The 142,294-nt window shown below is 44.8% G+C and overlaps 4 protein-coding genes across 5 annotated transcripts; 3 read left to right on the plus strand and 1 right to left on the minus strand.

The window, feature by feature from the left end:
* Positions 1–29,285: 29,285 nt before the first annotated feature.
* On the plus strand, positions 29,286–30,641 carry GPR61 (G protein-coupled receptor 61). The gene has a single exon (XM_065892316.1). The coding sequence runs from the start codon at positions 29,286–29,288 to the stop codon at positions 30,639–30,641; it is 1,356 nt and encodes a 451-aa protein (XP_065748388.1).
* Positions 30,642–34,826: 4,185 nt separating this feature from the next.
* On the plus strand, positions 34,827–73,767 carry GNAI3 (G protein subunit alpha i3). Its single transcript, XM_065877376.1, has 9 exons — positions 34,827–35,082; positions 55,995–56,037; positions 56,153–56,294; positions 61,011–61,168; positions 63,193–63,321; positions 66,464–66,593; positions 67,157–67,310; positions 72,246–72,459; positions 72,550–73,767. Exons 1-8 carry the CDS (start codon positions 34,965–34,967, stop codon positions 72,434–72,436), a joined length of 1,065 nt encoding a protein of 354 aa, XP_065733448.1. The 5' UTR covers positions 34,827–34,964; the 3' UTR covers positions 72,437–72,459; positions 72,550–73,767.
* Positions 73,768–81,521: 7,754 nt separating this feature from the next.
* Positions 81,522–90,311, minus strand: GNAT2 (G protein subunit alpha transducin 2). Its single transcript, XM_065879426.1, has 8 exons — positions 90,029–90,311; positions 88,259–88,301; positions 87,815–87,956; positions 86,915–87,072; positions 84,884–85,012; positions 84,523–84,652; positions 82,673–82,826; positions 81,522–82,133 (listed from the first exon to the last, which is right to left on the minus strand). The coding sequence occupies exons 1-8, from the start codon at positions 90,144–90,146 to the stop codon at positions 81,943–81,945; spliced, it is 1,065 nt and encodes a 354-aa protein (XP_065735498.1). The 5' UTR covers positions 90,147–90,311; the 3' UTR covers positions 81,522–81,942.
* Positions 90,312–96,944: 6,633 nt separating this feature from the next.
* On the plus strand, positions 96,945–108,823 carry AMPD2 (adenosine monophosphate deaminase 2). Of its 2 annotated transcripts, none has more exons than XM_065870919.1 (18): positions 96,945–97,365; positions 102,335–102,465; positions 102,683–102,813; positions 103,313–103,381; positions 103,471–103,582; positions 103,826–104,012; positions 104,245–104,386; positions 104,499–104,588; positions 104,843–104,972; positions 105,139–105,333; positions 105,422–105,553; positions 105,763–105,926; positions 106,162–106,288; positions 106,379–106,542; positions 106,836–106,956; positions 107,212–107,385; positions 107,568–107,678; positions 107,794–108,823. In XM_065870919.1, exons 1-18 carry the CDS (start codon positions 97,356–97,358, stop codon positions 108,001–108,003), a joined length of 2,400 nt encoding a protein of 799 aa, XP_065726991.1. In that variant the 5' UTR covers positions 96,945–97,355; the 3' UTR covers positions 108,004–108,823. The 2 variants fall into 2 exon arrangements, with proteins under 2 accessions (XP_065726991.1, XP_065726982.1); XM_065870910.1 differs by lacking the exon at positions 96,945–97,365 and adding an exon at positions 98,264–98,354 and having other exon boundaries at positions 107,794–108,003.
* The last annotated feature ends 33,471 nt before the right edge of the window (positions 108,824–142,294 follow it).

Here is a 142,294-nt window from a genome sequence, read left to right on the forward strand (position 1 = left end):
GAAATCATTCAGCCCTTAAGTCTGGCACTTGCCCTCTTCCTAAACCAGTATCAGCTCTTTCCCCTCCCCTTATGGAGCAATTCCAGCATAGTTTCTCTGCTACCTAATCCTCAAAATGAAGCGGGCGGGGGCGTGTCTTCTTTAGGGTGGTCCCTGAAACACCAAGAAGCTGTTAACCAGTGTGTGTTTTGGGGGTTGGGCATGGGAATAAGGGGATGTGAGAAGAGCCTAGACCTTATAATTCAAGACTAGCTGTTCTTGAGATGGTAGACCCTGAGGGAGAAGTTACCTTTTTATCTTTTCTAGTTTCTTACAACAGCAAGAACAAGACTGAAATTAATGTCTCAATATATTAGCCTGCTAAGAGTTTTCAAAAGAAAGAATTTATATCTGTCACATGTTTTACCATGGATTTAAGGGAATGTATTATCTCTTCAAGGGGTATTAGCATGTTAACCCTATGCACAGTGTGAAAAGGTCTTTCCTTTCCTGTTTATTTCAGGCATCAGTGATAATGTAGGGAGGGTATTCAGGGTGTGGGAAATTCTGAAATCACATTGCATCAGTTCTTTATTGCAGTATAACAAATTGCCCCAAATTCAGTGGTTTAATACAAGAATATACATTTATTGTCTTTCACAGTTTCTGTTGGTCAGAGATTCAGGAGCGGCTTGAAAGGCAGTTCTGGGTTGGCAGTTGCAAACAAATGGAGCTACAGTCAATGGAAGGCTTGATTGGGGCTGGAGAATCAACTTCCACAGAGGCTCAGTTACATGGCTCACTCATGACTGGCCGGCTGTTGGCTGGAGAGCTTGGCTCCTCGCTGTAGAGGCCTCTCCACAAGACTGAGTGTCCTCACAGCATGGTAGTTGACTTCCCTCAGAGCAAGAGATTCAAGAGACAGCAAGGCAGAGGTCACCCTGACCTGGCTTTATGAGGTCACACCTGTCACCTCCACTTTGGTCACATGGACCAGCCCGTATTCAGTATGGGAGGAAACTACACAAAGTTATGAATACCAGGAGGAGATGATCTTTGGGGACCACTTTTGAGGCTGGCTCTCACACACATCATCTCTGAAATCACATCTATTTTTCAATTTTAAAAAATGTCATACATACACAAGAGAAAATAATGCTATGAATGCCCATATACCCATCATCCATAGTCAATAATTATCAAGGGAATTCCATCATTTTGTTTTGTACAGGTATCCCTGAGAAACTCATGCTCTTCCCACCGCACCCCCATCCGCATATCCTGCACTGACTTTCCTTAGACTCAGTCAGTGTTCCAGGCTCTCTCCCTTCTCTCACTTTCCCCTTTCTGCTATGCTTAAGGGATGGATAAGAGACAGATACAAAGAAAGAAGCCCCCTTAGGCTGGACACCGGTCTCAGATGTGCGTATCTGCAATTGAAGAGGTCACCACAGATATGGTTCTCAGTCAATCCTTTTTTTTTTTTTTTAAATTTTCAGGTCATTCAGAAATAACCTTGCCATTTTCAAATTTTAATGTGCATACAGATCACCTGGGGATATTGTTAACATGCAGATTCTGAATCCGTAGGTCTAGGGTGGGGCCTGAAATTCTGCGTTTCCAACAAGCTAATAAAGTGATGCAGACACTGCTGATCCACAGGCCACACTTTGAGTACCAAGGGTCTAGAGCTGTGCTGTCCAAGTCAGTAGCCACTAGCTACACGTGGCTATTTAACTTAATTAAAATTAAATAGCATTCCATTGTAAAGCAATTATACTCCAATAAAGAAGTTAAAAACAATTAAATAGCATTATAAATCACTTCCTTAGTTGCCCTAGCCACGTTTCCAGTGCTCAGTAGCCATATTTGGCCAGCTACCCTTTTGAACATAATCGTGGAAAGTTCCACTGGATGGCCCTGGTATAAAGAATTGACTCATGATAACTCTCCTGCAGATGTTTCTAGACCAGAACAACCATCTATTTTTTTTTTTTTTAACATCTTTATTGGGGTATAATTGCTTTACAATAGTGTGTTAGTTTCTGATTTATAACAAAGTGAATCAGCTATACATATACATGTGCTCCCATGTGTCTTCCCTCTTGCGTCTCCCTCCCTCCCACTCTCCCCCTCCCACCCCTCCAGGCTGTCCCAAAGCCCCGAGCTAATATCCCTGTGCCTTGCGGCTGCTTCCCCCTAGCTATCTACCTTACTACGTTTGTTAGTGTGTATATGTCCATGACTCTTTCTCGCCCTGTCAAAACTCACCCTTCCCCCTCCCCATATCCTCAAGTCCGTTCTCCAGTAGGTCTGCGCCTCTGTTCCTGTCTTATCCCTAGGTTCTTCATGACATTTTTTCCCCTTAAATTCCATATATATGTGTTAGCATACGGTATTTGTCTTTGTCTTTCTGACTTACTTCACTCTGTATGACAGACTCTAGGTCTATCCATCTCATTACAAATAACTCAATTTCATTTCTTTTTAAGGCTGAGTAATATTCCATTGTGTATATGTGCCACATCTTCTTTATCCATTCGTCCGATGATGGGCGCTTAGGTTCTTTCCATCTCCGGGCTATTGTAAATAGAGCTGCAATGAACATTTTGGTACATGACTCTTTTTGAATTTTGGTTTTCTCAGGGTATATGCCCAGTAGTGGGATTGCTGGGTCATATGGTAATTCTATTTGTAGTTTTTTAAGGAACCTCCATACTGTTCTCCATAGTGGCTGAACCAATTCACATTCCCACCAGCAGTGCAAGAGTGTCCCCTTTTCTCCACACCCTCTCCAGCATTTATTGTTTCTAGATTTTTTGATGATGGCCATTCTGACTGGTGTGAGATGATATCTCATTGTAGTTTTGATTTGCATTTCTCTAATGATTAATGATGTTGAGCATTCTTTCATGTGTTTGTTGGCATTCTGTATATCTTCTTTGGAGAAATGTCTGTTTAGGTCTTCTGCCCATTTTTGGATTGGGTTGTTTGTTTTTTTGTTATTGAGCTGCATGAGCTGCTTGTAAATTTTGGAGATTAATCCTTTGTCAGTTGCTTCATTTGCAAATGTTTTCTCCCATTCTGAGGGTTGTCTTTTGGTCTTGATTATGGTTTCCTTTGCTGTGCAAAAGCTTTGAAGTTTCATTAGGTCCCATTTGTTTATTTTTGTTTTTATTTCCATTACTCTAGGAGGTGGGTCAGAAAGGATCTTGCTGTGATTTATGTCATAGAGTGCAGAACAACCATCTATTAATTTACAACAAAAAGAGGACCTTGGCAGGATAAATAGCAACAGGTTATTTATAGTGGGTGTTTATTTCCTCTTGCTGCAGTGGATCAACCCAGTGTTCCTAAATACAATTTGAAAGATTGTTTGGTCAGCTCAGCATCTGAGCAAAAAAGGCTGGATATGTATATCAGGTTATGAGACGGGATAAATTGCTTTTCTCCATACTAGAAGTACTTTTTTTTTTCTTTTTCAATAACTAGTACTCATCACTTCAGTCAGAGCTGGAGGAAAGCACCCTGTTAGGAAGCTACCTTTTTAAAAAAAAAAAAAATTATTTATTTATTTTTGGTTGCGTTGGGTCTTCGTTGCTGCGCGTGGGCTTTCTCTAGTTGCAGCGAATGGGGGCTACTCTTCGTTGTGGTGCTCAGGCTTCTCATTGCGGTGGCTTCTCTTGTTGTGGAGCACGGGCTCTAGGCACATATTTTGGGGATCAAATGAGGTAACAGGTGTGAAAGTACTTTATTATTTATAAGTATTATCTTTTTAAAAACCTGGTTTTCTCCATGAGAGTTAGGAGATCCCCTGATCTTTTTTTTTTTTTTTTTTGGCTGCATCAGGGGCTACTTTTCGTTGCGGCGTGAGGGTTTCAGTAGTTGTGGCATGTGGGCTTAGTAGTTGTGGTGCACGGACTTAGTTGCTCTGCCGCATGTGGGATCTTCTCGGACCAGGGCTTGAACCCGTGTCCCCTGCATTGGCAGGTAGATTCTTAACCACTTTGCCACCAGGGAAGCCCTGATCCCCTGGTCTTGATGTCAACATATGTACAGATCACCTTGCACAGCTGTCTGCCTTGTTCCCACATTCTAGGGTATTGCCTGTTTAGAACATTCACTCATGTTTTCAAGCTCTCACTCTCTGTGCTATCTTTTATGATTTAAAAATATTTAAAATAAAAATTTAAATTAAAAAATTTTAATTTTAAAAATATTCTGCATTTTATGGAGAACTTCAGTGGTATTACTACTATCAGCACAGTCTTTGTAGTTCTTAGAGTATCTCCAAAAGAGCGGGCTCCAAAATGAAGCTATTTCTGGGAGGGGTAGCAATAAAGATGACTGCTTTGTTAAGTATTGCTTAAAGGGTTGAAATTGAAGCCCTTACCATTGGGTTGAGCTGTTTCTATACCTAGCAGTTCACCTATGTTTCCATTTTTAGTTTGTTCCTGAAGGTGCTCGATCTGGAGGATTCCTGTTGCCATCCTCCCACCTCCACTCCATAAACCATCAGTCATTTCACTGATCCTTTTAACCTTTTAACTTGCCTTTTAGTATGCTCACCCATTATTTACTGTCCAGGAGACCAATATGTCCTCTTTTTTGGACAACTGACATCCAACTCCCTCTTTGCTGCTCCTTACTCTTTTCCACTTCAACCCTGCACACTTTCTGGAAGCTCCACTTGACCTGCAGGAACCACAAGCATGTGGATACTAACCAGGGGCAGAAGAGGAATCACTGCTGTGGGTGGAGGGGTGCCATTGACACCCTTCAGTGTCTTGTTCAATCTGCAGCACATGCTCTTGGTCAGGGTTATTCTGCTTCCTTAGAGGTGATCATTCCTGATGGCTCAATCATGAACACTTTCTTGGCTTTTGACACCCACATATGGACATCTCAAAATAGTCCTGCACTGAGTCATCAGATAGATGTGGCTTTGAAATATTGCTGACAAATAAATTCATGGCTCAAAATGTTATTTTAGCCTTTAGCGGTGGGGTTCCCCCACCTCAGTCATCCTGCAGCTGGCTGGACATCCAGAGATGGAAGACTTTTGTTCCAAAGCATTTGACGAATAAGACTACCCTGGAGCTCCTGCCTGTGAGTCTGAATAACCAGGAGGTCCTCCAAAATGAGTTTGGTGTTTTCTCATTAAGAAATTTTGTCAAAGTTTTGATATTTTCTTTTCCTGTACACGCAACCCTCTCTTTTGATTTTGAAAGACTTTATATCTAAAGTTAAAATTTAGCTAACCTGAGACTTCTAAGCTAGTTCATATCGTATGAATCCTTGACTAGTTTGTATTGTATTTGGAGAGTTAATATTCCAGTTTAGGGATTCAGCACTTTTATGATTTTGTAAAGGATTATAGTTAAACTAAAGGTTAAACTTGTAGTTAAGGATTTTTCTCACTTATCTAAGGCCATTTGACTAACATGACTAACTCTTTGAATTAATAGATCTTTTCCCTCAAACCATACCTTTTGAGTCCTTACCTATTCAGTTATGTTTCTTTTTTTGACTTCGCAGCATGCCGGATCTTAGTTCCCTGACCGGGGATAGAACCCATGCCCCCTGCAGTGGAAGCGCAGAGTCTTAACCATTGGACTGCCAGGGAAGTCCCTATTCATTTCTGTTTGAAGTTTCTACTCTTTGACCACTTATACAGTTCTTAGCCTATTCTCAGGCTAATCATAATGTCAGCTGGTCTGGACCTTACCTATGATGAGAGAAATTTAGACTACTAGTGTTGGAAGATACCTTAGCAGTCAAGTTCACAAGCTGGGTCATGGCAGAACTGAGTCAGCCTGGAGAAGGAGTGTAACTTTGTGGTTAAGACCATAGTCTCTGGAGCCAGGCTCCTTGGGATCAAATGCTGGCTCTGCCACTCACCAGGTGACCTGAGCCAATTAATTACTTAAACTGTAAAATGGGCATAAAATATCTACCTAATGGAATTGTTGTAAGTATTTAATAAGTTCATGTACAGAGTCTCTAGCATGTGGTAGGCACTCTGTAAATGTGGGGAGGTAGGAGTGGGCTGTGCCCTTCATCCTTGTTTAGGGTTCTTTTCAATGCAGGGTTATTTTCCAGGAGTTCTTTTCCAGGAGTAGTGCAAAGCATATAGAACTGGGGGAAAGCTGCTGAGGTTATGGGCATAGCAGAGTTCTAAGTGTTGATGAATGGGAGGCTAGGATTAGGAAGCCACAGTAGAGGCTGAAGGAGTGAGGCGGCCAGTAGTAGATCAGTCAGCTTATATGAGTTTCATGAGGGTACACCCCAGACCAGCAGGAAGGGCAAGGTCTGGCTCCCCAGAACAGGCAGCAGTTCCTGTAGAAACATGGGCAAAGGAGCTCCTGCTGTACTCAGTTTGGGTCAGACTGTAACTGGTATATCAAGTTCATTTCTGGGCAGCTCATTTACAGTCAGGAGCACAGCCAGAGGTAGTTGATGGAGTGGTAACAGTCCAGTAATCATACAATAATGCATTCTCTCACAAATATCTGTTGAGCCCCTAGGGCCGACCACTGTGTTTTTTTTTTTTTTTTTTTTTTTAACATCTTTATTGGGGTATAATTGCTTTACAATGGTGTGTTAGTTTCTGCTTTATAACAAAGTGAATCAGCTATACATATACATATGTTCCCATATGTCTTCCCTCTTGCGTCTCCCTCCCTCCGACCACTGTGTTTTATGCCTTGGGGTAAGGCTGGGTGGAGTGAGATGCAAACATGCTTTATAGAAATAGTTTCTTCCCTCTAGAACCTGTGTGGATTCCATTTAACGAATCTCTACCAATTGTCTATTATGTTCAGGCCTCTATGTAGTGGTGTGGCCTTTGTGACCCAGCAGAAAGAGCATTGGACTGAGTGTTGAGAGAGCTGGATTCTAGTCTCACCCCGACATCAATTATCTGTATGACTGTGGATAAGTTATTCTGGGTCTCAGTTTGTTTTTTTTTTTTTTTTTTTTTTGCGGTACGCGGGCCTCTCACTGCTGTGGCCTCTCCCGTTGCGGAGCACAGGCTCCAGACACGCAGGCTCAGGGGCCATGGCTCACGGGCCCAGCCGCTCCACAGCATGTGGGATCTTCCCGGACCGGGGCACGAACCCGTGTCCCCTGCATCGGCAGGCGGACTCTCAACCACTGCGCCACCAGGGAAGCCCTGGGTCTCAGTTTTATCACAGATAAAATGGACGTTATGATAACTGCTCTATTTAAAGTACAAATTCCAGAGCCCCTGATCCACTGAATCAGAATTTTTACGGGAGGAGTCTGAGAAGCATTTTGATCATCAAGGCAGTTGGGAAACACTACCCTGTAGGGCAATGTTTTCTTTGTGTGCACTTCAGACTACCTACATCAGAATCTCCAAGGAACTTGTTTTAAAAATGGATTTCAAGGCCCAACCCAGACTTGCTTAGAACCTCTAGAGATGGGGGTTTGGGAATCTGTATTTAGGGTGAAGCTAGGTGATTCTTTGTATCCCACCCCCAAATTTAAGAACCCCTATTCTAGGATTTTTGTGAGGATTTAATGAGAATGTATGTGAATACTTACTTTGGTGGTCATATATGAGGGATAACTTAGCAATGAGGACCTTTTACTTTGGGAGGAAGCCATAATAACCACTTCTGAAAGTTGAAGCGATGTGTGTTAGTCAGACTCTTTGGAACTGCAAAGAAGAGTCATACCCAATAGGTTTCAGGGAGAGAAGGTTATTGCAGGACCCTGCAGAAGTGTATTGTAACTAGGGAGTTGCGTTATTAGCTGTAGTCACTATAAGCCCAGTGCCTTCAAGGCTAGGAGAACTGAAAAAGTGGTTTGAAATGGCAGAAAGAGGCTTGCAACCCAGAAGTTACCCACCTTCTGTGGGTACCAGCAGGACGTTTATTTCCCCAAGAAGAGTCTTTGAATGAGTCCAATTGCTACCATCCAACATGGAACACCCTTGTGATAAGAATTCCTATCAAGCTCTTTCCTTTAGCCTCCTGTGTGCCCAACCCATACATGGTTATCTTCAGTATGCGAATTTATCCCCATCCAATCATCTGTGGTTAAAGTAGCAGAGCTAGTTTTGCTCAAGATACATAACAACTTGGGGATCTGCTTTCTTTGGAAAAGCAAGGAGGGAAAAATCTAAAAAAGTAAGCATTTTTGAGGACTCTTTATTTGTCTAGTATATATTTCATGAGGAAGAGGGAGTAAACAAATGAAGTATGGCTCTAAAATTTGGTAATACAGACACCTTTGTGAAACAGTGGATTCCCTGCCCCTAAGTACATATTTCTTGGGGGCAGGGATCTCATAAGGTTTATCCATGGAATCCTAGATTGAAGACTCTGTTCTTCTGGGCCTCTAAAGGGAAGAGCTGTTCTACCAGGTAGAAGGGTCAGAAAATCAGATTTCCATTCCATGACCAGAAACATCTTCTGACATTTCAACTGTCCAGTAATGGATCTTTTCCATCTTGAGGTAATGAACACCTCATCACGGGAAGCATTCAAGCAGGTGCTGGATGACTGTCTTGCTCAGATGTCCCTTCATTTGTTTGTTCATTCATTCTATCACATACCCCAGTCACATACAGCAAGAACTCCTGTGAGTGTTTAGGGGTAGAAAAGTGAAATACAAAGGTGGGCATATAAGAAGCTGTGTCTGTTCTTAAGTGTCATTGTTTGGTGAAGGAAACTGAGACACAGATGGTCACAATGCATGGTGACAGGTGCTATAAGGGCCTGTGTGTAAAGGGCCAGAGAAGAGAAGGGAGCATACTTGTGGAGGAGTCCTGTGTAGGACCTAAAGTTGACCAGATGATCCCTAAGTTCTCTTTCAACTCTGAGATCCTATGCAGCGGTGGGTCCAAGAAGAGGCTTGGGAGAGCTTTATCCATGCCCTCTGTACAGATGTATGATATGTGTAAAAAAAAACCCAACGTACTTGGTATGCAAATACAGCTTTAGTACAAATCTTCCAGCTCCCTCACTCCCTGCCTTCCAACCAAATAGCAACCTCTTAGCCTGCCCTATACAGAAATTCTGAAACTGCTACTGATTCTAAGGTTCTATATTTTGCAGAGTTATTAAGTCATAGGTCTGAGCCCTTACCAGAGGTTTTTATTTGGATAGAGCATCTGGAAATGCAGGGATTGCCAGTGAGAATGGGCTGGTGAGGATGAGGAAGGGGCCAAGAGGGAGTGCAGTTGAGCATGGCCTCAAACCCAGAGCCATCTCCCCATGGCTTAAAAGCATTTCCAACAACTTTGAGGTTTGAAAGCATTTCCTTCCCTCCAAGGTTTTCCTCATTTTCTTTGCCTGCTTCCATAGACAGTACACCCGCCCTCTCTCCCTCCCACCAAGGTCACCACTCAGCAGGCTTTGATAAATGTCATCTTATTTTGAAAGTCGTCTTGGAAAAAGGCAATTTGACTGCAGTGAGGCAGAACAGGGAGGTGAACGCCAGCCGCCCTTTATTGACCAGAGCCCAACCCCAAGAACAAAACGGAGCGGAGCGTATACCGGGGCTCCTGGTAATCCTGAGCCGCCTCTCCCCAGGGATCTGTGCACTGTGCACCCAGCAGCGCCTGAGTCCTGGAGTCGGGGCTCTTCCTCCCTCTTTTCATCTCCACAGCCCTTTGTCTTCGGCTACTTGTTTCCTGGCTGGTAACTAAAGGTCCCTGAGGACTCCTCTCCCCCACCCCCCGCCACCGCTCTGGGGGCAGGAGCCCTCTCCACTGTGCAAGCAGTGGGCTGCTGATTAACGCAGGGAATAAATAACAGCAAGCTAATTATCTCCTGATTGCAGTTTGCCTCACTAACAAGGCCAGGCTGGAGTGGTGATGCAGAGGTTGATACTATTCCAAGCATGCTTCTGGGTTCAGGGAAATTTCCATGCCTTTCCAGTCTGGAGACACTTTCCCTTCCCAGACACTCTGGAGTTCTAAGTGGAGATGTTCCCACTCCTGCTTCACCTTGCGATTGAGCGACTCACCCCAGACAGATTTTGACAGACCCTGGTGGGTGATGGGAGCTGGCTTCTCATAGAAGCAGGGAAAGGCTTTCAGGGAGGCTTGGGGGTTGGCCAAGGTCATGGAGAGATGTGTCTTCAGAGACCACACTCTCAAGCACTTAGTATCCTAATTACATCTGCTTCTCCAACTGCTTGAACTGAGTGGTTCCCATCAGACCTGCAAACATAGTAGAAAAGTGCTAAGAGCACTGTTCTGGGGTCTAGTCCTAGCCCTGACTACCTCTGTGACCTTGGATATGCTCCTTAATTACTCAGGTCCTCAATTTCCTCTCTATGAAATGACAGTCAGGCATTTCTCTATGAAATGAAGGCTAGGCAAACCTTGGGGCTTTGCCCAACTCTAGAAATATGACTTTGTGACTTTACTCGGAAATTTAGACCGAGATATTGAGAAAGCTCCCAAGGCTTCTCATGTCCACATCTCCAGCCTGAGGTTTCCTTTCCCCCATATTATTGCATTGTTCCCCATTTTCCCCACCTTCTTGATCTGATTTCTCTAACTCTCTTGGTCTTGAAAAATTGTCTTGCCTGGAGGGAGGAAGGTGAGGAACGTCCTCTTCAGGAAGATGTAAGTTTCTAAAAGCCTGGACTGCGCTGACATGCTGAACAGCTATTCATAGCTGTCAGCCTATGAATAGCCAGGATGTAGAGGTGACCAGGAACTGCTGCTGGCCTCCTGTGTCAGGGGAAGAAATCAACTTGTCCCCAAGCCTTTCGGACCATCCCCAGACTTCGGGCCTTGTCACCACTGCCACACCAACCAGAGTCCACTTGTGGGAAATTGAAGGGCTGTCCTCTTTCACTGGGGAGACTCACCTCTACAGGGTGGGCAAGTCTCCTGTCAGAGGCCAGGTGTTAGGCAAACCAGGTGTTTTCATCTGCTGAAGATGCATCCATGAAACGGCAAATGTGGGCCACAGTCCCCTTGGGAAAGGGGAAGGGATAAAATGTTGGTCTAGTGTCATGCTTGCGCTAAAGAGGAAAATGTTATTTAACTTGGTCTGATCTGATGGGAAGAACACTCAGGTAGGGATCAGAAGGTCATATTCAACGTGATGCTTCATCACTTCTAAAGGGTAAACTTTGGCAATTAATTTACTTTCTGTATTAGTTAGAGTGAGCTAACTGACGTGACTAATAACCTCCAAGTCTCAGTTTCTTATCACAATACAAGTCAACATCACATTCACATAAGAGTTTAATGCAGATGTTCAGCTGATGGCCTTGCACAGGGTGATACAGGGACCTAGAACTGTCCATCTTGTGGCTCAGCCAACTGCTACAGGCTTTGGAATCCTCTAATGGATTCTCTGTATTCAGTCAGCAGATGGGGAAGAGACTTGGAGCCTGCAGAATTGTGTGGAAGGTGTTATGGGTCTAGAAGTGGCATTCATCACTTCTGCCCACATTCCACCGGCCAGAACTCAGTCATATGACCACATCTGATTGCAGGGGAGGCTGGGAAATGTAGTCAAGCTTGCACCCAGGAGGTAAAAACAAATGGTTTGGTAAACAACTAGTCTGACATACCTTCTTTGAAATTGTTTTCCTGAATTTATCAGTAGGGCAAAGGATCTCTACTTTGTCATCTTTACAAAGTTAGAATGAATATAAAATAAGAAAACAGATTATGAGAGAGCTTTAAAAATGCAGAATGGGGACTTCTCTGGTGGCTCAGTGGTTAAGAATCCGCCTGCCAATGCAGGGGACACAGGTTTGATCCCTGGTCTGGGAAGATCCCACATGCCGTGGAGCAACTAAGCCCATGCGCCACAACTACTGAGCCTGCGCTCTAGAGCCCGTGCTCCACAACAAAAAAAGCCCGCGCACCACAACGAAGAACAGTTCCTGCTCACTGCAACTAGAGAAAGCCTGCACGCAACAACGAAGACCCAATGCAGCCAATAAATAAGTAAGTAAATAGAAAGTAACTTTTTTAAAAATGCAGAATGAAGAACACACATGTTATAATCTGTTTTTCAGATTAATCTAGAAATAACTTCATAAATACTGGCTCTATTACTCTATTAGAAACATTAAAGATGCTCTGTTATTGGAACAGATATCTTTAGGTTATAGGATGTGTCTGAATGACTGTGTAATTGATTTCAATATGTGATGAAGACACTTAAATAAATGCAATCCTTCAAAAAATTATAGAACGTGCCCTTCCTCTCCTCTTTCCCTTTGACATAGATGGAGGATTCAGTCAGCATAGCTAGTGTGGTCAGTGAGACTGGGGTCAAAATTTGGCCAGTGCAACCAGTATGTTTGCTGAGCCTGGGGCAGAGAAGATATCTCATATGATTAGGAGATTGGTTGCAAGTAGAGGACTTGAGAAAATAGGTAATATATTGAGGATAACGGGAGCTATATTTCTCACGGTTAGTGAAAGGAGTTACATTTATGGGAAGGAAATAAACCATCAGAATTAGGGTAATTAGTTTGAACCCATGTTTTAAACATAGATAAATAGGTGTAAGGGTGTGTGTGTGTGTGTGTGTGTGTGTGTGTGTGTGTGTGGTGTGTGTGTGTACATATATATTTCTAGTTCCATCTATTTAAAGGTCCTATAAGCAATGATACCTGAATAGCAGTGAACACACCAATCACTCTGATCTTTGTTTCTAAATTTTCCACTAAAAAGAACCAGGACTGACCAGCCTAAAAATTACTAGATGAACCTAGAGCATCTTGTTGTGCTAGAAAGTAAGGAATTGTTCAAAGAATGATGGGAACAAAAGGATACATAATCCAGGGCTTCCCTGGTGGCGCAGTGGTGGAGAGTCCGCCTGCCGATGCGGGGGGCGCGGGTTCGTGCCCTGGTCCAGGAGGATCCCACGTGCTGCGGAGCAGCTGGGCCCGTGAGCCATGGCCGCTGGGCCTGCGCGTCCGGAGCCTGTGCTCCGCGGTGGAAGAGGCCGCGGCAGTGAGAGGCCCGTGTACAGCAAAAAAAAAAAAAAAAAGGATACATAATCCAGATGGAAGGGATACCCACTGGCCAAGTCTGGAACAATTTAGGCATCAAAGTAAATAATTTTGGCATTAGTATTCAGTACAGTAACCCATTGCATAAAATAGGAATGGTTGAGTTAATACAGATATGAATAAATACGTGGTGAGAAGGGAAGGCACTACCTTATATTAGAATGCCAATTGATAAATACAGAAAAGAGATAAAATTAGAAAATTACCATTTGGCAACCATCATAATAATAAATGATTTAGGCAAGAATCATCAATGAGTGCTAAATCCTGTGGGTGAAAATTTGATGAGGAACCCAGTGTTTACGTGGTTTCAATGTATCTCCCCACAAATGCTTATTAACTGATAAGTACACGATACTTATAATTGAATTTACAGTGGAGAAACTTGGCTGACATGATCCTAACCAACTGATAAAAGTTAACGTCCTTGAAACAGGATGAATCAACATTTTTTGTCTCTTTGGAGATGAACCGAGAACACAGCATCATTTCTGTAGCATTCCTGACGAAAATGCATAACCTGAATCCACTCATAAGGCACCATCAGCCAAACCCAAATTGAGGGACATTCTACGAAACAACTGGATTATATTCTTCAAAAATACCAAGATCACGAAATATGAAGACAAGGAAAGGCCCTTCACCTCTCTGCGCCTCAGATAACAAATAGTATGTGTTTCCTAAGAGTGCCACGTGGCTTAAATAGTAATGAATGTGACAGTCTTTTGTAAGTTCTAAAATATGATACCAATTATAAATCATTAGTAGTATCTTTCTCCCAGAAAACTACAACTAATGAATGCAAAATTGTCCCTTCAGTCCAGACATTTCTCTTAGTTCTTCAACCAGTTACCATCGCAACGTTGTTATCCTCAGAGAGATTACTCCCTTAATGGACTGAGAACTGAGGAGGCCCAGCACCTGGGAAGGGGGACGGTTGATGGCGAATCCACGGATTTCCGTGGTGCGTCTGCCTGGGTCCTTGTGTGCTTGTGCTTGTGCGTGCACTCGTATCCTGGATGCTTCGATGTTAGGCGCCTTCTCCATGAGCAGAGGGACCCTGTGGGGACTGATGGATGCTGTTATAGATTCATCAACATCTGCTGGTGGGGCCTGGGTAATCCCTTCTAGAAGGCAACGCCCTTTGCTTCTGTCATTCCCCACAAAACTTGTGTACACAACGTTGTGAGACAATCCACCCTCTGGCAACTTAGGAATCAGGGTCCTAATGCCACCCACTGTAGAGGTGCCGACAGACAGCAGTGCGGGGTAATGAAGATCATCATTCCTGTTTTGTACATTTTCCGAAGCCTCTCACAGACATTCCCCCTGTGAGCCTTAAAGCTGCAGCAACCTGTGAAGCACATATTGCTCTCTGCATCTTGTCACAGATCAGGAAAGTCTAATGATCAGAGAGACAGGCCTTGCCCCAGTCTACAAGGCTAGTAAATGGCACTCACGTGACACCCGGCCAGGACTCTCCTCATCATGGACACTCTGACAGGAGATGGTTCAGCGTTGGTGCCTCTCTAGCTCCCTTTCCGGCCTCGGGGGGCTGGTTCCTGTGCCCTTGGCTTCTCAGAGCTCTTCTGCCACAAGAGCCCCACCTGAAGCACCCTATGCTACGGCTCTCTCTCCAGGCCGTCTTGCCACCACGTTCTGGATAGAACCACAGGCGTTCAGCATCTTAGCCCCTGCTGCTTAAGGCTGTCATTCCCTCTTCTGGAGTCCAAGGACGAGACAACGAGCACGAGGCCATCCTGACAATGGCCCCGGGGAGGCTGGCCCCAGGAGCTCATTTGTGTGCCCTTTCGATGCTGGGGCCAGGTGCTGTGTCATCTCCAAGTCCATGTAGACATTTCTTTCCTCACCATGCCGGCAGAAGGAGCAATACTTAATTTCTTCCAGTTCGCTCTATCCCTGTGGGTCAGGCTGGAGGAAGTTCAGCAAGGCCAGGTTATCACCAGATGCCCTCTGCCCTCAGCACCTCTTGGACCCAGACAGACAGATGGATCAACATCAGACACAGCAGAGCCCAGCCGGTCTGTGCTTGATCAGATCCCTTTGGTAGCAGTTGCTCCCGACCTGATGGAGGCTCACGGGAGAAGGGGCTGCTTCTGGCAGCAGTGGTGACCAACCTGCATTCTGATTGGCTCTGAGAGGCCTGAGAAAGAGGGTGCACTCTGGGTTTGCTAGGGATGGATTTGTTGGGATGTGCTGGATGGGTCAAGGGTGATCCACTAGACACTGATCAGTGGCTTTTGGAACTTACAGCCAAGGCCCCGTGGTGGAGTAGAACCAACACTGATCACCTGGGAGTTGGCAAACCCAGTCTCAGATCTGCTCTCACCAGCTGGGCGTCCTTGAGCAAATCGCTTCTGCTCATTGAGACAGTTTCCTCATCCATGACGCGAGGAGTACATTTTAGGGGCCCTCTCTCCTTTGTGCCCTTCTAGTTAAACCAGTCTGCCGGCCTCTTCAAGCCTAGCAGGAACTCAAGTCTGGAGTTCAGGCCTCTGACTCCCAGGCTCAGTTCACTGCTGATTCTGGAAACAGAGGCTAGGGCAGGATGTTTGGGGAGCAGAGGGCACGGCACATCCTGGCCTCTGTTCAGCGGGGTAGGGGAACTGCTCAGGAAACTAGCAGCTGGACCCATGGTGGTGCTGGGGGTGGAGTGGCGTAGAGGCAGGATGGAGGGGAGCCTGGTGGTTCCCACAACTCTACTGGTGGCCTGAGGACGTATGACTGAGAGTCCCCGGGGCTGCATTAGAACTCATACAGAACAAACAGGAAAGGAACAGAGAGAACCAGAGTGAAGCCCTGATAGTAGTCAGCCAGGCAGAGAGAGCTTAAGGCAGGTTAGAGTTTGCTTTCTCTTTCTGTAAACTGAGAAGTGTGGCTTGGGATATTCTGGAGGTCTTGACACTTCCTAACTCCATAAGTAAAAAGCCAGTTCATTAAATAAAGCTGAACTCCCCTCTGACAGTGGGCCTCCTGGGGTCAGGCCGTGTGGGCACTTTTCCTCCTGCCTTAGGTCCCACCCAGCTGACCTGCTTCCCTCCCTCCTTTTACCACCTGCCGTTCCCCAAGTTTTGGAGCATCCCCTCCCATCTCCCCACCCCGCAGGAAACCGAACCCGGCTAAGCCCAGGGGCAAAGACAGGTGGGCCCCAGGCCAGCAGAAACAGCTGCTTTAGGTGTCAACTTGCTGCGAGGGTGGGAGGAGCTGGACTTTTAAGGTCTCCTCGGAGACCAGCATGGGTAACCTGAACCTCTTTCTTGTCCTTCTAATCCCCTGAGAGAGAAGACTCAGAGGGTCCCCGCAGGCCAGATCAGGGTCAGGTCAGAGTCTGTCTCTCCAGCCTCCAGGCTGGAAGGAGCTGAGCTTTGTGTATGAATTCCAAGGAGCTCGGCTCACAGGCAGGCAGCCCCGGAGAGAAGCACAGCCTGGAGCACGGAAGGAGGCAGCCACTAGGCGCTTCCCCCCACAGACAGACGGGGTATTGATCCTGCTGGCATGCCCCCTCCCTGTCTCCACTTCATGGTGCAGCTAATGGCCTGGAAAAAACTGGCCAGCTGTTCCCCAGCTGTGACATAATGAGCTCAGGGACGATCAATGCCCATTCCAGTCTCTAATTAGGCCAGGGAGCTGGCTGGGGTGAGAGTGTGGCCTGTTTCCTGAGGGCACCACTTCCACTCCAGTCCCCAGCTGCTGTCTGCTGGCAGCCACCTGTGCCCACGCATCTGTGCCCTGGAGGAGGGGGCAGGGCCATCGAGTGGCCCTGGGGAATCTTCTGACCCAGAGCTCCTTCTCTAGCAGCAGAAGTAGGGACTCCATAACCAGTAGGGGTGGATAGGCTGGTGGGGAGGACCTGGCCTACACGTGAAGCTCCAGACCCCCAGCTTCCTGTCACATCCTCTCTGTCTGGGTCTGCCACTCTGTACAGTGGCCTTCAATCCCAACTCTCTAACTCCCTGCCCCGGAGACCCTGCCCAGGACCCTCCCCACTACTGGTCCTGGTTGCCTAAGCCTGTGGCTGCAAGGAAGAGGCTGGTAGCAAGTTTGGCTCCTAGCCCAGCCTCCCTCTGCTATTTATACCCTCAGTCCAGAGAGGGATGGATCAGATTCTCAATGTACTCACTGCAGAGGAGGAAGTGAGGGTGGAGAGAGAGATGGGAAAGGAAAGGTGTACACTGAGGCAAAGAAACAGAGAGGCGGGGGAGCAGAGGCCCAGGGCAAAGAGGCTCTGAGACTTGGAGAGTTCTGAGAACAGGCTAGGGAGAGCAGATGAGAGAGATAAAACGAGGGAAGCCTAATAAGAGACAGAAAAGGTAGAAATGGGGCCATCAGGGAAGAAAGAGAAGCTGGGATACAAGTAGCAGGACACACCCTGTGCTGAGTGGGGTCAGGCCCCAGGTGTCCGATCAGATGCCCCATCAGGAAGCTGAGGTGCTTGGGGAGAGTGTGTCCAGGGGCCTGGTGTGAAATGACAGGAGTCAGGAGACACTGCCTGGGGACAAAGAGGCACAGGGAACAGAGCTGGTCTGGAGGGATAGGGGGTGGGCCGGGAGTCCAGAGACGGGAAGGTCAGGCAGGGACCCTCTCCTAGATTCAAACTTTGAGCTTTGCTTTTGGGGGATGAGGGTATGGGCTGGAAGCAGGAGTCAGAGCAATGTGGGGAGAAGGGCAGAAGGTGACTGTTGTGGGGTTTGAAGTGAAAAGGCCAAGGTTAGGGGTCTAGGCTTTCTGCAGCCTCCACTTTGGGGCTGTCCAATCTGGCCCCATGGTTTTTGGGTAGCCTAGGTCTGGGAGGGGACACTGTTCAGCCAGCCTCCAGCCCTCCTACCATTCACACAGTCACACACAAACCATTCAGATGGAGCCCTTTAGAGGGGTCTTTCTGGGGCCCAGCTGATGCTGGTTATCCCCTCTTGGGTCCCTTCCCAGTCCTAGGACTGAATCTCTTTCTGACTGTAATTCCCGTAGGAATGACCTGGTTTGTGGAGAGCAGATGTGCCCACTGCTATTTCCTGCACCCAGCCCCTTACCCCCAGGGCCTGAATCTCTCAAGCTGCCAGGGTCCTGGAGAGAGAAGCCACTTGAGGACAGCAGCTGTGACTCAGACTCAAAATCGAGAGCTGCAAAGGACCTTAGAGAGCATATACACGTCTAGTCCAATCCTCATTTGGAGCTTGGGCTCAGAGAAGCGAGGAGAGTAGCCCCAAGTGCACTGCTCACTTATGCAGGTGCAACCTCTGGACTCTGAGTTCAGTGGTCCTTCCAGGATGCCAGCCTGCTCATCTCTTCCTACCCAACTCCTAGGAGTAGGAGGGATTTTCTCTTGGGAGCCTTGGCCCTTTTGCCTGGTCCTCCAAGCCAAGATTGTGGGAGGTCAGGTGAAAATTCGGGTCCCACAGGACAGCAAGTGCCCCAGGAGGGATAAAGCCGGTGAGGTTTGGAGGTGAGAAGCCTCTACCTGGAAACCGCAATCAACTCTTTGCAGCTCTGTGGCCAACACTTCCCTCTTGTGGTTTCTGACTGTCAGGGCGGCCTAGAGGCCCTGAAATGTAGCAGTTGGTGTCTTCTCTCCAGCCCAGGGTCCCCCACCCCCAGGGCTGATTTTGACCCTCCAGGCCTACCCTTCCAGGCTAGGGCATCTGAAAGACTAAGCTTTCACACACCATTCTGCAACAGAGTCCTCAGGTAGGTGATGGAGGGCTGACCATCGGCCCCACCCCCACCCCAAGGGGCCACTCACAGTCCATCTCTCCAGCCTTAAGGAGCACTGGGTCTGGGAGTCTGGACCTTCCTTGGCCGTGGGGACATGAGAGTTGGATGGGGTGTGGGGGGGTCCTGGGGGTCACGAATGCAGGGAGAGGACTTTGGAGGAAAGAACACTGTCTGGCAAAGAGGCCATAGGGCCCGTATCCCTGTGCTCAGCTGTGCCCAGCTGTGCCCAGCCTGGAGAAGGAAGGGTCAGGTTACCCTAGGGCTCAGTTGGGCGGGCGGGGCTGAGTACACGTTGCTTAGGGAGACTGTTCCAGAGATGTAGAGCAGGGGCGCCCCCTAGAGTCAGAGACCAGGCACTGCTGGGAGTGCTTTGTGGACCCCAGGTTGGGAAACCCAGCTCAACTCTTTGGTCTTAGGTCAGAGCCCAGGACCTGACAATGAGCTGGGCAGCTGGGCAGCCCGCTTCGGAATGAGCAGCTGCGTGGTCCAGGGTGCCCTGTCCCTGCAGATCATTCTGGGCAGCTTCTTATGACACCATGAATCTAGAAGGGAGAATTTCCAGGCACTCAAGTTACCGCTCCATCCTTCACCTCCCCCACAGAATGGACATGCAGGTCCCGAGGGAGAGCCCCACCTGGGACTCATGGGTATCATTTGGTCTCTACATCACTTCATCTCTGACGGCCCTGAGTTCACTCTGTCATATGGTCACAGGCACTATCTCCTTGATGACCTATGTGTTTTTTCTCCTCTCTCTAGGCCTGAATGCTAAGGAAAATTCCCAGCCTTGAGTTCATCCCCTCACTCTGGAACTTGTGGATTCAGTAAATACTTGTCAACTGACTCACTAAAAGACCAGAGATGGGCACATCTGTGGCCCTATGTTTCCCTGATTAGTTTTCAGTCAAACTGGACAACTTATCGTGCCCTGTCTCCATAAACCTGCTCGTCTCCACATTTTTGCTAGACCTGCTCCTTCCACCTGAACTGCTCTCCTCCTCTCCTCTTTCAACTACTTACAGTTTAAATCTTACCCCTCCTTTAAGACCCATGCCACTTCCTTCAGGAAGCCTTCCCATATTTCCTGAGGGAGTGGGCTAACTTTTTCCTTTGAATCTCCATGGCACTTTGACTCTCCTTAGAAGGTTATAACCTGCTTCATCTCCATTCTAGATTGTAAGCACCAAGAGGGCAATGTTTATATTTGTTTCACCTTCGTACCATTTCTCTTACCCCCTAAACCGAGCTTTGCATATAGAAAGTGCTCAGTAAACATTCTTGAATCGAGTGACATGAAGCCTGCAGTTTGGGCTGCTGGGAGCTACAGGAGGTGGGAATGGGATGCTCTGAGGCTTCAGGTGATGATGGGAGTGTGCTCAGGACAGGGAGGCAAGGACTGTACGGGGAGGTGAGTGGGGTGGCTGGGCCTCCTTGGACCCTTGCCTGGGGAGGAGGAACACTTTAGTGAAGAGAACAGGCAGGTGGGAGGGCCTTGGAGATGTGGTAGGTTGAGGAAGGGAGCCTGGTATTGGGGAAAGTTCAGGTTTGCCCCAGCACCAGGTATGACAGACCTCCAGCTATCCTGAGTGACAAGCAAAAAAAAGGGGGGATAGAAATCTGGAGACTTAGATTCTGGTCATTTCTCCTTCACCCTCTAGCTGTGTAGCCTTGGGCAACTTACTTCCTGTCTCTGGGTCTAATCATCTGTAAAATAGTTACCTGACCTCCTATGACCCTTGCAGCTCTGCTCTTCTGACTCCAGCTGGGGGTTCTGAAGTAGAGGGGTAATGATTAGTGGGAATTTGTACATGATCCCCCTCAGGCCTAAGCACCATCTAGGTCCTAGACCAGAGAAGGTGACAGAGTGCAAAGCCATGAAGAAGGAGGCATGTGGGCTGAGTCAGCTGTGGCCTGACTCAGAGGATGTGGAGGAGGGCAGCAGGGAGAGAAAACACTCCCGACTCAGGGTAAGTAAAGTGTCCAGTTATCAGGCTCCAGGGAAGGGTTTTCAGGGACCCTCACTTTCCTTTGCTGTGCTTCCCTGTCCTCTTCCTTTTCCTAACCCCAGACTCAGTAAATAGAGATCTGGGATTTAAATCCCAGCTGCCCAGCTGTGTGGCTCTGAGAAAGTCACTTAACCTCTCTGAGCCTCAGTTTCCACGTGTATAAGTGGAGTTATTAAAACTAACTCAGAAAATTGTTGTGAAATTTCTCCTGTGAAAGTGCCTTGTTCTAGGGCTACTGCTAGATCTCCCTCCCTCCCCAAGTCTGGAAAAGGGCAACTGGTACAGATCGGCCCTCAAGCCACAGGGCAAACCGTTAATGTTAATGGCGCTTTTTAGGTACACCGGGGGTGGGGTGGGGCACGTGGAGGAGCAGGCTGATGCTGAGGAGGTTGGATGGTAAGAACAGGCAGAGGGCTATTGCCCAAGCAGCCCCTGATGCTAGTGAGGAAGGGCCACTCTCCCTGGAGACCTATTTATTGTACAATTATCAAAGGCCCAGCAGCTCTCTGGGAATTTTTCTTTGGGGATCCAGCATTGAGCCCCAGCTGATGGATGGGGGTGTGTGGGCAGCATGGGGAAGACTCCCCCGTCTCATAGCAGGCCTGGCCTGCACATGCACTGTGGGTGTTCCTGTCACTCTTTTGAGCCTGGTTCATCCAAGGCCCCCAGTTTCTAATCTGGTTGGGAAAGATTTATTTTTGGGTCCCTGTAACCTAGCAATGGGCTCACATGACCAGTGGCAGCTGCAGCCTGAATATACTGTTGGATCTTGGCTCCTGGCAGGGGGTGTAGGCCAGACTGTGGGGGAATAAAGGGAATGGAAAGGCTTTCACCTCTGCTTTCCTCTGACTCCCTCCTCAGCCCCTCAGCTTGGTCACAGATAGTGGGCAGGGGGGTGGCTGCCTGGGGAGCAGGCGTGGCTGGAGCTGGCACAGGGGGCTCTGGACGGCCGGGTGCTGAGCTGCGGTGGGGAGGTCCCAGCTGTGAGCCTGCTCTCCACATGGGGAGGGTTGGGTGTCCATGTGGATGGCGGTGGGTGCAGGGAGGGCGCCATGCTGGCGTCCTGGGGGGCGAGGCCAGTCTTTGTTGTGGGATCTCAGGGACACCCCTGGTGGATGCTGGAATCCCAACATCCGGCTTCTTTCCTTTGTTCCCTGTTAAATTGTTAATATTCCTGGGAGAGAGAACACATTAAGCTGCTATCAGTGTGAATGGATTTGTCAGCCTCTTTCCTGAGAGCAGGCTTTGACAGATGCAGAGAGAGCAGAGGAGGGCAGTGGATGCTACTGAGCAGGCGAGGGGCTGCAGGGAGAAGGCTGTGGGCACATAAAGACCATTCGAGAGACTATTGAATACATGGATGGGCAAATGAAAGATAAACTTGGTCCCCTTCAAGGTCTCATCTTGAGGAGGCAGGAAAGAGTGGGAGGGGACATAGTCCGGTCAAGAGGTGGGCAAGGGTAGGGCAGGGCTGCACCAAGGAGAAAGTTTGGGATGGAGAAATCAGACCTCAGCACCAAGGGCTCCACCACGATCCTGAGGAGAGGGGTACCCCTGCCCCCAACCTGTAACAGGAGCCCACTCCTGGGTATGCATGCAGTATGGTGGGCCATGGACCTCTGATGTGGCTTGTGGGACCACCTCCAGTTTCTCCACCTTGGCCTTCCCACCTCCTCCACTGTGCTAAGTTCTAGAAGGAGGGATTGGCAGGGTGGGGTGGGAGGATGTAATGTCAATAGCTACTCCAAACCCTGAGTTCATTTAATGAGATGTTGCATAAAAAGTCCTCCCCAGATTGGGCCCTCAAGAGCTAGTGTCATCATCATCTTTGTTATTCTTGTTATCAGCTGCCTCCAAGCCAGGATAGACAGTTTTTCCTCTCCTTCTGCCTCTTCTGAGCCAAGATGACCTCCAGCAACTGAGAAGATGCTCTAGGATCCACTGCCTCTTTGCAACCACCTTTCCCAAAGGCTCTCTGGGAGGGGCCTCAGGACCTGGAGACTGCCCGCTGGCCACCACACCAGTTGTTTGACCAGCCAGGGTACTAGCTCCCCCAAGCCGGAGAAGCAGGCTATGTATTATAGGCTTCCTATCCCTATTAGATAAGCTAGGAAGTGAAGAATGTTTGTCCATTTTATAGATAGAAAGATTAAGGCACAGATGGCCAACTCACAGGCTAAGGTCTTACTATAAACCAATAGAGTAGAGCCCAATTAGAACCAAGGATTCCTGACCAATCCAGTGCTTTTTTTTTCTTTTTTTCCTTTGGCCATGCCGCGCAGCTTGTGGGATCTTATTTCCCCGGCCAGGGATCAAACCCAGGCCCCAGCCATGAGAGTGCTGAGTCCTAACCACTGGACTGCCTGGGAATTCCCTCCAGCGCTCTTTCTATAATCCTGTTCTGATGAGCCCGAATTCTCTCTGGTTCTTTGTGGATCTTTGGAAGGGGGCCATGTCAGTCTGAGCTGGGCTTCTGCGGGAATGATGTGGGTGCTGATCAGGGATAGACTTCACCTGATCACAGAAGGTTTGATGCCAAGATGATCTTGCCCACATGATAGCACAAGGTTTGACAAAAATCACTTTGCTGTCTTCAGGTTCTCATTTGACATTTTAATTAGATTTCCCTGTATTCAGGTATATCTAATTTTGTTTTAGGCTGTTTCCTAGAAGGTAGTGGCCATTTCTATGGAATTGGCTTTAGGGCCTCAGCCCAGATTCTCATGGCAGGCCTCCAGGGAAGCCATGGGGGCAGGGGGAAAGGAGTAAATGCTTTGGCTTCAAACAAACCTGGGTTCAAATATTGGCTCTGGTATTTACTAGCTATGTGACCTGGGCAAAGTCACTTCACCCGGGGTACCCATTTCCTCATCTGTAAAATAAGGTGAGTAATGGCTGCCTCATAGAACTGGTGTGAGGATTGAAGGTCTCGTATGTAAAGGGGCTGGCACTCGTAAGAGCTCAAGAAAGGGTGGCTGGGATATTGGAGATCACTGGGTCGGGTCTGGGCTGGTCAGTGGCCTCTTTGTTGTTGACCTGGGGCAGCCACCTTGCCCCCTCTGAGTTTCCTGGGTGATTCATTGTTCTTACGGCTCTTTGGTTTGGGTCTGGTAAACAATTCCAGAATTCCCTTTCTTCCCTTTTAGAGACAGAGGGAGTTCCCGTATAGGTGAGTCTCAGGGAAGAGGGCTCTGGAGTAGATATTATGCCTGAATTCCTTGTCTAGGCTCATGGCTCTGCCATGCGTGGCTTTGGGCAATCTCTTGACCTCTCTGGGCCTCACAAATATGGGTGCCTTGGCCTGTAGGATGTCTTACAGCTCTACAATGTTAGGATCCTATCCTTGGGTGTCAGTCCTAATCCTGGGGGGAGCTGTTTTCTTTAAGATTTTTTTTTTTTTTTGCGATACGCGGGCCTCTCACCGTTGTGGCCTCTCCCGTTGCAGAGCACAGGCTCCGGACGTGCAGGCTCAGCGGCCATGGCTCACGGGCCCAGCCGCTCCGCGGCATGTGAGATCCTCCCGGACTGGGGCATGAACCCGTGTCCCCTGCATCAGCAGGCAGACTCTCAACCACTGCGCCACCAGGGAAGCCCGGAGCTGTTTTCTGCATAGTTGGTGGGAAGCCATGCCCCTTCATTTCACCTCCAAAGACTCATCACCTGGCCTTGGACTTTCTGCCGATAATGTTCCCCAGCTCTGCTCGGTCCGCAGATCCCACAGATCCAGACCAATCAGAGCCTTCCTGAGTACCTGCCTCCCACTCTGCCTTCAGGGAGCAGTGCAGTGCTGGTACCACAAGGTGGCTTATGAGGATGTTGGATTCCCCCATCTCCACCAGCTCTCTCAGCCCCACACCACATAAACATACAATCTAAGAAGACAATAGGAAGGCACTTTTTGAGGGGCAAGTGCAGGGTTAGGACAAGGCCCTTAGCTCCTCTTCAAACCCGACAGCCACTCCTGAACCTGTCCTCTCTATACATGCGGCAGCTTCCAAAGGAGCCAAACCTTGGGCCACGCCCTCGAGCCACGGCCCCTGCCAGACCTGACCCTAGTGCCCTCTGCCTGTACTGACTGGCCTGCTACAAAAGCACCTTGGTTCTGATGTCACAGAACCATGCAATGTCAGGGCTGTGAGGAACCTTTAGGGATCATCTGTCCTATATTCTTTTTGAACAGATAAGAAACTAAGACCAGAAATGGCAAGTGACTTGCCCAAGGTCACAGTTAGTAACTGCCAGAGCCAGGCCTTAAACCTGGATTTTCTGACTCTGAGTGCTCTTTTTATGTCATCAGGCTGGCCAGGAGGGTCTCCGCTGCCTGCCATCACCTGACTCCAACAGGTTTTTGAGTTACCACTCCAGAAGCCTGAGAGGAGGGGGAGGGGCTGGGCCCACTCCTGGGCGCCTTGCCTGGGGGCACTGCTGCCTGGCTCCTGGCTGCCGAAGTGGCTCCAAGGGGCTGGGTGGGAAGCAGGGGGCCATTAGGACCCAGAAGCTCTCAGCGCATCCTGCTCTGCCGGCTGCCTCTCACTGATCACTGCAGTGGTTCAGGCTTCAGCAGCCTTGGAGAAGCATCAGCTGAGAGGAGCTATCACATGGGAGCCGGGAGCTGCTCAGCAAAGGTAGGAGTTGCCGACTAGGCCAGGAATGGGGGCCAGACCCAGGCCTGGTGGTGAATGCTGAGGTACTGTACAGAAGGGTACAGCCCATCCTACCTTACAGTGGGCAGTTTTGTCAGGGGATGGGCCCCCAGGTATCCCGAAGGCAATATTGGGGTGTGGGCATCTCTGAAGCCTAGAGATGGGGATTGATCTGCTGCCAGCAGGAGTACCCACATCCTGCAGGCAGACAGGGTTCCTCATCTATCCTGCTCTGTGTCATAGAAATGGGTCCCCTTCATCCTAGGAAAGAATCCTTTGGCATCCAGGCTGACGGGCAACTCTGTGTCCTGGGCGTCGGCAACTCTCCTAGGGAGAGGTGCTGTAGCCCCCTGAAAATCTTTCCTGGCTTAGGAGGGGCATGCTCTTCTCTGAAGGGAGGCCAGTCTCGGGTCCTTGGGATGGAGGCTCTGCGTCTAAGAAACAGGTGTATGTGAATCCCAACACCTCTGTGGCCTTGGGTTGGGCACTTATGTACATCTTGCATCCTGAGACACGGCTGTTTGTAACTTGACCATACCCCTGCTAGAGGCCCAGACCCCAGATCCTCGGGTGGCAAAGCCTTCCAGGTACTGAGAAGTCCTAGAGGTGAGGGAAGGGTTGCTGGAAGGGAGCAGAGGGAGGACAAGAGTGTCCGAGAAGGCATGATGATATGAGCTAGGAATGGAGTGAGGCTCCCTGGGCTTCCCCTGTGAAACCGTTACCCACAGCCCTCTCAGGCTTTACCCTGGTCCATCAGTGAGGAAGTGCTGGGGAGCAGGTATATTGGCTCTTCTGTTAGGAGGTAAATGGGAATACTGGAATTTAGGGGTCAGTGCAGAGATACTGGCAAGGCTGAGGGGGTGAAAAGGAGAAATGTCCAATGCCTTCTTGCCTAGGGCTCCATCATGGCTGCACAGCACCCCTCCATCTCCACGTGGAAACCATGTCTGCTTCCCGCAGTCTGGGACCCTGGGTGAGCCCTGCTGGCAGACACTTGATGTCCATACAGACATGGTGGGCCTTGACTCCTTTAGCTTCCAGGGCCTCAGAGTCACGTCTTCTGGGCCCCACTCCCAGGTAGAAGGAATGCAGGAGTCATGGCATAGAGAGTAAGGGGCAATGTTGCCTCCCCTGGTGTTTCGTTCCACATTTTTTTCTGGCAGATTGTCTTATGAGAAGGGTCTGCATTTCTGGGCCCTCTCTTCACCTTCTCTGCAGACCCAGTGGCTATGTGACATGTGCTGTCTCTTATCCCCGGGGAGAGGCACATCTCTAGGTAGTTGTTCAAAGTTAGGGCTGCCTCAAGTCCAGGAGCCCGAGTTACTCGTTCCAGAAGACAGGCCCCTGGCTGGCACACAGCTGATGGGCTGAGTGTTCTTGGAGTATGTCCTAGGGGGCAGAGATTCAACTGATCAATTTGAGTTTGATTCAGGTCACAAAATTGTGCTGAGCACCTATCGTATGCATGGCATGCTGGAAGTTAAATTAGTGCAAGGTTGGTGGTAACGCCACAAACCAAGGTGATTGTAAGGCTGTAGCAATGGAGGGGCAAGAGGACCCATCTGCCCCAAGTGGGCCCCTTTACTGCAGTCAGAGAAATGATGGCCACCAGGCCCTCCATAGCTCGGGAACTCACTGAGCCATCAAATGTTGTCATATATGGGAACCTTAGAGGTTGTCCAGTTCAAACCTCCCGTTTTACAGATTAGGAAACTGACCCAGGAAACTTCTGGCTTGTCTGCAGAAAGCCCATCAGACTTGGCATGTCCACAGTTTGCCTCTAATTTTGATACCTTAGTACACTATGTTGAGGGAATCTGGACTTCAAGAATGGCATATGGAAATCAAAAAAGAAATTAAAATTATATCTGACCCTTGAACAATGTGGGGGTTAGTGGCGCTGACCCGTTGAGCAGTGGAAAATCCAGGTATAATCTATAGTTGGCCTTCCGTCTTGTAATTCTTCTGAATCTGCAGTTCCACATCTGCAGATTCAACCTACTGCTGATGGGCTCCTGTAGTACTGTAGTATTTACTACTGAAAAAAATCTGCATGTAAATGGACTCCTACAATTCAAACTCATGTTGTTCAAGGGTCAACTGTACATTGAGCAACTTATTTCAATTCTGTGCAAACTCAGCATGGATAATGAGACACATAAAACAGCTTTGAGCAGGAGAAATGAGAGACACTGAACACTCAAGACTCCGCCCCTTGCCAGTTTCTTCCAGTTTTCCTCTCTACTTTATGCTCACCCACCTCCACCCCTCCATACCTCTTACACAGATGTCTACTCCTCCCTCCTTGTTCTGGGACTGTGGTAACAGTCCAGGAATAGGAGGGTTTTGGCCAGGGGTCCTGTGATGATCTGCTCCAATGACCCAAGATCCGGGGCCCTGGGAAGCGGGAGGTTAGGAGCAGCTCCTCTCCCACCTGTCGGGGAACAGTGACCTTGGGAAGTTAATGAGTGGGTGGAGAAGGGCAGCTTTCATATGACTTACGTCTTTCTGGCTTTGGGAGCAGTGGAGTCCGGATGAGCTGAGCTCCCAGTTTCCCTCTACCTGGGATGTTTTGTTTTCACTGGTCCTTCTTAACACTCCCAAAGTGGCAGCTCTTTGTCTTGGGGATGGTGATGTCCAAGCACACTAATGCACAGTCCTTCCCCCTTTCAGGTAATCTCTGTCTAGTGGTGAGAGACATTTTTAGAGACGCTTCAAATTCAACAAGTATTTACTGAATGTCTGTTATGTTGCAGCCACTGTGGAGGGCACCATCAAACACAGTATGGCACAGTGGGCTGGAGTACTGGCTCGGGAGCCAGGCCTCCTGGGTGCATACCTGGACCTTGCTACTTACTAGCTGTGTGACCTTTGGTAAGTTACTTTATCTCTGCAAGCCCCAGTTTTATCGATTGCAAAATGGGGATAAGAATAACATCTACCTCATAGGGTTGCATAAGGATTAAAATGAGTTAATAGGGGCTTCCCCGTGGCGCTGTGGTTGAGAGTCCGCCTGCCGATGCAGGGGACACGGGTTCGTGCCCTGGTCCAGAAAGATCCCACATGCCGTGGAGTGGCTTGGCCCGTGAGCCATGGCCTCTGAGCCTGCGCGTCCAGAGCCTGTGCTCCACAACTGGAGAGGCCACAACAGTGAGAGGCCCGCGTACCACAAAAAAAAAAAAAAAAAAGAGTTAATATACGTAGAGTGCTTAGAACAGGGCCTGGTATGTGGAAAGCACCATAGACATGTTACTACTTATTATCAGCATTTTTATTAATAAATCCTGCAGCATCTTCCAAACAGTTGTGAAGTAGGTATTATTCCCTTCATTTTACAGATGCCTTTATGAGGAAACTGAAGTTCAGAAGAGTTAGTAGCTCCCAGACCTAGGACTGGAAACCTGATCTCGTGCTCCTTCTCCTCGACAGCTGCTGCCATTCTGAGGAGACAAGAAATCAGGAAATTTACATAAGCAACCTTAAAACTGGGCACTATCCCAGAGCTCAGCAGGACCCTGGGAAAGGGAGACAGAGGATTTAGAGTCCCTGGATAACAGTCCTTGAAAGGGGAGAAGGGTGTGGAGAAGAGAGGAAAGGAGCAGGAGACCACTCAGAAGACGGAGTGTTGAGTGGGTGAGGCTCCTGCATCTCTCATGCTCCTGCTTCCTTGCAGTCACCAAGGTGGACCCGGAGCTGCCTCCCGAGCCCTCAGTCCCCGGCCTTGAGGGCTGGCATCAAGAGCCTGCCCGAGAGGCTCCAGAAGGAGGCGCTTTCTCCCCACCCCAACCCGCACACACAAAATTGGGAAGCCTGGGCCTGGGCTCGCCATCCCAGGGTCACTGGACTAGGATGGGGGATGGGCCTGTGACAGGAGGTGCCCTGGGTGTCCTCTTTCGGCCCCATGGAGTCCTCCCCCATCCCCCCGTCATCAGGGAACTCTTCCACTCTGGGGAGGGTCCCTCAAACCCCAGGTCCCTCTACTGCCAGTGGGGTCCCAGAGGTAGGGCTGCGGGACGTGGCTTCAGAATCTGTGGCCCTCTTCTTCATGCTCCTGCTGGACTTGACCGCTGTGGCTGGCAATGCTGCTGTGATGGCTGTTATCGCCAAGACACCCGCCCTTCGAAAATTTGTCTTTGTCTTCCACCTCTGCCTGGTGGACCTGCTGGCTGCCCTGACCCTCATGCCCCTGGCCATGCTCTCCAGCTCCGCCCTCTTTGACCGTGACCTCTTTGGGGAGGTTGCCTGCCGCCTCTACTTGTTCCTGAGCGTATGCTTTGTTAGCCTGGCCATTCTCTCGGTGTCGGCCATCAACGTGGAGCGCTACTATTATGTGGTCCACCCCATGCGCTACGAGGTGCGCATGACGCTGGGGCTGGTGGCCTCTGTTCTGGTGGGTGTGTGGGTAAAGGCCTTGGCCATGGCTTCTGTGCCAGTGTTGGGAAGGGTCTCCCTGGAGGAGGGAGCTCCCCGTGTTCCCCCAGGCTGCTCACTCCAATGGAGCCACAGTGCCTACTGCCAGCTTTTTGTGGTGGTCTTTGCTGTCCTTTACTTCTTGTTGCCCCTGCTCCTCATCCTAGTGGTCTACTGCAGCATGTTCCGAGTAGCCCGAGTGGCTGCCATGCAGCACGGACCGCTGCCCACGTGGATGGAGAACCCCCGGCAACGCTCCGAGTCTCTCAGCAGCCGCTCCACCATGGTCACCAGCTCGGGGGCCCCCCAGACCACCCCGCACCGGACGTTTGGGGGAGGGAAGGCAGCAGTGGTTCTCCTGGCTGTAGGGGGACAGTTCCTGCTCTGTTGGTTGCCCTACTTTTCTTTTCACCTCTACGTCGCCCTGAGTGCTCAGCCCATTTTGACCGGGCAGGTTGAGAATGTGGTGACCTGGATTGGCTACTTCTGCTTCACTTCCAACCCTTTCTTCTATGGATGTCTCAATCGGCAGATCCGGGGGGAGCTGAGCAAGCAGTTTGTCTGCTTCTTCAAGCAGGCGCCGGAGGAGGAGCTGAGGCTGCCTAGCCGGGAGGGCTCCATTGAGGAGAACTTCCTGCAGTTTCTTCAGGGCACTGGCTGTCCCACGGAGTCCTGGGTTTCCCGACCTGTACCCAGCCCCAAGCAGGAGCCACCTGCTGTTGACTTTCGAATCCCTGGCCAGATAGCTGAGGAGACCTCTGAGCTCCTGGAGCAACAACTCACCAGCGACATCATTGTGTCGGACAGCTACCTCCGTCCTGCCCCCTCACCACGACTGGAGTCCTGATGGGCTGCTGGACACTTGAGGGAGATGGGGCTGGGGGCCGGTTAGGACCGCAAGGAACTCCTTGTGGGATCACCTTTTCCCAGCTAGCTGGGGCTGGGGGGTCTCTGCACACAGCTTTCGCTTAGTGTTTTCTGGGTCAGGAACAGAGCCAACTGGATGGATATGTGGCAAAAGCCTTGGACATGGCTGTGAGCCTTGACAACTGGGGGAGGGAACCTGGTGAGATGGTGACGAGAATAAAGGGTCAAGAAGGTGAGATGATGCCTCTCAACCAATGAACTGTCCATGACTCAGGGAGCAGGGAAACTATAAGCGTAGGAGTTGGAAGATATAGGGCAGCAGACCAGGCTTGGAGTTATTCTGGGGACCCTTTAGGACCTTTCATTTTTCAGTGTAATTGTCCAGGGAAGAAATTGCACTCAAGCAAGGTAAGAAAATGACCCATGTCTTCTCATTTCCTTGCTAGGTTTAAAAACAAGTAAATTACAGCCAAGTGTTTCCTTTGAGTTAATAGATTTTTTTTTTCTAGTTTTAAACCTGAGGTTTCCTTAAAGCGAGAGGACCAGCTGGGTATATTCCTTTCTTGAGTTTGGCCAAGCAAGGGGAAATAGCAATCAGGGCACACAGAGTAGAATAGAGGAAAGCTGACTGCAGCTCTCTCTCTCCCACCCTCCAGGAACAGCCGTTCTGTTGTACTTTTCAGTTTCTCTTTTGGACACGGGAGATCAAGTTTGGGGCTTGATCTTAGCAGAGGCAAGAATAAAGCAGGATGGTTTTTCTCTTTGTCTTTTAGGATGAAGAAGTGGAAAGATTGGGGGTTGGATGGCTGAAGGTGGGGGTTAGCATTTGAATCGCTAAGGTGGTTGGATACAGAGAGGCCTGTAGTAACCCAGACCAATAATACTGTAAATCTTTTTTTTCCAGAGCTGGCCTCCCTGATCTCTCTCCTCATGGCAGTGACCCATCGCCAGCCCTCTGGACAATCGGGTACAAGAGACTAAGGTCGGGAATGGGAAAGGTGGGGTTTCCATGGTTCATTAAATGCCTCCCTACTCTCATTCATCGCTCTCAAAATTAGCTTCAGTGACAAAGACTTAAATCTCTCTCCTATCTGCAGCCCTGGGTTGGAGAGGGGGCACGGGAGTTGGGCTCAGCTGTTCACTGATTGAGACTGTAGGAACTGTGTTGGGTGGTCTTGGTGGTGGTATATTCAAGGGAGGGGGAATAATCGCAAACTGGACAGGACACCCATCTAGGACTACCCGTCCGTCCACTTCCCTCAATTCAATCAGATCACATTAGAGAGTTGAGGCAGGACCACATGGTGGTGTGATCTGTATTTGAACAAATTCCTGGCTTGACTGAGCATCAAAGAGGAAGATGGCTTGGTGGGAGTGGGACAGTTTCCCCTCTGAACAGTTAATAAATAATTTTTATTATAAAAAGTTATGCTGATATCAACATTGACTCCTTCAGTTCAACTCAGTGCATGATAGTTGAATACCCTATTCTCTGGGACTCACACAGAGGATTTGGAGTTACTGCCTTCAAGGAGTTCACAGTCTAATTTGATCAGGTACCTTGTATTTTGACAGAGCATTTACATATGGTAAAGCACTATGGAATGTGTTAAGAGAAATATATTGAGGAATATGTTCATGGTTCTAACTTCTGAGAGTTCAGCCTATTGCAGCAAGATGCCTATATGGAGGCTTCCTGCAGGTTGAAGTCTGGGGACTGTAGATGAAACTCTAGTTGAAGAAAGTAATTTATTACATGAAACTGGGCAGCTTCTCCTCCTCAGACCTACGAAATTTTCCAGGTTTCTGTCTTCCTACCACTAGACTTACTCTAGTCCAGTGCTTATTACATTGAGGAAATCCCTTAGATGATATATACATCGAGGAGTCTTTTGCGATTGAAATGCATGTTCTCCTCCTCTCTCTCCTCCTTCTAAAGATAAATTCATAAGGGAGGAATCTCATTCCTAGATAGGGGGAAAACTTCTTCCGAACACTAGTGATGAGCTAGCCGACCCTAAACATTGCCAGCAGGTGGCAGTGTGAGTCCAGTGGAGCTAGGAAAGATGAGTGCAGGTGGGGAGGGGGAGGGGGGGGACATTAAACACTGCCTGGCAGCCATTTTGTTCACTTATTTTGCCTTTTGTTTGACTTTGTCCTCCAACTCTTCCTTCACATACATCAAAGGAGAAAATCTTAAGTACAAGAATATGGCAAATTCAGGCTGAAGTTTCCTGACACTGTGATCTCACTGGTGTTTATTACAGAATTTGACATATGCTGGTTCATTTGCCATTTATTTTTCCCAGAGTGGATCATGAAGGAAATAAAATTTTTTCTTCTATTATGCTGAGAACTTTCCCAACAATTTGTCATGACCACCTTCCAGGGGTTTTCTAATCACCAGGATCACTTGGTAAAGTTCCATATGTAATTCTTAGCTGTGAAAGCCATTCCTGGACAAAATTTGACCTCTAAATCCACTGAAGAAATCAACAGGTTGAGAAAACCGTGCTCTCAAGTTATTTTTTTCCTGCACCCTGGTGGTGTTGGGGTAACTTTCAATCCTAGATGAAAACCTTCTGTTGTCAGGTCGCCCAGGTAACATCTTATAGTAGCATGGTAGAAAAGGAGTGAATTTGGAGTCAGATCTACTTACTCACTGTGTGAACTTGGGAAAGATGCTTAATTTCTCTGAGCCTATCTCCTCATCTGTAAAAATGGGGATAATATTAACCTACCTCACAGGGTTGTTGTGAGGAATAGAAGAGATGACACATGGAAGCACCTAGCCATAGCTGGCAAATAGGTACTCAATAAATATTGGTTTTTCTTCCCTTTCCTCTTGCCCTTTTTCCCCATAAGTATTGATCATGGGAAAGCAGTCCCTTTTATTCTAACGGTCACTTGGAAAAGAGTAGGAGACTTCGAACTTTAAAGAACTGGCAATAATAAATTATGGTGGATGAGGCTGTTTAAGGTGGCTCTCAAGAAATTCCTCTAATAATCATCAATCACCATATAGACCTTTCTGTTTGGATCGTATATTCTAAGGTTTAGGTTCTATTGGGGAGATAATATTTAATCGTAGGGAAGGGTCTTGGGGGCTACAAGAGTTCCCCTCCCTAGAATATATGGTGAGAGTATTTGTGGGGCTATTTGGAAGTAAAGGTAATTGAGGGCTACTTTCACCGTAGTATCCAGGATTATGAGTAAAAAGGCTATCAGTCTGGGGCTTTTATAGGTGATTTATCAACTTTCAGGTGATGCTATGGCTGAGAGGCAAATTTTACCAGAACTTCCCTTTTCATGTGGTACAACAGGTAATTTTAATAGGAGATTCACAGGATGCACTGGTTTGTTTTAGGGTGTGGAACTTTGGTTGACTAATCCTGGTAGAAGTCCTAACTCCTTAACGCAGGACGATATGTGAGCGCTAAAACTGGCTTATGTTGGGGAAAGACAGCATGGAAATTTTATGGAGAAACTACACTCTTACCTTTCAAGTAAAGTAAGATCCGTTAGCGATTTCAAGTGACCCTTTACCAACGTAGTGGTTGGGCAACTCTCTAGTTCACTGGGTACATTTTGAGAGCAGGAGGCGGTGGGCCAGAGGAGAGAGCAGAAAGGGATAGATAAAGTCCCAGGCATGGTCGGTCTTACTAATTTCAGATGTGGAGCGTGGCCAGGGCCCAGACTCTGTAATTCTCATCCTATAGATCTGGCTGAGACAACTCCGGCCGAGAAAGTGTCCTACACTTGGGCAGAGGCCCCGGATCTCCACAGCCAGAGTCCAACTGGGTTTTCTGGCCAGTGAGAAATTCCCAGCAGAGATTTCCGTGTGGGCTGCGGCCTTTTATTTGGGAATTCCCATCCCCCACGTCAATCTGAAGCCGCCTGTGCGACCTCGGGAGGGTGTCTTGAGCCAGAGAAGCCAGTCCCTGGTTTTTCCACACTTAATCCAAATAAGGCAGCCGAAGAGATGAAAGGGGACTAAGGTCGAGCGGCGCCCGGCGAGCTCGACAGGGCAGCCCTACACCACGGAACGCTTGACCTGCTCGTCCCGCTCTTCGTTCTCCCGTTCCTGGTTGTTCCTCCTTTACCCTAGCCAGACAGGGCCGAGTAGTAACGGCCGCGGGCGTTGCCGGAAGTGTCGTAAAACGCCGGATATCCGGTTTCTCTGGGCGCTCAGGGGGCTGACGGAGAGGGCCGCCGCCCAACAGTAGACGCTGTCCCCGCCGGCCCAGCCGCGGTCTCCGGTGTGTGAGTGAGCCCGGGCCTGGTCCCTTCTCCCTCCGCCGCCATGGGCTGCACTTTGAGCGCCGAAGACAAGGCGGCGGTGGAGCGAAGCAAGATGATCGACCGCAACTTGCGGGAGGACGGAGAGAAAGCGGCCAAAGAAGTGAAGCTGCTGCTACTCGGTGAGGGGCTGGGGGCGGGGCTGGCGGGGTGTTTCCGAGGGCCCAGGCACTTGGGAGTCCTGGGCGGGGGGGTCAGGCCGGGCCGGAGGAGAGGACCCCAAAGAATCTGGAGGGCGTGACGGACGTGGGGCGGGGTGTGGGGGGGTTGGTGGCTGAGGCCGGAGGGCGTGATGAGGGGGTGGGGTTTTGGGGTGGTAGGAATTAGGCTGGAGAGAGGGTGTGCCTCCATGCTGGAATTGGGTTCAGCGACGAGAGCTTGGAAGTGTGGTCCAGTAGGACATTGAGACTGTATTAGGAATATGGGAAAAGCTCATAAAGGAAGAGCTGATGTTAGGGAAGTTTTTGCAAGGGAGGGGTTGGAGTGAGTTGGTAGCGAGGACGGGAGAGTGTGTTGGGCTTGTATAATGGCTTGTGAGTTTGGAGCGTGGTGGTATTTTATGACAGGTTAGAGTTAGGAGGCTTGAATAATTAATATAAGTAGAGAGGGGGGCAGGGACAGAGTGGTCACATAGGACCTTGTCATTTATTAGAGAGTGGGCATTTTGAACTATCTGTAAGGTGGAGGAACTCTGGGTTATCCGGGAGCAGGAAGGTGTGTGGTTGAGATAAATGACAAGTTCTCAGGTATAAAGGAAAAGAGTTTGGGTGGAGAAGCTGTGTGTGCTTATCCACCTTCTTCTATTATTTTTATTCTCTTAAGGTTTTATAACTCCTTTCCTTGTTTTTATAAAGTGGGAGGTTGTGTGAGCTGAGGAGATTTAAGGACTTGCTGGTTTGAGGTTTGTGGCATAAGATGTGATGATAATAGATTACACAGTGGGAGTTGCTGAATAGTTGCTAGGGATGATGTGCAGTGGGACTGCAGTTATCTTAGGATAAGATAAATCTTGGACGTATTTACTGTAAAAGGTGTGACAGTGACAGATTTCTGGTGAGCTGTTCTTTTTTTTTTTTAATATTGGCTTCAGGAATTACTTTTATTTTACCTGACATTTGTTTTAAGTAGCTTTTATGTACAGTCAGATGCATTTTACTCAGCATGGTTAGTTTTAGAATTTTTGAGAGACTGGTTTCTAGAGGCTCAGTAAATCACATGAAGTACCCTGGCATCAGCTTACCAAAAGATCAAGCCACATTTCTTCACCTTTAGTATTTTCTAGGGATCTGTCAGGGAAGACTAAATAAGAGTAATGGTTTCTGTAAGCAATAGAACTTTACTTTTTAAAACAAGTGATTTTGGGGAAAAAGAAGTTGCTTTAGGAGAAGTGCCAAATTTTTATGGTGTAAAGCTCCAGAGGACACAATGCACCACCATAACCCAGGGTTTATTTTGTACTCCAGGGTGTTCTGGGTGGCCATGTTAGTCTTTTCATATTAACATGTTTGATGGTTTGTAGATTGCAGAAGCCCTGGTAACAGCTTTTTGGATAAAGAGGGAAAGTTATGCATTGGAGCTTGAGCTTTCAGTTTGAATACCCGATCTTACAGAACATATGAAATAAAATTGAAATTCCAGACTGCCACTCTCCGTATAACAGTATCATTTGTGAATGTGCGTGGTCCCTGGTACATAGTAGGTGCTTCTTAAATATATATTGTTAACCAGCATGTGCCAGCTAATGTTGGACATTGCTCCTTGGGGCCTTTCAGATGTTTGATATAAACCATAATACTCAAGGCATTAGCACTGTCTCTATTGATCGATTAGTTATGAAAGTAAAGGTGTATTTTCATCTTCTGTGGTTATTTTGATTTACATTCATCATTAGAGATCCCCTCAGGACATTAGCCTATTGTGATACAGGACTTTATAAATAGTGCATTTAATTAAAAACAAAATTAAACACATGATCACTTAGGGAACTTAAAAAGCAGTAAGTAAAAACATTTGCTTTTACTTTTCATCAATTTCATTGTTTTAAGTAGATTTTTTAATATTCTTGAGCAAGTTAAATCAACAAATTCAAATAGGTGGCAGAGAGAGATGTTCTTGCTTGAACCATAACATAACACACTTATGAAATTAAAGTTATTTTCCTTGCTATTTCTGTAAGCAAAATACACCCATCACTGTATACAAATAATTTTCTTTTTGCTGTCGAATACCTCCTTTGATGTACATGCAAGTCATTTTTACTTCATCACTGTAAAACTATCAAACTTGGTCTAAGTTGAGATCTATTTACTTACTTTTGGGTTTCCTGGCACATAATAGGTGTTCTTTAAATATTGCTGTATTTCCTTCCTTGCGGGGATGTAATTTAGCATAGTGATTAACAACATGGGCTCTGAAGTCAGACAGTTTCAAATTCTAATTTCCAATTACCAACTATAACCTTGGAAAGTTGTTTACTCAATTTCTCTCTGCCTCAGTTTCCTCATCTTTAAAATGGAGAAAACAGAGGTACTTCATAGGATTGCTCTGAGGATTAAATATAATAATAATGTGAAGTAGAACACAGTCTGGCACAAAATATTAGTGTAATGGATATTAGCCACCATTGTTATTATTATATCAAAATGAATGTTACAGATTAAAGGTACTATAGAAATTCAGATTAGTTAAGGAAGAATGCAGTATTATAATTCTTTGGTTACCTTTGGTTTAAATTTCTTTTAGATGTGTTATTGAGAAGCTCTTGATATACCAAATTAGTGTTTAATCATAATATTCTACAGAAAAACAAAATTATGTTATGCAGGGCTTCCTAACCAGAGTGTAGTGCATAGGAAGGCATACAGTGTGCTGTTTGCAAATGTTTTATGGTTTTGAAATTTTAAATCATTTTTATGATTTTTAAATCATTTTATGATTAACTTTTCAAAATTTTACAGCAGTTGGAATGATATTTGAACATTTTTGATATGATTCCATCAGTAAAGTCTGAATTTGGCAATTGAAAATATTTGATTTGGAAGGTTTATACCAATTAGTATTTAATATCATCTGTAATATTTTGTATTTTATTTTTCATGTCATAATTTTATGATATAAAAAAAATATGTATTATTTTCACCAAGTCCCTCCAGCTTACCTCAGTAAGCTTTGCAAGTATTACCATTTTCAGCATGCGACATTATGTGACCAAAGTTGGGAATCACTGGGATAATGCATAAGAGTACTGCTTTTGGAGTCTCATAAAACTGAATTCAATTCCCACCTCCATTTACTAGCTGTGACACCCAGAGCATGTAACTTAAACATATGAGTCTTAATTTTCACATATATAAAGTGGGGATGGATGCTTATTTCAGAAGATAAAATGAGATAATGTATGTAAAATACTTAGCAGGTAAATATTCACTAAGTGGTGACTTCTGTCATTACAATGATGTTTGGAAAACATCATTTTAGCTACTTTTTTCAAGGGTGTTTCAGACAGATATTTGATTATTTTTCAAATATTAATGTACCCTTTTCAAAGATCTTCAAGGAATTTTAATATAACTGTTTTGTGGTAAAAGAAATTAAACATTATCATTTAGTTTTGTAAGTTATTGAATGATCTACTCCTATGCTATCTCTGTCTATCCATTTCTTGATAGTTCCCCTTAGCAGATCTTGAGAAAACATTGTTATACAAAATGAAGTTAATGCTTTGTTCTTTAGGATTTTGCTGGTAGTGGTATGGCAAAAATTAAGTTGCGGGCTTCCCTGGTGGCGCAGTGGTTGAGAGTCTGCCTGCCGATGCAGGGGACACGGGTTCGTGCCCCGGTCTGGGAGGATCCCACGTGCTGCGGAGCAGCTGGGCCCATGAACCATGGCTGCTGAGCCTGCGCGTCCAGAGCCTGTGCTCCGCAGCAGGAGAGGCCACATTAGTGAGAGGCCTGCATACCGCAAAAAAAAAAAAAAAAAATTAAGTTGCAAGCAGAGAATTGGAATCATCTAATTCACTTAAACCCTATATTTTATATTTGATTATTTACATTTAAATATCTGCATGTTACTGGCTGAATATGCTTGTTATTGAAAATCAGACTTCCTTTGATAAATATGCTGTTATATTGTCATAAGATGATATCCTTTCTTTATAATGTTTGCTATTTATTTGGCTTGAGATTCCTGGACAGTTATTAGATCTCTTGTGGGGATGCATCTCGTGCCTGGGCAAAAGAAACTGGCATAAAAAACAGAAATTCACAGTGCAAAAATAGGTTTGTTTCTTATAAGCACTTATTATTCTTTGTGTCTTTTATTTGCATTCATCACTTCTGCAGTCTGAAAGTGTGGTATCCTTTTCAGGAATTATAGTATTGTAATCTTGCCTGAGTATGCTAATTATGTAGTAAGTACAGGGATGACCATAGAGTTGGGTGCTTAGTACTTAGTAGATTTGACAGGATATGTAACTTTTTAATCAGGGCTGCAACTGTATTTCTTTAAAAATTTTAGCCTATTGAATGTATTTGCACTATTACAAGAAGTCTTTTAGTTTTGGAGCAGTGGTCTCTGATAAAAGTAGTTTGTTCTTTTAGAGAAGTTAGGTAGAACCTCAAGCACTGGGCTCTTTATCCCTCCCCCGTGGTGCTGAGCTGCTTCATCCTCTAGTTGCTTGGAAATGAAAAGGGAGTGGATGAGTCTCTACAGATATTTCCTCTTTTTTTCTGAACCCTGTCTCTTCTTTCACAGTTTCTTCCACATCATGCCTTTAAAAAAAAACAACCTGGGGTGTTTGTACCCCTTAGGGCTTCAGAAGATCCATGAACTTTCTGAAATTTTTAGCAAAATTTGTGGTTACATGTGTTTTTCTGGAGAGAAGAGCCATATTTTTCATCAAGTTCTTCTTCCATGGTACTGCCTAACCTCCTTAAAGTCCTTCATCTTTGGACAAGGGAAATCAGAAGCTGGGCAAAAATGGAACATTCAGAATGAAAAAGAAAAAACCTAGACATTGTGAAAAGTCTTTTACGTCTTTTCTCTAAAAGTTTTTTCCTTGGAATTTTTGAGAAAACTGTTTTCTGTACTTGAGATGGCTCCTCTTTCTCCAGTTCCCCCAGTGACGCTTGCCTCAAGTCAATATATCCAGTACAGAACTTGCCTCCCCTCCTCACTTCTCTCCCGCAAATCCACCTGTTGTGAACTTTTCTGTTCCGGCATTGTCATTCTCAAAATCATCTACACTGAAAACTGAACTCGTTTTTTTAACTCCTGGCTTGCTCTCATCCATATAACCAGTCGGTTGCCAAGTGCTATGACTCAGTTGTTATCAGATTTTTGTATTTCATGGGCCAGTAAAATTAATTTTTTTGTTGTTGACTGACTTAGGATTCTGACATTTTATTTTTCTTAGTAAATACATTTAAAAAATATCCCAAGGTCCATCTATTATTTCTATTTTAGTTCCCTTTCCTCCATGAAACCTTTTTGATGTTCTGAATTGGATATGATCTGTCCCTCTTTTTGAAACCTCATAGTACTGTTTATGCTTACTGTTTACCATATATTATGGTTATTTGTATACTTAGCAGCTCCTCACTATATATGGTCCTTGAGGACCAAGAAAACTAGGTATTTCTTTCTTTCTTTTTTTTTTTTTTTTTGCGGTACGCGGGCCTCTCACTGTTGTGGCCTCTCCCGTTGCGGAGCACAGGCTCCGGACGTGCAGGCTCAGCGGCCATGGCTCACGGGCCCAGCCGCTCCGCGGCATGTGGTGTCTTCCCGGACCGAGCACGAACCCGTGTCCCCTGCATCGGCAGGCGGACTCTCAACCACTGCGCCACCAGGGAAGCCCAGAACTAGGTATTTCTTATCTTTATATCTGCTGCAGCACCTAAGATAATGCTAAGGTGTTTTGCCTGAAATGAATAGAAATTCATACTTCTTCCAGTCAAGGAAGGCTTTGTTGAAAGGACACAGTAGGCACCTTCATAGGCATCAGACAAGGATAGATAAGAAATGCAATACAACCAGGTTGCGTGCACATGGAATGTAATACATGTCCCCTCCCCCCATTTCTCCTAGAGGCGGTCACTTGCTCTGCTTTGTTAGTAAGTCACCTCTTCAGAACAGCTTTCTCTGCTCACAGGACTTCTTTGCCCCTACTCCCCTTCCCCCAGTCTTCAACTTTGACTTACTCTCATACCTCTGGCTCTCACACTGCCTAACCTGGTAGTTCAGGCACTTCATGTCATCTGACTCAGGTTCCCAGGATTCGCATTCCAGGTTCCTGGGAAAGAATATCAGATTGGCCCATCCTTGTCAGGTGCCTACCGCAGTCTAGTCATCTGTGGTGGGAATATGGCAGGGCTGTGGGGTATCATGAGATTCATAAGGCTGACCATTTCAGGGACTAGGTGGGTCAAGTTCTCAATTAAAAAGGCATGGCTAGAAAGTTAGTGTTTAATAGGTGACAGTGCCTACCACCTAGTAGACACTCACTGAATATAAGTTGAAAATAATGGAATGAGATGGAAATATTGAAGAACTAAACATATCATTGCTTTAGTTTTTCTTTAATTCACAAGAGCATGCCTGCTAATTCTCAATATTAAGTTGTCATTTTGTATGGTTGGGAGATGTAATTAAATTCAACTTGAGGTAGGTGCAGGATTTTAAACTCCCATTATCAATGCATCCAACTCAGAATAGTTAATGTCACCTGATTTTAAATACCTTCGATTTTAATTCAGGAATTAATTTTCTTAAATGCATATAATCAGTTCAGGGTCTATGTTTCATTGTCCCTGCTTTTTTCCGGTTAATTTCCCCCCCTATTGTTTTTATGAGCACCAGAAAATTGTCCAGAGCTAAGGGAAGAGGTAAAATGGACCATTTTGCTCCTTGTTAATAACGTTGCTTAGAGGTTTTTGTTAGGGAGTAGGTAAAAACATTTGGCTAAGAGATTGCTCATAGCTTTTAGTTATCCATGCTGTGTCTTCTCCTGTTTAGTTTAGTTTTGTTTTATTGCGGGGTGGGGCTTGTCGGGGGAAATGGGGAGGAAGAGATGTTTTAAGTATTCAAGAGCTAGAATATTAGCAGTAAAGACCAAAAAGTTTAAACGTGGGTCTCATAAGAATTGTCTAGAGCAGTGGACACTAAATTTGTTCAGATTACTGAAATTTGTTTTAAAATTTGTTTTGTAGTCAACAGAATACAGTAGACTAGCACTAATAAAATCCATCTATTTGAACTAGTAACTCAATTCAGAAATAGGAGATACCATGTAATGTAGGGCAAAGAGCAGAGACTGAAAACTGGGAGAGCAGTCCTAATTTCTGAGCTTCATTTTCCTTTTTCTGTACAATGAGGTCTGACCTCAGGGGTCCCTTGTCTGTGAAGTTAATATTATCAACTAGATGGAATATTTTAGCAAGTTATAAAGCGGGCTATTTTTGTGTTATTTCTCTTGTTCTTGAGTTTGATTGAAAGTAGTTTAACTTAATAAACCTGTTTAGGAAGATAGTTAAAAACTGAAGTTAAAAACCTGAAAAACATAAATTCACAAAGTACCCTTATGTAAATGTTCAAGAGAATATAAAGAAGTTCTTCTAGTATTTGATTTCTCCACCAATTTTAATGATCTTCATTTTGGTACAATTCTTTATCAGTGCTGAGCAAGTTAGAGTTATCTTTAGGCCTTTATCTATCCAGGCTATCCTTTTACCTCCTTGGTAATCATGTATATCGTTTCTGTAATTCAGGCTGCTTGAACTGAATAACATTGTGTTAGGATCACTGTTTAATTGTTCTAGTTTTGGTGCAATGCTGTATGTAAATGAAATATACTATTTTCGATGTTTTGCTATTAGGTGGTAACAGAAATGAACATATCTGGTAAGAACCAAGCAAACAAAAGATCCCAAAAAGACCAAATTTGTTTGACTTGTACCTGAATAATGGCCTAGGTGATCTTAGAAACAATTTTCAGGAGGGTATAGTCTTTTTTTTTTTTTTCTTCTTTTTTCTTTTTGGCTGCGCCGCATGGCTTGCAGGATCTTAGTTCCCCGACCAGGGATTGAACCCAGGCCCTCGGCAGTGAAAGCACGGAGTCCTAACCACTGGACCGCCAGGGAATTCCCGGATATAGTCTTTAGACATGAATTTCCTTTGATTTCTAAGTTAGACTTGGAAGATACTTAAAATTTAAGACTGTTAAGGATTAGCTGAGATGTTATTGTATACATTGTTCCACTACTATTTTGCTGCTATAGTCATCAGTCTAATTTTCGAATGGGTAAGTGTTTTAACATTCATACAGAAGTCTTAGTTTTTTGGATAATGTTAGTATTTTACATCTCAAATTAACTTAAAAGTAGATAGTATTCTAAATTTTTTCTAGCTGCTTATGTAAATCTACACCTGGCATGTCAGGCATCTCTCACCAGGATTAAAATATGCACTATTTGTATATTTAAATTATTCTTGTATCTCCTGCTTTTATTCATGTGGCCTGCTGTTAACACTTATTACACTGGTGATTTAGGGACCATTTAAATCAGACCTCTTTAAAATTGGCAAGGTAGCTGGATTCTTGTCATATTGTAATTAATCTTCCTGTAGTGGTTGATTGTGCAACTGTTTACACTGGGTCAGATACTCAAAATTTCCTTTATTCTTTCAAGTTGGATTTGAAAACTAAAATTGTATTCCATTGAATTCTAAGAACTAACGAAAAGGTTACATTTTATTTGGATTTCTGTTTTAGCCATGTATTGATATCCCTAGTTTTTATGTTTTTATTTAATGGATAGTGTTGTGTATTATGATATGATCTTGGAACTTACCAGTATGATTTTAGAATCATTAAGTTTAAAATATTTTAAAATCAGTTGAGAAACAGCAAAACTCCTCTTTAGTCACTGCTCTTGAGCTAACGTGGAAATGAATTTTGCCCAGGACCTTGGAAGTTATATTTTACAAATTACTATAAATTATAGAAGGATTGTTTTAGAATGAGATACCTTTAATAGAACATTTCCCCCTCTATCTCCTGTAGTTAGAACATGGGAATCATTAACTTCAAAACAGGGCTCTGTTTGAAGTAATGATATAAATACTATAATGATTTATGTAGATAATGTAGTTCTGATGTATGGGATATGATAGCACAGTCTTAACTTTTCTATGCAGGTTATTTCAATATTGAGTTATTTATTTCTGAAAATAAAAATTGAACTACTTCAGTTTAATGATGTAAATCTTTTCACCATTTTGCAATATTAATAAATCCTGACATATTTTGGTTCATTTCAGATTATTAAAAATAATTTCCTTCCTTTCTCTACTTCTAAGAAGAGAAGTATATTTCTTATTCTTTTATTTTTGTTATTATGGTTGCAATTAAAATTCACATTCATGTTCTCATTGGTATTTGTAGTTCTTTCAACTTTTTCTAGACTACTTAAAAGTTTTTTAGTAAGCTTTTTGTTTTGGAATAATTTTAGATTTGTAGGAAAGCCACAAAAATAATGCATGGAGTTCCTGTATACTGTTCACCTGATTTCCCTTAGTGTTGATGTGTTACATAGCTGTGGTGTATTTGTCAGTACTAAGAGATTAATATTGGTGCATTAATGTTAACTAAATTTCACACTTTATTTGAATTTCAGCAGTTTTTCCATTAATGTTCTTTTTCTGCTCCGGGATCTAATGCAGGACACTGCATTGCATTTAGTCAAAGCCACTTTTTATTAAGCTTTTTGGTTTTCAGTGTTCAGAAGGAGGCTCATTTATTGACTTACTTATGATTAGGTATCTCTGGTTGTCTTATATGTACACAGGTACTTTCCTAGCCTGGAGGTATAAATGAGAAATAGACAAAACTTTTAAGCAGTTCAATTGTGGAGATATACAAGTAAACAGTGGTAATGGAATGTGGTTACAGAAAGAGTAGCTAGTTTTGGAAGGAGGAAGAGAAGGAAGAGACATATCAGGGAAGTCCTCCCAGAGGAGGTGACATTTGAGATGGACCTCGAGGGGTAAATAGGAACTCTTAAGGCAGAGACTGGAGAGAAGCACATCCAGACAGAGGGAATAGTATGTACAAAGACTCAGAAATATGAGTGAGCAAATAGATTTGCCCTGGAATAAAGGGTTGGCACGGGAGGAGTGTAGGAGGTAAGGCTGGAAAGGTTTGCAGTGGATTTGGAGAGTATTGATTTGAATTTTTAGTAGCTGTATTTTTAAAAAGCCACATTTTATTATAGATAGATAAAGATAAATATAGATATAATGTGGGGAAGCCATCTAGAGACTTTGCGTTCTCCTCCCTCTTACTACCTGCCTTTTTTGCCATTCCATTACCATTTGCCATTCCAAATTCCATTTGGGTTTTGACTTACAACATTGGTGAGCATTTATATGGTAAAGGAAATTGAAATTGTAGGCATCCTTGGGAATGTGGAACTGAATTTGAATTGAAACTGAGTTGAAATTGTAGGCAACTGAATTTATAGTATTTTGTTATTGGTGAATTTTTAAAGTTGGTATTAATGTACATTCAATTAAATAGGCATGTAGAAAAGTGCTGTATGCTGCTGTCAGTGTTTGAGACCTAGGTAGGGATATGATTTTAATATTTTTAAATGTAAAAATTTGATGAATGGATTTAACATTGCAGTTAACTTCGTAGGACACCTCCACTACATATGAATTATTTGTGTGGGTTAAATGTATATTTTACATTTTTATCTCACAAAATTTTGAGGCAGAGCTAGTAAGAAATGTACCTATTCAAAAATAGTTTTCAGTCAGGTCATATGTACATCCCATAATTTAGCATTAGCACCATAGTGACATTTTGTTGCTCTGCTTTCAAAGAAGTAAAGGGAAAGTTACCAGAAGCCAAAATTAGAACATTGCCGGAGCCAGAGGATGATCCCGCTTCTTGCTCACAAGTGATTGATCCCTTAAGCATTCTTTCTGTATTCCACAAAAGTGAGGAAGAAACCCCTCTTCTCCCTCTAAATTGGCCAGTTGCCCAAAGAGAACACATGATCCTTAGCAACACTCGAGTTACTTTGTTCATATTCTCAAGTGAAAAGATTTTGAGGAGAGCTACTTGGCTGAGTGAGCTGCCTCTTTTTTTTTTCCTGTTTAATCAAACCAACATTTTCCTTAGGTGATTTGTGAAAGTTAAAATGGCTATTAGCTTTCTACTTTATGGTTTATAAGGCTTGTAAAATGATAGGATCATGTCCATGAAAGATGTGAAACTGAATAAATGACGCACTACTGTGTAAGCCGGACATATTTTGGTTGTTAGGGAGTTAAAAAAATTTCTCCCCCTCCCTTATTGCATATTCACCCTCTGGAAATACTTAATGAAAAAGTAATTGATATTGGGGAGGAACACATAGGTGACTTCAGAGATAACTGGTAATGTTTAATTTTTTATATTGGGTGATAGGTACACAGATGTTTGTTTTGTCACACACATGTCATAAATATCCCTTTTTGTATTCAGTATTTAATTGAAACAACTTAAAAAGTTTTAAAGGCTGAAAAAGGGGTAATTGATTCTAATTAACTTAAAGCCAGTTCCATTGAAGGTGGTTTTCGTTTTTGTTTTGTTTGGTTACAAGGAATAGAAAACTCACTCAAACTAGCTCAAAGACTTGGAGAGGGGAATTATTGTTAGAATAGAGATAGGTTTTATGAGAATGAAGGAAGACCTGAAGAATCAGGCCGCAGAAACTGAGGCAGCTCTGGCGTTGGCCAGGCTATTTTCTCTGCCTTTCTTCTGTTTCTTTCTCATTGTCTTCATTATTCACTATTTCTGCCTCTTTTTACTTTCTTGTCTTTACTTGTTCTCCTTGGTCTCTTCCTCTCTTTTTTGTCTCCTTGGTCTCTTTCCTCACTCATTTTCTATCTCTTCTTTTGTATGGACTCTCTTCTCTCATGACATCTCTAAGTCTTTCTGTGCCTTTGTCTATTCTGTTTTCTCTCCAGATCAACTTCCTCTGAATTCTTTCCTTTATGGTATTGATGTGCATGAAGCCCTATAATGGTAACCTAGGTTTTCACACATTGTGACTTGGTAGTTTAGGATGACTTTTTCTGTATCTTCCAGTACAGATTCCTCAGAAAATCTGGCTGGTCTTACTCATCTTTCGGAGCTAGATCACACAGCGTGTAGGCCCTCTGTCCACCTGTACTGGGTGACTCCTGTGTCAGGTATTTACTCATTATCCAGCCACAGAGAGGGGCATGGCCCAGATCCTGTAGGCCACCCGCCCTGCAAATGAAATAGGGATTTCTCCAGAAGGGGTTATGGGCAGGCAGATACTCTAATATATCAATTAAGTTTTATCAAAAATTTCTTAATGCATTTTAAGCCTCTTTGGTGATTGGTATGTGATTGCTTCCTAGAAAAATCTTTTTCAGAGAAGAGACCCATTATCTTTGTCCCAGTCACAACTCATTGCTATCTTTTATTAAGATGTTCATTCATTCACTGAACAAATATTTAATGAGCACTCACAATGTTTCTTGCACTCCTTCAGGTATTAGGATACAGAGTGGGTAGGACAGATTCATAGCAGTTAATTTCACTGAAACGGATGGTGGGCACAAGGGAGCTGGGACTGGGTTTTGAGAGTAGGGTTTAGAGGGGAATAGGGAGAACAGGAGGCTTGTGAATGAGTCCAAATTTATTGTCAAGTATAGTTGTGAGATGAGAGTTGAAGGCATAACCAGGAATGGGTGTGGGGCTGACTAAAGATAGCAGAGTAATGGAAATCTTCTGTTTCTGTTAACTGCCTGTATTGAAAATTCCATCTATTGCAACTGGCATTTGCGAAATGTAATTAGGCAACCACTGGATCTCTTAGAAACTCAAGCCATTCATCCCACAGTTATTAATGTGTCTACTCTGTCCTAGACTGTGCTCTAGATTGGGGGTAGAGGCACAAAAAGAAGGCACTATTTTGTGCTTTCGAGGAGTGTGCTTTTGAGTTTAGGACTAGTGGAATACTAAACAGGCACCAACCCAAATAATTAAAATAATTTGACCAAGTATTAGTGTTGTGGTGTTTGACATTAACCTGTAGGATCAGGTTGAATCTGGTCAGAGTCACCTTGAGGGAGAATTACATAGATGTGGAAGGGTTTTCAGGTTGTACCAAAAAGAGTTTCGTTACCATTTTAATCAAAATCAAGAAAACCCATTAGCAGTTTATGAGATTAGGAGCTGGAAAGAGAGACAAAAGAAAAATTTATTTTTGAGTAGTCAGAGCTGGCTAGAGATAAAATGAGGTAAGGTGACTGGGAAGGACAGTTTGGGACTTGATTTTGGAAATTAACCTCTGGGACTGATGCTGAAAGGGAATAATCTGTGCCACCCAACAGAGCGGGAGTATTAATTGTGTTCAGAGGGAATGGGGAGGCTTCAGCAAAGATTGAAGTTTGAGTTGAATAGCGTTTTCAAAAATGTTTAAATGCAGAGGCTTGGCATGCTTAGAGGGACAGTGGGCTGGGTGAAAAAATTATTCTGTTATTTTAGGTTAAGGAAACTTGCTAATTTCACAAGAAAAATATATCTAACTTCTCCCATGAGACCATAAATTCCTAAACTTATTTGTATTTGAAGTCTCATTGTCTAGCAATGCCAGGCAATGCAGAATGTGTGTGTGTGTGTGTGTGTGTGTGTGTGTGTGTGTGTTTTAAAGGCTGAATAACAATTTTTGTTTGCTCTGTGACATTTTTCCCATCTGTAATTTTGCTAACCATTTCTTTTACTGAATTAGGAAGCTGGAAACTGGTTTTTGTGTTAAGTGTGGTACCTTGAAAAGCATTTTGGATGAAATGTCATTTTTTACCTTAATCTGAGTTTTTATTATCTTAGCTACTTATACCTCAATAGAAAGGAATCAGTGGGAACAATAGATAATCTTATTTTTGGAAATAGCAGGAACTGTGCTCCTGTGATCTTTAGTTATAGATATTCACATATTTTTTTTAAGAATAGCAGTCTAACTTGAATGTTCTGCTAGTTTAAGACTGTATATAGAATATCCTTGAGCATGAATATAGGAGCTTGGCTGCCAGACAACTCTTACTTCCTTACTGTTGCTACACTCTAATTCTTTCTGCTCTTTGTCCCTTCTTGATCAGTAGTGCATAATTGAAGAACATGCTGATCACTGTACTATGGTAGTATTGTGGATTGTTGGGTTAATAGGAAGATGTGGATCCCTGATTTGATTTGAAGCCTCTGTGTGTCAGAATTAGAGATTTAGTCTGCCTTTAGCATTATAATAATTATAATCATCGAATATTAGAATGCAGCCATAAAGCACATCTAAGCCAAACTCCTTCACATTTTATGTGTAAGGAGACTGGTATTAAATTAGGTGACTTGCCCAGGGTCACAAGCTAGTCATGGCAGAGCTAGGACCAAAGTTTCCTCTTCCATAGAGTTTGTTCCTACATGGTATCCCTAACTAAAAAATCTTTTTAAGTGCCTGAGTTGTAAATGAAAGGTGAAAATAAGTTAGAAAGAAAAATCAAAGTTACTGACTAAGCTTTCAATCTGCTGTGGGAGAGAGGCTGATCTGTGCCTATTGCAGTCATATGTTCCCATATATCTGATTTTGCAGACCTGTAGAGAGACCATGAGCATGTGTTTGTCTAGCACTGGCTAGAGGGTTATCCAAAAATAGTGGCATATTGGGGCTGTAAGACTTCTAGAAAAAGGGGTGTGCTGTAGTTATAATCCTGGTCTTTTAGAAGTTTCATGACTTCTCTACAGAAACAAGTATTTAAAAGGAAAAGGAGGTGTTTCAGGTGCCACTGGAATAACTACTAGTACATGAGGTAGTGGTGCAGAGACAGGTAGTGTGGTGCAGAGACCTGTAGGCAAACTTAAAGGGAAAGCTGCAGAGGTGCAGATGGGTGAGAAGTATGGGAGAAGAGGTAGCAGACAGGAGTATCTAGGGGCTGAAAATAGATTTAAGGAAGAAAGTGTTTTTGTTCTTCAGGGTGGGGCAGAGAAAATGACTAATGCTTTGATGTAGTTTGCTGTAGCTTTTAGGTTATGAGTTGCTGACTAAGTGTGTGAATCCAGGTTCTATCCACGGTATTGTTATTGTGAGACAGCAGCTAAGTAGTTATACCATTTCTACTCAGGTTTTGAACCAACATCAGTATCCAAGCAGTTTTTATTAAATTAAACACTTTGGGCCTTAACATTACTTGGTGGTACTTGGAACAGAGAAAACAGCATTCACAAATAATGGCTGGTTAACATTTACTGAATACCTAGTATGTGCTAGGCACTGTTATAAGAATCTTCTATTGACCCCTGTTTTACAGATGAGGAAATTCATTATGCCTGATGGTACAGAAGTATGAAAGAGTGTAATATACTCATGTACCTTCTTTGGGCTGGCTTTAAGTTTTCTTTAGTCAAAATGAGAGAGAAAAAAGGTGGTTTTGAGTATCAGCCATTTTCAGGATAAATTTTTAAAATCAGTGTGTATGTGAGCTGAATGTGTTTACTCATATATAATAATTTATACTAGCAATTCACTGGCCTTAAAAAAATCTTGCAAAGAAATCATCACCATTTCTTGTTTTTCACATTCATAATGTAGTATATGTTATGGGAAGAAATAGGTGGGCCTGTGATATGGTACCTGCTCTCAAGGAGCTCCTTAAAAATAAAATTTAGAGTATATTTAGGTAAATACAGTGATTCTACAGTAGAATATAAACTGGTAAATTGTTTTTTGTCTAACAGTATTGGTGATTCTGTGTGCTAACCTGTACACACATTTCTTTCTTGTTCTGTTTGACTGTTTATAACATGATTTTCTAAATTAATTCCATTGCTTTATTCTCTGCAGATTGCCTTGTTTCTTTTGTTGAGAACAAGACCATCTAACTTAGCTACTTGTCTTCCTTTTCTCTCAAAAATCTCTGAAGCTTTAGCTCTCATCCTTTTTTCCTATTTATATTGGATATCCTTTAGATACATATCGTTTTAAGGATAAATCTTTTAAGTCGAACTGATCCCATTCCCTCCTGTCTCTGGAGCCTTTCAGACTATTCTTCCCTATATGTCCTATCGCCTGCCCAGTTCCACCCCTTCTCCCTACAAAATCATCTTCAGTTCCTTCCTCTTCAAGCCATAGAGTCTGTCTTTGCAATTCCTTTATGTCTATTCCATTCTTTATATCCTTATTATTGAAGATTGAAGATGGGCAAATGAATCTCTCCTTAAACTTGTGATGAATTTTGAAGGAAGTTACATAAAAAGATGTACGTAAAATTAGGAAGTTTCAAGCACCACATGTGTATTGGGGAAGGAGGGTGAGACAAGGGTAGCAGTTTGGGGAAAACCTAAGAGTGAGAAGTTATTAGAGAGAGAACATACTACTGAAGCAGTGGAGCACAGAGGACTGAGGTAAAAATAAAGAGTTCAGACCTAATAAGAAAGGGTTATAGAAAATGTTGGAAGAATTTGGAGAATTATTAGGTAAACTGATGTTTTTTTAAAAAATTTATTTTTGGCTGCATTGGGTCTTCTTTGCTGCGCGGGGGCTTTCTCTAGTTGTGGCGAGCGGGGGCTACTCTTTGTTGCGATGTGTGGGCTTCTCATGGCGGTGGCTTCTCTTGTTGCAGAGCACAGGCTTTTGGCGTGCAGGCTTCAGTGGTTGTGGCACATGGGCTCAGTAGTTGTGGCTCGCGGGCTCTAGAGCACAGCTCAGTAGTTGTGGCACATGGGCGCAGTTGCTCCGTGGCATGTGGGATCTTCCCGGACCAGGGCTCAAACCTGTGTCCCCTGCATTGACAGGCAGACTCCCAACCACTGCACAACCAGGGAAGCCCTGATGTTTTTTTTAATAGTGCCATTTGGAGATGATGAGAGGGAAGAGGGGCTTTGAGCTAGAAGTTTGAGAAAATTGCAGCAGTAACATCCAGTGGGTATACGTCAGGCTCAGATGTGTGAGTAGTAGAAAGGATTAATTTGGGAAATGCATAAGAAGAAGATTTTGTTACAGCTTGATGTAAGGAGAGAAGAGTGAGTGGGTTCCAGATGACTCTTAGATTTCGTACCTGGAAGGAAGGTAAGATGGTGGCACTTTTCATGGTGATCTAGAAGCTGAATGGGTCAAAGGCTTGGTATAAAGCAATTCATTCTTTGTTTGTATGAAATGCTATGGTACACCCACTGAAACAAATCCTGTATTTAGTTCTGTGGTCAGTAAGAGGTGCTTTCTTTTAAGAGATAGAATTGGATGCCTAATAAAAACTTGGGTGAATATATGTTGTGTGATAATAAAGAGAAGGACAAACTGACATTTTATCAGGGAGCCTTGGAAAAACATGAGAGAGAGAGCAACATTTTTTTTTTTTTTTAAATCAGCACCTTCATAGGGTAGAACTTAATGAGATGGGTAAAAATTGATTCTGAGATTAATAAACTTATTATTTCACTCAAGATAATCCAACATCAATGGTAGAAATGCTGTTTTCAATATATTAAAGAAGGTGCACATTACTTCATTAATCTCTACTTTTTGTAGTTAATTTTGTAGTTGCTGCTAACATGGGATAATCTGGGAATTGTGTGTTATAGACTATTTTAAATGTAAGTGGTATGCTTTCGTATTCTCTTCCTCAAAATTGAATCATTAGGGTTTTTTTTAGATATGCATGGGAGAAATCACTTCTTTCTCACACTGTCATTAGGAAGTTCTTTGTGTGCTACTTGAATATTAACTATTTTAGTGCTACCCTGATTATCAATTAAGTGATAATTGATAGAATCTCTGTTCTTAAGTTTATAAGAACAGAGATAAAATCATATATAAATGTCCTTTTTGATTCTCTAAAAATGTAGATGTTTGAAATTATAAAATAATTTAAACTTTATTTTAACTAACGTTTTTGGTTGATAGAGTTGAGAAATATTAATAAAGGATCATTCTTATTGAACAATAGTCATTCATCTGTTCAGCAATATTTACGTAACCAATTTATGTCAGGCACAGTTCTAGGCCCTGAGAATACGAGGTTAAATAAATGTTCATGGAGCTTATATTTTGTGGAGAAGACAGGAGATGAAATCTTTAATGTGAAGAAGTGATATGTGCTTTTAAAAATATAACAGAGTAAGGGGAGAGAATGTGATTGGGTGGGGGCTGTTTAGATAGATTAGTCAGGGAAGACTGTTCTGAGGGAAGCAGAAACCTGGGTGAAGAAGATCTTGTAAAAACTTATTCCAGGCAGAGAGAATGGTAAATGTGAAGATCATGAGACAGGATATAGCTCATTGAGAACCAGTTTGGTATGTTGGAGGAAAAACAAGAAAGCTGGTCTGACAAGTGCAAGACAACGAAGTGGAGAATAATAGGAGTTGAGGGTAAAGGGGTAGACAGGGGCCAGAGCATATTGGGCCTTATTGCCCATGAATTTTATTTTGAGTGTAATTGGACACCATAGGAGAGTTTTGGGACAGGGTTGTGACACGATCTGATTTACATTTTACAAAATTCATTCCAGCTACTGAGTGGAAAACTGACCATAGGAAAGGTGAGGTCTAAAGCATTGGACCATTTAGAAAGCTTTTGCAATGATCTAGGTCTGTGGTTTCCAGTATGCTCATGATCATTGTGGTGCAAGAAGAAACTGTTAGAGCTATATTTATTTCTATTTTTAAAAATTAAGCTCTACTAATTCAGTATACATATTGGTCCCGGCACCCACATTCCATCTGTATGTTAGCTACATGTCACTTACCAGTTTTGGCCTGAGCAACTGAGTGAATGTTGAAGTCGTTTACTGAGATGAGATACATGGTGGAGCAGGGTTTGTTTGAGGGTAAGGGTGGGGAAGCAGTAACTCAGTTTGGGCATTTTAAGTTTGAGTTGTCTACTAGAAATATAAGATTTATCAGGTAAGTAATTTAGATATATGCGTCTGGAGCCAAGGTTAGAAGCCAGGGTATAGATTAGAGATCTAAATTTGGGAATCATTAGCACAGAGGCAGTGTACAAGAGCTCTGGAGCCAACCTGTGTGAATTCAAATTTCAGCTTTGCCACTTACTGACTATGTAGTGGTGGACAAATGAATTTGTCATCTGTCTATAAAATGGGGATAGTAATAATATCTACCTCACTGGGTTATTGTGAGGATTAAATGAGTTAACACAAGTAAAGTGTTTAGAATAGTGTCTGGCATGTAGTACTCACTAGCTGTTAACTCTTACCAGTTTATGAGTGGTGTTTAAAACCATGAGGTTAGATGAGATGACCTAGAGAATGAATTTAGATAGAGAAAAGGTCCGATGAGGGAGCTCTGAAGCAATACAACCTTTAGAATTCAGAGACAGGAGGGAGGGCACTGAGAAGGAGTGGGGTAGGAGTCAAACCAGTAGGATGTTGCATCTAGAAGCTTGCCTAATGAAGGAAATATTTCAAGAGAAATCATCAACTTGGACCAGTTCTGCTTGAGAGTTTGAGTAAGATGAGGACTGAGAATTGACCATTGGATTTGTTAAGATGGAAGTTGTTGGAGACTTTGAGAAATGGGTAGAGTAGTGCGTATGAACACCTGATTGGAGTGGGTTAAGGAGAGAATTGGGGGAAAGAATTGAAGAACATGTATATAGACAACTCATAGGGGTTTTGCTATGAAGAGGAAGAGAGAAAATGGAGTGGTAGCTAGAGGAAGATTTGTGGAGTCAAGGAAAGGTAGGAAATGGGGTGTGTTTGTGTTGATTTTAAGATGGATAGTATAGCAAGTTTGTATAACGAAGAGAGTGACCCAGTGGGTAGAGAAAACTTGATGATATTGGAGTGACATGGGACAATTGTAGCAGCCAGGACCTTGAATAGGTAAAATGAGGTGGATAAGTAAGTGCACAGCCTCCAATTGTGAACTCTCTCCAGCGTTAGTCTTAGACAGTGGCAGAGATAGTTAGTTCATCCACTGATAAAGGTAGAGATTAATGGAGGTGCAGATAGATTGGTGGGTTTGGTTATGGGAAAATGAAATAATTTTTTCAGAGTGCTTTACTTTTTCCAGGAAGAGGGTGGCAGGATCATTAGCTGAGAGTCAGAGTGGGTAGGGGTTTGTAAGGTTTGAGAGAGAGGAGGTGGTGTCAGATAGGCATCTTGGAAGGTGGGAGAATGAGTTGACTAAGGAAGTGCAGGTGGAATGTCAAGGAGTTCAGGGGGCCCATCTGACATTTGTGGTTGTTAAAGTGATTCCAGCTGGCTGAGGAGGGAAATGTGGTCTTGAGGGTGTATACAGTGGAAAAGTGATAGGGACAATGCCTCCTCTGTTGTGAACTCTTCAGTCTCATGGCTGAGAGGATTGCTGCTTCTTAGGTCCATGGATGTCGACAGAGGAATTAATAAAAGTGAATAAGCCAAAAAAATCATTTCATTTTTGCCTATGTTCAGTGTCTGTGTCATTCATGATGTTTCATGTAGAGCAGCGGTCCCCAACCTTTTTGGCACCAGAGACCCGTTTCATGGAAGACAGTTTTTCCACGGGAGGCAGAGGGGAGGCAGGGGGATGGTTCAGGTGGTAATGCGAACAATGGGGAGAGGCAGATGAAGCTTCACTTGCTCGCCGCTCACCTCCTTCTGTGCGGCCTGGTTTCTAACAGGCTGAGGACTGCTGTCAGTCCACCGCCCAGGGCTTGGGGACCCTGGATGTAGAGGATGAGTTCCTAGAGGTGTTTATGTTGCCGTATCTCCTTTAGAGTGCCTACGTTACACAGGTGATAATCAAGATGGCCCTGGAACACCTTCAGTGAATTATATTTGGTTGCTGTGTTATATAAAGTAAAATCTCTACTGGAGAAGCTTTGTAGTTTTTCCTGATAGATAGAAAACCTCACCAAAGTTTTCCCTAGGACCTGTGGTTTCTGTTAATCTGGAATTATCACTTATGTTGATTTCATACTTTTGAGCTGGATTACAGATGAATTCAAAGTCTGGCTTTCTTCTGTTTCAGGTGCTGGAGAATCTGGTAAAAGCACCATTGTGAAACAGATGAAGTAAGTTGGAACGTGGTCTTTTGTAAAACTACATTTACTCATAATGCATAAAAGTCCGTAGTGTCTTTTCATTTTAGGTCCATGCTAATGATTTGTGGTTTTCTTCTTTTTAAAGAATCATTCATGAGGATGGCTATTCAGAGGAAGAATGTAAACAATATAAAGTAGTTGTCTACAGCAATACTATACAGTCCATCATTGCAATCATAAGAGCCATGGGACGGCTAAAGATTGACTTTGGGGAAGCTGCCAGAGCAGTAAGTGTATCTCATTTCCTCTTTACTTGCTCTTTTTCAGTAGATGCAGTTAAACCCAATTTGCTTCATGTGTTAGGGAAATAAATTTAGGCAACAAGCTAAGTTGTAGTAAAGTACTGTCTGCTCATTTGAGACATGTTAGCAATCTACTTAAAGAGATATTAGATTACTACCACAAAGGTAAGTCTAGGAAATGGGATTCTGTGGATATACTATAGGTTTTTGTGGTAACTGTTTTATTCACTTGCTTCTTTTACAGCACTGTTGACTTTTATAGTAGTAAATTGAAATAATCTAAGAGAGGTTGTCATGATATGGAGCTCTGCTTTCTGAGATGTAGAGATTAAAGGCAAATATCAGTGTCGCAGAATAAACTTGGTAAGGACATGAACACTAAGTCTCAATTTTAGAGGCAAATTTCCAGTATTCAAGAATAACTATATCCCTATACTATGTTGTACTATAGGCTATAGAATTGGATTATACCATGTCCTAGTATAATTCTTGCACATGTCAGATATTCAAAAGTTGTATTGATTGATTATAATACTTAGTGGGCCCTAAAGGTCTAGTTTATAAATTAGGATGTTTGATGCAGTGGGGAGAGAGCCAAAATGAAAGTGGATGATTTTTTATATCATCATCAGCTAAATTCCAGGAGAAGGCTGGGAATGTATAGAACGCTTTCCTAGAACTAAGAGAGTCATCAGCTGTGTTCAGTGTCATACTTAGGTACTATGGGCAGTAAAGGCAAGTGACTTGGAGAGACTGCCTGGAAAAGCAAAGCCTATATGTCTGTGAAGTAGCTTAGGAACTCTTCTAAGCAACTCTCAATTTCTCAGATGTAAATTAATATTCAGTAAATAAGTGAGGAAATTCTTGGAGGGAAAAATAATAGAAGGATGGTTCTAATTGGATAGTATTAGATTAGGAAGACTAGAGGTGCAATAAAGGAAGGGCAGCTAGAGTGAGGGTTGTAAAATGATTGGCGAGAAGAGGAGCAAAAGAAGAAATGAAGAGGAATGTGTGGGGCATGACTTCTACGTTTTTGTAAAAGGGTTCCATATCACAAAAAATCAAGAGACTTTTTCTAAGCCTCTGAGCAGGAAAAATGTGATAGCTAAGGCAAGAATAAACAAACTCTTATTTTTGTCTTATTCCTTCTATCCCCTCTCACAGCTGCCTTTCTTCTTCCTTTTTCCTCCCTCTTTCTACCAGCTCTTTCTTGTGTTCTTACTTTTTTCCTCCCTTTTCTCATTCCTTCCTATCACCCAACTCTGTTTCTCTGTTGTATTTGCTGTATCCAATAATTGGTTAGTAATACTGTATTTATTCTCTTCCTTCTCTTTGTTGGCTTTTTCTCCATCTCAGTTATTTACTTATTTTCTTAGTTTCTTCCTTTTTGAGTTCTCACCCTCTGTCTGACCGCCTTTCTGCCTTTTGGCCATCCCTCCTCCTTTCCTTTCTTTCCACTGTCAAATTAGTTGTTATTAATCATTGGGTCCTATCATTCCTTTGTCACCAGATGTAGTTGTCATATTCTGCCTTAGTCTGTTCAGGCTGCTGTAATAAAGTACCACAGATTTGGTAGCTTATAAACAACAGAAATCTATTCCTCACACTTCTGAAGGCTGGAAGCTGAGGTCTGGGTGCCAGCATGGTTTGGTTAGGGCCCTCTTCCAGGTTGCAGACTTCTTGCTGTGTCCTCACTTGGCAGGAGGGGAAGGGATCTCTCTGGGGTCTCTTTTATAAGGGCACTAATCCCACTCATGAGAGCACCACCCTAATGACCTAATTATCTCCCAGAGGCCCTATTTCCTAAAACCATCACTTGGACATTAGGATTTCAACATAAGAATTTGGGGGCGGACACAAACATTCACACCATAGTATCCCTCCTCCTTTCATTTCTCTTTTATGAAATCAGTATCATTAATCTCTGGGTCCTAACACTCCCATGTCACCAGATGCAGTTGACATTATTAATTCCTTTCAGGCCTCCTGAATCACCTAGCCTAGCCCTCCAGCATTCACTCATCGTAATCTACAACCCTGTTTTTGAAGTCTCTCTTTTCCTTTTTCATATGTAAGGATTTATATTTATAGCTCCTCTTTTATCCTCCTCTAGTTTTTTACAGTTGTCTGGAGAGTGAATAGAAAAGCATAAAGCTGGGTGTGGGATAGGTTGCTTTTTCATGTCTGCTTAAGGGTGGAGGTATGAAGTTCACTGTAAAGAGGGGCCTCTTTATCGACCTGTAAAAGAGGGTTTATTATGGGCAAGCAGGAGTAGGTCTGTAGAAGGGGTTAAGTGGGAAGGGAAAAATGTTTTGTCCTAAAACTTTACAAAGTCAGGACAGCAAAAATACGTAGCAGTAGCTCTCTCTCTGTTTAAAAATTTCTAAAATTAGAATCATGGTATTAAAAAAAACAAAGCAATACTTATTGAGGTTTTGAATACCTACATGTGTATAGATCAAATTTCAGAACCAAGGGACTATAAAGTCATTAAATGTTAAATAAAGTACTATTCCATATGTGTAGAAGGACATGCCCACTGTTGAGTACATTGCCAGTTTGTGTAACTTTTCAGCTTTTCTCATTTGTTCCTTTATCAAAAATTTTTATCTCTAAAAAGAGACGAGGGGAATATAGATATTAGATGAAGTTTCTTAGAGATGATTGGGTCTAAAGTATTCCTAGGAAGAATACTGGAAAGAATCTCAAAGGAAAAGAATATTACTCAGCAAAATCTATTAAGGCTGAAGATCCTGGGTTCGGCAAAATTAATTGGAGTGCGCTATGGTTAGTTTTGGTTTCTTTTGCTTAGGTGGATGCACGAGTTTTGGGAATACACAAGTCTTAGGAATTTTTGTTTGCAATTTCACCTGTGGTCTGAAATGCTTTTTGCGTGCTAGTTTATTGTCCTAATGACTATTTATAATACAATTGATTGCTCCCCTTCCCCCTTTAAATCTTCTTTACCCAGTATATGTTTTTCTTTAGTAGTTGCATTTTTATGGTTATTTGGAAATCTCCTGAGGCAGATAAATATTAGATTTGAGGTGGGAAAATCATCCCATGAGACCTATGTTTATTTTTATAAACTATCTGACAAGTAGTGCTGGGTAGAATAAAGCAAAGCAATCACAATTCTCAGCCCTTTCTGTCCTCTTTACCTCTCACATAACTTAGTTTTAAAAACCGTAACAAGGGCTTCCCTGGTGGCGCAGTGGTTGAGAGTCCACCTGCCGATGCATGGGACACGGGTTCGTGTCCCGGTCTGGGAAGATCCCACATGCCGCGGAGCGACTGGGCCTGTGAGCCATGGCCACTGAGCCTGCGCGTCCGGAGCCTGTGCTCCGCAACGTGAGAGGCCACAGCAGTGAGAGGCCCATGTACCGCAAAAAAAAAAAAAACTGTCACCACTTATAAAGCTATGTCTGTGACTCACAAAGTTTTGATCAGATCTCTGTGTTACTTTCTTCTTCTCCTTCTGCCTTTCTCTCTCATTTAGAGGATTATTATACCTTTGGGGAGCGTAGAGACTGAATTATTCCCTTAGGGGTTTGTTTCCCCTACTAGATTTCCAGACTTCTTAAATGCTTCAGTCTCTTCTTCTTCCTGTTCCTCTGAGATTAAGAAGGAAAAAGAGAACAGTTTCCTTAAATTTGATTAATGTTTTACTCCCTTTGACGTGTTTAGACTTTACCTCTTATGTGCTAGTCTTTTCATTTCTATTTTTATTGTAGGCTTCCTTTTTTTTTTTTTTTTTTTTTTTTGGCTGTACGTAGGCCTCTCACTGTTGTGACCTCTCCCATAGCGGAGCACAGGCTCCGGACGCGCAGGCCCAGTGGCCATGGCTCACGGGCCCAGCTGCTCCACGGCATGTGGGATCTTCCTGGACCGGGGCACGAACCTGCGTCTTCTGCATTGGTAGGCGGACTCCCAACCACTGCGCCACCAGGGAAACCCTGTAGGTTTCCTTTAACAGAATGGGGATGTGTTGCATGTGCCTGTTTCACAGACAGATCAGTTTTTTTCTGTCAAAAAAAAAAATCATGGGCTTCCCTGGTGGTGCAGTGGTTGAGAATCCACCTGCCAATACAGTGGACACGGGTTCGAGCCCTGGTCTGGGAATATCCCACATGCCGCGGAGCAGCTGGGCCCGTGCGCCACAGCTACTGAGCCTACACTCTAGAGCCCGCAAGCCACAACTACTGAAGCCCGTGTGCCTAGAGCCCGTGCTCCACAATAAGAGAAGCCACCACAGTGAGAAGCCTGCACATCGCAACGAAGAGTAGCCCCTGCTCGCCACAACTAGAGAAAAGCCTGTGCGCAGCAATAAAAACCCAATGCAGCCAAAAATAAATAAATAAATTTATTTATTTTTTAAAAAAATCATGAGTAACCAGGATGGGGATTTGTAGGACATTCAGAAGAGATCTTTTCAGGGGATGGTGGTATGTGAAGAAGTGGGAGTGGGAGTGAAATCATTCTTCAACTCTGCTCTGCACTTCTAACTGTAGTGGAGAGAGAAGGGGGACAGACTTCATTGTAAATTCTCTCAGACTGCACTGCCAGGAAAGGCCTCTTTCATACCTCTTTTAAGTAATATAACATATAATGTATATCTCTGTGTGTGTGTTAAAGAGACTCTTGTCAATTCTTTAAGAAATGGAGAATCATCTGTCTCTCTCCTTTAACTGCTTTCTTCAGGATGATGCCCGGCAATTATTTGTTTTAGCTGGCAGTGCGGAAGAAGGAGTCATGACTCCAGAATTAGCAGGAGTGATTAAACGGTTATGGCGAGACGGTGGGGTGCAGGCTTGCTTCAGCAGATCCAGGGAATATCAGCTCAATGATTCTGCTTCATAGTAAGTAATTTTTCTCTGTGAAATGAAAACAGAAAATAATTTGGTGACCCTAGTGAAAGTTCAGTGCCCATTCTTAAGGAAATATTTAAGGAAGAGACACTTAGAATTCTGTAGGATCCCTTTATAAAGGTTGTTTCAGTTTAGGGTTATAGAGCCGTTGGTCATTTTATATGATTTGGAGAAAAGTATTTCCTCTTGGAGTGTAAATGGGAGACTTTGCATCATGAAAGTAGCTCCGTGGTCATTTATAGTAAACAAGTGAAAGAGGAGAGAAATCTATTGCATCTGAGTCCTGGATCTCTTCCAACTCAGTAGGTTCCCTCTGCATAAGGGCTTTGCATTGATTGCCAGCTAGCAAGGGAAATTAAAATTGTGATATCCCTTTCATGCACAGCTCTCTGTGGCTGGGCTGCACTATGGATTTCTCTGGTACTAGTCACCACTTATAAATCTTTTGCCAGATCACAATAGTAGACTTTGTATAGAAAGAGAATGTTGAGTCTTAGAACGAAGTTGAAGCACCTATTTGTTAAGGAAATTCTCTAGGGTTACATAGTTTTAGAGAATTTGTATTGATAATTAATACTTCTGTGAAGCTATTACATGTTGTCCTATATTGCTTCTTTTACAGTGTGTTTATTTATAAGACCTATATTCAGAATGTGTGGGGTTTTTTTCTTAACCTGCTTTTGGGGGGCTTGGTGAGTTCTTTTTACTTGTATCCATCTCCATACTAAATGAAGGCAGTTCTAAGCGTTAAGGTATTTTCTCCAATATTATATTTTCCTGCTTTTCCTGTTATTCTAGCTCAAATTATTATAAAAAGATGAAATGATATTTGAAAAACTTAGCTTACTTTTTAAATGAAAACTTGACTTTAGAAACATTTCAGGATTCTTGCCCATCTCAATAATATTTTTCAGTTGCAGATGTTGGTAGTTTAAATAATTCTCCCAGTAGTCATCAAGCTAGATTGTAATTTCTTTTAACATACATTCAGTAAGCTCTGAATCCTCTAACTACACCTGAAGACACATGATTTATAGAGTTTTTTTTCATAATTGTTGATCTGAGGTTGACTGATTCCTTAACATTAATGATGGTACTTATTTTTATAGAAGATCATTGAAAATTCACTTATTATGGTATCACCTATTAAAAAAAATCTTTGGGAGCCCTGAAATTGTGAAGAATTTAATTTAGCTTTGAAGCAGTTTTTAAATTATTCCACTGAACAGATGAAGTTTCTTTGTAGGTATTAGTTTTTGGCTTAGATTTAAAAAAAAAACCTGTAAACTTTTCTGTTTCATGAATGAAAACAGGAAATACTCATTCTTATTGAGCTAAGTAGTTCTTGTTAATTTTAGTAATTCAAACAGCATTTTCTAATATCCTAGCAAATGTTTAAACATACAGATGACCCATTAAATGTCTGAGGGCTTTTGTTTTGGTTAGGTTTTTGTACCGTGCAGTGCACAGTTGATTTAGTATTAAATTTCAGGAATCTTTATTAAGAATAGCATTTCTATGTTTTTTTTTTATGTTTATTTTTAATTGGCTTTCACAGTTTAATTTTGGTAGCATTAAAACCACCTTTTTTTTTTTTTTTGCGGTACGCGGGCCTCTCACTGTTTTGGCCTCTCCCGTTGCGGAGCACAGGCTCAGGACACGCAGGCTCAGCAGCCATGGCTCACGGGCCCAGCTGCTCCACGGCATGTGGGATCTTCCCGGACCAGGGCATGAACCCGTGTCCCCTGCATCGGCAGGTGGACTCTCAACCACTGTGCCACCAGGGAAGCCCAAAACCACTTTTGTGTAGTGTATATAAAACCTACTTTAATTGTCCTATGCTAGGTTCATTTTTTTCTCATTATCTTCTGTGATACTGAAGATCTGATTTGTTCTGCTACTTTAGTGACAGGTTCAGAACCTGCTTTTGGCAAGGAACTAGTTTAGTCTGTTGACTTGCTGTGCACATGGTTGGCTTCATTAAGTAAAAATAAATATGTATTTTACTTACTTAGTTACCTAAATGATTTGGATAGAATATCCCAAACCAACTACATTCCAACTCAGCAAGATGTTTTGCGGACAAGAGTGAAGACCACAGGCATTGTGGAAACACATTTCACTTTCAAAGACCTGTACTTCAAGTAAGTCATTAGCTTTTTTCTAGATATGCCAAACACAAATATCTTTCCTTTAGTTAGTATCTCTTAATCAGGGTAAAATTTCTGTAGGCAATATTCTTTGATTTAGAAACTTATAATTATATTCATTAGCCAGTATTTGTTTAAACTGAATGGGGTCCCAAACATTTCTTCTTTCTCCAAATAGCATCAAGTATATTTTCCATTTGGAGGAACTTAAATTCAAAATTAAATTGTAACTTACCTATCAATAAAAGTAATCATATGGTTACCAATTTATTTTATTTTTAATTTTATTTTCAGCTGCTTTTTTATTGGAATCGCCAAAACATGTGTTGAATGTTTGTTGTTTAGAAGCGTAACAACAATACTAAAAGGATAGAAAGCTAGTGTTTTGGTTTAGTTTATATGGCTTTGTTCTGACATTTTGATATTAAAATAGAAATGCTTTTCTCACCAGTGTCAATCCTTTCTTACTGGATCGCACTTCTCTCTCAGTTTACTGGAATGAAGCTAATACTGTCATGGCCTTTGACCGATTTGTGCACAGTATCATGCACAACTTAGTTCTTAATACAGTACAGAATGGAATATCGATCTAGGGATAGAGGTATTTTGTGGAGGTATGATATAATATAAACAATTATTGTTTTAGAGAGAGAAGATTCTAGTATTCTAATACAGAGGATTTTCTCATCAGCACTAGTAATTCTAGAATACGCTTCAGCTTGTCTCTGTGTTAATGGTCTTTTGTAAATAATAGAACTGTCTTTTTGGTTCTTGTTTTCTGCTTTTATGACCTTTGAGATTAGGAGTAAACTTTCCCCCTTCAGTATATGATGTCCTTTTTAGCTACTTCATTATGCTTGTATGTAGAATGTGATATTCAGCATTGTTGCATGCAAATGTAACTTCTAGTTCAGATTCTCTCAATTTTTTTTTCTCTGAAAAAAATTGCTTCTTAGGTTTCGCAAAACCCACACAGAGTTTAGGTATTACTACATACTAGTTGAGGTCTTGAAATCTTAATACACCAAAACAGATTTGAAACCTGATGCAGGAAAATAGCAGTTCAGCTGAATATTTTTAGAATAGACGAGCTGCTTATCATAGTACTGATGAATTTATTTAACAAGAATAGCAGAGTCTCCATGGATTATCACCCATGAAACCGTAGGAGTGAGATGTCTCTTGGTGTGCTATAAGATTAGTAATCCATTCATAATTATATGTCATGACCTTTATTTATTTAGTGTGGGAAACTTTTTTGTTGATGTCATAGATTGATCTTTAGTTAGGTGATTCCTATTGGTCATTTTATGTCAGGATCAATAGCCAGATATAATTAAGGTGCTGCACCCACTTTATTGTTGGCATGTAGATATCTTGTTATGAAGTACTATCACTTCTTCCTTTTCCTCTTCTCTCTAGGCAAAACCACTATCCATTTATTCAAACATTTATTGAGCATCTCCTATATGCAAGGCATTGTGTAATTGCTTACTTGCCTCTCAGTTATGAGGTAATGTCTATAAAATGTTGATCTGTTAGTGAATGATACTGTAAATGTTAATATGTGCGAAAAGCCCACTTTGGGAACTTCACAGTGTTCTGCCAGTTTTATGGCCTTTATAGAAAGAAATGGTGGAGCAAATTCAAATTATGGTATACCAGTGTGTTTCTGCTCTTGAAAGGTCCATGGTGAAATATGTGATGTTAGCTTTCTTAAAACCTATAATATGACCTTGTATTAGAGCCAACTTGTGATTGCCTCATTCCAGGTGTCAGGACTAAAGGTTGAAAAGAACTGGGGAAGATCAAAAGACCAAAAGAAAAAGTTGGGTGATGAAGAGATGAGATGACTGTTCTCTTTCAAACATACATTGAGAAATTACTCAACTGTGTCTTATCTCTCTCAATCTCTAGGGGGAAAATTCTCTGGAAATAGATCCCTAGTCACTGTAGATCTGACACTGAACCAGCTTGGCAGAGTTTAACCGTAAAACATTTTATCATTGTCATCAAATATATATCTTAAGAGTAGCTAACCATTTGTATGCATACCTCCTCAGACCCTAGTACCAGTTAAAAAACAAAGCCGTGCAGGTCCTCCTTTTACTATAGGTGGTAGATGAGGACACTGCTGACAGAAGTTCAGCAGTTGACTCAGGATATCAAGTAAGCACCCCAGAAGGGAGTAGTGGTCTAAAACTGATCTAAGTGGAACATAAAATGTGTGAATCGTTGAGGCTTTGTTGTTTTTAATTAGGTTAAATAAGACTTGGAGTTGGCAAATATTGGTTACATTTTGTGTTTAGGTATTGCATTCTTAGAGTCCTACCATAAAATATAATTTACTTCTTTCTGTAATTAATCTCTAAAATGTTTTCCTTAAAGAAAAATGTATCTCAATTATACCTCAATTTAAAAAAAAGAAACAAACAAAAAGTAAGGAAAACAAAGTTTTGAGTCAGTAGAGTTATGGAAGTAGAATGCAAGTTGGGGATTTATTGTTCGTTTTTTTAGCTAGAGAGATAAACCCTTTTGAGAGGTAGAGTAGTGTTGTGGGTACCAGGTTGGGTGCTGGAGTTAGAGTTCCAGTCCCCATTTGTTAGTAGTGTTCCCTTGGGCAAATTATTTAACATATCTGTGCCTCAACTTCTTCATCTGTAAAATGGGGATAATAATAGTACTGACAGGAGTGTTATGAGGGTTAAATTAGTTAATGTACTTTAAGATGTTTAGTGTCTGGTAAATGTTAGTTATTATTGTTAACTATCTTAAGTTGTATTGTTCAGCTCTTCATTTTTCCTGTCTTTTTTCCCTCCTTCCTTTAATCCATTTCAGTGCTTACTCTGCTGACTTTTGGCACATCTGACACAAGCTTTGATAGTGAAGAGGCTCAACTGTTTATCTAAAATGAGAATTTTAATTGTTCCTAAATTTTATTTTCTCATATTGTTCTCTTTTACATTTAACCACAGATAATTATTTTGACTACATTTTATCTGCTCCTTATTTGTCTTTTCTATTATAAATGGGGTTTTGAATATGCAATAGTGGGAAGTTCCCTAACCAGTTCAGTTTAGGGAGATGTGTGTGTGCATGACCTTGCTGAAATTGTGCTTTCTTTACCCTAACCCAGGATGTTTGATGTAGGTGGCCAAAGATCAGAACGAAAAAAGTGGATTCACTGTTTTGAGGGAGTGACAGCAATTATCTTCTGCGTGGCCCTCAGTGATTATGACCTCGTTCTGGCTGAGGATGAGGAGATGGTATGTTGGAGCTTCTGGTAAATAAAAGGCCTGTCTAATGCAGGCAGGAAACAGAAAATAGCTCTTAGGAAGACTTTGTTCATCCATTTACTCATTGAACCAAAACTTAAAATCCTTAGTTTTTCTCCTTGTCAGTATGATTAGATTTTTCAAAATATTGATCCATGCCCTCTTAAACTTACGAGATAGGACAGCACATTGAGTATGTGGGCAGGATTAAGTCCTCTTGTTAGCCAGTCCTTATTCCCACCTCTCAACCTCTAAGAATTATAAAAATGAGGACTGACTCAGCTTTTGTATCAGTGTCTGACTTCTTTTCATGATTGCCCATCAGCACTTTTAAAACTTCTTGGTCTGGGACTTCCCTGGCAGCCCAGTGGTTAGGACTCTGTGCTTCCACTGCAGGGGGCATAGGTTCAGTCCCTGGTCGGGGAACCAAGATCCTGCATGCCTTGTAGCACGCCCAAAAAAGAAAACAAAACCTTTTTGGTCTGTTGTTCATTAACAGTTAATCTACTTTTACTTTTTTGCTACTGACCTATCATCCTTTGTTTCTTTTTTAGAACCGAATGCATGAAAGCATGAAACTGTTTGACAGCATTTGTAACAACAAATGGTTTACAGACACTTCGATCATTCTGTTCCTCAACAAGAAAGATCTTTTTGAGGAAAAAATAAAGAGGAGTCCATTAACTATCTGTTATCCAGAATACACAGGTAAGGGATCATGAAAGATTTTGTCAGAGGTATACATCTTGAGTCAAAACTGTAGTGACCTTCCTACAGCTGTCTTTTGTTTTGAACATTGTGTGTATCTCCTTATGGAGAGTGTTCACTGGTAGTGGTATCAACATTAAGCATGTGATTAAGACCCCTTAAGTCTAAAGTGTTATTCCAGACATAATTGAGTTTACTGTGTTTATTTTATATTTCTGTCCTCCTCATTTTTTTTTTACATCTTTATTAGAGTATAATTGCTTTACAATGGTGTGTTACTTTCTGCTTTATAACAAAGTGAATCAGTTATATATATACATATGTTCCCATATCTCTTCCCTCTTGCGTCTCCCTCCCTCCCACACTCCCTATCCCACCCCTCCAGGCGGTCACAAAGCACCGAGCTGATCTCCCTGTGCTATGCGGCTGCTTCCGACTAGCTATCTACCTTATATTTGGTAGTGTATATATGTCCATGCCTCTTTCTCACTTTGTCACAGCTTACCCTTCCCCCTCCCCATATCCTCAAGTCCATTCTCTAGTAGGTCTGTGTCTTTATTCCTGTCTTACCCCTAGGTTCTTCACGACATTTTTTTCCCTTAAATTCCATATATATGTGTTAGCATATATATTTCTGACTTACTTCACTCTGTATGACAGACTCTAGGTCTATCCACCTCATTACAAATAGCTCAATTTTCTTTCTTTTTATGGCTGAGTAATATTCCATTGTATATATGTGCCGCATCTTCTTTATCCATTCATCCGATGATGGGCACTTAGGTTGTTTCCATCTCCGGGCTATTGTAAATAGAGCTGCAATGAACATTTTGGTACGTGACTCTTTTTGAATTATGGTTTTCTCAGGGTATATGCCCAGTAGTGGGATTGCTGGGTCATATGGTAGTTCTATTTGTAGTTTTTTAAGGAACCTCCATACTGTTCTCCATAGTGGCTGTACCAATTCACATTCCCACCAGCAGTGCAAGAGTGTTCCCTTTTCTCCACACCCTCTCCAGCATTTATTGTTTCTAGATTTTTTGATGATGGCCATTCTGACTGGTGTGAGATGATATCTCATTGTAGTTTTGATTTGCATTTCTCTAATGATTAATGATGTTGAGCATTCTTTCATGTGTTTGTTGGCAGTCTGTATATCTTCTTTGGAGAAATATCTGTTTAGATCTTCTGCCCATTTTTGGACTGGGTTGTTTGTTTTTTTGTTATTGAGCTGCATGAGCTGCTTGTAAATTTTGGAGATTAATCCTTGTCTTCTTCATTTTCTGAGGCAAATAAAGAATGATAAAAATCAAAATTTTGTATAAATATATTCACAAAATACAAGAATAAGGTGCAGTTACTACACTCAAGAAACTGACATTAGTTGTAGAGAGAGACACACTTGAAGAATTTCATTTTAGTGTAAAATGTTCATTAATAGAAGAGCAGAAGAAGGGGTTACCTCAGTGGGATCAGTGTAGTCTTTTTCTAGAGGAAATGACACTTGGAGTAAGATAGTAAGAGGATGAACTGTAAATCATCAGGCAGACGGGGGAATAAAAACATTTTAGGAAGGGGAAACAGCATATATGAAAATATGGAGTTAAAAATGACATGATTTGTTCTGAAACCTAGGAGGAATTTGGTATTGATGGAGCTTAAAGTGGTGGGGAAGAGTGGTTGGAGAAGTGGGCAAGGATGCTTGTGGAGGGCATTGTATCCCATGCTGAGACAGTGGTGAGCTATTGAAGGATATTCATTGGGGTACATGATGTAGTAGAAACTGATTTAGAAAGATAATGTGATAGATGTCAATAAAGATAGATAGTAGGGGAGTTGAATTAGTGAGGACTCTCTTAGGATGCAAATAGAAACTTTTGATGAAGATACAGGGATATATCATAGAAGTCAAGGACAAGAATGCAGACAGTTCTCAAGAATGCAATTAGAATTAGGAACCCTGCAAGCACTGTCAAGAACCCTGGGAGCACTTCTTTCCCCATCTCTGTTCTCTCTTCTCTGTGTCTCTCTATTCTCTCTTTCCTTACCAACTTTCTCTGCTGCTTAGTTTATGTGATAAAAGATGGCCCTGCCACAGTTTCTAGATCTCCTCCATTTAAAAGACCAGGCTAGACTGGGATTGTTTGGCCCAAGGTTCAGATTCCTAAAAGAGAGAGATTCTGGCCAGGGTTAAGTCAGGCAGAAACCCTTAGTTCAATCAGATGAGGTTAGGGACACAAACATGAGTGCCAGAGCTGTATCACTATGACCTTTAGATCAGAATTGAGTATTTCTAGGAAAGGGGACCTCTTGTTAGCTGAGCAGACACTGTAAATGCTTTATATAGTAAGGTGAAAGGGTGTAGCTAGGGTAAGGAAGTGGGACAAGTCAAAGGTACTCTCAGAGTTCTGTATTAATTGGGTGTCAGTACTGTGATCTGAATTCATATTTAGGAATGTTGGTTTTGAAGTATCTATGGAACATCCTGATGGAGATATCTAACAGATAGTTATATATGTGGCCTTGGAGCTTGGGGGGAGGTTACAGGTTAGTAACAGATATTGATTTGGGATCATGTGTAAATACAACATGGAAATGGATGAGATGACCTAGAGTGATGATATAGAATGAGGAGAGAAAAGAACAGAGTGAGAGTGAATACCAGCCTCTATTGGCAGGAGAAAAAGAAAGGTTTGTATAGGATACAAAGAGAAGAATCTGGAAAGCCAAAGTATCAAAAACTAAGAGGAGAGTTTAAATAGTGAGGAGTGGTCAACAATGTCATATGCAGGTAAGCAAATACATTTTGAAAAAATGGCCTCTGGAGTTAGCAGTCAGGAGATCATTGACTGTTATAGAGAGCATTATCAGTGGAATGATGAGAGCAGAGCCAGGACCAGTGAGTTACTGAGTGGGAAGTGAAGAAATGAAGACAAGTGTAGCCTCCTCTTGAGCAGCTTAGATTACAGGGGAAGGAGAGATCTTTAAATGTTTATGAGCTTAGAGGTAAGATCCTACAGCAAAAGAGAAGTTACAAAAAGTGGATGTAATTGATGGAGCAAGATTTGTAAGCAGGTGGGGAAAGAAGGAAGCAAAAGTCTAGGTAGGATGAATGGATAAACAAATTGGTATATCTGTACAATGGAGTATTATTTAGCTATAAGAAGGAACAAAGTACTGATAATGCCACAACTTTGATGAACCCTATAAACTTTATACTAAATGGAAGAAGTGAAACAGAATAGGTTACGTTTGTGTGATTCCTTTTATATGATGTATCCCAAATAGGCAAATCCATAGAGACAGAAAGCAGTTTGGTTGTTGGTTATTAGGAAATTGGCACAAGGGGAATGAGGAATGATTACTTAATGGGAATGGGGTGTTTTTCTGGGGTGGTGGAAAAGTTTGAAACTAGAGAGAGGTGGTGATTGTATAGCATGTGACTGCACTAAATGCCACTGTATTGTAAACTTATTGCATGCTTTGTGAATTTCACTTCAACTTAAAAAAAAAAGTATAGATAGAGCAGTTGAATTTTGAATCAAAAGGAAGACATCTCTAAGACCAAAGATACAAATAAGTGCAGATATAGATAACTTTTTAAGTGAGGTGGTGGGCTAAAAAGTTGAGATGTAGTTTAAAGCCCCGTGGCCTCTGTTTTCTTAGGGAATTTGGAAATGTCGTCATCTGTTCAGAGGGAGGAGGGAGGTGAGAGTTGGGTAAGTTGATGGAAAGTATCCAAGTTTTAGAATGGGAGAACAATCTTACTTAAGACAAGTAAAGGATTGACATTAATGTTTCAGCTGGGAATCTTCACACATAGCAAAGAGTCCTCAATATCATGTCCATTTTTGGGTGGCGGGGGGTAGGGTGAACTTCCAAGCCTCTCTTCCATTGACTTCATTCTTAAGGATTCTCACAGTCCTGATTTCCCAAGTATCAATGTCTGTTCCTACCAGACAAAAATCTGGTGTTACGTGTTTCAAACATCTGTCTCCTTTAATTTGCAGAGGTTCTGCACATCTCAGTGAATCTATTTCAAGCACCTACCAAGCTATCTTCCTTCTGTTCTTTAAAAAGTCTGTTTAAATAATAGTCATTTCTTTAAGCTTTTCTTTGTTATTTAGTTGTCTTTATATACTTACTTGTTGATATATTTTTGTCATGCTTAATGTCACTGAAAATAGCCCCTAGTTCACAGGAATAACTGTGTATGCTGTCTTTGTTGAGTTTCCCTGGCTCTACAGACAGTTTCTAAGGCTGTTCTGAAGAGTCACAAGTAGATAAGATTGTGTAGGAAGCAGGCGATTAAGAGTGTTAATTACCAATGTTGTTGAAATAGGGTTTAACTTTGGGTCCCCCTCTTTGAAGAAATAACAGATTTATTAGGGTATAATTCACATACCATAAAATTCACCATTTAAACTATACAGTTCAGGCCCCTTTCCCTTTTGCATCTACTGGTTTACCTTTGGTTATTTAAACTATTTCCCTAAGGCTCTGAGGCTAAGTAAGCTCCGTTAAAATTGCAATGATTTTGAAAAGAAGCATGACTTCCCCTTTTGAATTGTTTATTTCAGCACCACTCCAAGGAGCACAAGCTCTCTGACCTTTTAAACAGTTATGTTCTTCTAGAAATGCATCTTCCTACTTCCCTAGTTTCCTTTTATGCTTTCTAGATTTTTTAGCTAAAAAGTCTAAATAAAAGGGAAAGAAACTTAAAGTTTTGTTTTCCTGGATCTTTGTGATAATTTTATTTTACTTATAATGAGATTCTGCACTCAAGAAACATGTAATGATTATAGAAAAATAGAAATCTGTTTATTTCAATTGTGTTATATTTCCTCTCTCCGTAAGTAAATTGTGATGGCCTGACTTAGTTGAGTCCAAGCAGCTGTTTTAATTTGAACTGAGAATATTGGGTGTCTGCCTCAGGTTCCAATACATATGAAGAAGCAGCTGCTTACATTCAGTGCCAGTTTGAAGATCTGAACAGAAGAAAAGATACCAAGGAGATCTACACCCACTTCACCTGTGCCACAGACACCAAGAATGTGCAGTTTGTTTTTGATGCTGTTACAGATGTCATCATTAAAAACAACTTAAAGGAATGTGGACTTTATTGAAGAGTGTGGATGTTAAATAGAAGGTAAAACTTTGAACAGTTTAATTATAGTGCTGTACTGATGTCTCTTGACTTTGTAAACTTTTTCTAATTACAAATGTTCTTCTTTCCTAGTTATTACAGTGTGGAGTGTTGAGACCAGACTTCTTTTGCTGTCTCATTGGGCAGCTGCAAGCATGAACGGGACCAGGGAATGGCAGCGGCATGCAGAATCTTAGTACTCTTTAGCACAATCTTCTGTATTAGGGAACTCTTAATTGACATGAGATGCTAAAGTCAGACATTGGAATTGGAACAGCTGTAAAGTATGATTTGATCATGAAGACATCACTTGGATTTCACAATCTCAGATGTTTAGGGCAGATGTCAAGTTGAGGTGCTGCATTCCAGAACTTCAATATGTAGCTTACTCTTTTTTTTTTCCTTCTCGACAAACCACCAGTAGTTCATTTTTTAAGTTGTTTTTTGTTGTTTATTTTTTTTAATCAAGGGAAGAATAACTTCACTAAATTTTATTTCTTTGTAAAAGAATCTTTATTAAAACACAAACAGTCTTAACTATGCACATGATGTGACCAGATCATCTTGAAAATTTTCCTCTTAGTAGGAACTCTTTGTTTTTAACTCTTGGTATGGTCAGAATATAATATTTCCATAATTACTTAATTCTTTACAATTATTGGGGCTCTAATTATAGCTTTTTTGGATGAAATTTATGTTACTATTCCTGTTCAAAGTACCATTATGGTTTCTAAATGGTAATTACATTGAAGAATTCTGTAGTAAGATTCCAGCTCTTTTTTTAAGCTTATGGTTGAAGGTCAACCTGGTTTATGCTGATAACCAAATTACTAGATAAATGCTGATGTAGTATGATAAAGTCAGCTTCTTGGATACAGACGCACCCAGGGCAGCTGCCAGTTAGAAATGCAAATTGCTAAATTCCAAACAGAACCAGTGACTTTGCTGCTACACATCTGCTAAATTGACCACTTCAATTCTTGCTTGTCCGTCTCAGTCATAGGGAGTTCTGTAAAAGATGCCCCTTGTTTTCCATCTTCCATTGGCTTTTTCTGTTGGGAAACATCTAAAGTGTATTAACAGTGCATGCCTTTACTTTGTAAACGTGGTGCCAAATCCCTGTTTGCCATTGTTTTTATTGTAGCAATGTTCATTGTAGTAATCCTTAGTCAGTACCTTCTTTTGCTGAAACTATTGATTTGGGGACTTTTTTTCCACTTTGTTGTGTGTACAGATTTTAATCTGTTATAGTTGGCAGCAGTATTAAAATGGTGAGTAAAGAGTCCAGGTTTGTTCCTGTTTGTAACTAGTCCTTTCTGGAAGTATTTTCTTCTGTTGTTTTTTGCCCCTGCTGTGTGCTTAAGCCTTTGTCTGAGAATGGGTTTAGGTAGAAGGGTTCCCTGAAGGTGTTAGTCTTTTGGTGTAATAGTATTGTTGAATCTTGGCCTGACTGAGCGTGTTATGTCATACCTGTGTTAGTGATATGCAGTCAAAACTCATTTTCCAGATTTACATTTTGGTTGTGTGGAGAGCTCTATTTACCTCAGCCTGCAGGTCCTTTTGTACAATGTACAGCAAATGTCATTAAATATTGAATGGTCCATTAGGGGAAGGCAAATGAAGAGAATGCATTTTGAGCATTCCAAATCAGTAGTTTGAGTAGTGCCTTTTGGGGTCCGATCTTTTTGGATTGGATTCTATTTCATCTTTTGATGTGACCTTTCACTAGTTTTAAAAAAAAAAAGGTTGGTGGTCATCAAAGCTGGTTCAGAAAGCAAGCCACAGCACTTCAGTGCCTTTATTGGTAGTTTTTTTTTTTCTTTCATGGGAAAAATACAACTATACAGATGGTATAACCGTATTATCTAACAGTTTTTTTTTTTTTTAGGATTGGCAAAACTGGATCTAAAAGAAAGAAAATTATCAGCTTCAATTGGTGATTGACTTGTGCCCACAATGTAAATAGGGATAGTTCTTGTTCATTTTGAATATATCTTTTCCTTATTGTATTGTGTGATATAGGATCATCTGGAAATGAGAACTGGTAGAATGTTGGTTTAACTGTAGTCTTTCTATAGTCTGGGCCAATGGGAATGCGTTGATAACACAAAATAAGGGATAATCCAAAAAAATTAATACTTTGAAATGCATTTTGTATTTTCATTTGAATATGTCTGTCTGATATGTTAATTTTTTAGCCCTTCTGTCAATGAAAAACAGTAGTTTTCCACAAATTTGCCTCTATACCATTTACATTTGTCCTGTGTTTACATGAGGATCACCTCCTACCCCCCCCATGCCAAATAATTTATCAACATGCACATTCCTTAAGGACACAGGGACACAGTTTCAGTCAGTGGTTTTCAAATATGCCTTAAGTCAAAATCACCTGGAACCATCTCAGAGATTGACTCTTGGCTGGTGGACTGGCATTCTGTAATTTTAAGAAGGTGATTCTGATCATCAGCCTTACAAATCACTATTGTATCAATATTTTGAATTAAAAGGTCTTTTCTTACAGCAGAGCCAGAATGTGGGAATGAAACCTCATATCTATTAGCCTGGAGAAAAAGGATTGATGTTTGTAATCAAAGAAGTGAAAAATTGCCTGTGTCTTTTTGGTGGAGAATACTGGAGATTTGTGATGGATCATGTTTCAGAATTTAGGTGCCCAGTCTTTGGACCACTTAAGAAATCAGCACATCTAAGAAAATTAAATTTTAACAAATAACGAACAGTAAACAGACACTAGCAGGAAGGATTGTAACAGTACCTTTATTTTGTTGACAGTCACATCTTCCCCACCTGATTAAAACTCTGGGCTGTAGAATTGCCATCCATTAGGCTCTATGTAGAGAGGAAGTATTCTGCTCCTTAATGGCCAGTCTTCCCTAACCTTATAATTTCAGCCTTGCAATAGATTTCACCTCCTGGCATGAAAATTCCAAGAATTTTTACAGTTATTCGTAAGTAGATCTTGAAATGTCTTTTTCACCGTGGACAGTTTGAATTCTAAACCTCTAGTTCAGTGTATCATACTGATGGGTTGTTATTTTTCACAAGGTGCTACATTCTAAGAATAGATGGACCAAATTTTTAAAAGCTGTTTTCTTCCCTCGTTTATTTTTTATTCTCTTATGTATTATATTTGTGTTTTATTATATGCACATTATGGAGTATTTAGGAATAACTGCTGGTTCTTCTAATTTATTTGCCCACCTGTTATTCTTATATCCTGGCCACTGTTCTCTGATTTGTAGCTGTGGCTTTCTTTGGGCATAGCTTGCCTGACCTGACTAGTTACTTTTTATATTTATCCATTTGCTTAGCATAGTTCTGGAGTTTCCTGTTGCAGAGCTCCTTGCTGTATTGGCAGTTACATATAAGGGAAAGTTAGTCTCTTATCCAATTAAAAACCTGTCTTTGATTTTTTCCCCTTCTAGATGTTCAAAAAACAATAGCCCTCTACTCACTGATATTACCTGTGAAATCTTTCATATGTGACACTGACTTTAAGAACAAAATTATCTCAGTTTCCAAGTACTGCCAGGTAATTTTTGTGTTCCAGTTTAGACTTCAAAGTACAAATCAGAGATCTGACCTGGACCAGCCACAGCTCTCCGTATAACTTTATGGCCACCAAACACAAGAGAAAACCAGGCTGCTTAGAGGCCTGGAACTGAAAGTTGCTCTTACTATGAACTATTAGAAAGTAAAAGATTTAAGTGAGGCGTACTGGAGAACTAAGTTCCAGGATGGTCAAGATCCTTGTTCCTTTACCTCTGTTTAGGTTTTAAATCCCCATTCCCCAGTTTTCTCATAACCTTTTATGAGTTACTTCTGCTGAGGAAAGCATATTTCAGAACAAATCAGGGCAGGATCGTTATTTTCTGATACTATGTCAGGCCTACACCTGGCTTTACTCAAGTCTCTCAGGAATAAGAGATAATATGGAATATTATGCAGCAGTAGATACCTGAGGTGCAAGATTAACATACAGATTCTCTGGCTAAACTCTACTCAATTAAAATGTCTGAGCCAGGTCCTGGGAATATGTATTTTTAAAATAAATTCCTCAGGTGGTTCTGATGCAGCTAACCTGGGCCAATATTTGAGGACAACTGAATAGACCTTATATTAAAGATCAACCCAAATAGTAGACAACATCAAAATCACTAGTGAATGACTAAGTTATTTTTTATTTGCCATTAAGTATAAAGCACCTACATGACTTAAAGTGCCTTTCACCCAGAAAATTAGTATGAGGACTGTTTGGTCAAAGAACATTCCTACATTTTAGACAGAGTATTTCGTTTTTATAGAAAATTAAGGCAAAACAAGAAACTTGGGGTTTCCAAACTTTTGTTTATTTCACTCCATTTATTTATTCAGTGAAAATTGAAAGATATACCAAAGTAAAGATAAAATCCTATGACAAAGGTAACTATGTGTGATAACATGAATATTCATTTACAGTTGGTAGATAAAAGAGCAAAGCTAGCTATAGAATGAAAGTCTTCTTGAGAGGGTTTGGGAAGGGGTAGGTAAGGGGAATGATTGAGGAGTCAAATATAATATAAAATCTTTGTATGCCCAGTGGTATATGTTCTCCCTTCCTGAAATCTAGTGGGAATCAACATGGTAGTAGAAATAATCAAATATTAGTAAACATACTTCTGGGGTACACCATCTCAGTGTGTTAGCGTTCACTAAGCTGTGAGATCTTTGACAGCTGGCATATTAAGTTCTGTACAACCTGGTTTATCCTGTCTTCTTACCCTCTACCCCCACCCCCCAGCCATATTCCTTTGGGTTATCCAAACATTTTTACCGAGAGGCTTGTTTATATGTAAGAGAAAATCCCAGTAGACATAACAAATCGTAAGAAATTACCTGTTTTTTCTTGCTTATGTAAGATGAAGGTCCTCAGCCTCTTATGAGGTTGGAGAGTTGCTTGATGTGCTGGGTTCTGGTCTTTTCCCTGCTTCCAGCTAGCTATGAAGTCTTTCAGTCTTATATCCCTCATCTAAAGACAGACTAAATTATTTCTTCTAGCTGTGATATTCTATGATTCTGATCAAATAGAAATAACACATTTAAAAGTGTTTTGTAAATACTCTTTATGATACTCAAGATTGTACTCCACTGCAAAAAAGGTAACCTAAGACAATACCAACAAATGTATTCATTGTAGCTGGTTGTCTTTTCTCAGCATCACTTTTCCCATATTCATTTCGAAAACCTGAAGTGAAGTTCAACTACAAATTACCCTATATTTTGCGAAGCAGGGTGAAAAGGTCTTTGTTTTGCATTTAAATCCAGTTCTTTATTTTCTATTCAAACTGGTGCTTACTTTTCCATGACCAAAGGAAAGAAAAGTTCCTGCAGTCTGCAGTATATCTGTTTGACCTCACAGAGATGTCTTCACGCGTTTACCTAGCAGGATCACCAGAGGCTCTGGCACACTTGCAGTCCCTGGCCCAACACTGAAGTCCTGCTGGAATCTGTGCTCCAGGGGCTGTGCCGGGTAGAGAGGGAAGTGGGAGGTAAGAGCTCTTCACCCTTCACCACCTTCTCCACCCAGCATGGCCGGCACACTTTGGTCTACGGCACATCTCCAAGTATAGAGTGGTTTTTGAATGCTGTTATTTTTCACCTTGGGGATGGGGCCACCCAGATTTGGACTATTTGGGGTACGTGATTTTTTTTTATCAGAGTAAGAACTGTTACAAGTAAATGTGTCTTTTATAGTTAGACTGAATTTTTGTGCTGCTTTTATTCCTCCTTTAATTGACAGAAACATAAAAGCACATTTCCAATTATATTTTTTCCATTTTTTATTGTGTTAAAATATACATAACATAAAATTTGCCATTTTAATTATTTTTAAGTGTATAGTTCAGTAGTACTAAGTACATTCACATCATTATACATCACCACCATTCATCTCCAGAACTTCTCTCATCTTCCCAAACTGAAACCATACCTATTAAATAATAATTCCCCATTTCCATTCTACTTTCTGTCTTTATAAATTTGACTACTTTAGGTACTTCATATAAGTGGAATCATACTGTATTTGTCCTTTTGAGTCAATCATATTTTTATAAGAAAACAAAAGCAACTGTCATCAGATTTATATGAAATGGAACTTAATTTACATTTGGCTTACTTTCATCAATGTCTAATCATGCAATGCAAGGGAAGTGTGTTACAGTCTCTGCCCTCTAAGAACAGAAAATTATACCTTAAACAAAGCTATTTATACTTTTACTGTTTTATGCTGATTTCACATTCCATTTTGAGACCAATTTGTATTTAGTGTGGAGATGATTTTGTTAAATATCTATGATTTAGAGATGGCATAATTTAAAAATGACCAAGGATTTGTTTGGGAAGGAGCTTAGGAGAATGAAAAAATTGACTTTGATGTTATAGTGTATGGTGGGCTGTTGGTATTACGGTGCATATAGAAAGACCACTGGCTTTCGATTCAGAAGACCTGTTTTGGAGTTCTAGTTCTGCTACTTCCTAGCAGTGTGATCTTGATGAAGACTCTCCACCTCCCTTGGCCTCAGTTACTTATCTGTAAATTGCTAGTGGACCTGGAATATTTTAAGTTTCTTCTAGCTTCATCGTTTTAAGAACTAAGATTGCAGTATGTAAAAATAGGGTTGAGTATTAGTTTCTGACCTATCTTGTTATGAAAAAACAATTTCTGATGATATAAAATTCAACAATATAGTGTAAATTTAAAATGAAGCAAAAGAAGACAGATATAGACAGCAGAGTGAGTATATGGCATAATTTTGGTTTTAAGCTTTCTAACAGCTGTTTTATGCAAAGAGAACTTTTCATCCACACAATCAAAATGTCCATGAGATAAAAATAAGCCAGTTGGGTAGGAGAAGTACCAGTGGAGTTGTCTCTAATAGTATGAGGTTTGGGAACCATCTCTGGGCCTGACAAACAGTAAAGCTGCGGTAAGGATTAATGCCTTTTTTTTGAAGCTTATCCAGAACATTTGAAGTCCTCTTACCTTTACTCAGAGAACATCCCAGTGTTGGCTAAGAGCTTCAGGAAATTGTTTTGACTTTGTTCTGAGGAACAAGAGAATGGATGACCAAGGCCCGCTGTTTTTTATTCTGTGTAGACTCACCAGAAGAGTTTTAGCTTACAAAATATTGTAAGATGAATAACCACATCCTAACTTCAGTAAAGCAGCTGTAGAAGTGTTGCTTCTAAGTACTGCTACTTCCCCATCCAGCCTCAAAGGTAACCTTTTTGCAAAGTGCATATAGGGTGGCTTGTGTGAATTTGTTTATAAACCAGTTAAAAGTTGGGATGTCTACCAGAGCAAAAGAAAACTAAAATACAGCCGTGTTTTATTCTGCTAGAGATTGTTCTACCAGAAGACCTGTCCCACTGGCTTTGTTTTCATGCTAGTACTGTAGGGCAGGTTCTATATGAACATTAATAACCGAGGAGCCTGGGTTGGGCTTTTACAGTTTGGCCCATAGCCAATTCCTGCCTAGAGTCAAAGATCAAGGAAAAGTGAATAAAAGAAGCAAATAATCTGGCATGATTTGGGGGTAGGTGGGGCTACCCTACTTGAAGGTAGAATAAATGGGAAAAGTTACATCTGGGCCCTGAATAGATAAGATCATAGCTATAGCAAAGATTCTTAACCTGGGTCTTCAGAACTCCAAAGGTAAAACTGGGTTCAGTATGTTGGTTTCCTTTGTAATTCTCTGAGTTTTATTTTATGCATTTTTAAATACTCTGAGAAGAGGTCCATAGGTTTCATCAGACTGCCAGAGGGATCTATGATACCAAAAAAAAAAAAAAAAAGACTCAGAGCCCCTATATGTTGAGTTAAAGCAAAGAGGTTAATCTTTGGAGCGTGCCCTTTAGTATAGTCCCTGAACAGTGCTTGGATGCAAGAAGTCTTACCCAGATTTTTTTCTTCGGCTTAAGTTTTTTAATCGGCAGTGGGCAGAGTAGTTTTCCTTATTTTTCTGGTAATTCTCCCAAGTTGGTTTCTCTTCAAGGAATCAGAAAGACTATTAAATGAATCCAATTTTAACAGCTGCAAATGTATTCTTCAGTGTATTTCAAGCTCATATGGCTCTCTAGTATCAATATTGCTAGTAGTAGCCTAAGTGTGAATGTGTATTTTTGGCAAGGAGCAGATATTCATTTTAATTGACACTTTCTTTTATATACTAAATCTTGGATGCCCAGAGCTTTCCTCACTAGTAGTTGTAAATGCTAAATCTATACTTGACTTCACCACCTCCTGTCAAGATAAATACAAGCTTTGTTTCCCCCCAAAGGAGTTCAGGGAATAATTTAATTGTTGGCCTGTTTGGGCAGATGTTGTTTTCAGCCAGGCATCTCATGGACCCAACTGCGAAGATTTTCGGTGCCTAAAGCAAAATCAGCTGCCTTTTTTGTTCTCCTGAAACATGTAGTGGTTGAAACAAGGATTTTAGGATTGCTCACTTATTCTAAATTCTGTGATAGAGAAGTGGCAGCAATAAAATCATTAATACTCCAAGTGGGAGTGTGTTCTGTCCTCCAAGTTTATTCAGAACGTGTCTTGTATAGCTGATAAAGTTACTTACAGGGATAAGTATCCCTATACTTACAGAGATATAGGGAACACAGTCTTTTTGGCAGTTTGGGAGCAGAGGGATAATCTGTGCTTAATAAAAATCATTTTTGGGAATCCCCTGGAGGTCCAGTGGTTAAGACTCTGAGCTTTCACTGCCGAGGGCCGGGGTTCAATCCCTGGTCGGAGAACTAAGATCCTGCAAACAGTGTGAGCGACCAAAAAAAAAAAAAAAAGCCTTTCTGGATGTGTACCTTAGAAACTAAGAAACTCACATCTTCTATCTGGTGATTCAGGTCTCTGAGCTAAGGCACATAAAGGTCTGTTAGTAAAAAGGGGTGGTAGGTTTAGTGAGGTTCTGTTTTTAATTAGTTTTTTTGCAGACTGCAGGGAAGGTTTGCTTTTTTGTTTGGGATAATTCATCTAAAAACCTGGTGTTGAATTTCATAGATGGGAGCTTTTATATAGGATTTCTTTCTGTCACTAACCACACAGCTTTTATGTGCCTTCCCCTCCTTCAGTTATGTTTGTGATCATTAGAATAACCCTGTGAAGTAGTATAGAGAAGTTATCTTCATTTTATAGATGAGGAACTCAAGGCTTAGAGAAATGAAATATTTACATTTTTGTAGTAAGTTGCAGAACCAGTACTGGAACCTGGGTCTTCTGACTCCTGGCCTTGCATTCTTTAAACTGTACTAGCTATCCCACTTTTAAAAGAACGTATGAGACACAATTGCAATCATACCTACTCCATCTCCAAGGGAGAATGGATGTATTCTTGTCATGGTATATTGACCTAAAATTTTCTGCTTGAAATTACCCAGATTCTGAACCTGTTTATAGAACGTATACTTGAGGAATGGTGAGAATTAGAAGAGTCCACAGTCCTTGAGGTTTTCTTTGATGATAATATCTGTAACTGCATCAAATACAAATTTGACATTCTGGGTGTCTGTGGCACAGGTCATGTGACTGTAGATTTCTTTGACATCTTTTCTCATGTTGAGGTCAAGGAATTGACTCTTGATATAATTCCCTGCATCCTCGTAAGAGTTGTTCCCTGGTTTTCCAGAAAAATAGTGAAGAAGTGGGATAAATTAACCCTTCTTAGTTGCTCACTTTTTAAGTGACTCACTTGATCCTCGAAATGTTGTATTAGACAGCTGCAGTTGGGGGCCTATTTTTAGAGGGAGGGCCCTCTCCTTTATTGCACTCCAGTGTTTCCCACTTGAGTTGAGCAAAGAAATTGAGGAGAGAGGTGTCTCTATGTCTCCACCCTTGGTTTCTGGCAGTTACCATCTGAACAAGTCGGTGGGTCTCCTGAATCTAATGTCTGCTCTATTCTGGAGACATCTGAATTTAAACCTCTAACTGAATGCTCAACTTTCTTGGGTTAGACATCCAAATATCACTTGGACATTATAAAGCTCATAAGAGGAACTGAATATTAAAGGGATAAGGGATCATCAACTTGGCAAAGTAGAGGAGTTTCACTTACTACTCCTTAAAGACAAGTTCCTTTATGTCTCCTTGGTATAGGAAATGAGGCAGCCACCTGTCATTACTATGAAAGAATTGTCTCCAGCCCCTGGCACTTACCATCATACTCTGGAAAACAAATGCTGAGAGGGACTTTCTTGATTTTTTCCTCAAAGAGGTCCTTCTTGTTGAGAAAGAGGACAATGGAAGTAGCCGCAAAGAACTTGTGGTTGCATATACTGTTGAACAGGTGCAGTGACTCATGCATACGATTCTATTAGGAGGAAACACCATCAGAGATATCAGGTTGGGCTTATGGGATATCTGTCTACTTCCTGTTCTTGCTCCCCTTGAAGAAACCAGTGTTCCAAATGTAAAAGGAAAGATGGGGAACAGCTTTTCTCTTTTTTAGTGTGGTAGAGTAGAGCCAAAGAGATCTGACTTCCTTCTAATCCTCTTTATATCACAACTGTATGATTTTGGGGAAAGTCCTGAGCTTTTCTGAGTCTCAGTTTCCCTATCAGGATTATTATGAAGGTTAGATGAGATCATGTATGTATAGTGTCCATGACAGTAGGTGGTGTATAGGTGTACAGTAAATGTTATGCAGATCTTTGGCAACCAGGGCACAGCTTAGGATTTTGATATCCTTAAGGGCTGCTGATTCAGGGTTGAAACTGGGCCCAAGTTAACATGTCCACATACATCTCCAGGATGATTTTGATAGGCTTCTGTTATAAAGTCCAAGATCTCAGTTCAGGCAGGAACATAATAGGGACTATTTGGCCCTTGTGCCAAGTGGTAAGGGCTAAAGAATTTCCCAGTGCCACAGCACAAGCACTTCTGCCTTATTTTCTTCTCTGATTGCCACTTTCAATGAGTGAAAAGTAGTGCTGTAATCTGCAGAGTCCAGAGGTTACCTAGTGCCCCAAACCAGCCTATTGTTAGGGAGTAGACCTTTAGGGTCTTGAAGTGTGCTATTAGCTGACTTGGGCTCAATCTTTTCACCTAATAAAACTAATTAGTAGCCTTTTCTCATTGCTAATACTCCTATAAAAACCCTTTAAGGCCTTCTAGACTTCAAGGTTAAAGATGGAAGAGATCTTGGAAAATGAATGGCCCTCTAAGACTTGGCTAGAAGATATTCAGAGTGCTCTAATGTGAACCTGAACTACTAAGGAGAAGGGAGAAGAACTGGATCAGGGAATAGAAGGATAGAAGCTTTGTCTTCTATCAGTAAACTGTGGGCTTCCGTTTATAGAGCAGATGCATATGTAAAATTGGCGTTTTCCAATTTTTCCATCGGTGGCCTTTGACATGCCCTGTCTGAAACTTGGAAGGTACCTGGATGGGCTGACACTGTTCCTGCAGAGCTCCTGTCTTGTAAAACTCCACAGGCTCAAGAAAACCACCCTCAGGTAGTTCTCCAGCTGCCAGTTTAAGTGGCATGGGAGAAAACTGGTTTGCCAGTCTCTCTGTAGTCCTGTTGACACTGAGTATATATTTAGGCTTCCAAGTGAGGTTAGTATGCAACCCCTCTATCATGTTGCATAAAGATACACATCGTACGTTGTTCTTTCTGCTCTATCATTTTCATCTCCTATCCTTTACTTCCATAGGCAGCCTGGGAGACTACTAAGTAACTCCTTTGCATTGTGAAGTTAATGATCACTTATCCCTTTAATACTCAGTTTCTCTTATGAGATTTTTGATGTCCCAAGTAATACTTGGATGTCTAATTGGAGACCAAGCTCTCAGTAAATCTGGAGCTCTAAAGTGCTAACCTAGAACCTGCAGAAGAAGAGGTTTTCTTAGAATTATTTGCTTGAGACATTGGTCTGCTAGAAGACTGCAAGACTATTAGTGTTAGCTGAAATCACCCAAGTTGGGGTAATGGAGTGACACAAAGTTTAGAGGAAAGGTCACAGGGGAATTATCTATCAAAGCTGCTTGGTGCAAAGGTCACTCACCACTTCGTCATCTTCCACCAGCACCATATCATAGGCACTGAGGGCTGCACAGAAAATGATGCAGGTGACTCCCTCAAAGCAGTGGATCCACTTCTTTCTCTCTGATCTCTGCCCTCCCACATCAAACATCCTGAGAGAAGAAACACCTGTTTTCAAACGTATACCTAATGTGTGACCCACATGCACTTGGTGTTTACCCCACAGAGGTGGCAACTTCGGGGCCAGTTAGCAGTAAGATGGGAAGTGGAAAGGAAAGGAGGAGAAGTAGGAGGAAGTCAAACTGGGCTTTTGTGAAAGCCAAGAAGCATACCTATGTCCCTTTTTGGGTATCTGACATGCTCCCAGGGAACCGTGTACTCACCTGAAGTTCAAGTCTTTGACAGAAAACTTGGTCTCAATGATGCCTGTGGTTTTGACTCTGGATCGTAGCACATCTTGCTCATTAGGGAGGTAGTCAGGGGCTGTAATTCGGTCTAATTGATTCAGGTAGCTGGAAAAAAGTGATTGGCATTGATAATATTAAATTTTCCACAGCCAAAGTCAAGAAAGGTGAAGGGTTTTACCCAAAGGCATATAGCTAACTTAGTGATAGAACCAGCCTAGAATTCATATTGTTAAATATAGGAGTCTTTCCTTCACACCCTCTTGTGTCCTTACAAAAGGAAGTGTGGGATGGGCTGAGGGACAAGCCCATTTGGGGCAGAGGTTCTGTCCCATTTAAGTCAAGTCAGATAACTTTTCCTTGTGTTTCACCTGACCACAAGGTTTTCTAGACCCTTGAATGAGACTTGGTGGTTTAAATGGGTGCCAAAATTCCATCAAGAAGCAGGAGTAGATTAAAAGAGATTTTAGAAATATATGAGATGTGAACCAGTGCAGTGCATGGACCTTGTTTATATCCTGAATCAAGTTGAAGGGAAAATATTTGAGATAATTGGGGAAAATTGAATGAACACTGACTTGGATATTTGATGACATTAAGGAATTATTAAGTATTTAGATGTGATGATTATGTTGTGATTCTTTTTTTTTTAAAGAATCTTTTATTTTTTAGAGATAACAGTGAAATTTTTAGGATGAAATGATATATCTGGAGTTCACTTCAAAATATTCCAGTGGGGAATGGAGATAAAATGAAACAAGAGTGGCCATCGGTTGGTAACAGTTGAAGCCAGGTGATTGATTGTATTATTCTGCTTTTGTATTTGTTTGATAGTTACCATTAAAAAGTAAAAAAAAAAAGGCAGATGTGAAGTGAGAGGACTGAGAGAAAGAGGGAGGGCAAATTAAGTATATGCCAGACATTTTCACATTTAAATTCTCATTTAACCTCATAAACCTTCAAGTTTCATATCCCATTATACAGATGAAGGAAAAATCCAGAAGAGTTAAATAACTTGTCCAGGACAAGAGGCATTGTGGTATATTGTAAAAAACATTCAACTTTGTGGACAAATAGACCTGGATTTCAATCCAGCCTCTGCCATTTATCTATATGACTTTGGGCAAGTTAATTTTCTTCTCTGAACCTCAGGTTTTCCATCTATAAATAGGACTAATAAAAAATACTATCTACCATAAAGGCATATTGTGCAGAGTAATTGGAAAGGTGTACCTAATGCACTGAGCATTGCCTAGGCCTGTGAGTGAGTACTCCAGGGATAGTAAATGATAACTTTATTATAACATTAGGTGATAAAACAGGCTAAACCCAGGTCTGTTTGCCTCTGAAGCTCATGCCCATCTATGATATCATGCTGTTTGAGGTAGGATTGATAAACTCTGCGTACCTTATCTTTTGGGGACCAACTTTGCATAGCTGGTACTCTCTAATCCCTGACCAACTTTCTTTGGTTTGCCCTGGCAGTTTGTGTCCTGTGCCCTGGCACCTTGACATAAGATGCTGTGGGTGAAGGAGATTTTCATTTTAGGCTAGTGGCTTAAGTACAGCCTGTGTTGCCAGCTAGAAATTTCAGCCCTGAGAGGGCCATGATGAATCATGCCTCCTAGGAGAATGCGTGGCAGAACTGCAGGGCTGTATTAGTGTTCATGATTCTGAAAGGAGAGGCTACGTGTTTGATTTAAGAAGGCAGGGGCTGAGGGCTGTTAAACAGAGCACCTCTGTTTTGAATTTTGAGTCTTCAGCTTTGTAGGCTGCAGTGAACCAGTGTAAAGCAATACAGAGTGGTGGGAACTGTGGCAAATGTCCCAATGTAAAGGCATTAAATTCAAAGCATAGTAAAACACTGCTCAAGCCTAATAAGACAGGCATGCAGCCTGAATTCAGTCCTTGGGTCTCCAGCTGTCAGTGCCTAAAATTTTCAGCTGGCTGTGATTTCTCCTAGAAGGTTGCTGATGCCTCATCCCACCCCCTCCCCAGTCAGAGTCTTACTAGGATGCCGAGTCATTGAGCTGGTACTCTGCAGCTCTGTCAAAGCAGGCTTGCACCCCACTATCCTTCCACAACTTCTTGATGACCTCCACCAGCTCGGGAGGCATAGTGCCCTCCTCAATGGAGTCAGCCAGGTTGTTGAGCTGTCGCCCATCATCCTGTAAGGCAGAAACCAGGATGAGAATTACACGGGAGTAATGGCTTTCTGGGAGGCTTTTGGGAATTCTGCTGAAAGGAAAGCATTTTGCATTGCAACCAAAGCCTAAGGTGGAGATGGTGTCCAGCAAAGATTCTAAAATAAACACTGATTAATTTTTGAGGGTGCTTCTGAGATGCAGAGGGTGGCAATATATCCAGTCCTGGGATATCTAGTCGATAACAGAGGTCCCAGGGGCTTCCTCTGTGGTGTTTCCATCTTCCATCCTTAGTCCAAAAGTGAGTGTCCTGCCGCAAAATGTGGGTGCTCTGCTGCAGGGAGATTGGAAGTTTAAAGACCAGATTGATCATGAAATGGACAAGATGATAGACAGGAACCTATCACCTTTGTTTTTTCAATGATTCAAATCTAGGAAAAGGACAATAACTGGAACTAGGAATTTGCCTTATAAAAGTTCCACAGGCAGGGCAGAGAACCTGAGGGGAACAATTTAAATGGTAAAATAAGACCAAAAGGCAGAGGAAGCTGAGAGCAGATTTTTTTTTTTAATGAACATTTATTATAAAGGTAGGAATTGCATGCTTTGCTAGGACTGAAGTAAAAAGATTTAAAGCTCAGCAAATGGGATTTTAGCTACATAAACTTTTTTCTGACCCATGTTTCCTCATAGCTCGTTGGCCACTGGCCTGTTCTCCTCATTAGCCTTTCCTCCCACCCTTAACCACATAGCGTTAACCACGTACCACACAGCTTGCTTCAGCAAAGTCAATGCCCAGCGTGGGCATGGCCCGGATGATAGCCAGGATGGACTGTAGCACATTCCCATAGATGATGGCCTTGTACTCCAGGCATTCTTCTGGTGAATAGCCATCCTGATGAATGATCCTGCAAGGAGGAGACACCCAGCCCTTCGTTGGACCTGAGTAACCAGACCTAAGGGATTGGGACTCTGGGAGGATTTAAAGGGTCATAAAAACCCAATCTCTCTATTCTTACTGCTGTCCCGAAGTGGAGAGTGAGGGACACGGGGCATGCAGATGAGGGACATTGGGAATAAGATCCTTTATATCCTTTACATCTGGGTTCCTTAAGAACCCAGATAAAGAGCCCTTTATCCTCCATGCTTCCACTGGCTCTACTGACGTCTTCACCCTACCTCAGTCCTTTGGGGCTTTGTTCCTACTCACTTCATCTGTTTGACGATAGTGCTCTTTCCTGACTCCCCAGCACCTGCAGGGAGAAATGCTTATGCTTCAGATTTCCACCGGCTCTCCCCAACCCTCCAGTAGATGGCCCGTGAGAAGTCTAAGCCACTGCTCGCCTGGGAGCCTTGTTAGGGGAGAACACATAGGGATGATTACTGCCCCAATTTCTGCCAGCTTTGAGCTCAGGCCATTTGATCTGGAATTAGAGGAGAGTTTCTCAACCTCTGCATTATTGACACTTTGGGCTGGATGGTTCTTTCTGTGGAGGGCTGTCCTGTGCATTGTAGGGTGTTTAGCAGCACTCCTGGCAGAGGCCAATAGCACTCCAGTCTTCCAGCTGTGACGACCAAAAATGTTCCCGACATTTCCAAGTGTCTTGGGGTGGGGGTGGAGATGTACAAGATCTCGTTGAGAACCACTGATAGATTCAGGGGAACTCCTTTAACACATTTCTACTCTATTTTTACTCAGGAGAGTGATCTTGGGGTGAGATTGGAGGAAGCTGGATCACCTCACTGAAATACTATTTTTTCGTTATCTTACTGTTTCCATTATTGACTAAAATGTTCTTAGATCCTCATTCACACCCCACTCTCCCTCTATCAAAGACCCGCATACCCTTCAGCTCTCTCCCCCACTCTATACTATCCCTGATGCCTTAAACCAACCCCCCCCCCCTCCACTTATCCTGTGCTTGGTCCCTCTAAGCTTCTTACCCTGAATATAGAAGAAAGCTGCTTAGGCTTAAAAGATCTCTCAGGGGCCTTGCCATCTCTTTCCCCTCTGTAGCCTCCTGGGCTCCTTGGAGTCTGCTTAGAGAGATGTGCTCCTTAGTGTGTCCTTAGGGCCATGCCACAGATCGGCTGAGGGAAAGGAGGTGCCTTAGTTTGGGGCTCTAGTTCCCAGGCTCCTCATGGGTTTGGAAACCCAGCCCAGCCAGCCAGTCTTCTGCTATAAAGATCCCACCTGCTCCAGCTTGCCTACCTCTGTACTACCATTGGGGTTTCTTCCTAAGCCAGGTGTCCCAAACTCTATTGTTTTGGCTCTGTTTACAGCCATGATCAATTTCTGACCGACTGAGGTGCTTTTCTTTTTTCAGCACAAACCTGTGATCTGCTTAGGAGCTCATCAAGCTGCTGAGCCTCCCATCTGGCAGGGGCTTTAGAGGCAGCTGCTGAATAGAAAGCCAGGAAAGGACTTCTCTGAAGACTCCATTCATCCCCACTCAGGGCTCCCCACTTCTAATATTTTTACAAATTTTTTTACTGAAAGCAAGGAGAAGGAACCAGTATACTTGCTGAGAACCATTAGGCCTATCCTTGGCACTACATGACACTGATTATATGGTAGGACTCCTGAGTCCACTGTCTTCGGAGTTCTTGACTCAGAGTTTCTCTTTGTAGATTCAGTAAGTGTCTGCAAGCCCAGAGTTCATGATATTTGCTGAGTTGTTAGGTGTTAGGTTTCGTTAAATTTGGAGATGGGTGGGTGCATCCTGGCCCTCACACACTATTCCTGGTTCAAGGAAGAGCAGAACAGTTCCAGAGTAACTTTGGCATTCTGCATCTCATTGGGGTGGCTGTGCTCAGCCCTAGAGCTCCTGATCCCCTATCCTGAGACTGGATGGGGAGAGGAAAAATGACCTTCCATCCCTCCTCCCCACACAGTGGGCTAGAACCCACCTACCATCCAGGATAAGCAGGAAGGAGCAGTACCTTCTCCTTCTCTGGCCCATCTTCCCATCTCGCTCACCCAGCAATAGCAGCTTGACGGTCTTGGCTTCCTTGTCAGCATCCTCCTGCAGCTTCTTTTCTAGCTCTTTGGACCTCTTGGCCAGTTCTTTGTCCTCAGCACTGGCTCCACTCCCCATCTTTCTGCCGTCTCCTCCTTGGTGGCTTCCTCTGGCCCTTAAGCTTCTCCTCTAGGGTTTCCTATCTGAGAGATGGAAGATAAGGAAAAAGTAAATTGGGATCATGTATCAGTTTCTTAGTCCTCCTAAAAAGCCAGCCTGTAGGGAGCTGGGTGAGGGAGTGGGCTCTATATTCTTGTACCCTGCCTGTCTTGCCTGAGGCTACGTACCCCAGCCAGAGACCTACTTAGTCTAGGGATTGTAGCCTTTATATCTAGCAATGTGATGGGTTGAGCCAATTAAGAGCTCAATATGACAAAGGGCAAAGACCTAGGGAAATGATGTGCTGGATTCTGACACGGGAGGATAGGATGCAGTTGCTGGAACTCTCTGGAATAAGATAATGGTTGCCCCATCCTTTTGAGGGACTGATCCCCTAAAAGTCTCTTCCTTCTTAGATTCACTTGCATCTTAGAGCTAGAGATTAGAGACACAAACAGAGGAAGCTTTCCCCACGTTGAGACTCCAGATTACACAGCTTCAAGGCACCAACGCACACTCTTCCATCATAGCAGGCCGGTCCTGGCAAGGAATCTTTGTTTGGGATTTACCCCTTTTTTGGAAAGATTAGAAATGTTTCCTCCAGCTCCTCCAGTGGCTGCTGCACCAGGAAGCTATTAGCGTTGTTCCTTTATGTTGGCTCATCTCTTTATACATACTCCTGTTATTAGCACTTAATCACTTCATTATTGTCTGTTTTACAGATGGGTTTCCTCCAGACTGAATTCCTCCCCCCGAAGGTCAGGTACCAAATCTGATTCATCTTTGAATCCTTCAGACCTTGTGGTTTATTAGTGGATCCTCAATGAAGTTTTGATGAGTGAGGGAAAGAAGGAAAAAGGGTATGTGGTAGAGAGAACGGGGCTGCTTACCCACTAAAGCCACCTGGGACCTAACTTCACTTGGCAAGTGAACTTTGCTGGTATTCAGTGTAGAGGGTTTGTGCTGCCTCACATAACAGTGCTTCCTTGGGAAATTAGACTCTAGCCTCTGGCTCCTCAAAGGTCAGGGCAGCCCTTCCTCTGGCTCTCGTCGCAGCTGCCCCTTCCCAGGGAGAAATGAATGTGCCTCACAGACCATATCAAAGACTCTCTCCACTGCTCATACTTGTCCATGCCAGTTATTTCAGTTTACTTAAATGAGTTGCTGTGGAAGCTCCTCAGAGGGACATACTTTAGAATGTTGCTACTGAAAATGTGGTGAAAGGCCCAGCACAGATCACCTGGGAGCTTCTTATAAGTGCAGAATCTGAGGCCTTAACACAGACCTTCTGATTCGGAACTTGCATTTTAACAGGATCACAGGTGACTCTAAGGATACTAAAGATTGGAAAGCTCTGCCCCAGCGAGTACTAGAGAACTGTTTTTTCCTCAAACTGGCCAAATCATCATAATTACCTGGGATGCTTGTTTCTATATTTCATCAAACTTTAGATGGCACCGAATGGAAGATCATTCTGATTTCAAAGAGGTTAATATATGTGTGTTTTTAAAAGAGTGTGTTTTAGAATCAATAAGTTCCTGTAGTAGTGCCAATTCTAGAGCCTGAGAAACTGTATTCTAAACTAATACAGTTTGAAAAACCCTGATCTAGACTAGTGGTTCTCAGCTTTTGGTGTATATTGGCATTTACCCAGAGAACTTAAAAAAAGAAAAGAATACTGATTTAACCGGTCCGGAGTGCCGTCCAGGCATGAAGAGTTTAAAATTTCCCAGGTGATTCTAATGCACAGCCAATGCAGAGAAACACTGAGCTCCAAGTATTTAACTTGCTCTTTCCTTTTAGAGTGGAATCGCGCAGCAGTGGCCAGGTAGACTGAGAAAGTGGGAGGTAGAACCTAGGTCTCCCGTCTACCAGGTACCCTGAGCTATCCCTGATCACCTTCCTCCTACCCACTGCCTCTCGCCTGCATATCTGGGTATCTGGCTGAGAAGCCCTGGGCCTGGAGCCCAGACTCTCAGGGCTGATGGAGAAGTAGGCAGCCGCCAAGGTGCCTTCCATGGTGATCATCTTTTCCCAATCAAAAATTGGCAGGTGCTTATTGACTTAAGGGAAAACAGGAGAGTCTTTGAAATTGTGACTGTCTTGGAATCTTGGCTATAAAGTTTCAGTAATGATACCTCACCAGCCCTGCCTAACCTACCCACAATATTGGTAACTTATACCTAGGCCAGAGCTGCACTGCAGCCTGCACTGTTCAGAGCAAGGAACTGCCAGGAACTGTGCTAGACAGTTTACGTGGCTCATCTCAGTTAATTCTCACACTGACTTCAAGGTAAGTGCTCTTGTCCCCAAATTACAGACCAGATAACTGAGGCTTGAGGGTTAAGTAACTTTTATTCAAGGTCATATAGCTTAGTAAACAAGCCAGGCAATCTTTCTTTCCACTACCCCACAAAAGCAGCCCGAGAAAGAACGTTGGGCTAAAAAAGACGGGCAAATGCATGAGCTCAGTAACAGCAGCACTTGCATTGTTAAAGGAGCCACTGACTTGTTTCACAAGTGGGGAAAATGTTTGAGCTTGTTCCTTTTTTACCTACCACCTCAGCAAACTTCTGTGCTGCTTCTCCTTGTTTCCTAGCTTGCTGGGCTCCCAATTCCCACTACTAAGCTGACTATGGGAACTCCTGGCCCTCACCTGCTCTCTAATTGCACAGACCTGCCCGCTACTAGGCATGGACCATCCTGATGCCTCCTGCCTCCTGTCTTAAGCTCCTGTGGCTCTTCTCCTTTATTATCCCATTTGGGTTCAGTGTCCTGGTAGAGTAGGTGCTATTCCCTCCCATTATAGAGGTGAGTGAATTGAAGTACAGAAAGGCTATCCACATGTTACTAAACAAGTTAGTATCAGAATCAGCTAGAGCCCATGCGTCCTAGTCCACAGCCCGTATAACCCCGCAAAATTTTTTAGCTTCTTTAGCAACAGACTTTATTGTTTGAATAGTTACAATACTTTGAATGAATGAAAAAAAATCACTGTTTTCCAACTAATTTAATCCTGCTTCCTGAGTTAAGGGGAAGTCTTAGGATCTGTCTTATACCCAGTGGTAGGGATTGTGTGTAAAGCCTTGTCCCAGCTGGAGTTGGGGGGTGGGCATGAAGAAAGAGGAACTCCCTTCAGGGCCTTCCAGTCCAAAGGAAGATTTGGTGTAAATGCACAGAGAAACAATTTGGTTAAAGGAGCACTGTGCTAGTGCTGGAGAATTCAGAGCTGTTTAAAACCTAGCCTCTACCCCTGGTAGAAAAGACAATTACACATCTCACTGTCAGGTTGATAAATTCTCTAGTAGAAGAAGGGAGGGAAAAATTGTAAAATGAACAGACTTTCAAAAGAGAAGCAGAACAACAATAGGAGGAGACATTTGGAGGAGAGGAAAGAGCATGAGAAAAAGCATGGAGGCATGAGATACAAAGTGTGCTCAGAGAAGACTGGGAAGTTTGATATGACTGGACTGGAGTAAAAGAGTGTGGAAAGTGCATGGAGGGGAGGGCTGGGAGACGAGAACAGGAAAGGAAAATTGGGGCTAGCCAGTGAAGGGCCTTGAATGACAAAGGGTTTGGCTAAAACCCATTTAAGACTTATAAGCAAGTATGATTGGATACAGCTGCATGGTGCTATAAACAATGCGGGGTGACTGGGGTGGGGGACTGGCTCCTGGGAGAAGCTGAGAAAAAGAGCTGAACAGTTTGATTCTAGAAGGATCTAGGCAAAATGTTTGGTTTAGGAAACTCATGGCCAATGATCTTTTTGAGGCTGCAGGTATTCTCTCCCAAGTCTAATATCTGCTGAAGGTGGTTTGACCTTGGTAGGAGGCTGACATCACAGGTGAGCATCAGGCGAGAAGCTAAGAGAAGCAGTTCTTCAGAGAATTAAGGAGTGCATTGTCAGTGGGGGCCTAAGGTTCAGGGAGGGCCATTCCAGGAACCATCTGGGGTACAGGCTAGGCAATGATGAAGCTGGTTTCAAGCTAGGGAAGATCCCAGAGGCTCAAAGACAACATTAAGTCCCCGATATGAAAACAGCTGGAGGTGGGAGAGGACGACTCACTCCTTCATTTCCCAAACTGTTCTACATAGACAATGAAACCCCACTAAGATTCTTGCTGATGTTGTATAGGTGGGGAGATAGCGGCTTAGCTGTAATCAGGGCAGACTAGGATCCTAGCAGGGACAGCATACTGAAAGTCTAGAAATAGGGGAGGGTTACAGGGTGAAGGGTGTGTTGTAGATGGGACAAGGGAGGAGCATGAAGGGACTAGTGAACTGGTTTTCCTAGGTAGGGTGGAGGGCCTGAATTGCCACCTATGGGCTGGTTAGGTGGGTAAACAGGTAGGTAGGTCTGGATTAAGGGGGAATCCTAAAAAGACCTGGCCCAATGCAAGATACCACCCTTTAAAGTTATGTCAAATTTTGTATTGTATCAGAATATAGATGACCTTCTACATGGTTACCTGGGACTTGATTTTTAATTTTGAGATTTATTTTATTATTCAATGTTGAGAGCCCAACAGCCTCAAAATTCCTAAAGGCCCCAAGACTAATTTAGTCCGGGGTTAAGACATAGGAGAGTCTTAACTAGGTGGGATGTGGAGGCTATTACAGATTTTTATAGACTTTTTTTTTTTTTTTATAAATTTAATTATTTATTTATTTGTCTGTGTTGGGTCTTCGTTGCGGTGTGCGGGCTTCTCGTTGCGGTGGCTTCTCTTGTTGCGGAGAGCAGGCTCTAGGCATGCGGGTTTCAGTAGTTGTGGCACGTGGGTTCAGTAGTTGTGGCTCTTGGGCTCTAGAGCACAGGCTCAGTGGTTGTGGTGCACGGGCTTAGTTGCTCGGCGGCACGTGGGATCTTCCCAGACCAGGGCTTGAACCTGTGTCCCCTGCATTAGCAGGCAGATTCTTAACCACTGCGCCACTAGGGAAGTCCCTTTTATAGACTTTTGTTGCTTTCCATTTCCTTGATTATAAAAATCATGGATATGCATTGTAGACAGTTTTTAAAATGCAAATAAGTATAAAGAGGAAAAGAAATATAAGCCATAATTCCACCACTCACCGATAATCATTTGTTACACTTTTTGATGTGTTTGTTTTCTATGCATATATGTCACATAATTAGGGTCATACTGTATGTACAGATTTGTGCATCCATTTTTTTCACCTAACTTTACATTGTAAACATTTTCACCTTATTAAGAGATTCTTCAAGAACAATTTTTAATGGTTGTATTTCATTGTATACATATGACATAATTTAAACATTTTCCTATTGTTGGACCTTTAAGTTTCCAACCTTTCTATGTGATAAACATTGCAGTTATGAACAATTTTGTGCATATTTTTCTTGCAGCGCTTTTTAGAAGAACAATTTCCTGGAAGTGGAATTACTGGATCAGATAATACGAACCTTTTTAAGACTCTTGAGTAGACGTTGCCAAATGGCTTTCAGAAAGATTATATCAATGTTTTTTACGACCACCAGTAGGATATGTGTGTGTCCCATCTCACTACCCCCTTGCCTGCTTTAGGATTTTTTTTTCCTTTAATCTTTGCTAATTTGATGGGTGAACATGGTATCTCCTTGTTCTCTTTTTAGTTTTATTGATTCTTTGTGAGGTGAAGTTTCCCGCCCCCCCCCCCCCCCATGTTTACGGAGGCCGTGGTTTTTTGAGTTTGTCCAGGATGAAGAGCAGTAAGTAGGCAGGGATCAATGGAGGCAACACCAGGTGCAGGTAGGGAATAGGATTCAGGGTCCACAATCCAGTCTGGGGAGGAGGGGAGGAAGCAGAGTTTGGGAAGGAATTTGGTTGAGGTGGTGAGAACTGGGAGGAGCTGGACAAACAGCATTAGTACAACTGGGTGTGGGGGCAAAGGGCTCCCGCAAGGTAGAGACACAGGAATAGACTAATAGCTGCTAATATGTTTAATTATGTGCAGTGACGTTATAGGGCCTTTCTCCCACAGGTTTCCTTTAAGTAGGATTCTCTGCCACTTGGGAGTGGGGGTTCTGGTTGTGTGGGGTATCTGCAGTCCCCAAAATAGCCCAGCACCCCTTCTTTATAGACTGCAAGGTGAATCAACCTCTGAGAGTGTCAACAGGGGACCAAGGCCAAAGCACAGCAATGATATTACTGAACATTAACTGAGTAGTAACTACAAGCCAGGCACTTAACTTATATTAGTTCATTTATCCTAACAACTACCATATAAAGTGGGGTCTCTTACACTCATTTTATAGAGGAAATAGAAGCACAGAGAAGTTAACATTCCCAGTGGCAGTCAGGAAGTAGGTGGAGTCTGGAATTGAACCACACTGGCTACAGAGCCTAAGCTCTTGACCAACAAATACAGAAATAAATGTGGGAAGGGGAGTCAGAATTGCAGGACACACCCTGCCTAGCTACGCCTGCCGGGAAGGGCTTCTGCTAAAAAGAGAACCTTGGCACAATAATAATAGCTATCTTTTATTGGGCACTGGCTTTGTGCCAGGTATCATGCAAAGGTGCCTAACGTTTCATCCTCACAATAACCCCTTTGAGTGAGGTACTGCGATTACCCCATCTCGCTTTACCGGTGAGGAAGCTGACGCACAACCCTTGCTCAAGACGCTGCGGGGCGGATGCCGAGTGGCGGCTACCCACGTGGCGCCGGGAAGAGGAAAAATGGCGGGGGCGGGGCCGGGGCCGACTTGGCGGGGGAGGGCCCGAGCAGGGGCGGGGCCACGGACTTGGCGGGGCCTGGGGCTGCGGAGAAGCGCGCCGGCGCTGGCGAGGTTTCAGTGGGGTTGCACCTGTTGCGTGACTCCACCACAGTCCAGTTACCCGAGTCCGACCCGAATACCCAGAAAGTGTGGAGAGAAGCCCAGACGAGTTCCGGGTCCCGCTCTCTGGGGAGCACGTGGCCTGCCCGCCTCTGGAGTGCGGGGCTGGGGGTCGGGACGCCGGGGTCTACAAGGCCAGTGCAGCGGCCCAGGTCGGCAGGGGTCCGCCTCCCTACAGCCAGCAATTTTGAAAGACTGTCTTACTTCTCCCATATCAGTGCCAGGGCAGGGGCCCTTGGAGCGACTTGCCGGGGTCTGGATCCCAGCCCTTCTCCCGTCCCTAGCGACCGGGCTTCCCGGCTTTGCAGACCCTGGAGAGCAGACTTCCCGGTACCCCTCAGGGCTCGGGCAGCATGGCCTCAGGTGAGTGTGTGCGCGTGTGAAGGAGGGCAGGGTCTCTGGGACAGAGAAGTGCAGTGTCCAGGGTGACAAGAGGGTGGGCACAGCCTGCAGACCTACAGAAGGCGGACAGCTCCTCCCGGGGGAGCGCCTGGAGAGCAGAGCCTGAGTGTGGAAAGACAGAAGGCAAAGTCAGAAGCCGCTGGGGTCTCTTGCCCAGACCCCAGAGAAGCCCCTGACTCCTGGCCTCCCTGCCTTCCTAGAGGGTAGCTTCTGTGGACAGTGGAATTTTCCCAAGACAGGCTCCTCCCTACTGGGCTGGGATTCTCAGTTCTACCCCATCCTCTCCGAGCTGGGCTACCCCTGGGGCCGGGGGTCAGACGAGGAAAAAAATCCAGAGGGGCTGGATTTTCATGGAATCCGCTGGCCTTGAGAGGAAAGTGTTCTGAGCTTGGGGGTGCTTGCACTGGATCCCTCTCTATTACTATTTGTTTTCTGCCTGGCTGGCTGGACCAGTTAGCCTGGACTTTGACCCTTTTGCTCCAGAGTCCTGGCAAGGGGCAAGGGGCAAGGGGCTCCTGAGGGCTTCGTGGAGTGCTGGGGCTGGCCCTTCTCCATCTTGTTTCCTCAATTCCACCCCCCAGGGGAAGTGAGGAAACAAGTGACACGACCAGCCGTGTAACTCCGGCGGACTGAGGAGAGGAAGGGAGGGTTAAAGGGGCAGGGATGGAGGCCCCCCCCTCCTGAGGTTGCCTAGACAACATCAGAAATCATGGCCAGGGCCTCTTCCGCCTGCGGGGCCTCTGCTTCCTGCATCAGTCACTCCCGCTGGGGGCGGGGCAGAGGAAGGGGTTGGATGTGGCAGAGCCAGGCCCAGCTGGTGCGGCTCAGACTCCCCCCCGCCGTGTCTGCGGCCGGAGCCATGGCATCCTATTCATCTGGTCCCGGCAAATCCAAGGCCAAATATCCCTTTAAGAAGCGGGCCAGCCTACACGCTTCCTCTGCAGTACCAGGTGAGTGTGTGCCTCCTGGCCTCAGGCTGGCTCTGCCCCTACCTCTCGCCCAGGCCACTGGTCCCCTCAGGAGGGGGGCTTCTCCTGCACTTTCTCTGCAGTGGTGACCCTTGTCCCCTTCCCAGGGACAGCTGGCTTGGGAGGTGGTGTGGGGAGGGAGGTGGGGTGGAGGGTGACAGGGTTCTGTGTCGGGGATGCTGTCCTCTGTAACGGGGAGTGGGCATGGGTGTGGGTGCAGCAAGAGTGTATTTGCACACGTGTCAGCGTGTGGATGTGCTAAGACTGTTTGCATGTGGAGTGTGTGTGAATGGAGTGGGGGATGTGTGGGACTGACTAGTTTGCAGACTGGCCACACTGCTGGTGTCTGTGCCTTTACCAGGCAGGCTCAGGCTGTCCTCTTGCAGTTAGTTACTCTTTCTAGGATCCTAGATCTTGAACCCCCTTACTGGGGGTCTGATGTTAAGGCATACTTATTGCCGCCCGGCATCTAGGGTCTAGGGGTTCAGCTGTATCTATTGTTTGCAGTTTGTTCATTCCTGATCAGTCTTGTGAGCTTCCTCAGAAGTATGGGGTGTCCTTGGGCTGGGCCCGTGCGGGGGCTCAGGCTGGGGCTGCTGCTGGCCTGCATGTGCTCCTGCACCCTTTGGTTCGGCTCCCACTCCTGTAGGCATCTCTGCACCGTTTGGATCTTGCAGCATGGTGCAGCTGTGCCCATCGCCCTGAGGGCTTGGCTGCCTGGGTCCGTGCTTGCTGAGGGATAGCTACCTGCCGTCCGCTGCTCCCAGGCCTGTGGCTAAGGGAAGACCATCCCCACTTTGGTGACCAGGTCAAGCCAGTGCCCCCACCCCCGGAGCACCTGTCTGTACTTGTAGCCTGATTTTGCGTGTGCCTACCTCCTGGTTTTCTTATGCTACTGAAGATGCTGGCCTGAGTTCTGTATTGGCCTGAGGGTCTGTGTTCTCTGTGCCCAGGGAACAGGTCTGTGCCTCCAGAGGGTGTGTCCCCTGAGGCTAGATCTGTATACCTTGGGTTGGTCACATGGTGGGAGCATCTGATTCTTGGGGGTCAAAGCCTTGGGTACCTCTCTGCCTGCCAGGGCAGCCTTGGCAGTGAGTGAGGGGCTCTGGTCAAGTGGGTAGACAGGTTGGCAAGAATCTTGGAGTTGGTGGGAATGGCTGGGGAGTAGCCCCCTCTGGCTTTTGACCACCCCTCCCCACGCCGTGTGTGTGTGTGTGTGTGTGTGTGTGTGTGTGTGTGTGTGTGTGTATGTGGGTATGGGTGTGGTGCTGTAGCACAGACTCTGGGAGAAGGGACCAGCAGGCAGCTGGGTCTTCTAGACCTGGCCTCAGGAAGTGTGGAGGTTATTGCCTGTCTGTCCCCTCTAGTGAACCCTGGCAGCCCTGTGTGGTGGCTTGGCAGGCTGGGGGGATGGCTCTGCGTGCCAGAACCTGTCCTGGTCACCCCAGCATTTCTGTGGGGACCCTGGGTCACCCTGCTAGGAGAGGTGGTTGAGATTAGGGCCTTTGACTCAGTTCTGCTGACCCGATACACACCAGCCCTGGAGGTCTGTGGTCAGTCTCTCTGGAGGGGGTTAGAAGTGGGGAGGAGCCATGTAGGGTCAGGGTTCTTGGGGGAAGCAAGGGCCTCAGGCTTTGTCTTAACACTCTGAGGGCAGAGCTGGTGCCCATCTTCCTTCCGCTTTCTGCTCTGCCCTCTTCCAAGTAAGAGACAGTGTTCCCACCCTGCCAATTCTGTTCTCTTCACACCCTCACTGCTCATTGCCTTGGCCTACGCTGGGCCCAGAAGCTCCCCCTGCCCCCAATGGGCGGGACTGCATGTGGGGAGTGTTTGGAGGGTCCCAGGAGTTCATAATCACAGATGATGGTACTTTCCAGAACTATCTTGCAGAGCCGTATCTCTGTGCGCCTTATAGCAGCTGTGGCTAGGCAGGGCAGGACCCCTTATCACCCCATTATAGGCAGAATTGAAGCCTCCAGAAGGTAGAGACTTGCCAGTAATTGGGAACAGAGTCAGACTCAAGTCCTCCAAATTCTAGTCCCACTTCTGAACCTCTTCTCCTGGGCAGTCTGTCCCCAACGATAGGCTTGGACAGGGGCTGGAGGTCTAGGGGGCCATGAACCAGTCCCCTGGGCAACAGGGAAGCTCCGTAACTGGTCCTTTCCTGGACCGAGCCTCTACCCCGGCTGCCAGCCAGTTCCTCTCCCCAGCAGGGGCCCTGTCTCTCCCAAGAGACCCCGTAGTCAGGGGCCCAGAGGGCAGTGGTGAGCCAAACAAGGCCATTGGGCAGAGGAAGCTGGCCTGGGGCTGTTGGGTATGGAGGTGAGGAGGGCTGCTCGTCCCGTCCTACTCTTTGGCTAGCCAGGCCCTACACACTATCCCCTAGGGCACTGCATTTTAAGGAGGCTTGTCCCTTCCCTGCCAGCCTGCCCTGCCCATAACGGCCTGCCCTGCTCCACCCCCTTGGGGGCCCCACTTTGGGCTGGGCCCTGGCACTGTAGAGGTTAAGGGCCTGTTCAGTTTGGGGGTTCCTCTTATTTCCCAACTCTGATACTCCTTCCCTTGATTTCTTTACTCCCCTGAGCTTCCCCAGTCCCCTGCTTGCCGTCATCCCAGGGTCTCCCCTGCATGCAGCTGCACTTGGTACAGCCCGTGCCGGCCCCTGAGCTGTCCTGGGGGACTGGCTGCAGCTCCACTCAGCAAACAGGCGGGCAAGGGGCACAGGGCTGCTGGCCAGCGCTGCCTGACTGCAGGTAAGGCCCAGGCAGGCACCAGGGCGAGGGGGGGCTAGGTCCTGGATCTGGGGCAGGCACCCCCTCTTCTTTTTGTCCAGCCTTAGGACAGGACTCTGGGGTGTTGGGAAGTGGGCCCAGAGACTTCAAGGCATGCTGCCTGGTAGAGCCTCTAGTCCATCCTGAGCCACAGTGGAGAGGGAAAAGGAGGGTGCTGGAGGGGAGTACCCCCCACGGCTGACTGGGAGAGCTTCCTGCTGGGAGGGTGGGGCTGGGGAGCCCAGGGAGGGTCCTCTGGGGTGGGCTAGGAGCTCAGGCAGCCTCTCTAGACTATCAGCTTCAAGGCCTTTAGTGCCAGCCTCCTGTTGGAAGCTGAGGAATTCTTCCTTCCGTGGAGAGAGACTCTGGCTTCTGATACTCCCTTCCCCAGGGCCTCCGGCCCAGATCCTGGGGCCTCTGAGTGGCGCAGACTGTTTGTGGCAGCTCCCTTTGGAGGGGCAGCCAGCAGTGGGAGGGGCAGGCTGGGGCCAGTCCACATCTTGGCAGCCCTGGGGTCCTGGGGGAGAGGGCAGGCCTCCAGGGAGGAGGTAGGGTTCCTGCTGCCAACCAGGTCCTCCACTTCCTCTCTTCCTCTTCCCTTGAAGGCTGGTCCCCAGGTCAGAGCTGAGTGGCAGCTGTGGCTTCCCCGGGGTTTGTAGGTCTAGGGTATCAGGCGCAGCCCCTGGCCCTTGAGAGGGGGATCTGCTGGTCCAGAGGCAGGTCTGATCCTGGACTGGCTGCCCTGGAAGCTGTGCACTTGGCATCGCTGGTGTGGCCTTAATGAGCGCCTGGAGAGAGGGGGGGTGGGGAGTGTCTGTGTGTGTGTGTGTGTGTGTGTGTGTGTACGTGTGTACATGGACACGTGGGTGCCTGCCTGAAGCAGGTACTCACATGGAGGTTCTCTCATGGCCTGATGGGGTGGCCCCTAGTCCAGGATTCAGATTTTTATTCCTGGGGTGAATGAATCCACTTGTTCTAGGGGCAGACTCGTGGCCCCACCCATGAGCCTGGAATGGGTGAGGGGTCCCCATGCCAGACTGCAGGTGAGGTCCACATGCGGGCTCACTCCTCAGCCTCTGAGGGGTGACTGGCCTCTCTCCGGGGCTGGCCTGGGGCAGGCAGGGGCCCAGGGCTTCCAGTGCACCCAGGCCCTGCCCTTCACCCTTTGACCCTGCATCACTGTCTCCACAGAGGCTCGGGGTGGGCTGGGGGCCCCTCCGCTGCAGTCTGCCCGATCCCTGCCAGGCCCTGCCCCCTGCCTCAAGCACTTCCCGCTCGACCTGCGCACGTCTATGGATGGCAAATGCAAGGAGATCGCCGAGGTATCGCCTGGCACCGCACCCTGTGTCCCCCCATCACTGCCGCCATGCCTAGTCTTTGCTCCCCTCACCCCTTCTCCACCTCACCTGTCCCTTTACTTCACGCTTGGCTGTGCCCTGATCCCCTAGCCTGTACCAGGTACCCCCAGCTCCTGTGCCCTCACCCCATCCCCAGACTCTGATGGCTAGGCCACACTGACCCTTCCTTCCCTCCCACCAGGAGCTGTTCAGCCGCTCCCTGGCTGAGAGTGAGCTCCGTAGCGCCCCATACGAGTTCCCGGAGGAGAGCCCCATCGAGCAGCTGGAGGAGCGGCGGCAGCGCCTGGAGCGGCAGATCAGCCAGGATGTCAAGTAAGCCCCCAGGTTCAGAGCCAGACAGGCCACCTCAGGGGGCAAGCCATGGGGTGGGGGGCACAGCCAGGCGGCCCTGGGGTGGGGAGCACAGGAAGCGTGGGGTTGGGGGGAGGGACACAGGACAGTTTGCCCAGCATCCCTCTGTCTCCATCCGGAGGCTTTCAGAGCCCCATCTCTCTTCTCTTCCAAGCAGTCCTCCCTCTGGGGCCCCCTGGGGAGGCGGCGCAGAGCAGTGGTGTGAAGCATAGGCTTTGGAGTCAGGCTGCTGGGTTCTGGTTCCGTCTTCTACCCACCAGCGTGGCCTGGAACATGTAGCTTAACTCCTGGGTGTGCTTTCTCATCTCTGATGTGGGGCAAGAGCAGCACCCACGGCATAGGGTTCTACATCCCTGTGAGGACCACAGGTGACACCACATGCACGGCACCTAGGACAGTGCAGGCACCTGGGAGCAAGGGCCTCCTCAGCTGCCTGACCTCTCACTCCTCTCACCTCTAGGCTGGAGCCGGACATCCTGCTTCGGGCCAAGCAAGATTTCCTGAAGACAGACAGTGACTCGGACCTCCAGTGAGGAGGGCAGAGGGGTACGGGGGATGCAGGGCTGGGGCCTGTCCCACTGCTGTCTCCAGCCCCTCCCTCGTACCCTCCACTTGTAGGCTCTACAAGGAGCAGCATGACGGGCAGGGCGACCGGGGCCTGTGGGAGCGAGATGTGGTGCTAGAGCGGGAATTTCAGCGGGTCACCATCTCCGGGGAGGAGAAGTGTGGGGTGAGTGTCCCCGTCCCCTGGATCCTGGTGGGCTCCCCGAGTCTGGGCAGCTGGGGGTAGAGGCCAGAGAGGGTGTTTCTCTTTCTTGAAGCTGGAGGGGCAGAGGGTCTGGTTGGAAGCTAGTTGCGGTGCTGAGAGCAGAATGGTCTGAGGGTTTCTGGGGTCAAGGCCCAGGGAAGAGGTGAGGGTGAGTCGGGTCTGGGTCTGGGACTGGGATCAAGGAGAGTGATTCCCCGTCTCCAGGTGCCATTCACAGACCTGCTGGACGCAGCCAAGAGCGTGGTGCGGGCACTCTTCATCCGGGAGAAGTACATGGCCCTGTCGCTGCAGAGCTTCTGCCCCACCACCCGCCGGTACCTGCAGCAGCTGGCCGAGAAGCCTCTGGAGACACGGACCTATGAGCAGGGCCCGGACACCCCTGTGTCCGCTGGTGGGATCCCCCATCCCTGTCCTACTCCAAGTGCCCTGGTATCCCAGGCTCCCTGAGCTTGGTGCCCAAGAACCTCAGCCTGCCTGCTTTTTCCCACACCCGAGTTCATTCCAGCCTCTTGGCATGCGGGGGTGGAGGCAGGGGCAGGAGCTGTCCTGCTGGGGCTTCTGGGCCAGGCAGCGGGTGGCCTGGAAGAGGCCTGGCCCTGACTCCACCCTCCTCACCCCTGCAGATGCCCCAGTGCACCCCCCTGCGCTGGAGCAGCACCCGTATGAGCGCTGTGAGCCGAGCACCATGCCGGGGGACCTGGGCTTGGGTCTGCGCATGGTGCAGGGCGTGGTTCACGTCTACACCCGCAGGGAGCCCGATGCGCAGTAAGAGGGGCGTGGGGCATTCTGGGGGCGAAGCTGTGGCGGGCTGCATCGGCTCGGGAGGGCCCACAGGGCCTGGCTTGCTCTCCTCACTCAAGCTCCCCCTACACGCCAGCTGCTCAGAGGTGGAGCTGCCGTACCCCGACCTGCAGGAATTTGTGGCAGATGTCAATGTGCTGATGGCTCTGATTATCAATGGCCCCATGTGAGTCTGTGCCCGTACCAGACACTCGGCTCCCCTCCCAGCCCGGATTCTTCCAGCCCCAGCCCTGCCCCAGACACCTGTCACCCAGTCTCCCACCCTTTCAGTCACCGAGTCCTAGATTTTCCCGTCATCTGCTGCCCCCTTGGCAGCCTCAGGCCTGCGCCTTCCTGCTTCCTCCCTCTGCTCTGCTACCCAGGCCCTCCCAGGTGCTTCCTTGCGGGCCTGAGCCCCTGCCTGCTTCTCCTTCTGCCCAGAAAGTCATTCTGTTACCGTCGGCTGCAGTACCTGAGCTCTAAGTTCCAGATGCACGTGCTGCTCAATGAGATGAAGGAGCTGGCCGCCCAGAAGAAGGTGCCCCACCGAGACTTCTACAACATCCGCAAGGTGGGTCCTCACCCCCAAGCCTGACCCTGCGCCTCTGCCCAGCCTCCCCCTCCAGGGCCTGGGTCCCCACCCAGCATCCAGTTTGAAGAGTCCTCTCCCATCCCACCGCCCAGGCTCCGGACTGTCCTGGCCTCCCGTGGACCCAGCAGTCCCCGTTCCCCCCCAGGTGGACACGCACATCCATGCCTCGTCCTGCATGAACCAGAAGCATCTGCTGCGCTTCATCAAACGGGCGATGAAGCGGCACCTGGAGGAGATCGTGCACATGGAGCAGGGTCGCGAGCAGACGCTGCGGGAGGTCTTCGAGAGCATGAATCTCACTGCCTACGACCTGAGTGTGGACACGCTCGATGTGCACGCGGTCCGTCCCAGTGGTAGAGGGGCTGAGGGGCTGGGCCAGTGTGCAGGCCAGGGGTCAGGGGTGACTTGGGCCTGCCCTTCTCCCCCAGGACAGGAACACCTTCCATCGCTTTGACAAGTTCAATGCCAAATATAACCCTATTGGGGAGTCTGTCCTCCGAGAGATCTTCATCAAGACCGACAACAGGGTTTCTGGGAAGTACTTTGCTCACATCATCAAGGTAGGGAGGAGGGGCTGCCAGGGCCCACGTATAGGGAGGGGCAGCGTCGGCCTGCGGCAGCCCTCCCTGACTGGGTAGCTGGGGGCTTGCATAGGTGGGTGGGGAAGGTGGGTGAGAGGCATGAAGGGGTCTGACTGAGCACACCTGGTGGGCACGAAGACAGGGACGGGTGAGAAGCCTGAGGGTGACAGTTGCCTCACACGTCCCAGGAGGTGATGTCGGACCTGGAGGAGAGCAAATACCAGAATGCGGAGCTGCGGCTCTCCATTTACGGGCGCTCAAGGGACGAGTGGGACAAGCTGGCGCACTGGGCCGTCATACACCGTGTACACTCTCCCAACGTGCGCTGGCTCGTGCAGGTGCCCCGCCTCTTGTGAGTGTCCCTTGGAGTGGGAGGGAGCGTGGGGGCAGAGGTCAAGAGGCCAGGGCCTCCTCCTGCCCTCCTGGGATGGCTGACCCTCTCCTGTCCCAGCCGAGCCCTTGGAACTGGAGGGACTCCCTGGTCCACTCACGGTCTGTCCCGCCCGGCACACCCAATATGGCTCAAAAATGCTTCTGTGATTCTGCCCTGACATGCACATACCTGCATGCACTCGTCTCGCCTGCAGTGACGTGTACCGTACCAAGGGCCAGCTGGCCAACTTCCAGGAGATGCTGGAGAACATCTTTCTGCCACTGTTCGAGGCCACCATCCACCCTGCCAGCCACCCGGAGCTGCATCTCTTCTTGGAGCATGTGAGGGTGTGGCCCAGGGCTGGGTATGGGGGGGGACACTGCCTCAGGCCTGGCTGCGGCTCTGGACCTGACCCCAGTGTCCTGTGCCAGGTGGATGGCTTTGACAGCGTGGATGATGAGTCCAAGCCTGAGAACCACATCTTTAACCTGGAGAGCCCCCTCCCCGAGGCTTGGGTGGAGGAGGACAACCCACCGTATGCCTACTACTTGTACTACACCTTCGTCAACATGGCCATGCTGAACCACCTGCGCAGGTGCCTGCTCCTGGGCTCTGCTGGTGCCGTGTCTCTGCCTCCCCTGCCAGCTCTCAGCCAGCAGGCCTTACTCTGGGCCTGCCCTGGGCTGGGGCCGCCAGATCTCTGACCCACCTCTTGGCCCCAGTCTTAGATTGGATGGGTTCTCTGCCCTCGAGGCTCTGTGGGTCAGCCCTCGCTGACCAAGAATCTACCCCTGCCCCCTGGTCCTAGGCCCACAGAGTCACTGGGTGGGGGCTCAGGAGCCCAGGCGAGCCAGGCTTGGGACCCGACGCTGTCTTCACGCCCCCCAGGCAGAGGGGCTTCCACACGTTTGTGCTGAGGCCGCACTGTGGGGAGGCCGGGCCCATCCACCATCTGGTGTCGGCCTTCATGCTGGCTGAGAACATCTCGCATGGGCTGCTTCTGCGCAAGGTCAGGCTCCGCACCCCAGCCTCCCCTCCTCCCAGCCCTTCAAGCCTCTTCAGCAACTGGTCCTCCTCCCCAGCTTGGACCCCAGCCTCCACACTGAGGCCCGAACTTGGATTCTGGCTGTAACCGACCCTCTGCAATTCAGGCCCATCCTGGACTGCCCCCTGTCCCCCACTGTGACCTGTAACCCCCAGAGCCAGGTGTCCTCCCCAGTCTGGAGGCCACCTGACAGGCCTGCCCTCCCTGTTGCCTGCCCAGGCCCCGGTCCTGCAGTACCTGTATTACTTGGCCCAGATTGGCATCGCCATGTCCCCACTCAGCAACAACAGCCTCTTCCTCAGCTACCACCGGAACCCACTACCTGAGTACCTGTCCCGCGGCCTCATGGTCTCACTGTCCACCGACGATCCCCTGCAGTTCCACTTCACCAAGGTCAGCACACGGCGGCAGCCTGGTGGGCGGGTGTCCTGGGACACGAAGGCCACCTGGACAGGGCAGGTCTCGGGGCTGGTGCTGCCCTCTGCTGGTGGAGTGCAGCATGCCTCATGGCAAGTCCATGGGAGGGGCGGGTGGCAGGCCCGGTCCCCCCGCCTGAGGGAACCTGGCCTGTGCAGGAGCCACTGATGGAGGAGTACAGCATCGCCACCCAGGTGTGGAAGCTCAGCTCCTGCGACATGTGCGAGCTGGCACGCAACAGTGTGCTCATGAGTGGCTTCTCCCACAAGGTACTGCACCCCCTTGGCATCCCCTCTCCTCCCCTGCTCTGCATTTTGGGAAGGTCCCAGGGTAGCTGGCCCCTCAGAGCTGGCTGCAGCCCTGCGCATTGTCCTGCCCCTTCAGGTGAAGAGCCACTGGCTGGGACCCAACTATACCAAGGAGGGCCCTGAGGGCAATGACATCCGCCGCACCAATGTGCCGGACATCCGTGTGGGCTACCGCCATGAGACCCTGTGCCAGGAGCTGGCGCTCATCACGCAGGCCGTGCAGAGCGAGATGCTGGAGACTATCCCGGAGGAGGCGGGCATCACCATGAGCCCAGGGCCTCAGTGAGCCCGGCCCAAACAGTGCCCCCGCGTCTTGGCACCTTGACCACGTTCTGTCCTCAGACCCCTCCCGCCCTGTTGTGGTCTCTGCATGTGTCTGTTCTTTGTTCTGTCCTGCATGTCTCTACCTGTATCTGTGCCGCCCAGGAGCCGCTTTACCCTTGTCTTGGCTCTGGTGGCACCTGATGGCCCAGGTTTGAGGTCTGCCCTGCTGGTGGACCTGTCCCAGGATCCTCTGAAGGCTGGCTGTCCTGCGGGCATCTGAGTGTCCACAAGAGCCAGGGAAGGTTGTGGGGGTCTGGCCCTTGGGGTCCTGGCTTGGGCAAATTTGAGCTTCGGCTGGGGCTTGAGTTTGGGCCTCCGTCTTGCTTATGCGGCTGAGGGGCAGTCAGGTGTGGCCTGTACACGTGTGTTGTGGGCACGGACTGCCAGGGATCTGCGGCAGGTAGAATTGGCTGTGTCACAGCCCTGGCTGCCTGGGCTTGGGCCCCGGAGGTGCTGGACCAGCACCTCTGCCAAGTCACGGCCCAGCAGCTTTCACCGTCCTTCCTCTGGTCCATGTGCTCCCCTGGTGTCAGCTTCCTGTGCCTCTGTGGGAGGGGGCAGCTGCCCTGTGCTGTGCCTGGCGCCATTGCAGCTGGAGGGTCCTGGATCTGCCACCAGCCCTGAGGGCAGTATCCCTGCTGTGGCCCCCAGAGTTTTGACCAGACCTGGATCCCACCTGGTCCCCTGTGTTGTGTTCTGGACCGAGGCCTTTGCTATGAAGTGCGGTGTTTCATACAATCCCATCTTTCCTAGTGCATGAGAAATAAAGATTATTTAAGTAACGAGGCAGATGGGGTCTCTGTTGGGAGAGGGAGAGCTGTGGTGGATGGTGGCTGAGGTTGGGTCCAGGAACACTGTGGATGGAGATACAGAAAATTCTGAGGGGAGTGACTGGGCTTGAGTGAGTGTGTTTATGCATGTGGAAACTGACAAAGGCAGCGGGGTGGGAGGAGAGGCCCACCGGGGACCTGTCTGCTGCCCCTAGGCCCTCATCCAGCCTGCCCCCTCTGAAATGGACATTTGGCCCCAGGTCTCGGGCACATCTCTGTCACATCAGTTTGGGGAGTAGCATCCCCTTTCCACCTTCTACTTCCTCCTCACCTCCAGCCTCTTAGGACACCCTAGTAGATGTGGGAATGTGAGATTACAAGCAAGCCTGAGGCCAGTGGTTCTGAAACTCTGGGGACATCAGGCCCTTCTGGGGAGCTTGTTTAAAACGCTGTTTCCAGGTCCTACCCTCTGCGATTTTGATTCAGTAGGTGGGAGGCGTAGCGCAGAAATCTGCAAGCTCCCGGCAGATTCTCTTGCAAAGGGTTGGAGCAGGCGTGTGCCTTCTGAATCCAGACCTAACCAGCTTGGCTTCAGTCCCATGTTTAATTCATGATTTTTGGAGCACCTCCTTGGGCACAGAGGTTGCTGGACTCTGTTGCCCGTGTAAGGAGGAGAGTGGAATGTGCCCTGTGCCGTGCAGGGTCTTGGGTTGGCGATGGAGAAGCTGTTTGCTGCTGCTGCGAGTGGGGAGAAAGACGGCTGGTCGCTTCAGACACAATTAGCCCTAGAACAGTGTGAGCCTGCCTAACTGAGGGCCTGGAGAGGGAACAGGAGGCTGGCTGCCTCCCCACTCCTGGGCAGCTTGCTCTGCTCCAGCCCCGCCTCTCTTCCTGCATCTGCATCTTGCCTAGCCCTCTGGGCAGAAGCTCCCCCGATGCCACTGCCTCCTGAGGGCTACTGGCCAGGCGCACTCCTGGCCAAGGCCCAGGGTCCTTCTGTCTTCAGAAGGCATCTCTAGCCAATTTGTTCTAGCCGTTTACACAACGTAGAGCAGAACGTTAGAGCTGGATGCTGAGCAAGAGATTGTACAAGTCTGGCTGGTTTCTGGTTGGGGAAACAGGCCCAGGAGATGCAACTGGCTGGTGGCGGAATCTGGGCTGGAGCCAGGGGAGCTTGGGGTCCAGGGCTCCCCACCTCACGCTGGGCCTGCAACTGCCCAAGGGAGGATGCTTTAACAGGCTGAAGGGAACTTACTTTTCAAGGAGGTGAATGTATTTAATAGTAAAAAAACATGTGTCTTCATCTGTAAGACAAGGAAGGAGGATTAGAAGATCTTTCTAGAAGGCAAGAATTACCTGTCTCATTTGCTAGCACTTAGGACAGCCAAGACTCCGTATTTTCTCATTGAACTTGTCATATAATAGAATCCTTCATTCCATTTTTCTCGTCCCTTGTACATTCTTCTCAGTGTTCTGAGGCCTAGCTGTAAGAATATTACCAATTTAAAAAGTTTCTTAACAGCCTCCCCACTGTTTTTTTTTTAAACAACTTGCTTCTAGATATTTTGTCTCTCAGAAATTTCTCTTTTAAACATTTATTGAGAGCAAATAATTTTAAAACAGACCTTAGTACTTTTTCCTAACTGAAAAGAGTAATTTTCATTTAAAAAGTTTGGAAAATATAGAAAAAATGGGAAGAGGAAAAAAGCCCACTCATAATCTACCAGTTTCAACAAATATTTGATCAACTTCTGTCTGAGATACATTTATATGTTTAAAATATATTTTATATATTTACATATTCCTTTCAGTTCTTTTTAAAAAGGCATTTTAAGTTGAGATCATGCATGTATAATTTTGTATTTTAAAAATATTATAATGTCCTTCCACATTTCATTAATATTTTTACATTCTTTATAAATTTTAATCACTGTACACTGCCCCATGATGAGCCTCACCATCATGGCTCTTCTTTGTTAAGAATAACTATGGCCTAATGTCGTGGCTCCCAGTGTCTGCTTTGGCTCCAGACCACTGGGGTTTGAATTTTGGCTTCACTGCTTACTGGCTGTGTGACCTTGGGCAAGTTACTTCCCCTCTCTGTGCCTCCAGGTCCTCACCAATTTCATAGGGATAATAATAGCACTTTTCTCATGGGTTGATTTTGGATTCACTGAGTCTCGATATAAAGCACTAAGTGCTCAAAAAATATTAAATATTATTATCGTTGCATATAGGGCTTTACAGATTATTCCTAATCTAGATGAACATGAATGAAATGACCAGGTCCAAGATATCTATCTTATTGCTTCTTGATAGAATGAATCAAAGTGTGTCAACTGAAGTTAAAGTCCTTTTGCCGCCTTCTGTCTCACCCACTCCAGTGCAGTCCTTCTACCTCCTTCCCTTTCTTGGAATTATGTCATGCCCCTCCTCGTGGCCTGCTTGGGAGGTGTGTGTGGAAGTATTTGTGAAGAGGCTGCATCTTCCCTCCTCTCCCTCTTTCCTCGATGGTCGGGATCCAGGGCTTCTGCCTCTTGTGTGGAGAAGTGAGTGGAGTGGATGGCAGAGGGAATTCACAAAACTGGTCTGCTCTGAAGGGCCCCAGACAGAGTGCAATAAAACAGGCAAATCAACTTGTCTCGGCCAGTCTGCTTTGAATGGGCCCAGCCCTGAGTGACGTCTACACTGGGGGACTGTCCCTTGTCAGTCAAAAAATGCTGTGGCTGGGCGGGCTGTGCCAGGCCACATCACACCCTGCCCTGCTTCACCTCCTGGTGCCCCTTCCTGGGGGACTTGAGGGGAGCAGAGGGGCAATTGGCTGTGCCCCCAGATGGAAGGGGCTGGTAAGGCTTGGTTAGGATGACAGTGATCCTGATTTCCAAACCTTACATGAGAACGTTCGCCCCATCAAAGCATTGCCTCATTCGTAAATGTATGTATATGGAACTCCAATAAAGATTTAAGCATTAAATCACGTTTAATCCAACATTTGGCAAATCATTTTGTTTTCAAAATGAGAATAAAATTACCCAAATAAGGATGCCCTGGACCATCTGGGGTCGGGTGCTCTGGCAGCTGGACCTGCAGGGGCAGGCTGCATGTCTGGAGATGGAGAGGAGCCAGTGTGCTGGCTCCGCGAGCAATCCCGTCCTATCCAGGGGCCAGGGCGGACTTCTAAAGGCCCAGGAAATGCTGGAGACTCGAAAGAAAAACTTTGGGGGCTGAAAAATACGAAAAAGCGTCAAAATTGCTAAATGTTTAATGCCTTCAGAAAGTAACATGTCAACTTTAATATTTGTTAAGTCTGGTCTCCATACAAATGTCACTATATTTGAAAACAATTTGTAGGTTGGATTTTTGTCATGAGTTCCAGAATATGCAGGAATGATTGAAGAGAAATCATAGCCAGTAGCAAATTGAAAGAGTTACTCAGAGTCTAGTAATTTCAAAAGCAAATTCATAAAAATCCTTTTACATTTCAAGCAGAGTTATATTTAATGAGGAATGTGGGTGCAGTTTTAATGTTTGTGGCGATGAGGGTGGGGCCTCCGAGAGTCTGATGCAGGGTCTGGAAAGGGCTGAAAGCGCCCTGCCCTGCAGTCCTGCTCTGGGCAGGGATCAGCTCAGCTCTGGACTAGCCTGGCCCCTTTGCCCTCCTGCCTCCCTAATGAGTCTAGGCAGATGCAGGGCACCTGTTACTGCCACAGGCATCTTCTCTAGGTCTGTGCAGGACCACGTGTGCCTGGAGTTTGTCTCCATTTTGCAGATGAGGAACTGACTTGGATTTGAAACCTGAGTGTTCCACTTATTAGCTGGGCAAGTCCCCCCTCCTCCCTGACTTTCTGGGTTTGGGGGTGACAGCCCATTCTCAGCCTGTGTTTTCCATGTGGGGTAAATACCTCCCGGGCACCCGGCACTGGGCTGAGCACTTTACAAGTGTGAGTGCATTTCATGTGCCTAAGGACTCTGCATGCTAGCTCTCACCATGGATGCTCCGCCTTAGAGAGAAAACTGAGGGTCAGGGAGGTTAAGTAACTTATCCAAGGTGACCCCACTGGCAAATGGAAGAGCTGGGATTTGAAGCTAGAACTGTCTAGCTGCAAAGTCCTTGTTCCTCCTACTCTATGATGGTCCCTGGGGCGGGGGTTGGGGGGGCCTGTGAGTGCTGCATGTCTGGTGGGAGTGGGTCTCTGTAGAATTGGGTGCACAGGGAAGGGACAGTGCCTGGTTCTGGTGAGCAGATGGACCAGCAGAGGCAGGGCTGGAGGCACAAAGGCTGTGGAGGAGGCTCCTGTAGCATCCCAGGTGCGAGTGGGAGTGGGGAGCTTTTGTGGGGAGGCAGTTAAGACCAGTGGTGAAGGAAGGGGTGGCAGAACTGGCCTCAGTGGCTGGCACAGCTTGGTCAAAGACTGAGTATGTGAATGCCCTGAGGCAGGTGTGTACTCCAGTTGGCCACAAGCCCCATCCCTCCCTGATGCCTTTCACCTGGCCCAATCCACACACTGCCATGGAGGCATCTGACTTTGTGATCCCTGGGTTAAATCACTGTTTCGCGGTACAGCTCTTTCACTTTATTAGCTGTGATCTTGGGCGAATTGTATGAACTCTGAGCTTCAGTTCTCTTATCTATAAGATGGAGACACCAAGGTCTCCTGCACTGGCTGTTGTGGACATTAAATACCGTATATAAAGCTCTTAGCAGAGTGATCAGCACACAGAAAACCCTTGGTGCTCATGTGAAACTTGTGAAACCTTAATGCCCTTTTTGCTTCCTGTCTCTATCTCCCCATCCACCCCTCCTTCTCCCCAGCAGACCATGGAGTCCGATTCCTGCTGCTGCTTTTTGCTCACATCCCAGAGGCAGCAAAGACATTTACTGGGCGAGAGGCACGTGCTGGGGCAGAAGTGGGGGGAGGAGAGCAGCAGAGAGGAGACCCCTTGGCTGTACTCACTGAGGGCCTCGGTGGGTGAGCATCTAGCAGAGGTCGAGATGGAGATGGTATTCAAAAGCTGCGGAGGGAGGCAACCCTGCAGGCCTGATCCTCTGTCTGTCACGGTGTCCGGAGATGACCAGTGCACAGGACCCGACTCCCTCTGACCGAGGTCACAGGAGACATGCAAGTCTCACGGCAGAACAGGGAAGTTACTCACCAACTTATGAGAGGGAATCAAAACACCAAGCAGGGGGTTTTCTCAAAAGTCAATCTGCAGTGGCTTGGTGAGTGGTGAGATGCAACCAGGGTTTTGAACAGCCTCTGTTGGCCCTGTGGCTCTTTCTCCTCTGCATCCATGTGTCCCTGAGCAGAGCCATTCTAACTCATAGAGTGCCTTTGTGTATTTAGAAAAAGATGCCCCTTCTCTGAGGAGACGGGCCTCATGCTGGGGAGCACAGCTTGGTGAGCAGAGAATAGGCTGGCTTTTGGTCCCTGATCACCCAGGGGCTCTTGTCAGTGGATACCCTGTTGGATGTAGGTAGCAGACTGGCCCTGGGGCCCCTGGGCACCTGCAGCCTGAGGGTGTGTGTGCAGCCACGTTGTCACTGATGCCACTGGCTCTCGCATCTGCTCTTGGAGGATGTCACCCAGCCAGGTCTGGGAGTTCCTGGCAGCATCCTACATGAGCTTATGAGTCAGATGAAGCTGCAGTCACCTCTGGTCCATCCCTGTCCTGTAGCTGAATAAGGCTCAGTGGCCACAGAGCTGCCCCAGTGCCTCAGTGCTGCTGTCGGGGTGCACGTGTTCATGCCACGGTGTCCCCAGGACAGTCTGCCTCGGGTGCTGGAGACCCCACTGTGAAGAATCGGGCGCATGGCTCTCTCCCGCCCTCTCTGCCACATCCCGTCCCTGTCCATCTGGGGCCTTGCAGGGCTGCTTGAACACCTGGGTCATGCGCAAACCCAGGGCTGATGTTCACCCGCGTTATCACCTTTGTGGCAGGATAGGAAAAGGTGGCCCCTTTGGGCAGACGTGGCCGTGACAGCTCACAGAACTGATGGCATTTTTGGGTAGAGAAAAGGGTGTTCTCCCCCACCCCAGGTAATCACAGGCAGCCATGCCAGGGTGAGTTCCTTGGTGAGCAGAGGGTAGACTGGATTTCAGCTTCCCCTTGCCCAGCCGCAACCCGGGACTGGTAGCCCTATGCAGTTTCCAACATGTCCACACGGTGGCGGTACTGAGATCCTTGTGAGAACCCCACGGGCTTCTGCCCGCAGCTCCTGGCTCTGAGGCTGGGCTGGGACACCCTCTCCAGGCACCCATGCCACTGACTCATGCAGTGGGCACCTGTGGGGCCCCGCCCCACTAGCCCAGTAGGCAGACTGGCTCACGTACGAATCCTCCCAGTGAGATGTGGCTTAGGCTAAGCCAGGAGTCCCCCAGGAGTAGAGCTGCCCAGGGGCCAACTGATGTGGACACCCTTTGTCCTGGACAAGGATTCTAATCCTTTTTTTCTTTTTTAAAGTTTTTTTTTTTTTTTTGATGTGGACCATTTTTAAAGTCTTTATTGAATTTGTCACAATATTGCTTCTGTTTAATGTTTTGGTTTTTTGGCCACAAGTCATGTGGGACCTTGGCTCCCCAGTCAGGGATCAAACCCGCACCCCCTGCATTGGAAGGTGAAGTCCCAACCACTGGACCTCCAGGGAAGTCCCAGGATTCTAATCCTTTTGCTGTGCTGGTCTAGACCCTGCTCTACCCCTTTCTCTCATTACCACATTCTTCTTTCAGCTCTGTGGGCCACATGTGGGTAGGCCCCCTCTCCTTCTACACTCAGCAGGTCCTGACTGGATTTCCCGGCTGCCCCTGCTGCTCATCTGGAGCGCCTCTTAGTTTGTTTTTTTTTTGTTTTTTTTTTTTTTTTTGCGGTACGCGGGCCTCTCACTGTTGTGGCCTCTCCCGTTGCGGAGCACAGGCTCCGGACGCGCAGGCTCAGCGGCCATGGCTCACGGGCCCAGCCGCTCCGCGGCATGTGGGATCCTCCTGGACCGCGGCACAAACCCGTGTCCCCTGCCTTGGCAGGCAGACTCTCAACCACTGCGCCACCAGGGAAGCCCGCCTCTTAGTTTTAAGACGATTTCTGCAGGAGTTCATTTTATCTCCTCTGAGTGGATTCTCCTGTAACCTTCAGAGCTTGAGGAAGGCCTATTTGTCCCTGCCATGTACCAGCCGCACCCCAGTCCTAGTCGAGGAGACAAGGTTTCTTGCTAAGAGTGCTGGCAGAGGTCCATTTCGGCTGTGGTGGTCAGCGGGGAGGAAGCTCTGGGCTCCAAGGAGGAGGTGGGCTTTGATCGGGCTCGGCAAGGATGGAGAGAACCTTCATGGAGGAGGGGGAGGGAGGAAGACATCATGGGGCTGCTTGGGGGCATCTCCCCCTCATCCTCTGGTGTGGGGTCAGTGTCCTGAAGGCCATAGGGGCAGTGCCTCGCTGGGGTGGGACCTGGAGGGGTGTCCTTGCCTCTTGGAGACGGGCTGAGTCAGCTGGCATGGGAGGCTTGTTCAGTACTTTGCTCCCCATGGGTGCCCAGCGTATAGCTCTGGCAGGGAGTTTGGGGGCCTGAATTCATCCATCAAGGATAATGATAACAATCGCTAACATTTATTAAGCACTTTCCATATGCCACACACTGTTTTAGGAACTTTACATGTATGACCTAATTTATCTTCAAATCGGCCGTATGAAATAGGCACTATTATTATTGCCATTTACAGAGGAAAAAAGCACAGAGCAGTTAAGTGACATTCCCAGGGTCATACAGATAGCAAGCGGTGGATCCAGGATGCCAACCCAGGAGGTCTGTCTCTACCTGTTGTGCCCCACTGCCTTCTTCCTTTGGGTTCTGTGGATGAGGTGGCCAAGGAGGCCATGATGGCTAGGCAGGGTGGAGCCTGGTCCCACAGATTGTAAGCGAAGGCCTCACCAGCCCCTCTCAGTGAATTTCCACATGTAGGCTGTGGTTACAGCCCTACCCTCGGGGATGGCAGCCTGGGCCCTGCCCTGTCTCTGTGACGCCAAGTTAGAATCAACTCTTTGTCCCCACTTTCTGTTTCACACCTGCCAAGCCAAAGCCCCCCCCCCCCCCCCCACCGCCCGGACTCCCTGTGAATGCCCCACCTACACCTATATACCTCTTCTGGCCCTTAGGGTCTTCCTTTGATTTCCTTACTACCTTCTGGCTCCTGAGCAGAATTATTTTTCTTCTTGGAACTACTTACCACTTATATGGCTATGACATATATAGTCCTAAGTGCAACCCTTATCCAAGACCTGGTGAAAACAGAATGCCTTCTACCTGCCTCTACCCTGAGTCAAAGAGAAGTTACTACCATCACTTACCTGAAAACTGGGGGTCAGGAAAGGATGGCGTTTTCAATAACTGGATGTGCATATGGAAACAATGCCAACAACTCCAGCCTCACACTAAATACAGAAGTCAATTTCACAGGTCTTGAAGATCTGCTTTATGTGAAAATATAGAGGAACATCTTGATGACCCTGGAGTGCCAAGATTTCTTAAACAGGAGACAAAAGCACTAATCATGAAGGAAAAAAATGATAAATGAGATTTATATTAAGATAAAGAAATTCTGTTTATCAAAAGCCACAGGATGAGAGCAGAAAATAAAGGGCTTGCATCCAGAATAAAGTGTTCCTACAAAGCAATAAGAAAAAGACAACACTAGAAAATAAACAGAGGTCTTGGTCAGGCATTTCACAGAAGAGGACATCTAAATGACCAGTAGGGCTTCCCTGGTGGCGCAGTGGTTGGGAGTCTGCCTGCCGATGCAGGGGACGCGGGTTCGTGCCCTGGTCCGGGAAGATCCCACATGCCATGCAGTGGCTGGGCCCGTGAGCCATGGCCACTGAGCCTGCGTGTCCGGAGCCTGTGCTCCACAACGGGAGAGGCCACAACAGTGAGAGGCCCGCGTACACAAAAAAATAAATAAATAAATAAACGACCAATAAACACACAAAGAGGTGTTCATCTTCATTTGCCATCAGGGAAATCTACACTGAGGCCTCAAACTGCCACTAGCAGACACCTGCCAAACTGACCAAAAGGAAAAAGCTTGATGACACCAAGTGCTGATGAGGATGTGGAGCCACTGGAACTCTCATGTGTTATTAGTGGGAGTGTCAATGGGTGCAACTACAGAAAACTGTTTGGTAGTATCTGGCAAAGCAGAACATAGACACGCCCTGTGGCCGGGAACCCCAGTCCGAGGTAGAATATCATAGCAGCACCATCCAGGTAGCTCAGCAAGGAGTCTGTTCAGTGCTGGTCAGCTGTGGAATAAATAAATGTATATGGCAGACTCACACAAAGGAATGCTAGACAGTGAGGAAAATGAACAAAACACAGTCATACACAAACATGGAGGAACGTCACACGAGCAGAGCTGCTGGAAGAAGCCAGACACAAGAGCACAGTATGTGCTATGTGATTCCATTTATGTAAACCTCAAACCAAGCCAAACTACTCTATGGCATTAAAAGTCAGACTAGGGCTTCCCTGGTGGCACGGTGGTTGAGAGTCCGCCTGCCGATGCAGGGGACACGGGTTCGTGCCCCAGTCCGGGAAGATCCCACATGCCGCGGAGCGGCTGGGCCCGTGAGCCATGGCCGCTGAGCCTGCGCGTCCGGAGCCTGTGCTCTGCAATGGGAGAGGCCACAACAGTGAGAGGCCTGCGTACCGCAAAAAAAAAAAAAAAAAGTCAGACTAGTGGTAACCCTTGGGGGTAGTACAGACTTTTAGGGCTGTTTGGGGGTGTTAATAATGTCCTATTTTTATCTGGGTGCCGGTTATCCAGAGTGCGGATTTTGTGAAAATACATCAAACTGTGCACTTGTAATTGTGTACTTTTCCTATATGTATTTAATATGCCAATAAGATGTTAAAAGCCAAAATCATGGTTAAGGGTGGGGCTAACCCACAGACTTGCCCTGGGAACCCTGGCGATCTGAGTCAGGGCATTCTCATGCACAGGACCAGGTAGAGACTGCAAAGGAGACTCGGGCTCTGTGGTCAGGTCCCTGGTATTAAGGTGGGAGGTGCATTGATGTCCCTTCACCAGAGGAGATTTGCCACCACCTGGGGTTCACCTTGATGCAGGGGATAAAGGAGATTTGGAGGCCTCTTGCAGAGTCGGGGTTGGGTTTGGCATGGGTGGCTAGAGGGGAGGCAGTGTGGGTCAGTAGAGAGTGACAAACCGGCATAAATCTGTTTTCCTACTTCCAAGCTTCAGGCTTACTGTTTGCCAGCCTTTCCTACCCTATCCGCACAGAGCCATGCTATTATTTTCTTAAAATTGATTGTAAATTAATTCACTTAAAAAATCAGTCTCAGTGCAACTTCCCAACCACTATGATGGCTATAATTAGAAGGAAGAAAAAGGAAGGAAGGAAGGAGGAAGGAGGGAAGGAAGGAAAGAGGAAGGAAGGAGGAAGGATGAAGGAGGGAAGGAAGGAAGGAAACAAGGAGAGATTGAAACCCTCATATATTGCTGGTGGGAATGTAAAATGGTGCAGCCGCTGTGGGAAACAGTTTGGTGGTTACTCAAAAAGTGAGTCATAGAATTGCCATCAGACCCAGCAATTCCACTCCTAGGTATATACCCAAAAGAATTGAAAACTGGTATTTAAATAAGTACATGAACATATATATTCAAAGCAGCACTATTCACAATAACCTAAAGGTAAAAATAGCCCAAAGGTCCATCAACAGATGAAGGGATAAACGACAGTATATCCATGCAATGGAATATTATCCAGTCATAAAAAGGAATGGAGTACCGATCCATGCAACAACATGGATGAACCTTGAAAACATTACGCTAATGAAAGCAGGCAGATACAATAGGTCATATACTGTATGACTCCATCTATATGAAATATCCAGAACAGGCGAATCCATAGAGACAAGAAAGCAGATTGGTTGTTCCTGGGGCTGAGGAAGGAGAATAATGGGGAGCAGTTGCTTAAGAGGTATGGGACTTCCTTTTGGGGAGATAAAAACCTTTGGAACTAGGTAGACGTGGTGGTTACACAACGTTGTAAATGTACTTATTGCCACTGAATTGCTCACCTTAAAACGTTTAATTTTACGTTAGGTGAATTTCACCTCAATATAAAACGAATGTGAGAAGAAACAACCAGCCTCGGTTTCCTTACTGGTAAAAAGAGGCTAATAATACTCCTTCCTTCATGGGAGGTGGTAAGGAAGAAAACAGTGTGTGCAGAGCGGCTCGACTGCAGCTCGTCAATAAAAGGTGGCCATTGTTCTCTGAATGCCACTTCCTAGGGTTGCAACAGGGAAGACCCAGGCTCCCTGCTGGCTCCTGGGGGCTGTGGCTTACATCCCTGGGCAAAACCCCCAAGAGCTCTAGCTGCGAGGTGGCACGTAATGGGCTGTCGCTCTCATGTGGACAAAGGTGTGTCCTTTGCAGGAGTAGTGGCACTGCTGGGGAGCAGGCAGGGTTCTGTGGGAGGCCTGGAGAGGCTGAAGCTGGACATTCCCTGGGCAAGAGGGAAGGTGTGGCCTCTCTCCCTCCTGGGACCTGCACTTATGGCCACCAGGGTCGCTGCTGGAGCCGTCCTCCCTGGGAATCGGGCTGGGACTCAGGCCTTACAGAATACCAATCACTTAAACTTGCAAACCTCCTGGTAACCATGCATTCTACTAAGTGTGAGTTATGTCGGGGTTCACCAGTCTTCTCATGTCGCCGATGATGGGGTTCAGGGCAGGCTACACCAAGATGTGCCCCTCTGGCATGTAGATTATTTTGAGCTGAAAACAAGCAAGGCCCAAAAGACTCAGGAAAAACCTTTGAAATTCCCTCTTACTGCCTAAAAGAATTTAGGATAGGAAGCCTGTCCCAGGAAGGAGCTAACTATAGTAAAGTATGAATTAGGTGTGCTAAACAGAGAGGAACCTAGCAAGGCCCTTTTGATCAGTCCTCTCTGGGTCCCATTGTTTTTGGCTGGCCCAGCAAACATTTGTTTACCAAACATTAATCTTCTTATCTTCCTGTGAATTACCTTACTTACTTTTTAAATTTAATTTTTTTAACATCTTTATTGGAGTATAATTGCTTAACAATGGTGTGTTAGTTTCTGCTGTATAACAAAGTGAATCAGCTATACGTATACATATATCCCCATATCTCCTCCCTCTTGCGTCTCCCTCCCACCCTCCCTATGCCACCCTTCTAGGTGGTCACAAAGCACCGAGCTGATCTCCCTGTGCTATGCGGCTGCTTCCCACCAGGTATCTATTTTACGTTTGGCAGTGTATATATGTCCATACCACTCTCTTACTTCGTCCCAGCTTACCCTTCCCCCTCCCCGTGTCCTCAAGTCCATTCTCTACATCTGCGTCTTTATTCCTGTCCTGCCCCTAGGTTCTTCGGAATCTTTTTTTTTTTTTTTAAGATTCCATATATATGTGTTAACATACAGTATTTGTTTTTCTCTTTCTGACTTCACTCTGCATGACAGACTCTAGGTCCAGCCACCTCACTAAAAATAACACAATTTCATTTCTTTTTATGGCTGAGTAATATTCCGTTGTATATATGTGTCACATCTTCTTTATCCATTCATCTGTCGATGGACACTTAGGTTGCTTCCATGTCCTGGCTATTGTAAACAGAAATGCAATGAACATTTTGGTACATGACTCTTTTTGAATTATGGTTTTCTCAGGGTATATGCCCAGTAGTGGGATTGCTGGGTCGTATGGTAGTTCTATTTTTAGATTTTTAAGGAAACTCCATACTGTTCTCCATAGTGGCTGAACCAATTCACATTCCCACCAACAGTGCAAGAGGGTTCCCTTTTCTCCTCACCCTCTCCAGCATTTATTGTTTCTAGATTTTTTGATGATGGCCATTCTGACTGGTGTGAGGTGATACCTCATTGTAGTTTTGATTTGCATTTCTCTAATGATTAGTGATGTTGAGCATCCTTTCATGTGTTTGTTGGCAATCTGTATATCCTCTTTGGAGAAATGTCTATTTAGGTCTTCTGCCCATTTTTGGATTGGGTTGTTTGCTTTTTTGATATTGAGCTGTGTGTGCTGCTTGTATATTTTGGAGATTAATCCTTTTGCAGTTGCTTCATTTGCAAATTTTTTCTCCCATTCTGAGGGTTGTCTTTTCGTCTTGTTTATGGTTTCCTTTCCTGTGCAAAAGCTTTTAAGTTTCATTAGCTCCAGTTGTTTATTTTTGTTTTTATTTACATTTCTCTAGGAGGTGGGTCCAAAAGGATCTTGCTGTGATTTATGTCATAGAGTGTTCTGCCTATGTTTTCCTCTAAGAGTTTGATAGTGTCTGGCCTTACATTTAGGTCTTTAATCCATTTTGAGTTTATTTTTGTGTGTGGTGTTAGGGAGTGTTCTAATTTCATTCTTTTACATGTAGCTGTCCAGTTTTCCCAGCACCACTTATTGAAGAGGCTGTCTTTTCTCCACTGTATATTCTTGCCTCCTTTATCAAAAATAAGGGGACCATATGTGTGTGGGTTTATCTCTGAGCTTCCTATCCTGTTCCATTGATCTATATTTCTGTTTTTGTGCCAGTACCATACTGTCTTGATTACTGTAGCTTTGTAGTATAGTCTGAAGTCAGGGAGCCTGATTCCTCCAGCTCCGTTTTTCTTTCTCAAGATTGCTTTGGTTATTCGGGGTCTTTTGTGTTTCCATACAAATTGTGCAATTTTTTTGTTCTAGTTCTGTGAAAAATGCCAGTGGTACTTTGATAGGGATTCCACTGAATCTTTAGATTGCTTTAGGTAGTAGAGTCATTTTCACAATGTTGATTCTTCCAATCCAAGAACATGGTATATCTCTCCATCTATTTGTATCATCTTTAATTTCTTTCATCAGTGTCTTATAGTTTTCTGCATACAGGTCTTTTGTCTACTTAGGTAGGTTTATTCCTAGATATTTTATACTTTTTGCTGCAATGGTAAATGGGAGTGTTTCCTTAATTTCTCTTGCAGATTTTTCATCATTAGTATATAGGAATGCAAGAGATTTCTGTGCATTAATTTTGTATCCTGCTACTTTACCAAATTCATTGATTAGCTCTAGAAGTTTTCTGGTAGCATCTTTGGGATTCTCTGTGTATAGTATCATGTCATCTGCAAACAGTGACAGCTTTACTTCTTCTTTTCTGATTTGAATTCCTTTTATTTCTTTTTCTTCTCTGATTGCTGTGACTAAAACTTCCAAAACTATGTTGAATAATAGTGGTGAGAGTGGACAACCTTGTCTTGTTCCTGATCTTAGAGGAAACAGTTTCAATTTTTCACCATTGAGGATGATGTTGGCTGTGGGTTTGTCATACATGGCCTTTATTATGTTGAGGTAAGTTCCCTCTATGCCTACTTTCTGGAGAGTTTTTATCATAAATGGGTGTTGAATTTTGTCGAAAGCTTTTTCTACATCTATTGAGATGATCATATGGTTTTTCTCCTTCAATTTCTTAATATGGTTTATCACACTGATTGATTTGCATATATTGAAGAATCCTTGCATTCCTGGGATAAACTTGATCATGGTGTATGATCCTTTTAATGTGCTGTTGGATTCTGTTTGCTAGTATTTTGTTGAGGATTTTTGCAAATATGTTCAACAGTGATATTGGCCTGTAGTTTCCTTTCTCTGTGACATCTTTGTCTGGTTTTGGTATCAGGGTGATGGTGGCCTCGTAGAATGAGTTTGGGAGTATTCCTCCCTTTGCTATATTTTGGAAGAGTGTTAGAAGGATAGGTGTTAGCTCTTCTCTAAATGTTTGATAGAATTCGCCTATGAAGCCATGTGGTCCTGGACTTTTATTTGTTCGAAGATTTTTAATCACAGTCTCAATTTCAGTGATTGTGATTGGTCTGTTTATATTTTCTATTTCTTCCTGGTTCAGTCTCAGAGGGTTGTGCTTTTCTAAGAATTTGTCCATTTCTTCCAGGTTGTCCATTTTATTGGCATACAGTTGCTTGTAGTAATCCCTCATGATCCTTTGTATTTCTGCAGTGTCAGTTGTCCCTTCTCCTTTTTCATTTCTAATTCTATTGATTTGAGTCTTCTCCCTTTTTTTCTTGATGAGTCTGGCTAATGGTTTATCAATTTTGTTTATCTTCTCAAAGAACCAGCTTTTAGTTTTACTGATCTTTACTATTGTTTCCTTCATTTCTTTTTCAGTTATTTCTGATCTGATCTTTATGATTTCTTTCTTTCTGCTAACTTTGGGGTTTTTTTGTTCTTCTTTCTCTCTTGTTCTTCTTTCGTCAAATTGCTTTAGGTGTAAGGTTAGGTTGCTTATTTGAGATATTTCTTGTTTCTTGAGGTAGGATTGTATTGCTATAAACTCCCCTCTTAGAACTGCTTTTGCTGTATCCCGTAGGTTTTGGGTCATCATGTTTTCATTGTCATTTGTTTCTAGGTATTTTTTCATTTCCTCTTTGATTTCTTCAGTGATCTCTTGGTTATTTAGTAGTGTATTGTTTAGCCTCCGTGTGTTTGTATTTTTTACAGATTTTTCCTGTAATTGATATCTAGTCTCATAGCGTTGTGGTCAGAAAAGATACCTGATATGATTTCAATTTTCTTAAATTTACCAAGGCTTGATTTGTGACACAAGATATGATCTATCCTGCAGAATGTTCCATGAGCACTTGAGAAGAAAGTGTATTCTGTTGCTTTTGGATGGAATGTCCTATAAATATCAATTAAGTCCATCTTGTTTAATGTATCATTTAAAGCTTGTGTTTCCTTATTTATTTTCATTTTGGATGATCTGTCCATTGGTGAAAGTGAGGTGTTAAAGTCCCCTACTATGATTGTGTTACTGTCGATTTCCCCTTTTATGTCTGTTAGCATTTGCCTTATGTATTGAGGTGCTCCTACATTGGGTGCATAAATATTTACAATTGTTATATCTTCTTCTTGGATTGATCTCTTGTTCACTATGTAGTGTCCTTCTTTGTCTCTTTTGTCTGATATGAGAATTGCTACTCCAGCTTTCTTTTGATTTCCATTTGCATGGAATATCTTTTTCCATCCCCTCACTTTCAGTCTGTATGTGTCCCTAGGTCTGAAGTGGGTTGCTTGTTGACAGCATATATATGGGTCTTGTTTTTGTATCCATTCAGCCAGTCTATGTCTTTGGGTTGGAGCATTCAATCCATTTACATTTATGGTAATTATCAATATGTATGTTCCTATTACCATTTTCTTAATTGTTTTGGGTTTGTGATAGTAGGTCTTTTCCTTCTCTTGTGTTTCCTGTCGAGAGAAGTTCCTTTAGCATTTGTTGTAAAGACGGTTTGGTGGTGCTAAATTCTCTTAGCTTTTGCTTGTCTGTAAAGCTTTTAATTTCTCCATCGAATCTGAATGAGATCCTTGCTGGGTAAAGTCATCTTGGTTGTAGGTTTTTCCCTTTCGTCACTTTAAGTATGCCCTGCCACTCCCTTCTGGCTTGCAGAATTTCTGCTGGAAGATCAGCTTTTAATCTTATGGGGATTCCCTTGTATGTTATTTATTGTTTTTCCCTTGCTGCTTTTAATAGTTTTTCTCTGTATTTAATTTTTTTTTTTTTTCGCGTTACACGGGCCTCTCACTGTTGTGGCCTCTCCCGTTGCAGAGCACAGGTTCAGGACGCGCAGGCTCAGCAGCCATGGCTCACGGGCCCAGCCGCTCTGCCGCATGTGGGATCCTCCCAGACCGGGGCACGAACCCATGTCCCCTGCATCGGCAGGCAGACTCCCAACCACTGCGCCACCAGGGAAGCCCCTCTGTATTTAATTTTTGACAGTTTGATTAATATGTGTCTTGGCGTGTTTCTCCTTGGATTTATCCTGTATGGGACTCTCTGCACTTCCTGGACTTGACTATTTCCTTTCCCATATTAGAGAAGTTTTCAACTATAATCTCTTCAAATATTTTCTCAGTCTCTTTCTTTTTCTCTTCTTCTGGGACCCCTATAGTTCAAATGTTGTTGCGTTTAATATTGTCCCCGAGGTCTCTGAGACTGTCCTCAATTCTTTTCTTTCTTTTTTTCTTTATTCTGCTCTACAGTAGTTATTTCCACTATTTTATCTTCCAGGTCACTTATCCGTCTTCTGCCTCAGTTATTCTGCTATTGATTCCTTCTAGAGAATTTTAAATTTCATTTATTGTGTTGTTCGTCATTGTTTGTTTGCTCTTTAGTTCTCCTAGGTCCTTGTTAAACGTTTCTTGTATTTTCTCTGTTCTATTTCCAAGATTTTTGATCATCTTTAATATAACTTCTCTGAATTCTTTTCAGGTAGACTGCCTATTTCCTCTTCATTTGTTTGGTCTGGTGGATTTTTTACTCTGCTCCTTCATCTGCTGTGTGTTTCTTTGTCTTCTCATTTTGATTAACTTACTGTGTTTGAGGTCTCCTTTTCACAGCCTGCAGGTTCATAGTTCCCGTTGTTTTTGGTGTCTGCCCCCAGTAGCTAAGGTTGGTTCAGTGGGTTGTGTAGGCTTCCTGGTGGAGGGGATTGGTGCCTGTGTTCTGGTGGATGAGGCTGTATCTTGTCTTTCTGGTGGGCAGGACCGCATCTGGTGGTGTGTTTTGGGATGTCTGTAAAATTATTATGATTCTAGGCAGCCTCTCTGCTAATGGGTGGGGTTGTGTTCCTGTCTTGCTAATTGTTTGGCATAGGATGTCCAGCACTGGAGCTTGCTTGTCGTTGAGTGGAGCTGGGTCTTAGTGTTGAGATGGAAATCTCTGGGAGAGCTTTTGCTGTTTGGTGTTACATGGAGCTGGGAGGTCTCTGGTGGACCAATGTTCTGAACTTTGATCTCCCACCTCAGAGGCTCAGGCCTGACACCCGGCCGGAGCACCAAGACCCTGTCAGTCACACTGCTCAGAAGAAAAGGGAGAAAAAAAGACAGAAAGAAAGAAAGAGAGAGAGAAAGAGAGAGAGAGAGAGAGAGAGAGAGAGAGAGAGAGAGAGAAAGAAAGAATACAATAAAATTAAGTTATTAAAATAAAAAATATTATGAAAAATAAAAATAAATTAAAAGTAATAAAAAAAGAAAGAAGAGAGTAACCTAACCAAAAAACAAATCCACCAATGATAACAAGTGCTAAAAACTATACTAAAAAAGAAAAACAAAACAAAAACGGACAGACAGAACCCTAGGACAAATATGCACTCACAAAAAGAGAAAAAGGAAAAAACAAAATCTATCTATCTATATATATATAAAAGAGAGCAACCAAATCAATAAACAAATTTACCAATGATAATAAACTCTAAATACTAAGCTAAGATAGACATAAAACCAGAAACAAATTAGATGCAGAAAGCAAACTCCAAGTCTACAGTTGCTCCCAAAGTCCACCACCTCAATTTTGGGATGATTCGTTGTCTATTGAGGTATTCCACAGATGCAGGGTACATCAAGTTGATTGTGGAAATTTAATCCACTGCTCCTGAGGCTCCTGGGAGAGATTTCCCTTTCTCTTCTCTGTTCGCATAGGTCCTGGGGTTCAGCTTTCGATTTGGCCCCGCCTCTGGGTGTAGGTCGCCTGAGGGAGTCTGTTCTTCGCTCAGACAGGATGGGTTAAAGTAGCAGCTGCTTCAAGGACTCTGGCTCACTCAGGCCGGGGAGAGGGAGGGGCACGGAGTGCGGGGAGAGTCTGCGGCGGCAGAGGCCGGCATGACGTTGCACCAGCCTCAGGCGCGCCGTGCGTCCTCCCAGGGAAGTTGTCCCTGGATCACGGGACCCTGGCAGTGGCGGGCTGCACAGGCTCCCCGGAGGCGCGGTGTGGAGAGTGACCTGTGCTCGCACACAGGCTTCTTGGTGGCGGCAGCAGCAGCCTTAGCGTCTCATGCCCGTCTCTGGGGTCCGCGCTTTTAGCTGCGGCTCGCGCCGTCTCTGGAGCTAAGCAGCGCTCTTAATCCCCTCTCCTCGTGCACCAGGAAGCAAAGAGGGAAGAAAAAGTCTCTTGCCTCTTCGGCAGGTCCAGACCTTTTCCGGATTCCCTTCTGGCTAGCCGTGGTGCACTAACCCCCTTCAGGCTGTGTTCACGCCGCCAACCCCAGTCCTCTCCCTGCGCTCCGACCGAAGCCCGAGCCTCAGCTCCCAGCCCCTTCCCGTCCCGGCGGGTGAGCAGACAAGCCTCTCGGGCTGGTGAGTGCTGGTCGGCACTGGTCCTCTGTGCTTTCCTCCGCGGCTCCGAAGCTTCCTCCCTCCGCCACCCGCAGTCTCCGCCCGCGAAGGGGCTTCTAGGGTGTGGAAACCTTTCCTCCTTCACAACTCCCTCCCACTGGTGCAGGTCCCATCCCTATCATTTTGTCTCTGTTTATTCTTTTTTCTTTTGCCCTATGCAGGTACGTGGGGAGTTTCTTGCCTTTGGGGAAGTTTGAGGTCTTCTGCCAGCGTTCAGTAGGTGTTCTGTAGGAGCTGTTCCACGTGTAGATGTATTTCTGATCTATCTGTGGGGAGGAAGGTGATCTCTGCGTCTTACTCCTCCGCCATCTTGAAGGTCTCACCTTACTTTTGAAGTCTCAAACTCCTACCGTGTCCTTCTCTTTGGTCCAGTGTGTGTGTGTGTGTGTGTGTGTGTGTGTGTGTGTGTGTGTATTTCATCTTGCCTTGCTGTTTTTGAAATTCTTCATACTTATGTGGATTGCCTGTGTGCACATAATAAATTTGTTTTCTCCTGTTAATCTGCCTTATGCCAGCCAGAAGAACGAAGACGGGGAGGGGAAAATCCCCCAGCCCCACACTGACCCATGGCCAGATGATCCCTCTAGGCTCCTCTCCTCTCCTCTCCTCTCCTTCTCTTGCCTACTCCCTGAATAGAGTCGAGGGGTTGCTGTGTCTACTACACCGAGGGGGGTGAGCCAACTACCGCACTAATGGCCTTGCCTCTTCCTTCAACGGCGGGCTGATGCTGAGAGGGAGGCCGAGTGTGGGAGGGCTCAGACCCAGGGGCTGGTGGATTGGAGTTGGTCTCCTTGCTGGTGGATCAGGGATCTGGGGATCCGAGGTGTGTCTGACCCCTCCATGTCACAAAGTCACAGCCTTTCCTTCTCTCCCAGCCACTTCTGCACGAGCCTGTGTCAACCTCTGCTTCATGTTTAATTGGGCAGTTCTCAGCCAGGCTGGAGTCGACCTGGCATCCCAGATTGCCCGCTGAGACCACAGCTCTCATTGCCCCTCCTCTAGGGGTGTCCCCAGCTCTCCTGATGCTCTCTACCAAGGGCAGAACTCCCTGAACCAGACCACCATCACCACCATCGCTACTTAGAGGTTCCTGCTTCTCCCATCCCAGGTCAGACCTCCTGAATGCATACAAGGCCCAGTCCAGTCTTCTGGAGCCAAGCCTACAACCTGCTTTGTGCTCCTGCCAGACCAACTTGTTGCCACCATCGATTGAGAGAAAAACGCACAATGCACGAGTTGTGAGCGTAAGTTTTATTCAGGGTCTTACAACCTATAGCTCAGGAGACAGTTGCTCAATAGCTCTGAGTAAAATGCTCTGAAGAGGCAGGGAGAGAAGCCAGTTTGTACGTGATTTTTAGCTGGGGAATACGTGCAGTCAAGCATACATCTTGGTGAAAGATTACCGCCGGTCACAAAGGACAGATATCTCAAGTTAAGGATTTTAGTGCTTTACTGTGCCCGGGAAGGTGCGAGAATCTGGGGTCATTAAAATTCTTCCTGTGACATGCACCTAACTGTCTGCGGGCTACTTGTCCAAAGCACAGAGCATCCTGTTATTGTCTTCATTTCCTCCCTCTGAAGCACAGAGTGCCCTGTGGGTCAGCGACTGCAGTGGGTTAATGTTTGTAGAACTGCGTGACGAGCAATGCTCTCTGTTCTTTACTTACAGTTTCTCCCCTTTTGGTGATAAATTCAACGAAGATCTGGGAGGCATTTCATGACCAATATGTCCCACTGTGCTCGGAAGGCTCATTCCTAGGTCAGATGAGGATTTTGTTGACAGGCCACTCAATGTGTCATGACTGGAATGGGCCCTTCTAATGGTAGCTGTAAAAGTCTCTGGACCACTTGTCTGACTGTTATGGTCCAGGACATGATTCTGCCTTGTTTCTTCCTATACCAAGAGTTACGCTATTACAATCCTTTTAATCTTACATTGCACTATATATTTGGTCAATAATTTCAGGTCACTTAGTCATCATTGTCTTTGTCGGAGGCTCACTTACTCATTGGGAAATACAAGAAACAACAATCTTGTAAATAAGCCGAATACAATATAGCTAATAACAAGTAAAACTTTAAGTCAAGAACTCCCATTAGCTGCAGCCCAGTTTATCCCCGGTTACCTGACTCAGTCCGTTCTGTACCACATGCTACCTTTAAGGGTAATGATTTATTGGTATTGGTCATAAGGCACCCAGCCCACTTTCCTACTGTTATTAGGCTGACTATCTTTAGTATGATTTGACAGTTTCCAACGTAAGGAAACCTTCAGCCCTATGTAACTAATTCTTGTTGATCTTGATCTTCTGTTAACAGTTTTAGGAAGCCATCAGTTTCTCCACTGGAGTTCTATAATTTCTAACCTAGTTCAGTGGTATGGTCTAAAAGTTATCAGAAACCTCTACTTGTCAAAACGTTCTTTCTATGAATTGTCTTGAAGATAAGGCCTTTTGTAAAAGCATCAGAGTAACACAATAACTGTCTGTAAATGACAAGACTTAAAATGGCGTGGTTAAAGACCTGATTATGATGCAATTGACAAAGAGATTTGGTTATTTCTGTGACATACAACATTTCAAGATAATAACTAGAATTGTGACTGATAGCATTATACCAGGGCATATGCAAATTTAGTATAATTTCCAGAGCATTTATATTAATAACACTTATCCATACAATATAACCTAAGAGGGTTTATTATCACTGATTTGACAATGCTTATCACGTAATTTAATACACCAAATAAGCCTAATTAGTTTAATATCTTTCTTTGAAATTTTCAGAGCCCCTCTGAAATGTTCCAAAGTTAGCTAGGAGTCAAAAGGACTTCATTTAGAATTTGATTTTGGAAAGTTTGTCAAAGATATCAAAAGATTTTAAAACACTTGGCCAAATAGAGTCCTAGGTCACTGGGAAACAATGCTTATTCACTTAACCAAAGTGACAATAAAGATTTCAAAGGCAAATACACAAAGTTTCAACAGATTGCTTAAAAGGTAAAGAAACTTTACAATCTGTTATCAAAAGCAGATTGATATTCCAAGAAAACTTTGTCCTCTTAATAGAAAACCAATTTCTAGTTTTGTGCCATCTTACTTTTAATATTAAAATTCATTCATTCAATTAAATTCATTCTAAACTTAGCCAGTCCTGACCATGCACAAAACTCTTTTCTCAGGGTTTCTTCCACAAACCTTTTACAACCTTCTTAGTTATCTTCAGATTTTGTTCTATGTTTTCCCTTTCTCTCTCTTTCTCTTTTTAACCTTTCTTTAGGACAAAATTACTTTTTCTCCTTAACAAAATGCATTTCCATTCCTTATACCTTTGTTTCCTTGCATACCAAGATGTTTTTCCTTATTAATTTTAGTAGTTTTAATCACACACATTAATTAGAATTCTTAACCTTTAAAAAACTTAATTTCTAGTGAAAACTAAGAAGCAATTATAAACTGTCTTTCACATTAGCAGTCTGTAGGTTGGCAAACTTACGAACACATTGCACAGCCTCTAGAAACACACATTTCCTCACAGCATAGTTTATTCCCTCAATGTGGCACAAGATGTGTGTCCGATAAACTCAAACATCTTTCTTTTTTTCTTTTTTTTCTCTAGTAAGAATACAAAAGTAGGTAAATTTAGACTTGCTTAGCAATTAATGCATAAGTATTTTATCTTATCTTGGAAATAATCTGGAGATTCAATGAATTCCCATAATTTAGTGTAGCAAAACTCTAAAGTTTCAAGTTACTAAAAAGATCTGGAGAAACTGCTTTTAAGTAGACATACCATAAACATAATTATTCTTAAAAGTTTGCCTAAAAGCTCTAATCTCATTTACACTTAATTTACTTATGAAAAAATTCTCATACCAACTTAGTGTTCTTGCTGACAAATTTTGTTAAAGAGATAACATGAACATTTCATTTTTGGTAAACCTAGGTAGCATAAAAGTTTTACACTTAATGTTGATAACTCAACAGATAGGCCTATTTAATTAAACCAACCAACAAACTTGTTTTTATTTACTAAGGATTAATCCTAGGTCACGTGATCTTAAAAGAATTTGGGTTAGTTTCTATTACATTTAGAAATATTTAATTCTGACTTCCCTGGTAATCCAGTGGTTAAGATTCCACACTTCCACGGCAGGGGACATGGGTTTGATCCTTGGTCAGGGAAGTTCCACGAGCCACGCGGTGTGGCCAAAAAAAAAAAAAAAATCATAAGCATTTACTTTTAAGCTAGTTAAATAGAGCTGCTTTACAAATTAATTTTGGCAATACTCTCCGCAGTTAGGAACATATCATATCTATAGTATATACGCAGACATAATAGATAGACACAGAGATGGCATAGCTCTCATTTTAAGGTTTTAGTTATGAAACAGGTATAATACAAAACTCACTAGTTTATAAATAACAGTTGGAATAAATTAAGCCTACTTGTCTGAGTTTTAAAAGGCCTATTTTCCCTTTTTTTCCCTCTCAGTCTCAGGAATTGGAGATGGTCTAGATAAGAGCATCCTGAGAAAACCTGGAGAAACATTCACATCTCAAAGGCACAGGGAGATAAATGTAATTTCCCCCCAGAAGGACTTTTGTTCCCTTAGGGTCAGAACTTTGAAAAGATGTTTTTTTCAAGATGGCTTTCTCTAGCTGCATACACACACAAACAGTTTGGAGCCCCATCTTGACAATTTCAGGGCGAGATCTCCTTTAGTTCTCATTTAAGTAAGTACTTCTAAGTATTATAAGCTCTGTACATACATAAACCCGGCTGGGGTGTTAGTCGGGGTTTGACAATCTGGCGCCCCTTTTTCTTTTTAGTTGAAGCCTTTGTTTCCCATTTCAGTGTTGGTTTATCAGGATAAAATTACTATTGAAAATTGTGTGGCAGGCTGGTGTGCTGTTTGTGAGCTGAACTCCTCTAGGTGTCACCCGAGAGTCGTTTCAGCTCTTTTACGTGTCTGGCTTCTCACTGCAGCAGTCTAAAACCACTGTGGCTCTCAGAGCACTGGATGGTCAATCCTTATGTGTGTGTCTCTCAGACAAGCAGTTTTTATTTTATTTATTTATTTTTCAACATCTTTATTGGAGTATAATTGCTTTACAATGGTGTGTTAGTTTCTGCTTTATAACAAAGTGAATCAGCTATACATATACATATATCCCCATATCTCCTCCCTCTTACATCTCCCTCCCACCCTCCCTATCCCGCCCCTCTAGGTGGTCACCAAGCACCGAGCTGATCTCCCTGTGCTATGTGGCTGCTTCCCACTAGCTATCTATTTTACATTTGGTAGTGTATATATGTCCATGCCACTCTCTCACTTTAGACAAGCAGTTTTTAAATTACTGAGTGGTTTTCTCTATGGGACCACTGCACGGTATGTGGACTCACCTCCACCACTCCTGTAAATTTCTCAGTTGTCTTAGAAGGCTGTACCCGGCCAGTAGGAGCTCTGTCCCTTATCTTTGGAGCCGAAAGCTCTTATATGATATCTTCACTTTTATTCCAACAAACTCTGTTAAAGTAGCTAATTAAAGAAAAACACCAGGCTAGCCCCCTACCTAGTCACCCAGTCCAAACCCTCTCAGTGTCTTTCAACTGAGCAACGTTCTCACTGTCTTTCAACTGAGAATCCAGGTACCTCTTCCTGCACTGCCTTAAGTTCAGAGAAACCTTCTCCTCATAGCAAGGAACTTACCAACCATCAAATAAAACTCAGGATCATCAACCAAGATGTGAGATCTGAAGCCAGGAGAGACTTACCCAGTTGACTGGACTTGCTGATGGGCACAAGGAGACTTTGCTGGTACCAAGGCTCTGGATCCTTGTAGAGTTCAGGTGAAGGAGAGAAGTTTGCTCTGGGTCCCTTTGTGGTCACCAAAACTGTTAACCAAAAGAAAGATGCACAATGTAAGAGCTGTGAGTTTAAGTTTTATTTGCATCTTGCTGAGGACTGTAGCCCAGAAGACAGCCGCTCAGTAATTTGGAGTAAACTAATCCAAAGAGGTAGAGGGAGAAGCCAGTTTATATGTGATTTTTAGCTAGGGAATATGTACAGTCAAGCATACATCTTGGCAAAAGATCACTGCTAGTCACAAAGAACAGATACCTCAAGTTAATGATTTAAGTGTTTTCCTGTGTATGAGAAGGTGCAAGAATATGGGGTCATTAAAATTCTTCTTGAGGTATACATCTAAGAGGTCTGCAAGTCCAAAGCACAGGGCATCCCGTTATTATAGTCATTTCCTCTGTCTGGAGCACAGAGTGTGCTATCAGTCCGCAACTGCAGTGGGTCAATCCTTGTAGAACTGGGTGATGAGCAATGCTCTCTATTCTTCTTTGTTTACACCTCCCTCCATATGGTCCCAGCCTTTCTCTGGCACTTTCTTTGTACTTAGAAGTTTACTTCACTAATCTTATCATGATGTGCAAAAGCCCAAAGATTTGATACAACGGGTCTTCTGCAGCCCAGTGAGGTTTTTGCGCCCCAATCCACTGCTTTGAATCTTTCCAGCACATTCTTTCTGGCTTATGGTCTCTCTCGGGTGTATCAGTTACCTTGTTGACACCACTTCAAGTGTTTATAAGATCTACTTACACTGAAATATTCTGGCCTTGTGAAGTTGCATTTCTTGCCGATAAGGGATACAAGGGACACAAAGCGTTCTAAGAAATATCCACTGTGCTTTGTGTGTGAGGGTCCTTTGCTTACTGCCAAGTTTGTCTAGTATCAGCTCCCACAGTGTTTGGAAACAGTGTTGGATTGTTGTCGGATCTTCCGGTCCTGTGGTTTCACTCTGCAGGCTTTTCAGGCAGTGTGGTGTCCTGGGTAGCACTGGGCCTTGGCGTTGGCTGGACTTAATCAAAAACATTTCAGTGACTTACTAGCTGTGTGTCCTTGGGCAAGTTACTTAATTTCTCTGAGCCTTAGTTTCCTCATCCATAAAAATGGGGGGAGAAATATGTAATTTTTGAGAATTCATTGAGAGATGTTTTGAGAATTCATTGAGAGAGTATATGTAGTAGATGTGATTGGCACTCAGAAATATTGGCTGGGATTATTAGTCAATGCAAACAGACCCCTCCTTTACAGAGGAAGACAGCTTTTTTCCAAACATCTTTGGCTGCCAAGAAGTTATTGTTCCCCAAGACATCCAGGAGCAGAGGTCAGGGAGAAGGGTATTTCAGGGTGCAGGGGAGAGGCATTGCCACATGGTGCTAGGGACCTGCACCCTCAGACAAAAGTAGGAGAAAGGCCATTTCCAACTTCTGCTGGTTTGAGGAGCTGGGCCCTCCATCTGGGCTGGGTGAGGCAGAGGCAGCGTTGTTCTGAGGAATTAGGTAAAAGGCCCACAGCCAAATGTGGGATCAAACCTCAGAGAATAACAGAGCTTTGAGGGGCCTTAGATGAGCACTCAGGCCCCAGTCTTAGGAGAGTGGCTGCAGACCCCACAGGCAGCGAGCCAGGCCCGGCCTGAGGATGACACACACTCACGGAACATTCGCCACATGCAAGGCACTGATCAAAGTGCTTTTCACATGTTAGGAGATTCAGTTTCCCAAGCCACCCCCCATTAATGGCTTTTGTGAAATCCGAACTTTGTCTATTTTGTTCACTGTTGAATTTCACAAGAGTTCCTGCCACATAGTTGATACCTGGTACAAATTCGGTGAATGAACAAACCCTGTGAGGTTTGCCAGAGGAAATTCAAGTATGCAGAGAGATTAAGTAATTGCCCAAGATTCCCCAGCTGGTAAAGGGCCAAGTCAGGACTGGAACCCAAGCCACAGTGAGAAGCTATCTGCAAGCCTCTGGATTCCCAGTCTCCCCACTGCCTGTTTTCACAGAACATCTGACCAGTTTCTTTCCCTTCTTGTGACCTGCTTACTTGGAGCTTTTCCTACCTTGGCTATCTGTAGATATTTGTAACCTCAGGAGAGTTACGTTTGGGGCACTTAGCTTCACCTACCCTTGATTTCCCATTTTCACAGAATACAATTTTCCTATATTTCAATAAAAGGTCTGGTTTACAAGTTTGCAGACTCTAGTTTTTCCTGACAAGGGTGTTGCAGGGAATTAGATCTCCAGGGTTGAAGGCTGGTGGATTTGCATCCAATTGGAAATCCTTCTGGGCTGTCCAAGCGTGTTCTGCACGTTCATTGAGGATGTGAGAAATGGGTGTGATGGTGTCTGAACCTGCCCTTCCTTCTGGGCAGCCTGTGAGGGTGTTATTGAGTCCAAGCTTGTACTGCTCACCACACGACAGGCCAATGAATCGAGAGACGAGCTGTTGGGCAAGGAATAGCGACTTTATTCGGAAAGCTGGAAGACCTAGAAGATGGTCTGGAAGAACCATCTTGCCTGAGTTAGAATTCAGCCTTCTTTTATACTAAAAAGTTGGGGAGTAAAGTCCTGGTTCTGGTCAGCTGGAGGGCATGTGTTAGTTTCTTCCTCCCTGCAGTCATTCACAGGTGGGCCTGGTCAGGGTGTTTCCTGCGAGCTAAACAAAGGTATTTTAGTTTAATGCTCATTACCTGGGAGGCAGGGCTCCCAGAGATGGGCCATTATGTATAATTTAAGCTTACAGGTGACTTGTAATCACTAATCCCTTTAGTGATTAACTTGTAATAGCAAAGTTTCTTCCCTATTACAAGGGGTCATCTGTTAGAGAAGAAACTAACTTGGAAAGAAATCAAGGATAAGCTAGAAAGAGAGTAGCCACCGGTGTGGCTGGGTCTCCACTTCACTTTGGGGGCTTTTCTGCTCCCCACCTCTCTGAGCCATCCCTCCTCTCCCTCTACCCACTTCTCACCATTTCCCCTCCCGCCTCAGCCCCGGAACCGCTCATTCTCTGGTTCTGGAGCCTGGAGGGCTTTGAGCATTGCCCTGCCCAGCCTGGGGATGTTCTCTCCAGTCTGGGCCTCTCAACCCTCGCTGCCCATCAGTAGCATTTGTGGGTCTGGAATTAATATGCAAGTGCCCTGTACCACCACCCTCTCCAGATTCGAATTCAGCGGGTCTGGGGGAGAGTTGAGGGAAGTGCATTCACAGACTCTGTCCACTGGTGATTCTGATGCGGGCCTTGATTGACAAACTGCTCGTCTGTCTTGCCAGGTTTCCTTAACTTGGGATTATATGACAAAGAGATGAAAGGATGCATTTAGAGTTGCTGTGCTGATTCTGTGAAAAGAACTAATGTGCTCCGGAGGCTTACTTGGGATTTTCTTCCCCAGCTTTATGGAAGTAGATATAATTGACACATACCATTGCAAAAGTTTAAGGCATACAATGTGATGATTTGATGTATGTATATGTTGTGAAATAAGTACCAAAGCAAGGTTAGTTAACAAATCCATCCCCTCACATAGTTACCATTTCCGCAGTGTGTGGTGAGAACATCTAAGATCTACTCACTTCGAGTAGACTTTTGAGCAACTTTTTTTTTTTTTTTTTTTTTTTTTTTTTTTGCGGTACGCGGGCCTCTCACTGTTGTGGCCTCTCCCGTTGCGGAGCAACAGGCTCCGGACGCGCAGGCTCAGTGGCCATGGCTCACGGGCCCAGCCGCTCCGCGGCATGTGGGATCCTCCCACACCGGGGCACGAACCCGTGTCCCCTGCATCGGCAGGCGGACTCTCAACCACTGCGCCACCAGGGAAGCCCTCGAGCAACTTTTGAGTGCACGATGCAATATTGTTTACTATGGTCCCCGTGCTGTACGTTAGGTCCCCGTGCTGTACGTTAGGTCCCCGTGCTGTACGTTAGGGAATTTGTTCCTCGCACAGCTATAAGTTTGTACCCTTCAACTAACACCTCCTCACTTCCTCCACCTCCAAGTTCCTGGCAACCACCAATCTATTCTGCTTCTCTGAGTTTGGTGTTTTTAGATTCCACATATAAGTGAGATCAGACAGTATTTGTCTTTCTTTGTCTGACTTATTTCAATTAGCATAATGGTCAAGGTCCGTCCATGTTGTCACAAATGGTAGGATTTCCTTTTCCTTATTTTTTTCAAGGCTGAATATTATTCCCGTGTGTGTGTGTGTGTGTGTGTGTGTGTGTATATATACACACACGCACCATATTTTCTTTATTCATCTGTCGACACTTAGGTTGTTTCCACGTCTTGATTGTTGTGAATAATGCTGCAATCAACACGGGAGCACAGGTATCTCTGTTATTTTTCTTTTTGTGGTACGCGGGCCTCTCACTGCCGTGGCCTCTCCCGTTGCGGAGCACAGGCTCCGGACGCGCAGGCCCAGCGGCCATGGCTCACGGGCCCAGCCGCTCCGCGGCATGTGGGATCTTCCCGGACTGGGGCACGAACCCGTGTCCCCTGCATCGGCAGGCGGGCTCTCAACCACTGCGCCACCAGGGAAGCCCCACAGGTATCTCTTTGAGGTAGTGATCTCATTTCCTTCAGATAAATACCCAGAAGTGGGATTGATGGATCATATGCTAGTTCTATTTTTAACTTTTTGAGCAGCCTCCATATTGTTTTCCATACAAGCTATACCAATTTATATTCCCACCAATAGTGCACAAGGTTCCCTTTTCTCTATATCCTCACCAGCATTTGCTGTATCTTATCTTTCTGATAGCCATTTTAACAGGTGTGAGGTGATAGTTCATTGTGGTGTTGATTTGCATTTCCCTGATAATTAGTGATGTTGAGCACCTTCTCATGCACCTGTTAGTCATTTGTATATCATCTTTGGAAAAAATGTCTATTTGGGTCCTTTACCCATTTTTTAATCAGGTTCTTGGGGGTTTTGCTATTGGGTTGTATGAGTTCCATATCTTGGATGTTACCCTCTTATCAGATATATAGCTTAGAAATGTTTTCTCCCATTCTGTGGGTTGCATTTTCATTTTATTGATTGTTTCTTTTGCTGTGCAGAACTACTTGGGATATTGTAACCTGTATGTTCCCAATCTACGTTGAGATAACGTTTCATTTTTACACTGATTTGTGAATGGCAGGAGCCTCTTTGACCCACGTGCCAGCTCATATATACTCTCTTTCTGCTAGTTGCCCAGAGCACTGCTCTATGTGGGTCCCCTGTTCCCCTGCTCTGACTCCAGTGTGATGGCCTCGAGCCAGGCACAGCTGTCTCCTGTGGTGACATCCTTCATACCCCCGTGTTTCCACTTCAGAGCCTTGAACTGAAAGCAGGTGGAAAGCAGTTAACAAGACCTTCCTCCAGGTGTGAGAATAATGGAAGGAATTAACCATCATTGCCATCATCACCATCTTCACAGCTAACACTGTGTGCCAGGCAGCTCCATCTGCTTCATTTCATCCTCACAGCGACCCAATGAGGTAGGTACTCTTATTATCCCCATTGAACAGATGAGGAAACTAATCTCTCAACCTCAGGCAGCTAAGCCAAAGAAGCTAGTGTGTCTCTAGGAGGGTTTACGGGTAGCAGCCACAGGCACAAACCTTACTGAGAGTCCCATGTAACTCTCAGAAGACTTTAAACAGGAGATGCAAATTCAGCCTCTATCAGCATGGCTCCCCACACCTGGGATTCCAGGTCAAATTGCCTCACTCCCCACTCCATCCCTCCCCCATCCTTCTCTTCCAGTCCTCTGATCATTAGTGGAGCAAATGGGGAACAAATATCCCCTTCGGGTAAATCCTCTCCCTTCCCCACTTCAAGGTGTGGTCTGACTCCAAAAACTCATGTTTGACAGGTGTCACCGTTCACCATTACTTTTCTCAAGGTTTGGGTTGGGGCTTAAGTAAGCACTAAAGAGGGACATCCCAGCCCAGCTCTGAGGCTCTCACCTTGTCTGGGACACAAAAAGTAGCCATAAGATTAAAGCATAAGCACCTACTAACCCCCAAAGTATGAAGGAGGGCATGCATCCCACGTTAAACAAAGTGATCTCTTTAGACAAATAGGACAAACAATTTCTTATGGCAGCTCTTTTGTTTTTGGTCTTCAAAATCTCTTTAAAATGCTTAACCAAAAGCTGAAGTTCGTGCAATGGAGTGATTTTCCAATTTCGGTTTACATTTTGATGTTAAACCATCAACAAAAAAGTGGGAAGGGAATTAGAATAACATCACGAGCTAATTCTGATTAATGTCTAAAGGAGATGATTAGGGAGACAGTTTCTCACGTTCTGTAATTGCGCTAGCTAAAGAATATTTCAGGGAGGAAATTTTTGAGTCTGATTTACTTTTAGAAGCTAGCTTCCTAACACTAATTAAAGAAAGCTCACTTGTGGACAGTTGGGGATTTTGTTTGTTTTATTTTATTTATTTTTTTAATTAATTAATTAATTTATTTTTGGCTGTGTTGGGTCTTTGTTTCTGTGTGAGGACTTTCTCTAGTTGCAGCAAGCGGGGGCCCCTCTTCATCGCAGTGCGCGGGCCTCTCACTATCGCGGCCTCTCTTGTTGCGGAGCACAGGCTCCAGACGGGCAGGCTCAGTAGTTGTGGCTGACGGTCCTAGTTGCTCTGCGGCACGTGGGATCTTCCCAGACCAGGGCTTGAACCCGTGTCCCCTGCACTGGCAGATTCTCAACCACTGCGCCACCAGGGAAGTCCTGTTTGTTTTATTTTAAGGTGCCTCTCAAATGAACAATTTGTCCATCGTAAAGTTCCCCAAAAGTGGCCAGTGGAATTTCAAATTGTCTGGTGAAACTGTGCCAGTTAGAAAGATACACAGGAATGAGCATTATAGTGGGAAAGGATGAATGGGGCTGCTGTTTTGCTTGGAGGGGGGCACAGTTTCAGATGGAAAAGCCAACATGAGAACTATAGTGTGACCATCCATAAAAACATTCAGTGTGACCTGCACCTCTGGGACTTGGTCAAAGACCAAGCATCACCCAGCTGGAGTCGGACAAGAGCTCCTGCATCCAGGCAGACAGAACTAAGGTGGTTTCTAAGAGGAGGGGAAAGATACAAAAACACGGGTTACTAAACATAATTTTAATTTGTTCTTATTTCTTAAAATGCCAGTAAAGTAACAGAATATGGATGCTAATGCATGTATATTTGTTTTGGCCACCTCAAAATGTTTACATGCTGTGAAATAAATGCTCATAAAAAAAAGCTGGATGAAGGGCTTCCCTGGTGGCGCAGTGGTTGAGAGTCCACCTGCCGATGCAGGGGATGCGGGTTCGTGCCCCGGTCCGGGAAGATCCCACATGCCGCGGAGCGGCTGGGCCCGTGAGCCATGGCCGCTGGGCCTGCGCGTCCGGAGCCTGTGCTCCGCAACGGGAGAGGCCACAACAGTGAGAGGCCCTCGTACCGCAAAAAAACAAACAGACAAACAGCTGGATGGCTTCTAAACTTTCTTTCCTCTGAGTTTCTCTTGTGTCTAAAAACAAGAAAAAATATTGGTTACTCTAATTAAAGATAATAATTAGTGTAGTTAGTTAATTGTCCTAGATATAGTAATTGCAGAGAGATATAGGTATATATACAGAATAAGAGGTGATTTTCTGTTTATTTAGAAAAATTATTACAATTTATTCAAATGATAAATTTAATATGATACATATTGTTTTAGTTAATATATGGAGAAGTTAATTATATTTTAAAGCTATATTTAAAAGCTTTAAATTATCTATTTTATATTTATATATCTACATATGCCTAAATACATACAAATAAAGGAATATTAATAGATCCTTTACTACAATCTGTTACAAAAATAATGTACCAAAGGAGTAAAATTAGAATTCGACCTTTCATGTAAAATGACTAAATTATTTTATGCCCAGATTAGCAGAGGTTCCTTTTATTTTTTTAACCAAATGATACTCATAACTTTCAGTGCTTTTCTCATACTCTTAAATCATTTTGTTGGAAATTCTCTTGGTTAGCCCTTACCTAATTTTGTTTGTATTTTAAAATGCTATCACAGATCTAAATTCACCCTTAAAATATAGACCAGTCCAGAAATTAAATCAGCTCCAAAGGCTAAAATACTTGCCCTCACCTTGGGCTGCCAGCTGGTTAAAAAGTAAAAGAACAAGCATGTATACTAATAGTAGATGTGCTTTTGGGGTAGTCTGCAAATTTGGAATTCTTTAGACGTGAAGAGTTTTCTAATTTTGACAAAACATATAAAAATTGGACAAGTCACGAAAAACCTTTTAGCTGATTTGCTGTTACCTAAAGAAATAGCTATAATAAAAGTAGAACTTCATTCAAAGCACCAAGACCCACCACCTCCTGGTAATGCTTTTAGCTGACCATTCTGCTACATAAGCAGTGGTAACCAAGACAATTGCTCCTGTAATT

Source organism: Phocoena phocoena, chromosome 1 (assembly GCF_963924675.1).
Source record: "Phocoena phocoena chromosome 1, mPhoPho1.1, whole genome shotgun sequence".
NCBI lineage: Eukaryota > Metazoa > Chordata > Mammalia > Artiodactyla > Phocoenidae > Phocoena > Phocoena phocoena.

What these genes read in the sequence shown, in the direction of transcription:
- GPR61 (XM_065892316.1), top strand. Translation starts at nt 29,286, where the DNA reads ATGGAGTCCTCCCCCATCCCCCCGTCATCAGGGAACTCTTCCACTCTG.
- GNAI3 (XM_065877376.1), top strand. Translation starts at nt 34,965, where the DNA reads ATGGGCTGCACTTTGAGCGCCGAAGACAAGGCGGCGGTGGAGCGAAGC. An exon ending in TTCAAAGACCTGTACTTCAA is followed by an intron (nt 63,322 to 66,463) that starts GTAAGTCATTAG and finishes ACCCTAACCCAG; the next exon opens with GATGTTTGATGTAGGTGGCC. An exon ending in CTGTTATCCAGAATACACAG is followed by an intron (nt 67,311 to 72,245) that starts GTAAGGGATCAT and finishes TGTCTGCCTCAG; the next exon opens with GTTCCAATACATATGAAGAA.
- GNAT2 (XM_065879426.1), bottom strand. Translation starts at nt 90,146, where the DNA reads ATGGGGAGTGGAGCCAGTGCTGAGGACAAAGAACTGGCCAAGAGGTCC. An exon ending in CTCAATGACTCGGCATCCTA is followed by an intron (nt 85,013 to 86,914) that starts GTAAGACTCTGA and finishes ACTTTTTTCCAG; the next exon opens with CTACCTGAATCAATTAGACC. An exon ending in GTCAAAGACTTGAACTTCAG is followed by an intron (nt 84,653 to 84,883) that starts GTGAGTACACGG and finishes TTCTTCTCTCAG; the next exon opens with GATGTTTGATGTGGGAGGGC.
- AMPD2 (XM_065870910.1), top strand. Translation starts at nt 98,264, where the DNA reads ATGGCATCCTATTCATCTGGTCCCGGCAAATCCAAGGCCAAATATCCC. An exon ending in GGACACCCCTGTGTCCGCTG is followed by an intron (nt 104,013 to 104,244) that starts GTGGGATCCCCC and finishes TCACCCCTGCAG; the next exon opens with ATGCCCCAGTGCACCCCCCT. An exon ending in ATGCTGAACCACCTGCGCAG is followed by an intron (nt 106,543 to 106,835) that starts GTGCCTGCTCCT and finishes CACGCCCCCCAG; the next exon opens with GCAGAGGGGCTTCCACACGT.